The sequence below is a fragment of the Eumetopias jubatus genome, unplaced genomic scaffold (assembly GCF_037043125.1).
Source record: "Eumetopias jubatus isolate StellerSeaLion01/CBP00866 unplaced genomic scaffold, mEumJub1_p1.0 scaffold_8, whole genome shotgun sequence".
NCBI classification, from domain to species: domain Eukaryota; kingdom Metazoa; phylum Chordata; class Mammalia; order Carnivora; family Otariidae; genus Eumetopias; species Eumetopias jubatus.
Genome location: NW_028274814.1, coordinates 5,813,413 through 5,957,591, shown reverse-complemented (window position 1 = coordinate 5,957,591; position 144,179 = coordinate 5,813,413). Strand labels below are relative to the sequence as shown.

Genomic DNA, 144,179 nt, shown 5'->3' with positions numbered 1-144,179 from the left:
TCAGGCCTTTAGAATGTCCTTCTTTATCATCTTAATGGGAATGTAATGATTTTAAAGAGTTTTTTTTGTATTTCTCCCCTCTTTCTTTTTAACATTAGATTTAGTCGTCTTTTGGACTTGACAGATTTCATCTTTAAACATTATATTGCAAAGCCACGAAAACTGTGGTTCACAAGTTCACACGATATACAGGTGTTTGCTTAGAAAGTAGGACCTGACGCACATTTATATTGTATTCTGAATGGAGACGTTTGTGTGTTCTTTCTTCGCAAAAATCATTCTGATGGTGAGCACTTAACCTGCGCCAGCCCCTTTGTGGGAGAGTATAGTCTTTCTGGCTTGTGGAGCCAGGAACCTGCCCGCCCTGGGCAGCGAGAGAAAAGAGGTGGGGGCAGGCAAGCCAGCGGCTCTGGAAGATGGACCACGGCAGGGGGCACTTCATGAAACATCCCAGCATGTTCTCCTTGCCTGTGAATTATTGCAAAATAATCAAAACTGCGTTGGCATGGATACGCGTTTAGGAGGGCTAATAGCTCCATACGTTGTTCAAAGCAAAAAGATTGAAATATAACCTAATAATCCAGGGCCCCATGTTTTGGAAGAACACTACCAAATCTCTCATGAAGATACCGACCACTCACTGATTTGGACGAAGTAGAATTTACAGCGCTCTTAGCAGACAGCGGACTGGTAAAAAGAGAAACAATCAGGAGAATAAAACTGGATAATGATCCAAGAGCACAGAACAGGTGATGCATTGGGAAGGGGTCTGTGTATATGTGTGCTGGGAGAGGTGCTGGACAGAAAAACGGGTGGAGAGGGAAAGGAAGAGGCAATTGGGTGTGGTGGGGAGCAGCAGGTGCTGTGCCAAGGAGTGGTGTCTGCAGAAGCCTGCTTGATGGGGCGCCTGGGTGGCTCAGTCGGTTAAGCGTCTGCCTTCGGCTCAGGTCATGATCCCAGGGTCCGGGTCTTGGGATCAAGCTCCCTGCTCAGAAGGGAGTGCACTTCTCCCTCTCCCTCTGCTGCTCCCCCTGCTCATGCTCTCTCACTCTCTCAAATAAATAAATAAAATCTTAAAAAAAGAAAAGAAAAGAAAGCCTGCTGGAGCAGGGAGCTTTATTATAGACGGGAGTGTCCTCAACCTTAGAAGAACCTCCTAACCTCCATCTTAAGTGGGGCATAATTGGCCTCAGAGCCCCAGAGCTAGAAAACACCAGTGCTGGGATTTGAACTCCTGTCTCTCTGAAGAGCCCCAGCCACTGACCTCCAGGCAGCTGTTTGTGTTAAGTATAGTCTATGGCCTGTCATTAGTTGCCTACCATGGTATCAGAGCTGAAAGCCATGGGTTCAATCCTGAAACAGGCCTGGGGCAAGACCTGCATTATTTAGTTGTAGATTGTACCTCAGGCTTACCCCTCCTGAAATTTGGGCCCGAAGTGGCTTGGTGCTAGGGTAAAGGTGTATAGCTCACTAGCCTAAACACATTTCCTCTTTCGGAGAAATACGTTAGAATGCAGCGCTCCCCAATGCTGATTAAGAAGCGTCTTTTTTCCAGGTGAAAAAGAGCATGTTTCTATCTTCATCCTTTTTAGCTCCAACTCTGGGCTTTGGTAAATCTGATGTGTGCATTGGTTTTAGATTAAAACATGGCATGTGGTATTTTGGAAAACAAAGTAAACCAATAAAACTCTAGGGATTTTTTTTTTTAATGTCTTTTCTCTGGGAACTTATTTATGCTGGTATTGTTAGCTGTTTTCCTTGGATGACAAACTTGTATAATTGTAGTAATATGTTTCTGAGATACAGAGGATGAAAACCACAACAAAATATAAAGCTTTCAAGTTAGCACATGAATAATGTAGATTAATGACAGAGAGCCATGGAGCCAGGAAGGAGGGTTTTAAAGAAAGAACGCTCCAGGGGAGTGCCTGGGTCCTGTGGTTATATCTGATTTCTAGAAGTGCACTGCTTGCCATCTGAGTGTTAGAAGTGAACTGGCACTTAATCATAATATGTATCAATGTAACTTGGGTCTGGTGGTCCTTCTGACTACCATCTCCTACAAAAGGGAGCCCCTAGCATGGAGCCGTGGGAGGGAGCTCTGTGGGGCCACAGAAGGATTTTAGTGACAATGATCTTTCATTGCCTCATCTCCTTCTTTCCCTGGTTCACTGGGAACTTGTTTGGCTGAATTTTTATCATAATTCCACTCCGTGAGTGTGAATGGAGTCCTTTTTGCCCCAAGTTCTGGAACTGGTAACATTTGAATCACATATTCTCTAATAATGTTTGTTTAAATACACCACCTTGGGACAAACTTTACTATGTAAGTGGTGCTGGTGTTTAGAAAATAAACAGTTGAGTTCTTACAGTCTTGCCTTTGCTACTGCTACCACCTTAGCCCACCTGCATGCGTTCCTTCTCCAGATGGGGAGGTGCAGGGAGCTGAGGTTCTCACCCCGGGCTGCCCCCTGAATCCTCTGTCTGGGGAAGCTCTCACAAGATCCCTAGCTAGGTCCCGCCTCAAGACGGATCCTGGTCCCTTAGGTCTGGGGAGCGGGGGGGTGGGGGGGTGGGGGGGTGGGGGGGTTGGGTCACGGGGAGGGTTTTAGGCTGTTGCTCTGCTAAATGGAAAACTGCTACACCAGAGGATTTCCAAAGCCCTTTCCAACCCTAAAGGTAACTAATTCTACCGTGAGGTCCCAGATGAATTTGGCCTCCTCTTTCCGATTCCTAGTCTTTGTCATACATAACTAAAGACCAGGATTCAGTTAGATTTTTGTAACAATCTCATCTCCCGCAAAGTGCTAAATACTAGAGCATCTTTTTTTGCTACTTGTAGCTATTTTCTCCATTCATTAGTGGGCTACATGTAAATGATACTTTATCTCTACCTCCACTTTGTCCATTCAGAATGACCGGCATTCAGAATAGCAGAGGACACAGAAGAGGTTTCCAGTAATGAGACCCTAGTTAATATATACGTCACGGGCATCTTTCATGTTTGCTATAAATTGCATTTGCCCTGGGGGCTTTGGTTCTTGCATCTCATGAGGAACCCAAATCTGGTCTATGTGACCATCTGGGAATTGATTTTGGGTTTTTGTGCTTCCCACTGGAAGACTACAAAAAACTTTAAAACATACAAGAAAGACTGGGCAAAAACTGGAGAAAAAAATAAAAGAAAGAAAAAGTGTCTTGTGATTCAGAACTTGTACTAAATTTTCTAGGCAGCAGGAAGAAGCAGCTGTTAGCCTGTGAGTTTTCCTCAAGGCCAAAGTCGGGCTCCAGAATCAAGCGTTGGCCCCAGTGTCAGGCACCAGCCCCTTGCAGTGGGCCTGAGACTCACCTTCTGTCTGTGTCTCAAACTAGTTACTGACTTGCTCAAACTAGTTACGGCAGAGATGAACTATTCCTGCTCGAGAGTGCTTTTTTTTCTTTGCTAAATCAGCATGATCAAATATTTCTAAAGCTAAATCAAATTATATATTGGCTTACAAAGATTATCCACACCCTTGCATCAATTAAAAAAAAAAATGGAGCTGCCACTGGGAGGGAGTGGGGAGAGGCTATTTTGTGCTTAGAAAGATGCCCCGAGGCAGCTGTAGACAGCATTGTTTTTGTTCAGCTTTGGCTGGGCTGGTGTGTGCATTAGCTCATGTTCCAAATCTGTCACTAGAAGAATGTAACAAGAGTCTTGGTTGAATCTTTTCTTCCTCACCCTTTGCTTAGCCAGAGTCGTGTCTACATAGCCAGGATCACCAAGACTTAAAAAACAGCAGTTTTGAATAAAACCTAACAGGCTTTTTACATGATTCATAAGAAGAAATGGACACACTTCTCCCAATAGCCCAAGACACACATCTCCTGTTCCCTGCTCACCCCAGAGCTAGTTGCTGCTGAGTTTTGGAACATATGGGACAATCCTTTTCATAATATCTGCAGGTCTCCACTGAAACGAGAGATAGCAGAGAGGGAGGGAGCGGGGGGGGGGGGGCTGGTGGAGAGAGAGGGAAGGAGAGGGAACCAGAACTGGGAGCAGCCATGGCTGCATACTTGAATTTGCGATTTAGGTTGATCACCTCTGCCTTTAAAACCTCAAGCAGGAATCCAGGGCTTTGTGTAGCTTTCAGGACAGGAGAGCCCTTCCTAGGTCTCCTACCCTTGTAAGGGACCCACAGGTTGACTGTGTGCTTTCCTCGTCTCCCGCTAACTCTGCTTTAGCCTCTCTGGAGGTCAGTTTCCTCATCTGTGAGATGGGGACGGGGATATTCCCCTTCATGCCAGCAGGATCACGTGATGCCACGTTGCCTAAATTGCTTTGTAGATTATAAAACACTTCTACAACGTCTACGTTTGTGAAGTGAAGATTAAGTGAGATATTGAAAACATGCTGTATGCCGTTAAAGACTATAGATATGGAAAGAGCTAGTGTTGATTCATGCTTGCCGTGGAAAACTTCTGCCTGTGCTTGGCACTGGGCGAGAACTTGGTTTCCACAGGCTAGAAGGGAAGAAAGGGAGGATGGGGTGACCCCTGTGGCTGGATGCCCCACGGGCTATGCCCCATGCCTCACTAATTATGGCACCATTTCCCAAACCCCTTAACCACTCTATTGCTGATGGCTTGCTGAAATGCTCTTACCATGAGCTCTGTGTCCAGAGGGAAAGGAAGTTTTAAAAGACAAATGACAGCAGGGTCCTGGCGCAGCTGAGCTCTCCCTGGAGGGGGAGTCCCCCGAGGGGAAGGGGCATGCGGCACAGCGTTCTCAGACGTGAGCCGCTAGTTCTCACGACACAGGGCTGAGAGATGGGGCCCCACCGCAGCGGAGAGCTTCTGGGGTGGTCTCAGAGCCAGGCCTGGGGAGTGGGGAGCCCAGAGGCTAGAAGGACAGCTGCTCTTCCCCCAGGGGCCACAAACCCCAGGGGGGGGTGAGGACAGCTTCCTGAAGTGGGTCACTTCCTCTGTGCGCCATGGCCGCTGGCCTGGTGCCCTGGGTCTGTGGCGAGGGCCATGGAAGGTGAGGCATGATCACAGGCCACAGCGAGGCATTTGAAGAAGGCCTATGGGACGGGAGGTGTGGATCCAGCCCACGGAGTAGAAAAGGGTAGAAATCAAGAACAAGGATGAGCTGTGGACTTTTTCCCCATAATACGTATTTATGTCTTGCAAACCGAGTTTAAAAAGATTTGCCTGCCCAAAGGGTATTTTGTTCAGTGTTTACCTTATTAGTTGTTCTTTCCCCATCAAGAAACTGATTAGTAGGATGAATGAAATGACTTTTCTTTGCTACTCAACTGAATAGCTGTGACCCTTCTGTTCCTGTCCCCATCCTCTGTAAAAAGTGACATTGCTGTCAGGGCACTTTACCCTCAGTGTTCATGGGGCTGGAATCCAGGCGCCCTGTCCACTCTCTGCCCTGCAAGGCCCTGCATGTCAGCTTTAGCAGGCTTGCTGGGAACACGGCTCTCCAGGTAAACCTTTCAGTGCTCCCCAAGGTGGCTGTGCATGCCTGTCTGCAATCCTGGAAACATGGAGGTGGCCGCCTCTGGGGCCCCATCTGCAAGAGCCCCAAATTCCATGAAGGAAGCCAATCTAGTTTGGACTTTTCGCTTCCTGGCTTAACAGATGTCAGGTAGCAAAGACAGACCTAAGGGGATGTGAAGCAGTCCTCCACCCCTGGACTGGCTCCTCCCCCTCCTCTCTTTTCTCAGCATTCTTAACCTTCCGGAAGCTTCTCGGCATCTTGTCAGGGGCTGAGGACGCAGACAATCAACCTCTTTAGAACTGGGTGAATAGAATAAAAGGGCTTATTGAATCTCCAAGGATAGGATTTGGAGTCTGTACATTTAACAACATACTGTCTTGGGGCGCCTGGAGGGCTCTGCCTTCAGCTCAGGTCATGCTCTCAGGGTCCTGGGATGGAGCCCCACATCGGGCTCCCAGCTCAGCGGGGAGTCAGCTTGTCCTCTCCCTCTGCCTGTCCCCCTGCTTGTGCTCTCTCTCGCGCTCTCTCAAATAAATAAAAACTAAAATCTTTAAAAAAAAAAACACAACATACTGCCTTTTTAAAAAAAATTATAGGATTTGTGTATTGACTGTAGCTTAATATGTACACAGTGTTAAATTTTCTTAATAAAATTTGACACATTGTTCAAAATATTCTATATTGTGTGTATTTATAATTATAGAAATTCCATTTCTATAGTTATAAAATATGTTGCTAATTTGGGGACTTCTGTAATAATATTCTTTTCCTTAGAGGGTGTGGGCTGAAGGTGAATTGCCCAAGCACCGTGAATTCCTGTGTGTGATAAAGGAGGCAGGCAAGTCAGGATAAATAGCAGGTATTTGACATATTTGTATTTTGATAACCAACCTGGATAGAGTTTAGGGAAAACAATCTGGTTTCTGAGGACCTGGGTCTGATGGAAAGGGTCCCTTGGCTCTGAATCTTCCTGGACAACAGGTGGAGAATGAGAAATGCCCCCCTCCAGTTCCCAATTGCAGTGTGTTTGGCTGAACTTCAGGGACAGCAGCTTATATTATTATAAAAATACCCTTCTCTTCTTCATGTGAAGGTTTCAGGGCAAGCTTCGGGCACTTACCAGTTTACTTCCAACAGTCGGCTCCTGTTGGAGTCTGCAAAGGACTGTGGGACAATTTGTATCTTATTTGCACTATTAAAATAGTGTAAAATTTGTATAAAACATTTGTATAAATTTGTATAAAATATGATAGTACAGTTTTAGTATAAAATTACAGACCCCCTCTTCTTTCACAGGTACCCTTTAACTATCAAAATATTAACATGGCTGCTATCAAAAGTTTAAAGTACAAGCCAGAGATTAGGGCCACAACCTCTGAGGTGCGTTCAGCCTGAGGCACCATAGTTGATGTGCGCTTGAATATCTGAAGTCCTCCTTTTGTTTAAAACTTTAGTTTAACAAATCAATAATTTAGAACTTTGGAGATTGTTTTCTTTAAATTTGGACACGGACTTGAAATTAAACATATTGCCACCACCCTTTCTCTGGCCCTAAAAAATGAAGTGGAACACGAGTGAATAGAAACATGTGGGGGAAATTATTTGAATTTTGTTTATACTTACAGCATATTAGTCACACCGATTCTGCTTGGAAATCAATGAGGCTTTCTTTTCCAATTTAACATTTCCCCTAACAAAGCTCACTTTGCATATTTTAACAGAAGTTGTTTCTGTGTGTTGTTCATTTGGATCACACAGTACATCTTATAACATGCCACCTCCCCTTTCCTCCATAACTAAAGGAGACCTGTAGCTGTGGGCCCCTTGACATTTAAATCTCCATCATGGAGAGCTCACCACGAAGTGGAAAAATCTCAGCAGCGAGAGACTGAACAGCACCTGGGCAGGTGAGGTGGAATTTTAAACAGAAATGAGAACCTACATGTATTCAGTTTTTGTGAGTGTTTGTGCTCCTGAGAGACTCTCTCGTCCTTTGCCTTGTGAAATATTCAAGTGGTTTTGTCTTCTTATTTGAAGATGTGTAATATGTGGAGAAATACAATATGCAAATATGACACTTAAACACTTACAAACATTAGTATTGCTTTTGAGAAGCCTCTTAGCGTGCTGTAAGCGTAAGAGCAGAACCTAAGACTAGTATAAAGCAGCAGAGATGGTGCAGAGCAAGTCGCTGCCCCTCCTCCGTCCGAGCCTAGAGCAGACCGCAACCACCCAGAGCACTTGGACTTCTGCACGCACAGGGGTGCGTCAGAGCCCCTCTCGGCCTGGGGCGAGGCCGCACGAGTTGGCGTGTGTGCTGCATGCTGCCTGGGGCATCTAGCCCCCGACATCCTGTAAGGACTCACACAGGAATGATTCCAGTTGCACCAGTGCTGGCTTAAAAACAGATGGGGAATGGGAGAGTAAAACAATAGTGTTGTACAGCTGTGGGATTTATGATTATTGTTTCGTCAGATGTGAGCTTCTGAATAAAAGGTTCCCAGCACTGTAATGTTTATACGCAAAAGAATATAGTGTCATGGTGCGTTGTTGCACCCATTTGTATGGATCAGGAGAGACTTGTTCCTTTTTTATGAGACTGCCTCGCTTTTATAACTATCAGTATTTTAGTTTATAATAGGGACAGTTGAAAACAGCCAAAGCCCTTTTATGGAGCTGATAATGAAGCCTCATTAGTTTGGATTTCATGGGTCACTTTATTTAGCAGATGCTTGCTGAGGGCACCGGCAACCAGCTCCATATCTGCCTGGAGGAAGGGAAAGGGGAAAGGGAGGGGACAGTGACAGACAAGGCTTTGAGGAGCGAGACCAGCAATACAAAATCTCTCCTGCTTCCAGAGTACCTCACACTTAACTCCTGTGACATACATTTCACACACATTAAAATAAAAGGCCACTGCGCATGTGGGACATTACCTTACGCTTGGTCGTTGGTTACCAGAATGGAATTTTCTCTTGTATCCTTACCGATTCTGTTTCCACAGCCCCAGAACAGGGACACTTGGTGCATATTTGTTGAGTAAATGAGTGAAGTTATTTGCTAACATTTCAGCTTGTATATATCTCAGAGATACTAAAGCTGCTGCTGTAAGCAGAAATGTCCTGACTTCAGGCTTTCCATTTAAGAAGGGTGTTCCTAAAATGGACTTTGGAAAATGCATCAACTCCTTTTTGCCGCTAGGGGACGACATCGTGCAGTTAAGGATTGGCGTTTTTAATTCTTTTTAAAAGAAAGGTTGGTTCTTGAGCTAATACTCTTAGACGTGGATAGCTGGGACTAAGTTAAATCAGTATTGCAGGAGGGAGTTTCCAGCTGTATCAGCGTATTTTAAGCTTAACACAGGGTAAGCATGTGTCCGGGTTAAAAATATATCCGTAAAAATAGCCTGACAATGTGCTTAAAAACAAAATATTATATAAATAGGTAGCAAATGAAGATTTAGTCCTTAATAACTTTAAAGTCACTTTCTGCCATCCAATCCAATAGCATATATGGCCTAATAGCCAAAAAAGATAGAATGTACATATTAAAGAGAACACTCTTTCCTCTTCTGAACAGGCAAAGATCTGATAAAAATCCACTGTTCTGCCTGTGCACTTGGCACAGTTTTAATTTCAAGGGGGACAGTGCAGTGGTTCCAGTTCTGCTAACTGGATGTTGACGAGATGCATATACCTTCAAACTGATGGGCAGCTACTGGTTTAATATGATCAGGTCCATGAATACATCTCTTGTCCTGGAAACCTGTTGGACAACTTGCTTAAGATGGAAACGCCAGTGGGAGGGTGAGCACAGTCCTATCTTTATTGTTAAGGAGAGTCACAAGGACTGAAAGGGAGAAGTTTTGTTTTGTGTTTTTTTTAACAACATTTAATTAGAATAAGATTAGCTCAGTAATTACTGCTGATTATTGGAGAAATGAACTTATTCTTTTTTTTTTTTTTTTTTTACTGTCTGCAGTTCAGGGTCTGTAACACCATGAGGTTTGGCCACATAGGAATTCCAAGGTAGATCCAGGTCCCCCTGCTATGCCAGGCCTTCCCTTCCCTTTTCAGCCGCCCCTGCCTCCTCCCTAAGGGATCCTGGCCGCCCTGGGTCTCCTCTCCTTTCCTTTTCCTGGCATAGGCTCCCTGGACGTGCTAATTAGGAATCAAACAGCCACAGGAGCTGACAGTTGAAGAAGAAAGGGGAGTAACAATGCTTCAGTGCTCTCTAACTTGAACTTGGCCTTGAACAATGGGAAATTCACTGGGAGTAAAATAAATGCAAAAGCCAGCCTGGCGGGTGGGTGCCTGCAGGGGAGGCCCTGTGAATTCCCTCTGCCTGCTGAGGGGCCACAGGGACCCAGGGCAGCTCCAGCACCCCCCACCCCGGAGTCTCTGTGGTTCCTCTCCTGCTTTGCCTAATTTAGAGGCGGTAAAGGAGAGTGCAAGCCGATTCCTTTGTGGTTGAGGTTGAGGACAAAGGCGTGTTAGGACAATCTGGGGGTTGGTGTTTGCTTTTTAAACTCTGTTTTCCAAGGCTGCTTTCCACCGAGCTAAAGGACAAGCTTTTGGTTTTAAGTGTCCCACATCCCTTGCTCGCTCTCTCTCTTTGTTATGAATATCTAGACAGGAATTTCTGAATGCCTCTGTTGGAGAATCCCCTAGGGACTGACTAGGTAAACCCTGGATTCCTGAAGAGGAACAACTGATCTAATAGTTTCATCCCCAACATAGCAGCATCTGTTTTTCCTAACAATTGTTTCAGATACTCTCTAAACTCCATTCCTCTGAGAAGCAATCTGAGAAATTCTGAAGGAAGCGTACCTTTACACGAAAAAGTTAACATTGGATGCTAGCACAGGGGGAAGTGTGGAAGGACAAGGCCGCCAGATTAGTTTCCGCTTGCCGTAATTACAAATTTGGGCTGTACATTGGACGTCACACTTGCACTGATACTGTTGCTGAATGCTGTCCTCCAGGTTTGCGATCTCGTGCTCCCCGACCCTTCCTCGTTTTGCTCCAGTTCTCATCCCTAGCAGCTCAACTGCTGAGATTTGAAATACCAGTAGTGTTCAAAGCTCTATTGGGAGGTATCAAATTTTGGTGGACTGTGGGCTGGGAAGCCTTCTGAATGACAAGGAGACTGATGGCTAAAAGCTGGAGGAAATTTGTGCCGTGATGAATGTGACGCAGTTAACCACCACGGATGTATTCTTGCCCTTATATGTAGAGAAGATGTCTCAAGAGCAGGGGGGTGGGAAGAGTCTCTGAGCCCAGACCTTAACAGCATGAAAAATAATGGGTGTTTGTATTCAGGCACGGTTTGGCCCACGGCACAGCCTCCTTATTTGAAAAGACAGAAGTTTAGTTTTCACGAGCACATATTTTGTGGAATGCTAAGGATTGTTCCTGCACCTTACCCAGTGACTCCCTTTTAAGTACTCAGGACATGCAATCTATTTGGAGACAGTCGGTGGCTATTTTTGAAGTCGGGCGCCTCAGGAGTCAGGATGCATGCTAAATAAGTTGCTCCAAAGATTGAGTGTGCGTTCTCTGAGGGACCTGGGAAGGGGGCTGGGGGAGGCAGAGGCAAAGAAATTTTCCTTGAAGCCTAGCTACTCCAGGCTTGCTGGAGGTAAGTTCCTTTAACTCTGCAAGCCACCCTGGGTCTTGGAGTCTGGCAGGGTTTGCAGACCAGTATCTATTATTATGTAAATGGACCAACAGTGCTGCCTTTTAAGAGATTTTGGCAGAGTGTAACCCTTTGTCTGCCAAAAGGTAGGCTCTCCTTTTCCTTGTGAGCCCAGAGTTTGCACAGTAAACAGTGGGTGACCTACAAGCCAGCCAGTCAACTTGCACGTTGCCTTATTAGGCAGGCCGGCAGGCCAAGGAGGCTGGCGTCTGGGGATAGACCCGCAGAGCTGGGGGCAGTGCAGTGGTGTCCTGTAAGGAGCCAGAGAGCCCAGACCCTGGAGACTTGGCCTAGTACTGCTCAATTAATTCTAGTGCACCGTGATGACAGGAATGTGCACTGTCCTTGGCAGACAGACTTTATGCTATGGATGGAAAACAGGAGGTGGCTTCGCAAAGGACAGAGTGGTAGATCTCCTTTTCCTAGGCTTTTACTCACTGTGTAGCTTGTACTGTATTAGGACTTACTCCATAGAGTATGGACTCTTTCAGGAAATGTTTAATCACAGAGCACATGGAGGAGGAGCCTGAATTAATTCCGTGGCATGGGACCACATAGGAGCTTCAAGTTCATGTCGCTTGTCTAAGTGATTTCTTTTTTTTTTTTTTTAAGATTTATTTATTTATTAGAGAGTGTGCAGAGGCAGAGGGAGAGAGAATCCTCAAGCGAATTCCCCACGGAGCATGGAGGCCGACTCGGGGCTCAATCCCAGGACCCTGAGACCTGACCTAGCTGAAACCAAGAGTCGGCTGCCCAACCAACTGAGCCACCCTGATGCCCCTTGTCTAAGTGATTTCTTTTTCATTTCTGTACCTGGTGCACCCCCCAGAAATCTTGTAGCAGCAAAGCTCTCCAGCTCTTTGAGCCAGCAGGCAGCTCCTCCCCCTCCCCACTGCAGTTAGGGTAGGCAAATGGCTGTGGACTCCTAGGGGAGTGGATAGGTACCTGAAGTGCTCCTTCTGGGGCCTGTTTTCACCTCATCATCTTCCTTTGATTGACTCCTGTCTGCTTCTTGTCATTCAGGAAAAGGGCCAATCACTTTGCCCCTCCTGTTAAAGAAATGCTTTTTTTTCTGTTTTAAATATCTGTTTCCATCTCTGTTGACCGGCTTGGCTAACTGGCTCCCCAGGCACGGGCTATAACTTTGAGTTACGTGTTCTTAACACAGGAACCTTTGACTTGTACAAAAAAGGATTTGTTAGCTCGGTGCTGAGCTCCCCTAGGACTTTAGAAGACCCCTGAAACTCCATGCGAAGCATGTTGGCTGGAAGGAACATTGCCGCACCTCTAATTGTAAAGAGAAAAATATTGTGTGCAGGACAAGAAAGAGCAGAGAAATCTCTGGAGTGGGTACATTTTCTTTATGCATCACAAAAAAGTTGGGGAAGGAAGAGACTTCTTGTTAGAATATAAACTTTGAGTCTCTGAATGAGAAGCCACAAAGTCTATTGCATTGTAAATTCCAAGACTATTGCTTGAAATTTTTTACATCAAGTTATCTTGAATGAGGAAGTTAGGATTCTAGTAGGTGGGCACTTGCGTTTTCCAATTTGATTTTAAAATATATGTATATAACTTTAATGATAAACAATGATTTGGTTTTGAGGCCTAGTCCCTGTTCTGGGGAAGTTACAAGTGCTGTGTTTTTAAGGGGAAGGATTGCTGACTCACGTGAATTATACTGTTTTAATCGGGTGTTTTGATTCTTCTGTAATTATTTCAAGAAGTGATTAGCTACAATGAAGCAATAACAAATCCTTCACTCCAAATCAATATGAGTGTAAAACATCACATAATTTATGTGATGTGACTAGGACACTACAGTTTTCATACTTCCACGTGGTCACAGTTAAAATACCTCCGCTCAAGGCGCCTGGGTGGCTCAGATGGTTAAGCGTCTGCCTTCGGCTCAGGTCATGATCCCAGAGTCCTGGGATCGAGTCCCGCATCGGACTCCCTGCTCCTTGGGAGCCTGCTTCTCCCTCTGCCTCTCTCTCTCTCTCTCTGCCTCTCATGAATAAATTAAAAAAAAAAAAATCTTAAAAAAAATAAATAAAATACCTCTGCTCACATCACTGGGTATTTTGAAGATAAGAGTGGGAAGGAAGCCCCTGCCTGTTCTCTGTTCTAGGAAGTGAGGACTTGCAGTTGCCCCGCCATATTTGTCTCAGCTCTGTTGTGCACTTGGCTGTTCTGGAGCTGGAGGGCTCCAGTCTCTCATTACCCCTGGGAAGAACTGATCATATATGGGGAAGACCAATAGACGCACTTGACAGGAACAACAGAAAGGGTAGGGAAACTTCAAAAGGATCATTGAGAACAAGGTGGAAGAGGACCTTCTGGGCAGAAACCAGTCCTGCATCTATTAGGTGATCTCCTCATCTAGGCTGTGATCTCCTCAAGGCAGGCACTCATTTCAGCATTCCGACCGCCCTGGTACCTGACCTCTGGTAGTTGCTCCGGGAATCCTGTTGGGAAAGAAGGGACAGCTTCTGCAAGTGAAGTGGGAATACACCGCAGGACATAGGAGAGGTCTGGGGCAAGGAGCGGGCAGAGAGGGGCAAAATTTTTGATGTTTGTCTTTTGCATAATGGGTTCAGGTCAGTGGCCGAGCATCTTAACTGGAAATACCGTGCAGATAACAAGCTTTCAGATGACATCTTACCCTCAACACTGAACTGCCCTGTAGCTTCCATCCTTGGCAGTCAGTCTGTCTCACTGCCTTCTGGTGTCTGTAGCATGCTGGCTGGCCAGCTGTGTCTGGTAAAAGAGACCAAAGCCCAGCAGCGCCGTGGCCAGCCACAGGCCAGGCCGTGACCTGTGGAGGGATGACAGTAACGAGTTCATCAAAAAGAAGATGGCCTTTATAAGCTTTTTTGATTTTGCTGTCCACAGTCCCAGTTATGGTAAGAGGCATGCAAGCCATGTATAGGAAGCGACTGGGCTAGTACGTCTATGCTCCTGGAAACTCTTTTCTCGCCACCTAAACACCATGCAGCAGGATGTTTTGGCGTGGTGTTGAGGCGTGAAGAGAATCTGAAATTACTTCTGCTTGGACTTCAGTGATAGTTTTCATTTTCTTTGTAGCAGGCGAATCTCCTTGTTCTGGGAGGTTCCTGCCTTCGCACCTGCCTTCCCACCTCTGCATGGCCTGACCTATCCTTACTCCTGAATGTGGCCTTCCATTCCAGCTCACACATTCTTTAATAAAGCACCACTCTCCTCGCATCTGTCATGCACACATGACCCCTTCCTCCTAGCACATCCTCTCCTCCATTCCCAACTAGGCTCACCATCACCATCACCTTCTCCAGGAAGGCTTCTTTCATCAAACTCATCCATTTGGTTCAATTTTCCTGCTTCTTCCTGGATGTAATCTTAAATGGCTTGTACTAGTGGTTTTCGAACTTTGGAGCATATCATAATCATAATCATCTGGGGTACGGGACCTTCATTTTTAACAAGCACCCCACGTGACTCTGAGGGGCACCAAACTTTGAAAGCATTTGCCTTTTTATCAGATACTAAACTGACTCATAAGTGTAAGTATATCTTTCGTCATTTCAAGCAGAGTAGAATATATCTTCAATTTTCATGTCATAACCTTCCTATGCCACTCAGTCTTTGAGCACAGAATCTGCTTGCCTGGTGATCACTGCACATGGAGAAGGCTATCAAGAATATGTCCAATCTTAGCAACATCCCCTGTCCCCTCATCAGTCAGCAAATGCGTTGGGAACCAGCTCTGGGACTCTAGTGAAGGTCCTGGGGACCAGCTAATATACACTTGTAGAAAACATTGGAGATGCTGGGAATGGCAGGTTGCTGGATTTTTCTTGAGTTTCCATACTAATTAGTTTTGTGAGGTGGTGGTTGTTTTTATGAAGATGCCCTTCTGAAGACAAGGAAGCCCAGACATTATTTTATTCAAAGCCCTTTCCTTCAAATCATTCAAGTATAGTTGTAGAAAGGCTATAGTCTATCAGGTATCAACAGTAATATTATACATTTACTAATCTACCATCTGGATTTTTAGACTCATAAAAAATTCTCATATCTAATGATTCAGTGTTTCCTTACTTTCTGTTCATGGTAAAACCATCAAATAGCGAGTATTGAATGACTGGAGTTGGCAGAAGCCTTGTCTGAGCTCCCGGGATAATTGTAATCATGCCAGCCCTCTTCCCCTGCTGGGATTCCACCCCCAGTGAGGGAGCGAGGTGGGGCTTGGGCCCCTGCAGCTCTCAAGAACAGTGTTCTGCACCCCTTGCAGTTTCAGATTTTACACACTAAATATCTAATTATGTACTTATTTGTCAGATCATTGTTGAAGGACCCTTTGTGTACTGGTGCTTCGAATGGGTCAGAAATGTTCTTGGCATCTCCCTGACCTGGAAGGGAGTAGTGGGGGTGTGCAAGCCAAACATCCACCTTTGCTCCAGCACCCGTCAGGAGACCTGTGCCTAATGCCCAGCACATGCCTATAACTTGTGTCACTTTGTGCTTTACCTTTAGTGTACTTTTTTTTTTTAGTGTACTTTTTTTTAACTGTGCTAAAATATAACACCAATTTAACCATTTTTAAGTGCACAATTCAGTGGCATTAAGTACATTTATATTAGTTTGCAACTAATGCCTCACCATCCGTTTCCAGAACTTTCTCATCTCCTCCAACTAAAACTCTGTCCCTATCCGCCCCTCTGCTCACCAGCTCCTGGTAACCACTGTTCTACTTCCCATTGCTGTGAATTTCACTCCTCAACATACCTCATATATGTGAAATCACGCAAGATTTGTCCTTTGTGTCTGGCTTAGTCATTGAACATAATGTCTTCAGGGTTCATCAATATTGTAGCACGAGTCAGAACTTCATTCCTTAAGGCTGAATAATATTCCATTGTAGGTATATTTCAGTGTATATTTTAAACGTGGAACTGACCTTTGTTTTTGTTTTTTTCCTTGCTCTGAGAAATGGTTGACCTTCCCTCCTCCTTTAAGCTACCTGGGTTATTTTCCCCAAGAATCATTAGCTACAGATTCAGAATTGGCCAGAAGCTAAAATGATTAGAGATAATTTTCACTTCAGATGTTAACATTCTTCTTTTGGACATTCAAAGACATGAATAAGTCCTTAAGGGTTTGCAGTGAGCCTTTTTCTTTAAAAAAGAGATCTTTCCTATAGCAAGATGGGCATGGTTCTTTCGACACATCTGATACAGAAATATCTGTGAGTTATATTTCTTATCATTGAAAGTTCTTTCACCTTTTCATGTCTACATACTTGGCCTGTTCAAAATTACCTTACACAATCATACAACACATTTTATTTGAGACTTCTCCTAAATATTACCACTAACCAAAATTCACAAAGCCTTTACAATGTGCACAGGAGGAGAATTACTCTAAAATAAGGAATCTGGAATGTCTGAATAAACCAGTATGTGATAAAAGGGAAGCAAAAAGGACTACCCAGGCTTCCCACTGGTGGGATGGCCTCCCGTCAGGCAGTTCTGCTCAGATTCAGAGTCTGCACACAGAGATAAAATCCACCCCAGAAAATGTGAATACCATTTCCAGCAGCTTCTAACATACAAAATACCCCTTTACTAGGCTATAAAAACATAGCCTTCACTTTGGAATTTGCAGTCGAGGCCTTGTAGTAGCTTATAGTACATTTTTAAAATTGTTCTGCGGCACTTGTTAAAATGGTAGAAATGTATCAGTAACTCACAACAGTGTGTAGTCAGGTGTTGCCCGTGTAAATGTCAGCTCACTTTCCTGTGGCCTGGGGAGGCTTCCGGTGCTATCCAGGGACCACCTTGAGGAAGCGTGAGGGGACAGTACACAGGCCTAGGCAGGAATGTTGCATACACCCTACACCCGCATCTCTTTTCAATATGGAGATCCACTCAGGGATTAGATGATGCGCTCTGGTTTTCAGAGCACTTCCCCACACAGTTGACCCTTGAACAACACAGGTTTCAACAGCGCTGATTGACTTCTCTGTGGATTTTTTTTTTCTAATAAATACAGGATGGTACTTGTAAATATTTTCCTTATGATTTTCTTAATAATGTCTTTTTTTCTACTTAGTTTATTACAAGAATACAGGATATAATGCATATAACATACCAAATATGTGTTAATCGGCTGTGTATGTTCTTGGTAAGGCTTTCGGTCAACAGGCTATTTTCAGTTCAGCTTTGGGAGAGTCAAAGTTCTACTCTGATTTTTGACTGTGCAGGGGGTAGGTGCCCCAACCCCTACATGGCTCAAGGGTCAACTGTATATTCTCTCTTTAATCATGGCCTCACCTTCATATTTACCTCTTTGATTTTATTTTGATTGACTAGGAAGTGGTTGTTTTGCCTTTAGAGCTACATTTTAATAAGCAGCCTGTCCCTGCCCAAGGATTTATCCTAGAACACCCTGTATCTCCTTTTTCCTGTCTGCAGATGGGGATGGTAGCAGTAGCTCCCTGCAGGCCTTGAGAGAACTAAATGAGTTTAATGCCCCAGGGCACTTAGCATTGGTGTCCGCTTCTTGGTGACAGGTCAGTAAGGGACCCAGTTCCTATGCTATTCTTTACATTGTCACAGTAGATCTGGTAGAAAAATGTGTAGCTGCCAGTTGAGGTGTTGGGCTGTTTTCCTTTTCATTGGCTTTGTTCCCATTTTCTCCTTCATGATGATGACCCCCCCCCCAAAGGACAGCTTCCTCTCATGTTGCAGGGGTGCATGAATGTTGTCAGCCAGAGAGGAGACAGGAGGACTGGCCCCTCAGTAAAGCCTCCGTGTAATCCCAAGACACAACTTTGAATCACAGTCCCTGAGGAGTTAATACCTTGATCCTTTGTCATCAAATGCCTTATCTTTTGACCTTGGCCATTTAGGAGGTGACCCTTCTTACCTGGACTCATACTGACATCGTCCACAGTTGGACTACAGAAATCAGCTCCCGTTTTTCCCGTTACTTCATATCCCTGGCAGATCTTTAGCATTTCTTCCTGTTTCTCCCTGCATGCAAATATTTATATTCCACCACCTTCTTCACGTTGTAGAAAAGACAAGAAGACATTCCTAGGAGTCTCAAGTTGAGGAAGGAGTGGTAATACTTCTCCTTTGTGCCTCCTAGAAAAGAAATAGAGTTGGCTGAGAATGAGCCAGAATCTAAGAATGAGGAAGGATAGAAGTGAGCCCATTGCTCGTCTGCTTGCTTGCTTGCTTCATTCACTCATTCCTCCAGTATTTACAGTTCGTTGTTCTGAGCCAAGCACTGTGCAAGGAATGAGTCTCAGGTGTTGCCCCTCAAGTTTGGTAATCCTTTAGGAGACCTGGCTTTCGAATAGGAAAAGTGTAGTTGGCAATAGAGAAACGCCGAGAGAGAAGAAAATCTATGCACGGGCTTTAACAGGACAATTCAGTGTTGGTTGGAAGGGGAAGTTGGTCCAGAACTTCCATGCGATTGTGGCCCACATGGGGTTGAGTTTGAGAAACACTGGGTTGCATGTTTTCAAGGACTTTGGCAATTCTCTGGGCCAACACCCCTATAGTGAAGAAATGCATATATTCAGGGGAGAAGGGCAGGTTGATGTTGTGCATGAGCCCACAGACACAATTCCATTCATGGTTTTCTCCTGGATGTTTAGGCTACATCTAAGCCTTGGGATTTTAAAAGGATCTATTACCTTTGTCTTTATTTGTAATTAATTGTTTTGGTAACTATAGAAGTAATTCATGCTTATTGTGGGAACTTTGGACAATAGCGGAGGAAAAACATGAACAGAGTTATGTCTGAGTGGTGAGATAATTAATGTTTTGGTCTGTTTACTGTCTTTCTGATAAGGTGGGGTGCTTATCTCTATCTCTAATACATCATGAAAATTTTTCCAAATCACCAGTTGAGTTTCAAACCTGGCTTTCTTGTGTAATTTATTTACCCATTTTTCTGTATGTTTCTCTGTGTAGGCTGGTTCCATTTTTATACATTTATAAACAAAACTGTGGTAAACATCCTTGTACTCATTCAAAGTAATTTCCTTAGTACATTTCTGGAAGTAGAATTACTGAGTCATTGCTTTATACACTCTTAAAAGTTGATAGTAACATCCTTATATTGTCTATTTCCAATAAGATGGGGACCTTGGAAAGGGAAGGAAGAATCATAAGTTGCTTGCTTTTTTCTGTAATACCCCCACCCCCTAGGCCCTGACTTTGCCTGAGGGTCTCAGACATGTCCTATTTACTCGTGTCTGGAGTCACTGCTGGATTTGAGGAACATCTCTGGAACCAAAACCAGACCAAGGAATCATATGAGATTTGTAAGAAGCTGGCTTGACTCCTCCCAGGGCCAGAGTGGCCCTTCTACCAATAAAACCAACATAGGCCAGAGGGTTGGGGACTCTGTGACATCAATCCAGGGCACATTTACAGCAATGGCCCCTGTTATTTTGTGTCCAGACTGATCAGGAATGTGGGGAGTTATCCTGGGGAGAGCAAGAGAATGTGAATTTATTTCTAGTCTGGTACTGCCACACCATACGCTTTGTGACCTTGAGGGGGGTTGTCTAACTCTTAGTAAAATGAAGACCATGTGATCAGAAAGGCCCCTTCAGCTGGTTTTCCCAGAATCCACGGCTTTGGATTTACCAAGACGTGATACAGTTGTCCGAGTGATTTCACTTTGGGCTGTCAGCATCTCAGTGGTCCATTCATAGATCCTTCTTGGTCATCCACCACCCACGGATCATGACATGACATGCCCGTGACAGTGACCTCCCTCTTGCCCTCCTATTTACATATTTATGCTCCTTCCACTGAAGCGTTTTTTTTGTGTGCCCATATAGCGGAAACTTAAACATTTGTTTTCTTTTTAATTTCAAGATTGAAACTTCAAAAGCATTCCATAAAATACTTCCATAAAACATTAGTTCTGAGCATTGAGAAAACTGTGGTTCTTTGAAAATGGAAATGATTAGTGTTTCTAACTGGACACAGTGGCAGAGAATTTTGTGCATCTTGTGTATCTCCTTTTTCTCTGTGCTGAGCTGGTGGTTAAGTGATGTTGGAAAGGGAGTACAGCACCATCTCTGCTTTAAATTAAGATATCTTCTCCCTGAACTTTAAGAAAATCACAACCACAACTTGAATTTTCTCTGCAGAGAAATAAAATATGCTAACCTACAGAATGATGTGAGGAAATGTTTGTCTGTTTGGTCGCTCTTCTGTGTGAATGAGCCACCCTAAAATAAGAAAATTATTATTAATTGTTATTATTTCTAATTATTGGAGAGTAAACTTAAAAACCTCATATTTCCACCGATGTAAAATATAGATTTCTTTCATCTTTATGATCTCATGAGGATGAGATAATTAAATAGGAAATTAAATTGTATATCCATAACTTAATAATGTTGTGCTTTTTCTTTTCAACCGTGAAGCCATATTTAAATCTGTTTGCTTTTTTCCATAATGGATGAGTGAGGCAAATAAATGTGGTTAGCTTCCGTTACCAACTTACAGAGAATATCCAAATTCTTTTTAGTCTCTATTGGAATTTCATTTTAAAAATTCAAACTAGAGATATTCCTTAGTAACAATTAAAAAGAAACATTTAGATATACTTAAGATAATTCTAATTGAGTGTTCTCTAAGAAGAGTAGTTTTCAGGAATATATACGGTCATGAGCAGGTGATACTGTGTTTTATAAACTAAATGCTTTATAAATATTATTTATAAATATAAATCTTGTTTCATCTCATGTAATTATTCATTTCCAGAATCAGTTGCTTGTACAATTTCCTCCCTTTCTCTTCACTTTCCAACACTTCCTTCTTTTTTTCCCTGTTGTTTTGGACCTAACAATAAAATGTCCACTACAGGTATCCACAGCTACATGTTGTTCCTTACTGAGTTTTTTTAAACTGCCCTATTTGCCATATTTCTCCCCAGTTTTATAGAGTCGTAGTGACCAGCAGTATAGGGAGAACGCCAAATGCCGCTGCTGACCCATGGAGTAACCAGTGCTGGTGTACCTTCTGTGGATGCACCTTGATTAGTTTCTTCCTTTTCAAGTTAAGTTTGTAGTTTAGAGATCAGTTTAAGTCCATCTGGTTTGAAATCAGGGTATAAAATCAGTAAAAATCATTTTAGAGTGTGACCTCTAGCCTTCAGCAAAGATTATTCCATTATTTCATATGGTCACTTAGCATACATTCTCTGGGGACCTGCTCTGCACCTGCTACGGTGTTCAGTCCCAAGCATACAAAGGTGGATATACTCAAAGTCCCTGCCTCCCTGCAGGTGTATGGGGCAAATCATGGTCTGGAGTCCAGCTGCCCCAGATCCTATGGCTCCATCACTGACCACATGAGCAAGTTACTCCTCTAGCCCTGTTTCCTCATCTTGTAAATGAGACCATTTTCTTAGGTTCTTTTTTTTGCTCCTTTTAGCTGTAATATTGTCAGCCCCTAATGATTGCATATTTTTCTTGGAATTGCATTATTACTGTTTGGGCTCACCATCTACATGTTGTAGTTAAAAATAAACAGGGGGACTCCAGGGTTTCCAGTCCTGCATGTAAAAAGCTTGGGAGTCCCCATTTTATCCCAACAGTAAGAAAGAAGCTGCACAGACTGAAAAATCAACAACTCTTCTTGGATCCATAGGAGTGGGGAGGACCCAGGGCAAACCACTGCTCCTGAGATGAGAGACATAGACAGGCCAGTACAGGGAGTCAGGGGTCCCGGGAGTAGAGACCCTCAGGCAATGCAGGGGAGCAAAGATAGTCTCTTCCACAAATGCTGCTGGAAGAACTGGATGGCCATGTGAAAACAAATGAATCTAGACACAGATCTTACACCCTTCACAAAACTTAGTTCAAAATGGATTATAAACCTAAATGTAAAACACAAAACTATAACACATCTAGATGAGAACATAGGAGGAAGCCCAGATGACCTTGGGAATGGCGATGCCTTTTTATTTTTATTTATTTATTTACTTTTGAGAGAGAATGTGAGCAGGGAGAGGGGGTGAAGGGGCAGAGGGAGAAGGAGAGAGAGAGAATCTCAAGCAGGCTCTATGCTCAGCGTGGAGCCTGATATGGGGCTTGATCTCACCCTGAGATCATGACCTGAGCCAAAATCAAGAGCCAAGACTCTTAACAGACTGAGCCACCCAGACGCCCCTGGTGATGCCTTTTTAGATACAACACCAAAGGCACGATCCGTGAATGAAAGAATTGACAAGCTGGACCTTATTAAAATTATAAAACTCCTGCAAAAGACAATTTCAAGAGAATTAGAAAAGCCACAGGCTGGGGAACAAATATTTGCAAAAGACACATCTGAAAAGGGGCTATTATCCAAAATATACAAGGAATTCTTAAAACTCAACAATAAGAAAACAAACAATGGCCTAAAAAATGGGCCAAAGCGTTTAGCAGACACCTCACCAAAGAAAATACACAGATGGCAAATCAGTATATGAAAAGATGTTCCACATCATACATCATCAGGGAAACTCAAAACAGTAAAATACCACTGTGCACCTATCAGAATGGCAAAAATCCCAAACACGGGCGCCACCAAATGCTGGCAAGGATGTGGAGAGACGACAAACTTTTGTACACTGCTGGTGAGAATGCAAAATGGTACAGCCACTTTACAAGACAGATTGGCACTTCCTTACAAACCTAAACCTATTCCTACCATACGATGCGGCAGTCGCGCTCCTTGGTCTTTACCCAAAGGAGCTAAAAACCTAGGTCCACCCAAAAACCTGCACATGGATGTTTGTAGCAGCTTTCTTCATCAGTGCCCAAACAGGGAAGCAAGCATTCAGTAGGTGAACAGATAAACAAACCGTGGTCCATCCAGACCGTGGAATAGTATTCAGCACTGAGAAAGTGTGAGCTGTCAAGCCAGGAAAAGACATGGAGGGTCCTTAAATGCACATTACCAAGTGAAAGAAGCCAATCTGGAAAGGCCACACACTATGTGACTCCAAGACGAAACGAGGGAGATAGAAAAAGAACAGTAGTTGCTGGGGGAGGAGTGGGGAGGTAACAGGCAGAGCACCAGGGATTTTTAGGGTGCCGAACATACTCTGTGTGATATTACAGTGAGAGGTGTGTCCTTACACGTTCGTCCAAGCCCATGGAATGCTGTGAATCCTCAGGTAAACCATGGACTCTGGGCGATTATGATGTGTCAAGGTAGGGTCATCCTTGGTAAAAATGTAGCACTCTGGTGAACGATGTGGCTCATGGCAGAGGCCGTGAATGTTGTAAGGGAGGGGGCACGTGGGAAATCTCTGGAGCCTTCCCCTCGATTCTGAAGTAAACCTGGACCTGCTTTATAAAAATTAAGTCCCTTTGAAAAATAACAAAATAAAAGGGGGGCAGCCCAAGAGGTAAGGCCTAACTTAAGAGCTTCTGTCTCAAATTAAAATTTTTGAACCTCCAGTAATATCTGCCTTTTCTTTTCCCACAATTTTGCTCATATGTTGTTCATAAATCTTAACTCTTAACGATGGGGTTTTGGCTCCCTGTTAGGTGAAATATTTCATTTAACTTAGCCAAAGCCAGACTCAGAGCAGCCTGGGAATCGTTAGGCAGCTTCCCTTCTTCCCAATACATCAAGAGTCTCTGTATGGTTCCTTCTTGTTTATTTTTAGGGTGAGGAGGAGATGTTTTGGACTCCCCCGTGGTGGTGGTTAGGTTGCAGTATTGTCTATGTAGCTGGAACATAAACTGGGATTCGGCCCCTGCTTTGAAGTGGTAGCATCATGAATGGCCCATCAGTGGAGTGCAGCCTGGTTCAGCATCCACAGGCCTGATTTCTGCTTGTAATCTGATTACGGGGTTTGAGCTGTTCCAGCCTGCAGCCTCCTGCTCTGCATTTACTATACTTTCAAGGACACGAGTGCCTGATTGCTCTAGCCCTGGGCTGTGAAAAATCTCAACCCAGTTTTGCTTAGACGGGCTGAAGGCCACCGCCGGTTGAGAGCACCGAGCTCTAGAGCAGGCTGTGTGAATAAACTTTCTATGTGCAACCATGTTCAGAAGCCCAGAGATTGCTGGCTGTCTGGGAGCTTTCAAGTTCCCTGAGAAACAAGGTAAGGCAAGAGAAAGAGGAATTGCACTTGCGGGTTTATTTTATAACAGGAAGAATGCCTTGCATCCTCCATTCTACCTTGTGTTCTCCTGTGTCCCGTTAGTTATAGTTTCCTCAAAGGACACTTGAAAGATCCTAGTGAGTTTATAAATTAACTTATTTTGTGGCTGAAAAATGTGAGGTTATTTTTTTGTTTTGTTTTTTCCTATAGTAGGTTAGAGATACTGCTGAACCATGGAAGCCTTTATGCAGGAAAAATTGCAAATTCAATCACAATGCCCAAACTTTGGGTCCAGTTCTGGATGTGCTGTGCTTTACCTAAAATAGTTTTCTAAACCGAATTCTATATATACTAAATTATTTCCAGTAGACAGTGGTGTTTGTCTTTTTATTAAATCTTCATGTGATACTCTTTGGAACAAAATGTTGTTTTTGTAGTGGCTTCCTTTTGAGTTCAGAGGAAAATGCATGCTTTCCATTTAACTACTGGAGTGGCACCGCAGATTCTGTTCACTGATTGAACAAAACTGAAATGCTGAAGTTATTTTGACCGTCACATGTGAAATTCAGGCAGTCTGTGTCCAAGTCTTTTACAGCACAAATGCACTTTTAGGAGGTGATTTGAACAGACCTCAGCTTCAGGAATTTTCTTCTACAACATTTGGTAGCTTTTTGAACTGAGTTCTCTCTTTTTTTAAAATACATAACAAGATATTTGTGTAAGTAGGAAAAAAGCTTAGGTGTTTAGTTGGCATGATACCTTTCATTTTATTATATCTCTCTAGTTGGTAAGAATTGCCAAATCCCAGGATTCTGTATGTGTTTTGCTGGATAATGACATGTCAGCATCTGGTCTATTTTGTACCTCCTTTTCCTCAGGCTTCTGCCCCCAAATATTAAACAGTAAAAGGCACTTGCTTAGAAGTCTGTGTAAGTGGTCTGCTTGTGGTTTTCTTGGTGGACAAATGGTTACTATACCAAAAGCTGTAAAACAGATTACTTGCCATTAGACTGGTATAAATTTGTCTCTGCCTGGTTTTGATTAACTGGTCCACCCGGATGTGTGTTTTTGCTGCATGGGATTGTTACCACCTGTCTTTACATAATACATATCTTATCTTCAAAAATAAAGAAAGAAATTGTTAATTTGATGTGTTGTTATTGTTTAGATTTTAATGAAGACAATAAAAACAGCGGACTTGTTCCCCTGCTCCTCATTAGCCCCTCCACGTACATATTCTTTAAAGGCATCTCAAATATATCAGGCGGCGATGAGTTTCACTGTTTCTGTTTACCTGGACCGAAAACTGTTAAATGTTTTTTCTCCTTTTTTCCCTCTGAGTATGTAACTGTGCTATTCAGTATTTAATTGCTTTGAGTTATTCTTGTAGCTATAACAAATTTAAATGATAGTATTGAACTATGTCAGGTCCGCCCCCCCCCCGACCACCTGCAGAGTTATGTTGGCTAAATTTCAGGAGAGGAAGAAACTTTGCCTATGTACAAATGTATGTTGTGGAATTTGATATTTAAAAGGTGTCATTTTTGTATTCATATTTCTTGTCTGGTTATTGGTTTCCTTTTTCTTAAGTTATATGTTCAAAGGGACTTTGAAGAATTTTTTTTTCCCATTTGGAGTTTTTTTTTTTTAAACAAAACTTGTGTATCTATTTCAATGTTACATTTTTTCTTTCCCCTTAGATTTCAACCAGAGAAACTTAAACTGCGTTGGATTACCAAGTCAAAGAAAAGTGTCAAGGTAAAGTGGTCTTTGCATAAGGAATCATAAGTTTGGAAGATTTGTGGTAGCTTTTAGAATTATTCTCCTAAATTCCTAATTCATGAGTTTGAATGTTTGGCAATATGTTTTCTCCCCAGAGTTTGATTTATTAAAATATATGAAGCAAGCTGACCTAATAGTACATTCAGCCAAAAAAGAGTCTTTTTGTATTCATTAATGCTTTTTATGGGAACTGTTTGCAGATCAGATATAATTTTGAACCTGTAAAGGGCTATTATCTTTTCTTTCTTGTACCTGCCTCCAAGTGTGGGATGTTCTTTTGCAGTCTGTCCATCAAGTAAGAGAGCTTTTGATTTTTTAAGAAAAACTTTAGCCTTGTTCTTCTTTCCTTCCACCTTTCCTTCTTCCCTCCTTCCCTCCCTGCCCCCATCCAGTCCATCTGTCCAGTGAGGTCTTTTTTTTTTTTTTAAGTTTTTTTTAAGTTTTGTTTTTGTTTTTTTTTTTTATTTGACAGAGAGAGAGAGAGCACAAGCAGGGTGAGGGAGAGGGAGAACTGGGCTTCCCGCAGAGTAGGGAGCCCAACGCAGGACTTGATCCCAGGACACTGGGTTCATGACCCGAGCCACAGGAAGATGCTCAACTGACTGAGCCACCCAGGCATCCCCCAGTGAGGTCTTTTAACCATTCTGCACTTCATTTCCCTTGACTGCAAAATGTTATGGGTACAAATTTGATTTACCTAATGTGCTAAGATGCTGTGGTACATAATCATTAATATAAGCTCTTGTAAAAATTAAAGTTTGTGCCAAACAAGATAGCTGTATCTCAGATGCTTCTTAGTAGATCACTGTCCCTAATAGATTTTGAGATTTTCAAGTGAAGACCCAAAGTTATTATCCGTAAGATATGCAGGCATCAATCCCAATCTACATTTCATGACGGTAGAAGGACCCAACCCTGATGTAACCCTCATTCCACTCAGATGCTTTTGTTCCTAATGTATCATGTATGACATTGTTTCTTTACTATAAAGGGTTTGCATTTCAATGGCATTGAATAAATAGATGTCCTCATCAGACTGAGCCTGGTCCTGCATTGAAAATGACATAATTGATCTTGTGAGCACATTAGATGAGATAAAGCCTTGATGGATTTGATCCGTGTCTTAGTATGAGGCCAACTAGAGCAGTAATGAGCCAGGGTCATCAGTAAGGCTGTTTATCTTATTTAACTCAGGAAATCTTAACTTTTCTGGTGCTTGACACAGTCTCCCATATTTCTCATCTTTGCCATATTTTTGGTAGAATCTAAGGCTGTAAGCCTTAGATTAGTTAGTTCCAGCTACTATAACAAAATACTATAGACTGGATGGCTTATAAACAGCAGAAATTTATTTCTCACAATTCTGGAGGCTGGAAGTCTGAGATCAGGGTGCCAGCATATTGGGGTGAGGGCCCTCTCTCAGGTTGCAGACTGCCAACTTCTTGTACCCTCATTTGGTGGAATAAGCTGGAGAGATCGCTGGGTCTCTCAGGGGGGTTGTTTTATTTTAATTGAAGTATAGTCAATCTCTGGGTCTCTTTTTCTAAGGACACTATTCTCGTTCATGAAGTCTTTACCCTGTGACCTCTCACCTTCCAAAGTCCCCACCTCCTAGTATCATCACATTTGGGGGTTAAGATGTCAACATCTGAATCTGGGAATACAGATGTTCAGACCAGAGTAGCTTAGTTCCCAGTTCATCCCTAGCGGGCTGGTGTAGCTGTACTAGAGCTAGTAAGTGACTATGAACAAGGAAGAAGAGGAAAGCATTGCTTATCTTACTTAAGGATAGCAGAAGCGTGAACTAGGTCAGGCGTTCCAGTAGAGACAGATTCAGAGGGACACCGCTGCTCTAAAATGGTGGACAGTATCTCCACTGGACCCATGCAAATTACAGCCTCCTTGCCACGAACTAGAGTAAAAGAGGCTAGAGATGCAAGCACTTGCCTCCTTCAAAGCAGTCTGGTCGACCAGACGCCAGAGGTGCAAACAGGAGGTAGTGGACTTTGATCTCTCCTATCCTGTAATGTGAACTCCAGTAGAAGAGTGAACAGATTGGAGGGAGCCTTTCCCAGCGTGGGTGCTGACTAATCACCGTCATGGTGTAGCCCCATTTTGTCAAAGGTAGGCGCTAGTAACTGCGGAATATCCTGTCTTCACTTTCCTAAAATTTCGCCTTGTCTCTACGGCTGGTATTTAAGTAGGTTAATGGGACACATTAAAAAAAAAATTACGGAGGCAGGGAGCAATCTCTTCTTAGATTATTGAAGCAGAGGGAAGGAGGTAGAGTATGAAAAGTTTAGTCCTGAAGAGAGCACTAGTTCAGAGATGGAAAATACATAAAAAATACAAAAGGTGCTTCTTAATAGTAGAAACTTTTAAAATATAATTCAAAAATCAAGACTGTAGCGTTTAGTTATATATGGAGAGTTATATATTTCATATTGAATTACAGACTCATACTTTTAGTTTAGCTGTGGCAACCCATCCATGCCTATGGAGGTTGTCGGGCAGAGACTCCTTGTGCCAGGGGTGATGGTCCGTGAAGAGGAGAGTGCCATCCAGCATGTGGAGCTCAGTGCTTTGGAGTCATCTATTGTGTGAGTTAGGCTTAGGATCCACCAGTCACACTGCTTGGTACCCCTGACTCAAAAAAGTGAGAGGAAGATGATGTTAGGGCTCTTTGGGGTATTTGTGTTTTACTAGCCGTTAGATGATCAGAAGGACTTACTCTTCCACAAATGTTCCAGAATCCTTTTTTTTTTTTTTTTTTTTTTTTTTTGAGAGAGAGTGTGTGCTAGCATATGGCAGGGAGGGGCAGAGGGAGAAGGAGAGAGAGAATCTTAAGCGGGCTCCACACTCAGCGCAGAGCCGGACAGGGAACTCAATCTCACGACCCTGAGATCGTGAGTCGCCTAACCGACTGAGCCACTCAGGAGCCACTATGAATCAATAATTTGAAATGAGACACTTGCAATATGTTCTACAAATAAGAAACCAGGATACCATGAGAGAAAACAACAGAGGTGCATGATATAGATTTGGTCTGCAGTGAGGCAGGCACTGGGTCAGGGGGTTTCTTCCTTGAGGAACTGACCTTAATCTGAGACCCAGAACAGGAGCCAGACTCAGTCAGGACGGGGAGGAGGGAACTCGGATAGAGTAAACACCATTTACAGTAAACCATGCTAGGAGCCATGAGCGCATTTCCTGACAGCGCTTGGGTTTTCCGTTGGTTCCCGACCAACTGTGAAAAGGCTGTCCTTTTTATTGGTCCTGACACTCTTGTAGCTTGTTTGAAGAACGTAAGTTTAGGGGGTGTCAGGGGATGACTCGGAAACCCCACTATAGAAGTTCAGAAAAATGTTTAGCTGGGGAGCAGTTTCTTAGTCTTCATTAGCAGCTTTTTGATAAGCACAAAAAAGGGGGAAAATAGGACCATGCAGATATTTATGTTTGAAAATACAAGATAATATTTGTACCCCAAGGTCAATGGCCTGAGAAACTGAATATTTCAGGGATTGGACCATTTTGTTTTAATACAGAGTTCTTTTCCTGAGACTTGAGTTTCCCAAAGAAAGGGCAGAACTTTATCAAGATGTTTACACAAACAGCTAAATAACCAGTTACAATAGCATGCCATTCTTTAAGAAGGCTACATTTCTACGGTTATCTAATTCTGTAGGTTTATACTAAGTCATACATCTGAATAAAACACTGAAAAAGAATTGTCACTGCATCATGATTCACTGTTTAGAAGTCAGTGCTAATTCCACATTTCTGACCTAAGTAGGTGTCTTTAAGCCATCTGGAGTGTGGTTTAAAAAGACTACTTAATCTCAAGACTTTTTATTAAATAATATGAATACCTGGCAGTCATATTTATGGAATATAAACCCTACCACATTTATAAGCAACAAGTAAGATTTCAGATGAACTTGGTTCTAGAAGATGGATGCATCCCCCAGTTTGGAATGTGCGGCAGCTCCTTGAAATTGAATTTATGTATGGGGTATAGAGGATTCGTGTGTCCCACCTACCTAGGATGCACAGCACCTTCCTCAGTCCAGTCCCCCCTCACACCTCTACGGGCATGCACCCCTGCAGAGCGGAAATGCAAATGGAGGACGAGCCCATGGTGAAGGTCAACTTTGCACTGATCTTCAGCCTTTGCAAGCCTGTCGTTCACCTCTCTGAAGGTGATCATATCACTGGGGAATATTAGTTTTTCTGTTTTCATGCTGGGTTTTCTTCCGGCATTGCAGCAGCTCTGTCATCTTGCCCAGCCCTGGGCATGCTCCCGCGGAGGCCCATGGGGTTGGTGACCTGCAGCTCGGGGGCCCCTGCACACAGTGTGAGAGGAGCTAGATTTGTGTCTCATCCTTGGGCAAACCATGTAACAGCTTCCTAATCTGCAAACCAAGGATGATGATAGTGCCAGTGGGGTGCTGGGGCTCTCTCGCACCTCCTCGCAAGAGTGAGTATGTGCCTCTCTTTCACCTTGGAGTCCAGAGAGTCCTGTGGGAAGCTTGAAAATTGGCCATAGTGGGAGTATTGACCCCATCAGCAAAGACTGCAAAGCATGTGCTAAGCGGAAGGGGGCAGGAGAGCAAGAGGAAGGAGCCTGTTATTAAACGTTTCTCAGCACAGCACTGAGTAGTTTAGGCCTCATGGGGTCTTACGAAGATAATTAAGATTGATTATACCTGGAATATGCCTAGTTAGAGAAGAAAAGTACACAGTGCCTAGTTCCTTATTCTTCCCCCCTTCATTTCCTCCTCCATTCCAAGCCAAGTTTTCATGAGCCTTTCAGGCCTGTTCACCATGCTTTGATTTCTTGGTTGTTTGAAGGCATGTGTCACTTTACCATAAATTCAACCCTGAAGGAAAGCATGTACATAACCTAGACAAGCTGCTGATTTTCTGAGGAAGAGAAGAACACAGAAAGGTTGAGTGATTAATCCAAGCTTCCACAGCTATGGGCGAGTGGCTCCAGAAGAGGGTGTCCATCCCAACCGAGGCGTCCAACTCTCAGCTCAGCCATGTTGTTACCCCCTGACGCCATGCCACCTGCCTGTGCTGACAAAAAAGTCATAGTAATACAACTATAAATAAATGAAAAAAGCTACCATTTAACTCCCTGAAATAAAATTTTTACTTGTAATCCACACACACGTATTTCACTACGTATAACAGTCACGTAACTTTTGTTTTGCAATTTTTACACTTAACATCATACATCTTGATTCACATTGACTTTAAACATTATTAATGGAATAATTTAATTTTTAGCTTTCAGAAAGAGTTCTGGCTTGAAGATAAAGAACAGCTTGCTAACCAAAAAAGAAGAGTCGATGCTAAGATTTTAACTGCACTTCCGAAAGGTGAGATTTCTCTAAATGGTTAACCAGTGTCCTGGGCACCTAAGTATTGTGTCACCTGATTTTCTTTGAGGGAAAATCATTCCCTAATCTCCAGTGTATACCCTCCATTGTGTTCTGTTGTGCCTATTCCAAGAGTTAACCTCAATGAAGGTACCTCCCTTCTTGCGTGTTTCATCTACACCTTTCTCCGTGTCCTTTCTTGTTCATTTTAGGCGTCCTTGGGTATTCCCTGGGCGCCGGGTGGGGAGGGTGGCAGAGGGAGCCAGCATAGAATCAACCTTCATTATCTCTCCTACCTTTCACTTTCTCCAGGGGCAGTGAGTTTTGCTCATAAGCCCATATCTGCTCTGTCCACTCTGCCCACTCCCTCCACCTCTTGGTGCCTGCCAGGGTTGTTGCATTTACACTGAGTATCTTAGAGCTCCCTGCCAAGCAGCACGCTGGGCTTCCAGTGCACACTGGAAGGTAGGCACTCAGATGTTCGGTGAATTAGTATTTTCGTTGGTAAAGGTGGAAGTGCAATAAAACATTTGCACCTGCCATCAGCAAACTACCCCTGTGTTTTGCCTGAGAAATGATGTAAATGTTAACCAGATCTTTGTGTCCCCCAACTCTAACACTGGCAGAGGGGGGTACCAGCTCACAAACTGCCTTCATCCCAGATCAGCTGTGTAAGAAGAAACAGGTTTGATGAGAGGTCAGATTTTTTTTCTTTTTTGTCCTCTGAAAGAAAAAAACAAACATGAGATCAAACCCAAAAGAAATTAGACCAGAAAAAAATATTCTTTTAATAGAAACTAAATCTAGTTTAAAAGGCCCACTGATAAATGGGCGTACATCCTGAGGAACTGAATAGGTGATATGCTTAGACATAGTCTAATGAGGATGGATATTTGAAGGACCCCAGGGATTTGGCCTTGTGAGAAAATTTAAACAGGGACATTTTGCAATTTTCAAGTATTTAGAAAACTGTCAACTGAAATACAGACTTATTCCATGTTGCCCCAGAGGCCCTAGAACAAGAATACTGTGTTGAATTACAGGGAAGTAGGTGAGATCAAAGGAGAGAGACAATTCTGATAGTTCATGGGACCTGCGAATGAAATGGGCTGCATTACGATCTCATTTCCTCCTGTTGGCTCTTCAAGGAAGGTCATGGGCTTCCATGGAAGGGCCCTTCTGATTTTTTAGACTCTTCGTGAAAGACAAAGAAACTCTGGTTAATCTGGGTCAAACTTAACAATCGATGAAGATGATTCAAACAAAATACAAGAGTGAACAAACTGACTATAGCAGAATCTTGGAAGATGGGAACGATAGGCAAAGTTCTGTAGCAAAAGCTGCTTCACCATCCTCTCTGTCTACCCTGGTCCTTTTCTTGGAGAGCAACAGTACACGCAATATTAGAGTCAGAGAAATTAGAAGCGATCTATGAGATGCAAGGTTCTTTTCAGGTTCAACAGCTTGTAACTCCATATATGCCAAAATTTAAGAACACGTAAGTTGATTAACCAGTTTCATTAGAAAATGTATCATAATTGGTTATAAAAATGTACTTTTTCACAAATCAAAGATAACACCATGTATTTATCAGATTTATGTTTCCAAGTTCCCAAGATCTTCACAACATGCTTAAAAAGTATCAGAGCCTCTCCTCCCCTGAATTTCACGTAAATTCCCCAGAGTCTTATTTTACACTCCGCACTTCACGAATTCGGGCAGGCATGTTTGGAAAGACCCAAGTATTACCGATAATCTCACTTCTCCATCTTAACAAATATTTTAATGAATCTGTCAGCTCTTGGCAATATAATGGTGAAAGTAGGAATTGATTACAACTTTTCACGGCATAGAGTTTTATGTCTGTTTATATGTTTACAGAAGTTTCTGTTCATTTAGTGAGGAATTCTTGCTTTTGTGAAATTGAGCATTGAGGTGATCATTGGCTTTTTCTGTAGGGGGGCTTCCTTTAACTGTGTATCACCAACAAGTTATCCAAGTGTTAAAAACCTTTACTTATGTAAAGGTGATGCTATTAAAATATATTTTCCACTTAAGAATTATGAAATGAACCAAATATATTACTCTACTTTCTTGATAGCTTTCTTGAGATATAATTCAAACAGTATACAATTCATCCATCTAAAGTATACAGGTCAGTGGCTTTTAGCATATCCACAGAGCTGTGCATCCATCCCCACAGTCAGTTTTGGAACACTGTCATTATCCCAAAAAGAAATCCCACACTTCTCAGCTATCACCTCCCCCCCGCCCTTATTCCTCTAGTTTTGTAATCATTGATTTTATAAGCTGCTTGTCTTTGTATTAGTGGCTGCCATCCAAGTGTAAAAGTTAAAGTGTGTTACTCCTCTGGGAAGTCAGATCTGTTTTCAGGACATGCTGGGTCTGGCCTGTGCTCTTAGCCTGTCAAATGCAGGGTGGGAGAGAGGTGTTCTTGGCAGTCCCCTGCCACTTCTATTTCTTTGGAAGATTCTACTGTACTCGGGTTTGGATGCCTGAACTCAACAATAACTTTACCAGAAAGCCTGTTTCTCTGGGCTAATTAAAGAAGCAGTGTTCCCCAAGAAAACTGCCCAGTAGACCGCATTATGCTGGGTATGGGCATTATATATTATGAGAAAGCATGTTAGGCAGTGAAATAACTTTATAAAGTGTGATAGCCCTGATGTCAGTTACCCTTAAATTACTGACTCGGAAAATGACCATCCAATTCCCATCAAAACTGACTAAAGAAATAGACTCATAGAATCTGTATTGCCACAGAAACACCATTCGGAATTACTCAGACAAGGGCAGCAGGCTAAGATAGCAAGTGCAATGAGGAATAATTTAGTATATGTCACAGTTTTAATGTACTTGAAGGCAAAGTAGAAAATTCATTACAACAGAGGTTAGATCAGCAGTGCCTGTTTAGATCTGTATTATATGATGACTAGTATTACTAATACCGGAACCATTTATGAATTGTACACATTATGCCACAGCATACAATCAACTGGATTATAACTGGTAATCCAATTTTATTTTTTTAAAGATTTTGTTTATTTGAGAGAGAGTGTACAAGCAGGGGGAGTGGCACAGGGAGAGGGAGAAGCAGACTCGCCGCAGAGCAGGGAGCCCAATGTGAGGTTTGATCCCAGGACCCTGAGATCGTGACCTGAGTTAAAGGCAGACGTTTAACCGACTGAGTCACCCAGGCGCCCCAGCTTAATCCAATTAAAAAAAATATTCTTACTTCCTGTTTTAAGGAAATATACACTGATGAATTTAGAGATAAAGGGATATCATGCTGCAACTTATTCTTGGATGGTTCAGAAAAATTAATACGTAGGGGTGCCTGGGTGGCTCAGTTGGTTGAGCGTCTGATTCTTGGTTTTGGCTCGGGTCATGATCTCAGGGTCAAGGGATGGAGCCCCATGGTCAGCTCCTTACAGGGTGTGGAGCCTGCTTGGGATTCTCTCTCTCCCTCTCCCTCTGCCCAGTCCCATACTCATGCTTTTGCTCTCTGTTTCTCTCTCTCTCTCTCTCTCTCTAAAATAAATAAATCTTTAAAAAAATATGTAAATATGTGTACATGCATGCATGTGTATACATATATAACACATGTAAATATGCATATGGAAAAGGATAGAAATAAGCCAAATGTAGTAAGTAAAGTGTAAACATGTTATGAAGCATGTCTTGATTTTTCTGTAAGTCTGAAATTATATAACCGTTGTAAAGAAAAGACAGCTTTTGGTAGATCCTAAACAGTAATCAACTGTATTCAAGACTATCATCCAGATGATACCTGTGGTAGTGCTTTATGAATGAAACAATGGAGGGCAACATAGATTTCCACAGCTGGGGTGACTTCTGTGATTTCTTAGTATTAGCTCTTTTTTAATGCTTTATAATAAACCTGACCAAAAATTCCAACCAGAGGGCCTAATGAGGACTGCAAGAGCCCAAAAGAGGTTGTTGTTTTTTGTTTTTTTGTTTTTTGTTTTTTTCCTGGAGAGGGTCAGAAAAAGTATGCACAACACATCAGCAATTCGAATAAAACCTATTCTCTTTTCTGCAACTGAAGTATTTTCCCATGGAATAGATATACTAGAGTAATTATATTGCATGTTTGCTTTACTAATTTTACTTTTAAATTATAGTCTTGGGAAAGGAAGCTTCTCTATTACTTCTTTTGTCTTCTACATCATTTCTTTCCCCTGTAATCTCATGTCTATAGGACTGAAGCAAATCTTGGTAACTGAAAAATAGATTTGTTACAAAGAATAGACTGAGAGGTAATTTGTTTGCTTAAGGGATTTTTTTTCTAAAAGATTCACTATGGATTTCCACTAAGAATCAATAAGATTGCTGATACATTTATTTATTTAATTTTAAAGTAATCTCTACACCCAGCGTGGGGCTCGAACTCACCAGCCCAAGATCAAGAGTCGGGTGCTCGACCAACTGAGCCAAAGTGCCCCTAGCTTGCTGATACGTTTAAAGTATGGTTTGATTTATGACTTCATTTCACTCCTCAGTAAATAATTGGAGAGGACTATAGCTTATAGGCTTGAAATGATTTTGAGTTTGAATCTAGGTGTGGTTGAAAAGAATGCAGTCCTGGCTAGTGGTGTCTGTCATTGGGATAACCTAGAGCACAGGCATCCAGGGGCCTGGCTGCTTATTTGAATCTTTGTCCTGGGATCGGTGCTTTTCAATCCCAGACAGTAACATCCACAGGGGGCTTTGGAAACAAGTGGGAGCATTTTTGCGTCATGGCAACTGGTGATGTTTAGGCATTTGGTAGGGGAGCAAAGGATACTTAACATCCTGAGGTGCAGGACTCAAAGAAATTTTTCACTCAAAAGGCCATTAGCACCCCATGGTGATCTGTGATCTGTTCCAGAGCCAGCTGATGAGTGTGTGACCCTGAGGAGGTGCACCTGAACATCTGCTAAATGCTATCCTCAGACTTACAGCAGTGAGACTTACAGCATTCACTAGTGGGCTGCCCAGCCTGTTCTGTCCAGAAAAGGACGGAGATCACCATGGACAGTAGGATAACTTGGCTAAACCCCCTGCCCACCTTTTTCCCATTGCCCCAGGCTTCTTGGGGTTCAGTTCCTGGGATGAATGACTGTTCTGACCATTAGCCTATTCCCTTCTTATATTATCTTAGTATTTACAGAATATTGAAACAAGTAGGTAATGGCAGAAGGAGAAGTATAGTTTTGTTATGGGCATTTGCATAGCCTACCAGCTAGTTGATCATTGCTTCTAGAATATGGGAAATAAAGAATGCCAGGAAAATTTGTTACTTAGCTTTTTCACTGTACTGCTGGAATCTTTTTTTGTTGATGTCTTTAGTTACATAATTTCTATAGAAAAATTTAAAAATTAAAAATTTAACAAAATAGAAGTGATTTTCATTTTTTTAAAAGATTATTTATTTATTCATGAGAGACAGAGAGAGAGAGAGAGAGAGAGAGAGGCAGAGGGAGAAGCAGGCTCCCAAGAGCAGGGAGCCCGATGCGGGACTCGATCCCAGGACCCTGGGATCATGACCTGAGCTGAAGGCAGACGCTTAACCATCTGAGCCACCCAGGCGCCCTAGAAGTGATTTTCAGTCTCAAATTAGGATGAAAAAGTGTATCTTAACTTTGTCCAATAGAAGTTATAGGACACTCTGTGCATAAAATTAATATTTTTATCCTTGTCTTAGTCCATTTAGGCTGCTATACCAAAATACTACAGACTGGGTGGCTTTTAAAGAGCAAAAATGTATTGCTCCTAGTTCTGGAGGCTAGATCAGGGATCCAGCATAGTTGGGTTCTGGTGAGAACCCTGTTATGCCTTGCAGACTGCCAGGCTCTCACTGTGCCTCACGTAGGAGGGGGGAGGGAGCACTCTGTGGGGCCTCTTCTATAAGGACACTAATCCTACTCCTGAGGGAAGAGCCAATCATCACCCAAAGGTCCCACCTCCTAATATCATCACTTTGGGGATTAAGACTTCAACATATGAATTTGGGTGGGACATGAACATTTAGACCATAGCATAACCTAGTTGAAATAATTTGGGTGGAGGAAAGGTCTGTGGTGTTACGCTCTGTAAGACCCTAGTAATATAGTGTTTCTCAGTTACGAGTTTGACACATTGAGTCTGAAACCTACCTTTCAGAGCACTTGGAATTAATTTGGTTTCAGTAGCTTCTGGAGCAATCTTATGAAAAATATGGCCCCTTGCTCTTTTGGGGGGTTAAATAATTAACTGATACTCTTTGGTTTATATCATCCTTGAAAATATTTTCAGAATATGCACTACCAGTCATTGAAGTTTTATCACCATAATCTTGCTGGAGCTAACTGGTTAACTGGGAAGCTATTATTAGTTAAGCTTCCTCAAAAGGCATCATGCAGGATGTACCATTACCATTATACCCTTGTCTTCCAAATAGGAACATAATTGACAGTGCAGAGCAAGCACACCTCTGCTTCCAGCTACTCTGGTTCCTGGGAAAGCCAATTGAGGGAGAGACATTTTTGAAGCCAACTTTTTTTTTTTTTAATTCAATTAGCCAACCTATAGTACATCATTAGTTTTTGGTGTAGTGTTCAATGATTCATTAGTTGTGTATAACCATATTAACAGAAGTCAATCTAACTAAAATTATAAGGCAGCTATCATTTAAAAATAAATAAAAACAAGGCTTGTATCTCCGAAGACAAAGGGCAATGTAAAAGAGGTGTGTGTGTGTGTGTGTGTGTGTGTGTGTGTGTATAGCTCTGAATCATTACAAAAATGACAACTTTAAAAAAATAAAAAATAGGGCACCTGGGTGTCTCAGTTGGTTAAGTGACTGCCTTTGGCTTGGGTCATGATCCTGGAGTCCAGGGATCGAGTCCCGCATCGGGCTCCCCACTCGGTGGGGAGTCTGCTTCTCCCTCTGACCTTCCCCCCTCTCATGTGCTCTCTCTCTCTCTCTTTCTCTCTCTCAGATAAATAAATAAAATCTTTTTTAAAAAAAAGAAATGAAAGCAATTGAAAGTTAAATTCCAGAATTCAGGGGCGCCTGGCTGGCTTAGTCAGTAGAGCATGTGACTCTCAATCTCAAGCTCATGAGTTTGAGCCCCATGTTGGACATAGAGTTTATTTGTTTTATTGTTATTATTATTTTAGAGAGTGGGGAAAAGAAGGGGCAGAGGCAGAGGGAGAAGGAGAGAGAGAATTTTAAGCAGGCTCCATGCTCAGTTGGAGCCCAGTGTAGAGCCGGATCTTACAACCCTGAGATCATGACCTAAGCCAAAATCAAGAGCTGGACCCTTAACCAAATGAGCCATCCAGGCGCCCCAAGATGTAGAGTTTACTTTAAAACAAAAAAGAAAATTAAAAGAGGGGCACCTGGGTGGTTCAGTTGTTAAGCGTCTACCTTCAGCTCACGTCATGTTCCCAGGGTCCTGGGATTGAGTTCTGCATCGAGCTCCTTGCTCAGTGGGGGTGTGCTTCTCCCTCACCCTCTGCTGTCTCTCTCTCAAGTAAATAAATAAAATCTTAAAAAAACAAATACAAAAAAGAAATCTGAGCTTCTCCCTCTCCCTCTGCCTGCTGCTCCCCCTGCTTGGGTCCTCTTTCTCTCTCTCTCTCTCTCTCTGTCAAATAAATAATGAATCTTAAGGGGAACAAAAAAGAAAATTAAAAATATTCCAGCATTCTAGTATGCCTCCGTTGAGTTTCTTCTTTGACTCAGCCTTTCAAAGTTCCATGGGCCCCCAGGGCTGTCAGCGACACCTCTCCCTGGTATTCCCAGGTCCTCAACAGGAGCCACTCAGATGAGCCTTTATAAATTCATGTGACTGAGCAAGAGGTGAGAAGAGAGACCTTTATTTTCCACCAAATTGGGCCATTTCTCCAAAGACACAATTATTTGGCCCCTCAGTGATATCCTTATAGTCTGTATCACATGAGACCCTCCCAACCTCAGTAGAACATTTGTCTGCTCATCCAGTGTTGCCAGGAGAATTGGGGTTGTTACTTTATCCATCATCCACCCAAATTATAGCAAGGAAACAAATGTTAGCGTTTCCTTCCAGCAAAAGCCAGTAAGGGGAGGCTTAGGAACCGTGTTAACCTAAACTGCAGTAAATGGCTGTATGCTCCATTAGGGATGGCTGGAAACACAATCAGCTGGTTACAGATTTTTACAGGCTCAAATGATAGTGTGAAATAGGAGTGTGGGGAGACACGGTGGTTGTAGCTTGCTGATGAGTGTGTGGAGGTTCTAGTGCTTGTCTCTACTTTTGCAGACGTTAGAAGTTTTTCATAATGAAAAGCTTGGAATACTTTATTGAACCCAGTAACAATCAAAACATCTAGTGAGATATCTGCTGGCTGGAGAGATCTTAATGTTCAGGCCTCCTCTGACTCCCCTGGATGAAACAGAACTCATTCCTGTTAATCCATCCCTTACTTCTTAGTGCAGCCTGTGATGTGTGCGTGTGTGTGTGTGTGTGCGTGCGTGTGTATACATGCTTCCCATGTGGCATCTGCCCTCTCATACTAGAAGACAGTCTCCAGGAAAACAGGAACTGCACCAGTTTCGTGTATCTCTGCTGCACGGGAGCCAAGAACAGAAACATAAGTTCAATAAATATACGTGTCATGAATGAGTAGAATGAATGCGTGACTACTGAAATCTGGAGTATCTTTTTATTCTTCTCTGTTTTATTTTAGTTGCAGAATTAAGAAAAATCTTTGAACCAAAGAAGAAAGAATTTTTAGAAATGAAAAGGTAAGAAATGGATTGTACCTAGTTAGAAAGTAGAAGCGCTTGGTGAAGCAGTATTCACTTTTTCCTGAGAATTGATTGTTTTTGGTGTCCTGCACAGAAAAGAAAGAATTGCCAGGCGCCTTGAAGGAATCGAAACAGACTCGCAGCCCATCCTCTTGCCGAGCTGCACAGGGTTAGTGACTCATCGCCTGCTGGAGGAAGACACGCCCAGATACATGCGAGCCACAGACCCGGCCAGCCCCCACACCGGTGAGCATGCTTGCCTGGTCGCCTACCATCACACAGTCTGCCCAACAGGGTCCACGCAGCCTTTTTTATCCAGTGGCATTGGGAAATGAGATATTCCACAAACGGGAATTGTGTAGATGTACTTATTGAATACATGTTATTTGTGAAAAGCTGCAATGACGCAGATGCCCCGCCTCCTAGGTGTGGTCCTCTGGTATCAGAGCAGTAAGAAATTATTCCTCTTGGCACACTGATGGGAAACTGATGACGTCATTTCATTCCCCCACTCCCCAGCCTGGGACCCCTAAAGGGCAGGAACTGTGTCTCCCTCTTGGCACCTTCTGGGCACTGGCACAGGACCTGCTGTCTGAGATCCTCAGTAAGAGTTCACTAGAGGACTGAATGAGACTCCTTTAAACAGAATACCCAGGTGCCCAGCACAGGGCCCGGCTGCTCGCAGCAGGGAGCATTAAAAGTAAATCTGGACCTTGAGTGGTTAGGGCTTTTAGTCTATGTGTTAATGCAACAAACATTCTATTTAAGTTATTTGAATGTAAATTATTTACATGTCACTTAAAATGTATTGCATATTTATTTCATATTAAACCATATTTCAAACATAACTTTTTTTGTTTTTGATAACTGTCAACATTAGGAATATCAAATATTCAACTTGACCTTGGAAGAGGATGACCCATACAGGGCTGCTCTCCCAACCCCGTCCCTGGCTCTGCAGCTCCGTGCTGCTACTTTTTATGGCCAGTGTTTTCTAGTTTCTTCCTCAGAGATTGGCTGTCGATCTCACTTTGTGATGTGATCATGTCACTTATCTAGAGTTCCTGATCTTCTGTGGCCAGAAAACTAGAGAATTAAGAGTTTTTAAAATTACATGAAGAATCAAGAACAGACAGAGTACCAAAATTTATAGCCAGAAATAAACCCTCATGTATGTAAAATGTGTATCTATATATTATATGATAATTTAAGCATCACATATTCATGAGAAAGGGAAGACTTACTTAATAAAATGGTTATTGTGCAGTGGGAGAGGGGACATATACGAAACACAAAAATAAGTCCCAATTAATCACATGATTAATTTTAAGAAAATAATTAAAAACATGAAAACATAGGTGAATATTTCATTCAAATTGAATAGAAAAGGACTTTCAAGATGCAGAAACAGCTGGAGAAATCACAAATGCCTAGGTCAATTGACTTGACTACATAACAATTCACATCTGTACTCCGAAGAAAATCTTACACATGGACGTCACAGAATATTAAACAAATTTGAAATATTCATGAATAAGATTAAGGTTCATGGTCTTATAAAAATGCATGCAAACCAATAAAAATGACACTATGATTCAATAGGATATAGAGCTTAAATAAGCTTGATCAGATATTCCAGAGAAGAAAAAAGTAATACAAATGGCTAATATATAAGTGAAAAATGCACATATTCTCTTTTTCTAGTAATCAAAGGAAATTTTTAAAATGAACACTTACTGTTTGCAAGTGAACATATATTGCAGATTCAAGTGTAAATTGATGCAAACTTTATAGAAATCAACTTGACAATCTAGCAAGTCTTTTTGTTGCTTTTTGTTAAAGCAATTATACCTTTATCTGTTGTGATAGTAGTCAGAAAATCAGACTGATTAAAAGTTAGAAACAATGAAAAATAGTGTTAGAAACAATATAAATGCTCAGGAATATGAGAATGGTTAAGTTAATTATGGAATACCTACTACGTTTGACAAATTATCAATTTATTATTGATTATTATATATTAGTGATTACTGGTGGAGTTTTACCTTCCTATGTTTTCATGTTAGACATTTTCTGTATCAAGCATGTGTGCTACAATTGGAAAAATCCACTTCTGTAAAAAAAAAAAAAAAGCAACACACATAAAGGACATGACACTTGCTGATACGGCCCATTGCCGTTCTGGTTATTATCAGATCCTGTGAAACCACAGTCTGTCACTTGTCAAGTTACAGTGGCTTAGATATCTGTTATCTTTTCTAGAGGACTCTGAACTCATTCTCTGGCCTCGCACATGAAATATTAAGCTCAAAAACAGAAAGGTAAATAAATAAGAGGCGGCCAGCTGGGAGCGAGGAGCTGAGCTTCCGTGGGGGCGGTGCGGTAGGTGGCTTGCGGAGCCTGGAGGGCTAGCAGATTTCACGGTGGGTCTCGCGCTTCTTGCGGCCTAGGTGGTCGCTGTGGCTAGGTACACCTGTGTGAGAAGTGGGTCCTCCGCAGCACGGGCGTGCAGGTGCGTGCTGTGCACAGAACAGAGCGCGGTAAATGTGCGTCTGTCCTTGAACTCTGTTGTGTGGTCCCCTTGCAGGCCGGTCCAATGAAGAGGAAGACACTTCGGATTCCTCGGTGGAGAAGCAGACCCGCTCCAAACTCTGCACCGAAACCTCAGGCGTCCATGCTGACTCCTCCTGCAGCTCAGGTCTCATGGACACCCAGGCTCTGGAGTCCAAAGCTGAGAGAATCGCACGGTACAAAGCGGAAAGGAGACGGCAGCTGGCCGAGAAATATGGGATAGCACTGGATTCCGAAGCGGACTCGGAATCGCCCTCCCGATACACCAAGTCCAGGAAGGATGCTGATGCTGTTGACAAGAGGGGAGGGAAAGGTGACCGACAGCCCGAGCCAGGCAAAGATTCGAGCTCTCTGTACTCCAGGCCCTGTGTGGTCGAAGCCAAAGACTATGCCCTCCCCGGGGGCCACGGTCTTTCCGACACCGAGGTGCTGCTCAACGTGGAAAACCAAAGACGGGGTCAGGAGCCCAGCGCCACCGGGCCGGCCCGTGACCTGGCCCCCACGGTGGAGAGTTCCTCATCCTTCCCGTTCCCCGGGCGAGACTGCACCTTCAGTGAAGTGCCAAGATCCCCAAAGCAAATGCACAGCGTGTCCCTCTCCTCGCCTCGGCCACCCGCCTCCCCGAGCCACTCGGCTGGCGACCTGCCACTTCCTTCTGAGGCCCGAGCCAGGTAAGCGTTCAGCCCACGAGGGGCTGCGTTACCATCTCTGCTTTGCCTCCCCTGGTCAGGGTCTGGGTATCCTTGGCATTTTGTGGAGGGTTCCACAGGTGGCAGAAAGAGGTGAGATAGGGTTTGTAAAATTTCTACAATATCAAAACAGGTTCTGCCTAAGCAGGAAGCTTCAGCCTCTTCTTTTTAAAACATGATAAGCTGAACAGGTGTCATGGGGACACTTTCATGGGAGCCTCACTTCAGGACCCTTCTTTTTATGTGTTTCTTATATGCCTTTGATAATTGTCTCTTTCTTTATGTGTTTCTCTATAATTATACCCGACTTCTTAGTGATTGGTTTTGTTGCTGTCATTTAAAAATCACAAAGCAGGACCACCACTAACACAGTGGAAGGGTCTCAGTTTAGGATATGAAATATGACTGTAATATACCCTGAATATAACCTTAACGTATAGCTATGCAACTATATCAACATGCTGAGAAAACAGCTGTATAGAAGAGCACCTCATTAAAAAGATCAGTCATTAAAAGGAATTGTCATACACAAAGACAATAGCTCTCATTTGGGAAAATCAGAAAAGGTATAAAATCAGAAACTCAAGTGCCAGAAGAGAATATTTGTTCCTAAACTTAAATTTCTAAATTTAATTTAAATTTAAATTTCTAAATTTAATTTAAATTTAAATTTCTAAATTTAATTTAAATTTAAATTTCTAAATTTAAAATAAAATTTTAAATTTCTTAATTTAAAATAATTTTTTAAATTTCTAAATTTAAAATATTTTTTGATTTTAAATTAAATTCAAATATTTAAATTTAAGATTTAAATATTTAAAATCAGTAAGTGTGATGACCATATTCAAAATACACTTTACTTAAACATCCTACTTTAAAGTTTGGGGCAATTGTCTAGGTAGAATCCTAAGTATTTTCAGTCCAAATAGGCATTAGCTTCTCAGGTGAAATGAGGAGAGGTGAGGATCAAGCAAATTTATTCTGGGGGAGAAAAAAAAAAAGGAAAGAAAAAGTATTGGGAAATACTCCTATTTATTTCACAGTAGGACAGAGCAGTAAATGTGGTCCTCTTTAGGTGGCAATAATATAACTAAAACAGATCATTTTACTTATTGAAGTTTATTGAGTCAAAGACCTGTCCCTACTTAGTTGATCATTCACACTAAAATATTTAGAGATGTTAGCATCTTAGAGAATTAAGTACTGTAAAACCTGATATGGGGTTCTGAGGGCCTTTGTTTTAGCCTTTGGACTTTTTGAAATTTTGGGACTGTGACCTGTTGTCTCTTATTTTGAAATGAAAGTTTGTTGTTTGGGAAACCTGCATTTCATAGTAGAAAAAGTGTTCTTGCCTTAGTCTCTATCAAAGCAAACTCTTCATGTGCTTTGTAAACAGGGCAAAGAAAGCTGACAGTCCAATTTAGAAAGGAAATTAGATATTTACAACTACATGTGTTTAAAGAAAATTCAGAGTCTAATTTCTGATTACCATATTATGAAAACTTGAGTTGTTAACATGGCATCCAGGTTAGTCATCTGGATCACATATAATAGATCCTCAGTGAGATCCTGAATCAGTTGTAATAATAACTAAAACTTGGTTGAGTGCTCCAGGTAAAAAGATAGGATACTTAATAGTTTTGTGTGAATTAAAATCTTAATATTAAAAAATGTCTATAACATGAAATTTTAAGAGGTATTTCTTTCTCAATTATTTGAAGAAGCATATTACTTGGAAGTTTCCATAAGCCTAACCTCAGCCTCTGAGCACTTGACTTTCACAAAGAGGGGATTAAAAGAACTAAGAAATTGTAAAGGAATTCTTGAGGAGACACATGCTTTATTTATGTATTTTTTTAATTTAAAAAAGTCACATGCTTTTTTTTAAAACCATTCAAGGCATGCAATTCTATGATTTAGAGGCAGAGAAGCACAAATCATTTCATATATGTATTAGGAAAATACTGAGATATATTTACATTACAAAGGATGGAACATAATGTGTGACAAGTATGACATTAAAAGATAAATAAAGATAGAATAAACAGCATGGAGGTTCTTCAAAAAGTTAAAAATACCCTACAGTCCAATAATTGCACTAGGTATTTACCCCAAAAATACAAAAACACTCAAAGGGATGCATACACCCCTACATTTAGAGCAGCATTATTTACAATAGCCAGATTATGGAAGCAGCCCAAGTGTCCACTGATAGAAGAATGGATAAAGAAAATGGTGTGTGTGTATGTGTGTGTGTGTGTGTATATATATATACATATATATACATATATATATGTATATATATATATGTTTATATATAGTGGAATGCTATTCAGCCATAAAAAAGGAATGAAATCTTACAATTTGCAACAACATGGATGGACCTAGAGAGTAGAATGAAATAAGTCAGAGAAAGACAAATACCATATGTGGAACTTAAGAAACAAAACAAAAGAGCAAAGAAAAAAAGAGAGGGGACGGGCAAACCGAGAAACAGACTCTTAACTATAGAGACTATAGAGAACAAACTGATGTTTGGGGGGGGGGATGCATGGGGGGATGGGTGAAACAGGTGATGGGGATTAAAGAGCACACTTATGATGAGCACTGAGTAATGTATGGAATTGTTGAATCACTATATTGTATACCTGAAACTAATATAGCACTGTATTGTAAAAAAAAAAAAAAAAAAAGATTTATTTTGTAATGACTACAGCAATTCATCTTACAAAGATGGATTTAAATGGATTAATATTCTGCGTAGATATCCTTTCTCTAGAGCCAGGAAATTTGGGTGTCAGAAAGCCATTGTTGTCTGATTTCCATTTGGGAGGAAGAAAGACAAAACATACTTTGTGAATTATAACAATAACCAAAGAAATCTCAGTGTCTGAATAACCATAAATGAAAATGCAGTGTCATCCAATATGGAAATAAGTAACAGAAAAGTTTAGGGAGATTAAGGAGTAACCAAAAAAACTGTCTATAGATAATGAAATTATTTTATACCACATGTATTTGTGGATGTAGCCTAGCATTGAGATGGAATATTTTTCTCACTGCTATACCTCTCTCATCACCTAGCTCTGTCAAGTATTGAAGCTATTAATCTCTGAATTAACTCATTCCCATTTCATCATTTTATTTTGTGCTCACTAGCAAGAGGCTGGTTTTTTCTTCATTAATTAAATATGAATATGTCACTCACGAATATACCATCAAAGACTTCCTTGGGGCACCTGGGTGGCTCAGATAGTTAAGCGTCTGCCTTCAGCTCAGGTCATGATCCCAGGGGCCTGGGATCGAGCCCCACATCGGGCTCCCTGCTCAGTGCAGAGCCTCCTTCTCCCTCTCCCTCTGCCATTCTCTCCGCTTGTGCTCTCTGGCTCTGTCTATCTCTCTGTCAAATAAATAAATAAAATCTTTAAAAAAAAAAAAAAAAAGACTTCCTATGGTATCCTAAAAATTCAACTATGAACCAGACGTCAAATGCACGGTTTTTGTATGTATTCATATATACTAACACATGTACAAACGGAATAGTCATTATACAGTTAAGAGCATTCTAAGCTCAACAGTCTTGAGGGCTGAGCATTAAGTTTAAATTTATTAGAATTATTTAATGTTCATTTGAACATTTATATGATTAAGAAAATACATATGTCACAGGGTCTTTAGCTCAGAAATCCTATAGCTGCCAGGGAGTTCAGGTAAACACGTCATTCTGAAACAAATGGAGAATATATATATTCACAGAATAGAGCCTAAGACACCTCCTAAGCCCCGTTCCCCAATCCTGCCAAGCCCCTTCAATTTTGCATTTCAGAATTGTGTTTTCTAGAGAGGGAGTTTTGCTGATAGGAACCATTCTTTGTTAATTCAGCCATTGTGAATTTTAGAATAAAATTCAAAAGGATCTGGGGCCTGTGGATTATTCAAAAATTTGTTTAAAGTCTTTATTTATGTATTTATTTATTTATTACTTATTTATTTATTTGACAGCGAGACAGTGAGAGAGGGAACACAAGCAGGGGGAGTGGGAGAGGGAGAAGCAGGCTCCCCTCGAAGCAGGAAGCCCGATGTGGGGCTCGATCCCAGAACCCTGGGATCATGACCTGAGCCGAAGGCAGATGCTTAAGGACTGAGCCACCCAGGCGCCTGGATTATTCAAATTTTTAAAAAATCTGAGCTCCTGTTACTAATAGAAATCCTGAATGCTGAATTTGTATTTCTTAGTTAATAAAAATAAAAGAAATGCACCATATTTGTTACTTCTGTGAATAACAGAAACTCACCACCTGAGCCCCACACCTGTTGTTTTCCTGAGTGTCTCTGGACACTGTGACTCCCTGTTCTCAGTGACCTGTGTATTGGGCAAAGAAGAAAATTATACCTTATTTCCCAGTGGTGATCCACTCTAGAAAACCCCCGTTTGTTTCATGACTCCACTTCTGTCCCCGCCCCTCCTTCTCCCACTTAGCAAATTGTATCTTTAGAAAATGAATATGGTATGTAGAGCTGTCCCTGAAATTTGACCCCTGGAGAGCTGCCATTGGTCAGTGGTGCTTTGGACCGGGCGCTAGTGACAGGAGACCTGTGGATTGGCTCAGGAAGATAGCCCGGGGCAGCCTCCACGGTGGGCATTTTCTGAGCCCTAACAAGCAGAGTCAGCCAACTGAGAAGGAAAGGGGCTTAAGCTAGGCCCTTGTAGTTTGTCACTGATTGTATTTGCTCAGCTCCCAGGGAGAGGTTCAGCCTAAAAACTGTCTTCAGAGCCTCAAGCTCATTGTTTTCCTTGTCAAACGTCTGTTAACCTGCCTGATAGAAATGTCCACAAGGGAGTGATAGGGAGGGAGAAAGCGGCCTCAGGCTGTAGGCATTCCTGTCTCGGCCCCTGTCCTCCCGCCCTGAGCAGGAGTGTTCCTAACACAGGATCCAGCTCAGGGCAGGTGTCCAGGAAAACCTAGATCTCTAAGACCTAGGTCTCTAAAGAAGAGACTTCTGGGTACTCTCACAGATCTCGAAATGGGATAGAACTCTTTTCACCTTTTAGCCCCTCTACCCCAAACATCTTTTCACCCTGCTCTACTAGCTTTTGACTGTTAAAATATGGTTAACTCATTCCCATGGTTTTTTTTTTCTTTTTTTTTCTGTTCTCAATGGCAAGTATCAATTTCTCTTCATTGAATTAAATATGAATAGATCACCCAGAACCCTAGCTAATACGTCCTAAAATTCAGACATCTGCCAGGTTGTCAGGGCAGAATTCTGCCGTGTGCGTGTGCCCTTGCACGTTCGCACGCCTGCGCGGACCCACAAAGCAGTCATTAGCACTTTTCCCAAACAAGCAACTTGGAGCATATAAACTGTTCATTTTAATGAGACACCTAAGTTAATAACCATTCTTCTTCGGCTGAATACTGTTTTATAATTAGAGCTGGACCCCCACAGGGTGAAGCTAATTCTGCTGGGCTGGATTTGACTTCACTGTAGCAGCAGGAAGTACTTTTTAGTATGTTGACTCTTAGGAGTTACAGGGAGTTAAAGCCTGTCATTACAGACTTAAGGGACACAGACCAAGAGCAACTCCCAACCTCTATGACAACTTAGGGTTGAGTTCTTGTTTCCTGGTAATGTAATTCTCTGCTAACCAGTTGCCACATCATAAGAAAGTTCTGTCATACTGAAGGTCAACCTCTCACGGTTCGCTTGTCTCCAGTGACCCTGTAGCCCTCTCCCAGGGGAGTGGCCTCTGCCCTATGGGGAGCTGGCTCACCCCAAGCCCTCGCAAGAATAGATACTCAATGTTAAAGAATTTTGAATTCTTAGAAACAAAAGTAATCCTGGAGATTATTTAAAAATCGATTTTATATGTGAAAAAACTAAAGATTAAAGAATTGAATTAAGACCATGTGGCTACTTTGACAACGTTGAGACCATCATCCATCATCCATTCATTCATTCAGTCAAGTTCCCTGCATCTGCCTGTTCTTCCCATTGTTCTCTGCTCCCCCATTATTTATGTCAGTTCTATTATCCAACACACTGGAGAAGAGAGTTTGCTGGTTTTGCCCTTTGAAGGTTAGAGATTTTTAGGAACGACCGGAGGTATTAGAGAAACAGTTTATGTGGATTTATATAAGGTCCTTGAAAACTTGGCCCTTATAAGCAAAATGAAAACTTGTAATTTAGGAGAGGTCAAACACAGTGAGAATCCAAGTATCTCTGCATACCTCATAGGTATTGATTTATGGATTAATTTTAGCTCTGAGATAGTTTGGCTAATCATTGAAGAAAATTATATTGGGTCTCCTGTGTACGAGGCACTGTGCTCGTAGCTGGCTGTATTTAAAAAAAAAAAAAAAGTGTAGGAAATAACTGTAACATGATAGGATAAATAAGGTTCTAGAGATCAAGGTTGGATGCCAGGGCAATGCCAAGATGGAGTATTAACTTTTCCTCCGTGGAGAAATGGTCACAGTTTAAACCAAGTCCTTAAGGATGTGGTTGGTGAGTTTGCTAGCCATGGAAGGGAGGCTGCTCCCAGCACAAAGGCACCCAATGCCCAGTGAAGACCTAGGAGGTGGGGGTGGGATGAGGCTGAGTGCCAGGTGGGGAGCAGTCATAGAGCGCCTCAGATGACATAACAAGGCATTTAGCCTTTGCCTTGTGGATAATGGGAAGCTTCTGAAGCATTTTAAAGCAAGGATGATTGATTCTGTGTTTTAGAAAGATTGCTCTGGAGGAGTATGGACCGTTGATCTGAAGGAGAGTTGATTCCAGTCAGGAAGGCCACTGACATGTTGGTTGCAGTTACCCAGGCATGAGATAAGGAAGTCTGTGCCTCCAAGTTGGCCTTCGTCATTAACTTGGTCCTGTTTGGCATTTCATCAGATAATCTGGATATGATAGGCTGATCAGATTTCTGGAGGAGGGATTGTAAACAAGTTTGGTGATGGTGAGGAAGAGAGTGGAAGGAGGGATGGAGCAGGAAGGGCGATGGGAGGGAAGAGAGCACGTTACCTGGGCTAGGGTTGGAAACTGAGAAGATGAAATCTAATAAAGTCTTCTACTTGGGGGGCGGAAATCTGTACAAGTTCAGGATTGGGGAAACCTGATTTAATAGCAGTTCATGAGAAACAGACCTAGGAGTTTCAGTTGACAGCAATTTCTTTATGTGGCTGCCAAAATGGCTGGTCCAATCTTGGGGTATAGTACTGGAAGTGAACTGTTAATAGCACAAATAGTACTGGTCCACCCATGTTCTGCAGTGCTCAGATTACATCTGGGTATCTCCTTCTAATTGAGCTGTTGACAAATGAGAACATATCCAGAGAGTCTGCTTTCCTGTCTGCCCTGCTTTCTTGACCTTTCCAAGTTTTTATAAACTTCTCCCTGTCTTAAGAGAAACTAGAATCATTTTTGGAGTCTCTTACACATTCTCTGGTGCTTAGACTCTCAAACCAGTCTGTTCTTTCTGTTCTTCTCATTATCAGATGGTCATTTTCCCAGCACAGTTAGAAGGCTAAAGTTTGGCTTGGCATAGGGAGCCCTAAGGTTACCAACCTGGCTTCTTGTTGATGATGATTCTGCTTAGAGGGAAGAGAAGAAAGAGATCTTGAATTTGTGAGGTGTCTCACAAATGCAGCTTCACCTGTACCTCTTGGAGGGACATTCAAATGCCTCACCGCCTGCACACAAGGTTGACCTACCCAGATTTAACAGTTCTGGTCAGGATGGCCCAAACAGGGCAACATGAATTTGGTGTTATGCCAATCCGTAAGATTGGGAAGGATGATCTCAATGATAGCATTACTTGAGTACAGGCCGTACATGAAGGGTACTTGCCCTGTCTTGGTCATTTTCGTGTTTCCTTCCCTGCTACTGCCAGCATCTAGCACATACCGACTGGCTCAGTCCATCATTTTTGAATGAATGTTCTGTTGTTTTCTGTATTTTCTTGGAAATGCCACCGAACTGTAACAGTGCTACTTGAGAGAGTCAGTCTGCAAATGGTTTATCAGCCCATAACCTGTGAGGGTTGCAGCCGAATGTAAATCATGGGTCAAAAACATCATGCTATGAGCAAAATGTCAGCTGAACTCAACAGTAGGCTTAGTGACGTTGTTCATCTCCACTCTGTTGCAGGTCTTTGATCCAATCATGGGCCAGGGACACCAATCAACAGAACACGCTCTGAGTAGCACTTACATATGACAAGGCTCTTTCCACTTTGTCTGAGGTTAGAGTTCTTGGATATGATCTTGAGTCAGTGTGCTCATAAATATTGTTAAACTATGAGTGGGCGTCATGATGTGGACAAAAAAAAAGGCTGCTTTTGGGGCCTTGTGAACTCAGTCTCCAGTTCTGAATGGCTCATTCTAGGTTAGTCTCACAACTAAGGGAGCCAAGTCCCTGGATCACTTTGTTCTCCTAGCAGGGGTAGTTAGAAGCCAAGTGGGAGATGTGAAAATCCAAATCCAGCTGGAAACCAGAAGCTTGAGCCACTTTGGGAGGCCCCCTATGGCACCTTCCTCAAACTCCAGTGCTTTTCTAGATAGTTCTACCTGTGTGCACATACCTTCTGTCATTGTGCTTTCTCATCTGAGGCTGTAGCATTTAGGCATTTAGTACTGAGATTGGTTCAGAGGGAACCTGGAAGAAATTGGTTATTTCACATGTTTATCCTGCTTCTGCTCCAAGAAGACTCTGTATTTCTAGATTTTCATTACTCAAGAAGTCCTCACTATTTATGTGCTCCTTCCTTCCTTCCTTCCTTCCTTCCTTCCTTCCTTCCTTCCTTCCTTCCTTCCTTTCTTTCTTTTCTTTCTTTTCTTTCTTTCTTTTCTTTCTTTTCTTTCTTTCTTTCTTTTCTTTCTTTTCTTTCTTTTCTTTCTTTTCTTTCTTGGGAGGGGCAGAGGGAGAAGGAGAGAGAATCTAAGCAGGCTCCACACCCAGCGTGTGAGCCCAACAGAGCTTGATCTCACAACCCTGAGATCATGACCTGAGCTGAAATCAAAAGTCAAATGCTTAACCAACTGAGCCACCCAGGCGCCCCAAGAAATCCTTACTTTATAATCCAACGGTGGCATATTTGTTAATTGAGATATAATTCACATCAAAATGCACATATTTTAAGGATGCAGGTTGGTGAGTTTTGGGAAACATGTAACCATTACTCCTCCAGTTGAGATAGAAAAGGTTTACATCGCCGCTGTGCCTCTGTCTACCATTGATCGTTGACTCTCTTTGCAAGGACCTAAGTTAGCGGCCATAACCTAATGGTATCATACACGCCACTCGTTCTGTTGTACCAAGCCAACCCTTCCCACTCGGTTCATTTTTTTAAACAAAGTTTTAATTATTAAAAATAGCTGAGCATAACATTAAGGCACACTGCATTAAAAAACAACATCGATTTAATATTTAAAAAAAGAAAATGAACCTAGGGCATTATGTGCCATTATTCAGATATAATCTCTTTTCTGTTATTATTTTTTAAAGCGCACCTGATATTCTACTATTTCTCCAAAAACAATGGCCCCTCAGCCCCAGAAATAAATTTTGTACTCTTACGAAATGATCGACTTTTCAATCTGAGTTTGGACATCCCTTAGCCACCTGTCAGTCTCAGAGTCAGAGTGTATGGAAAACTTGGTCTACAACGTTCCATTATATTCCATAGTTCTGGAGCGCCTGTGAATTGGCCAGATCAGTTTTAGACCTTGATTCACCATTTTGGGAGCCATGCATTTAATTCAAAAGGAAGAATTTGGATTCTCCACCAATGTCAACACTTCAGAGTGACCACTCTGGGCTGTTTTCTGCTCTCCACTCAGGTTTCTCAGCCTCTTTGGGCTTTGGGGAGAAAATTTGAAGGAGAGAAAGAAGAAGATCCTAAATAGATTTTGTGGAACTGTGTTTGGCCCACATTTTCTTTTGTTATTTACTTATTTATATATAGTTTTTACTTTTAACGGATGAAAAGAGACATTTGAATTTAAAAATTCCATTAACTGCGCTAAACATCTATGTCAAAGTAAATTCCTCAACTGTAACTGTTGTCTAAATAAATTATGAAGGGACACTGAATTACAATTTTTACAAGTCTTACGTTTTTAAGATACTTTTATTAAAGTATAATTTATATACAGTACAATTCACCCTTGTTAATGAAATTCTGTGAATTTTTACAAATATATAAGGTTGTGTAGCTATCACTGCCGTAAAGATACAGAACCGTTCCATCAGCCCAAAGATTCCTTTGTGTGCCTTTGTGGTCAACCCTCGCCACCAGCACCAGGTCCTGCAAACCCATAATCTGTTTTCTGTACTACAGTTATAGATTTTTGAATATATAAAATCAAAGTCCTTGAGTATTTTGTTCTTGTCAATTCCAAAGAAGTCCTATAAGAATTTGATGAAACTATTTTTTTAAATCATTGGAGAAATGTTAATGTCAACCGTTTATAATATTGTCAGAGAAGAAATCCCTCTTAAGCGGTTGAGATTTAGACTTACAAGATAGTTCATACAGAGCTGATTTTAAATTTCAGATTTCCTAGTGAATACTCAGCGTGCAGGGAAGTCAGGTGTGCATGCTAAAATTTTTTTCCCTGATGTGGGCATTGCACCTGTGGCATAGCGGATACATGAATATTTATCAATGAATGTTTAGTGGATATTTAGCTATTGTGATGTTGAGCCTGAAAAGTGCCTGTGAAAGTGGGAATTAGGTTTTGTGAAGTAGGTGTCATGTCACATTATCATTTTCTATGTGTGCCAGAGGACGAGGGACAGCCAAGAGACCCAGTCAAGCTACAATAGTCCCTTGGGCCTCAGAGTATTTCTGATTACTCCCACTTAACACCCAGTATCACGTGCTCCCAGTTTCTCCCTCCCGTGAATTTTCTCGTTTCCAGATGGTTGGTTCTTACACTTATCTTCTGCTATAGATTGTTTTGGTGGGGGAAGGAGACAAGGTCTCACGCACCTTGCCAAGTCTGGGCCCCTGCACCCCCCCTCTCACCCCCTCCTCAGCAGTGAGTGCCCTCTGAGCCAAATTGCTCTTTGCTGCCAGACTCCTTTGATTTCACATTGTGCATTTGTAGAAAAAAACAGGAAGAAGATAATTGGGTTTTGTAGGATTTATAGGAAATTTCCAGGCTCTCTGCTGAAGGTGGAACAGGCAGAGCCGAGAGACCACCATCCAGTCAGGGTTGTGGTTATGGTCAGGACGCCCTTGGTGCCTTCCTTGCTTAGCCCCAGAACACATGAACACTGGCACCCCAACTACATCATTTCTCACTCAAGCCAGGGAGGGGTTGCTCATTCATTATCCATTCATTTTCCAGAATTGGAAGCCAGTTGCGCTGGAGAAGATAGAGACTCAGGGGTCTTACAACACTTGGGTTCAAGCCCCAGCCTTTCTTTACCAGCTTGTGATCTGGCCAGTTAATATGCATTTTTTTGTACCTTCCTTTTTTTTATCTATAAAATGAGTATAAGTATACCTCTGAGGGTTGTTGTGGAGATAATCATTCAACAGTTCAAACATCCCACAAATAATTACCAAGACCTGCTCTTTCCCACACACTGTTCTTGGTGCTGATGATGCAACAGTCTTTTCTCAAGAAGCTCATCTCCCCTAGTGAGAAAGACAGCAAACAAATAAACATGCAACATGACAGATGTAGTAAGTGCTATGAAGAAAATTCGAGCAATTCACTGAAGGGAGAGAGAAAAACGATTGGCAGTTGCTCTTTTGATATAGAGTGGTTAGGGAGGGCTCTCTGATAGGATCATAGTTGAGCAGAGACCTACATAAAGTGAGGCAGCCATGCAGCCATTGGGGTGGAGGGCCCAGGCAGAAGTAGTATCTGCAGAGGCCTGAGTGGACTCCATGCATGGGCTTTTGAGGAGGCCCCAGTCACTGGTGAGGCAGGAGGATAGGGGGAGGGGAAGAGGAGGTGCTAGAGCTGTGGGGAGGAGGGGTGGGCAGATCAGGGAGGACCCATCACCAGGGCCTTGGGTTTTGCTCTAAATGATGTATAGAGCCATAGAAGGGATGGAAAAGAGGAATAACCAATCTGGCTGCTAAGCTGAAAATAGAGTGTTGGTGGGCAAGGATGAAAACAAGTAGAATAATTAGGGGGGTCATTTTAGTAATCTGGGTGAGAGATGGTGGTGGCTTGAACTAGAATGACAGCAGCAGAGGGGAGGAAAGAAGTTAGGTTTTGAAAGTCCCCAGTGGAATTGCCGATAACTTAGATGTGGGGTGTAAAAAAACCAAGGAATCAAAGGGGAGTCTCGATTTTTTTGGCTGGGGCAACTTGAAGAGGGAGTTGCCATTTGCCAAATAGAGAAAGCTCCAGTGCAAGTTGACTTTGGAGGGAAATCAAAAGTTCAGTTTTTGGACATGTATACTTAAGATGTCCACCAGATATCCAAATGGAAGTGTCAAGTGGCCAGTGGGGTCCAAGAGTCGGAATTGAAGGGAAGGTCAGTGTGGAAGTGAAAGCCAGATGGGAACATCAAGGCATTGAATGTCGGTGGAGGAGGAGAGGAGCCCATCTTGGGCACCCTGAGCTCTAGAGGTGCAGATGGTCGGGGGAGGAGGAGACCAAGAAGGCTGCTGAACCAGGTGAAGGGAGGGATCGCCTGTAGCAGATGCCACTCATGGGTGACAAAGAAGGACGGAGGAGTGAGCACATGCTGCAAGTCAGTGGGTGAGGCGTGCCCAGAACAGCCTGCGAGCAGAAAGCGTCCAGTTCAGATTAGGTGTCTCCTCATCCCCTCTCCTTTTCTGGTTCTGATGGCAGAAAATATCACCCAAGTAAGTGCCTCAGCCAACATCAAGGATCCTAGTGCCTTACTTTGCGAAAAACTGTTCTGTACAGGAGTTTACACTCCTGATGTAAATTTACTCAAGAAAAACTCGTCCTCCTGATTGAGGCTGGACCCACATTCCTTAAAATCACATGACTTCTGAATTAAGACTCTGTATGTCTCATCACTTTACAATATAAAAGTAGTAACTCAGAGACATACAGTAGGATATTGTCTGAAAAAGGAAGGAGAGGAGGAGCATTTGAAAGGGCTTGCCACATTCTTGGCATGATGCCTTCACTACTTGCAGTTCTTTTTCATTAAGTTCATACGTACTGTACACGAAATGTCAAAAATTCAGTATTTGCTACCATGTACGTAGTTACTTGGTTTTTTGGCTAGTTTTGCACCTGTGGTGTAATGAATAAATGGAGCACAGCAAGCCTCCCATGTCTGTGTATGATTGTCACTTTTCAGATGCTGACCCAACATATTCTTAAACAAGCCCCTGATAATTTTTATTGTATGTATGTATTTATCTATTTATTTTGTGGCGCTGACCAAGTTCTAGTCTTATCAATAAAAGTCATGTTTGGAAAGTTGTGTAGCACTTCACAGTTTATAAAGCATTCTATTATACAAGACGCATTTGAGTCTTAAAATAATTTTGTGAGGTAGGCATATTAGTTATATTAACTTGGTGGTTTTCAGTAGCAAATATATCTGCTGCTACCTCTTCTCCCACTATATCCCGTGCTAGAGTAATCGCCTCCTTTCTTAGCTGCAAGTGGTAGGCTAACTATTCCTAGGTTTAAATGAATGTTGAGAAATTAGACCTTTTATAGTTGGAAGTAAAACAGCTTTCCATACATCTGAATTTTTTGCTCACTACAGGTGGGCTGACAGGCTCAGGTGTAGAAAGACAGGGGGATACCCAAGCCTAGAATATGACAGATTTCAGTGGTCACAGCAAAAGATACAGTAGTGGTTACAGAGTGGTTCTTTCCTGTCAGCTTAACCTAAAACTTGAACTAAAATGATTTTTAGAAAATGAAGATTATTTTATTATAATTATTATTCTTATTTTTGGAAACTGCTTTGAGCTCAAATGTGTTTCTAGCATAGTATTTGGAAAACTCTTACAAATAAGTTGGTATGGTTTGGAGCTGGTAAACATTCTCTGTCTGCATCGTAAGATGATACACATCAGTAGTTTGTTCCCCCTGTGTCCTGCTTTATGTGGTTACCACAGGGTTTTTCTGGCCTGTTCTAAAATATCTTCAGCCTGGCATAAATTTCCTTCATCACATTCAACTTTGTGTTATATCTGATGTGTTGAGGAATGAATGTGTAAATCTTATGTTACCTTGCCTGCCATAGTGTAAGTTTTTTAATGGCTGGGGTGATGCATGAGTCACCTTTGTTACTTCTCAGAGCCTAGTTCAGTTTTTCATACATAGTAGGAACTTAACATTTATTGAACTGACCTGAATTAGTATTGGTTATGTCATTGTTACATTGGTTGCATTATTCAGTGACAAATGTAAAAGGAAAATGTATAAGAGCAATTAAAGATATGATCTCATTGAATTTCTTTTTATTGATTTCCTTTATTTGATATGTGTTGTTTTGCATGGACACTATCTTTGTATTTGGCTATTTACCCATGTCCCTTGACAAAACTTATAGATGATGAGTTGACATTTAATCCAACTTCTTACAAGAAAATTGTCTGGTGTATGTGGGGCGAGTGTGAATATAACAGACTCCTAATACTTTCAGATTACTTGGAAAACACTTTATGTGGTGGCTTTGGATAGATTTATTTCTATCTCTTGAGTTTAGTAAGGAGCCACACATCCTTGGGAGTTTCGTGAAGTAAATGTGTAAACCCCATGACAAAATGTGCTTATACATTTTCAAAAGCCAGGATTAGTCTTGACTTAACAGAAACCAGCCTTCGGGTTTTAAATTACAATTGTCTGTACATATGTTGACATTCGAATAGAAATCATCTGAAGTTTTGTCTTTTGTACATAATAGTACCGGGAAACCCAAACATGAGTGGTTTCTCCAGAAAGATTCCGAAGGGGACACACCTTCTCTTATCAACTGGCCTTCCAGGTATCTCCCGAGCTGAACCTCTTGGCTTATGTGTAGTGAGTGCTTCTTCCCTGCTGACTTGCCTTGCTGTCCCACAAGTTACCAAGTGCTAACTCTCTTCTTGCCCTCTGTTAATGGCAGTGCATTTGAAAATGATGTGTTCACAAGGGGCTGCTGGAAGTTACTTTTAGAACGTTTGCTTTTCTCCTCCAATCGCCCTAATCCCTGCTAATAGTATCCCCCCCTCTTCTTTTTTCCTCTCTTTGGAAATCTTTTTGATGACACTTCTTGCTTCTCTCCTTTCAAACCAACCTGCATACCGTCAAGTGGGGGCGGTCGTGAGGAGGCTCTTGGTTGCTCTCCTCTGGAGTCACGCTAACTAACCAGCTAGTGTCCCATCTGTTCTACACCCCCTCCGCCCAGCCCTTCCAGCCTTCTCCTTGTCCCTAAACCAATAGTTAATTTTCACCAGTTGCACTTAGGGCATGTGGTTTTAAAGGCAGACAAAAAAAACCCTATCATTTCATTTTTAAGGTTGGGGGCAGGGAGAGGCGGAAGGAGTGAGAATGACTAAGTCTCTGGTAGGACAAAGCACCCATATACTGAGTTTCTAATAGTCACTTTGTTCTCAGCTGAGGACAACATTCAGATTGTCTCTGATTAGAAGGACACATTCCACAGGAGAACTTGAACCACATTTCAGTCTTCTTTTGATTAACAAAGCTTATAAATATGAAAACCTCCAACACTGGCTAGTCTCTGGGAAAAATAACAACTCAGAATGCTTTTTTTTTTTCTCCTGAATTGTTCATGGTAACTGCCTTTTATGTGTGTCTTTGATTTTTTTGTTAACGAAATATACATAGACATCCTGTATCTGATGTTGAAAAACACGTAGGAGTTTACATCAAATTTAGCAGGGTGCATTTGTCATTTAAGGAATTATTCTCTTCCAAAACTGTCATAAATAATTATTTTTGCTGACTAATCTTCAGTACATGAAGGTTTATATTCCCCCAAGAAATCACTTTTCCCACTCCAAAAACGTGTTTTACCTTTTAAGGATTATTGCCAATTAGTAATCCATTCTTGAACAGCTTCAATGGTTTCTCCTTTCTCACTATGTGGCATGTCAGAAAGCAAAGATAAGTACCAGCTAACACTATTAAATGGTTACTCTTTGCTAAGAGTACTTAGTACTAAGCCACCCAAGTGCTTTGCCAACATCACATTACATTTTGTCACTACAATTTCCATTTAAAAACAAGGCAACTGAGCCAGGTAAGTTGCCTGAGACCACACAGATAGAACTGGGTGAGCTAGGTTTGAACCCAGGTCTCTGAGGTGCCCCTGGCCAGAGCTCTTGGCTACTTTGCTTCTGCAGTGACAGAAAAAGGGCTGTAGCTTTTAAACTGGATTTCAGTTTTGCTCTCAGATATTTAAATAGCTCTAAAAACGAGAGCAATCTCTTTTCACATGAGTTTTTAACTAAGGGCCCAACAGTAATTCCAAAGGGGAGAAAACGTTTAGTCTGTTAGTTCTTTCAACAAATATCTTTTCTCTACAGTCTTCTTGGTGTGACAATGGTTAGTAGTAATGATGTCCAAACTGGTCACGTGTTTTAGGAATGAATGAATACATTCTGCATTGCATGAAAAAGCTTGGGAATGTTTAGTTGAGTGCTTGAAAGGGGTGATTGTTTGCTGTATCTTGAGCTCAATTAAAAAAATTTAAAAATCACAATGTTCTTACATTTCCAGGAGACAGTGAAATTACATTTGGTCAATAGGTGTGTGTATACCTGCAAACTCCCCCCAGAGCCCACACGCAAGGCCTGTATGGGTGGAGGGTTTACGGATTCCCACCAACAGCCTTGGTGTGCCCTCATGCATGCTGTTTTTGTATATTAATGGATTTTCCCATGACTCCTGGTCATTCATTTAGTCAGAAGGCATCCATTCTCACCCAGGATGGCATCTGAGCCATCTCAGCTTTATGGAGGGTGGAGTGAGTTTGGCACCACACTGGCATCTGTACGCACATTTGGAGACTCAAAATCGTTCATCCGCAGGCAGTGGGTTTCTGACATTAACCACCAGAAATGCACTGTCACCAGTGGTTCTGCCTTTGGGTGGATTTCCATTCACGGGTAATCTATGGTCCACGCATGCTTTCTCCCCGTGAAGCAGTTACTGCACTTTGCAACTTAAATCCTTTTTCTTTCTTAAAGAGTTAAGGTTAGAGAAAAAATGGTGAAAGAGGAGAGTGCTCGAAGCAGCCCTGAGGTGGCCTCCGAGCCCTTCACTCAGAGGAGACATCAGCCAGTGCCCGTCCATTGCTCATCCTTTCAGTCAGAAAATTCGGCCTTCGATAGGGTCTCGAGCAAGGCAGCCAGCTCCACGGGACAGCCAATCCGAGGCTATGTCCAACCGGCAGACCCCATTCAGACGGCCACGCTGGTGACCTCAGAGATCCCAGAAAATTTATCTGAATGCAGCTGGGGGGGGTCAGCCACCCAGCATGTCAGAAAGCCTCCCACCTTGAAGGTTCTAGAAAGTGAGAGAAGGGATACCCCAGTTCTCCATATTTGTGAATCGAAAGCAGAGGAAGCTACGCTCTTCACTGAAGCTCTCGAGAAAAGCAGGAAATCACTTTTGGCTTTGGAGGATCACGGGCCTACGAGAAGCCACGAAGATCCCTCTGGAACTGAAGACTTCAGCAAGCCTGCTGTGAGCACAATCACCTCAGAACATCAGAAGGAACCAGAGAGTCTGTCGCCCCCGCCTCCAGCTCAGCAACAACCCACTGAGAGGATCAGCAGACAAGAAGTGGTTTTATATGTTCAGAGCCAGCCCATGTCCCAAGATGCCAGGGCGACAGGCCACAGAAAGGAAGTCCTGACGAAGAAACGCAAGGTCCTCACCCGCTCCCTGTCTGACTACACGGGCCCCCCTCAGCTGCAGGCCCTGAAGTGTAAGGCCCCCACGTCCAGGCAAGAACCAGAGCTGCAGAGTTCCAAAGCTGAAGGGGCCCCCCCGGACGTCAGCATGCTGGACACGAAGGTCTCTGTCGCCCAGCTCCGAAATGCATTTCTGGAGTCTGTCAATGCCAACAAGAAACCCGAACTGTAGGTGATGTTTCAAACATCCTCCTGATGTGTCACTTGCACGTCCTTGGCAGAATTATTCACTTCTCAACTTGTGGTGTGTCCTGCATTGAGTCATGTTAGCTTAGCTCACCAGTGTGCAGGGCAGACCGCACAGAAAATGGCTCAAAAACTACCATTCTGCTTCTGCCTACTAATGGGGAGTTACAGTACTGGGTCGCTGGAATGCTCCGCCTCCTATAAGCGCATGGTCGGGGCATGCAGCGGGACTTGGCGGTGTCTGGGCCTTGCCTCACTGAGATGCATAAACCTTTGCTTTATTCTCTCTCTCTGTCTCTCCTCTCCCTTCTGTACACTCCCTCCCGATGATTCTAAAAGCCAATCCCGGGTGGAGAGGTCAACCAAAGGCGTTGGCTTGCCTACCGGTGTGGAACGGGAAAGAGGGTCCCGGAAACCAAGACGCTATTTTTCTCCCGGTGAAAGTAGGAAAACTTCCGAGAGATTTAGAACTCAACCTATAACCTCAGCAGAACGAAAGGATTCGGATAGGTAGGCATGCGTGATGTGTAGTTCTGTAGTCTAGGAACGTAAAAGCAGTCGTACAGGATTTTCCCATAGTGATGGTCCTGGCGCTGTTTAAATGGGATGTGGTGATTTCATCATTCTTCCATCTAATCTATAAGAGATACTTATGTGGCTTGTATACATGTATTTTTAAAGAACACTGCCCGTGACAACAGGATCACGATACAGTTTTACATTGCATTCAGATGGTAAGAAGTGAGACACATTATTTTTCTTCATTTGCTCCTTTGCATTTCTTATGCCCTCATTAAATTAGCATCCACAGTGAGTAGTCACCAGATTTTCCAGTGCAAAGAACTAGGGATTTTATATTCGTTTTATAAATGTCTGTTTACTTGTCATATCTGAGTTTTACACGATCCTATGCTTATGCATAGAGATGATGAGGTTTGTCTACAAAGTGACCAGTTGTGTTTAATAAGTCACACTCAGTTCTGGTTTGTCTCCACGAGGTGTGCACCTGGCTGGGTTGTGTGCCCGCGCACTCCACCGTGTCCATTAACACCTGTACCTGTGTATTCACAACAAGAATTGCTAGCAGGATGATATTCTTTAAAAGATGTCAATTGAATTTTTACTTTTGTTTTTACTTTAACTTTTAATCTGATGTTTTATTTAGATCTTCTATTCCCACCGGCTAATTTTTTGTTATTATTATTTGCCTAATGTCTTTCCTAGGTCTGCTTCGAATTCAGAAATGCCAACTGCTGAGGGCAAGTATCTGTTTTCCTTTTGCCGCTTCTCTATCATCTCACCCAGATTAGGTTTCCTGAAGATTTTGCTCTTTGAGAGGATGAGATTATGGAACATACCGATTTCTTTTCTGCAGGTTTTTTTTTTTTTTTCTGTGAGTCTAATAAAACCTAGTTGAGATTCTCGGGTGAGCTTTTCCCTATTTTTGAGAGAGTTAGAACTGTGGAATGAATAATATTAAAACAACTGATTGGCTAAAGCAGCAGCTTTTTGTTAATTTATTGTTACTATGTAACAATAAAGAAGAGAAATTCCTTGCATAAAATCTATTCTTAAACTTCAATTGTTCAAATATCGTCATAGAAAATTCCTGTCCAGACAGAGTTTTGTCTGGTTAGTTGCAATGGAAATTAGCACCTTTTCACTGAGCAGAAGAATGGGATCCCTCCAAGGGGAAAATATTGCCAATTGTAATTTTTGGTACATCCATTCGTATGTTCAAAGGATTTCCAGGGCAGCCTTGGGAAACTTTTCAGAGACTTCACCTACATTTTTCTAATGATGTTCAGTTTTTATTTTGTGGCCTTTTACAGATGAAGAAAAGGTAGACGAACGAGCCAAGCTGAGTGTCGCTGCCAAGAGGCTGCTTTTCAGGGTAAGGTGTGCCGAAGTGCTTGAAGCGAAACCGTCCCCCTGCTCCCTGCATGGGGCCCCTCCGGCCCCCCTTGCCCCAGCCCACATGCTTCTGTATGAGCCCCGGGCTGGTGTGACCCCTGCTGACACCACACAGGTGCACACTTCTGAGAATGATGTGAACCTCACGGGGAATCCCTCCCAGGAGCCCTGTTAGGGGAACAGAGCAGAGACACTGTGGCCCCAGTGTCCTTTCCTCAAACGTATAAGGATTCCGCATTGTTTCTGATCCTAGGAAATGGAAAAATCATTTGATGAGAAAAACGCTCCAAAGCAACGCTCCAGAAATGCTGCCGTGGAACAAAGACTACGGCGGCTACAGGACAGATCCCACACGCAGCCCGTTACCACTGAGGAAGTGGCCATTGCAGCCACGTAAGTCCCCCCTTGTGACCTCGTGGCCTCGGCTGAAATGTCTTCTTGGAAAAAAAAAAAAAAAAGGAGTTAAAGCCTTTTAAGTAAAAATGAAGCGATCAGAACCTGGTTTGGTTAGATGCCACAGAGACGTTCGTACTTTGGGATTTTCCTTACTGTGGTCTCTCTGAACTTTGTAACAGGGTGTTTTGCTGTTGTATCTCCTAGAAAAACCTCAAGAGGAATTTTAATTTTTTTGGTCTGTGCCTTTCTTAATCTTTTTTACAATGGAAAATGTAAACCATGAGCTTAATATAACGAGCCCCCGTGTACTGACCACCCAGTTTCAACGGTCAGCAGCCTGGCCGGTCTTGCTCTTCCCGCACCCCATCCACTTCCTGTCCTCCTGCTTTGTTTTCAGGCGAACCCCGGATATCATTTCTTCCATAAATATTTCAACAGATATCTCAAAAAAGATAAGGGGTTTGAGGGTTTTGTTTTGTTTTGTTTGAATTTGTTTTTAAATAATCACCAAACAACTTAAAAAATTCCTTGGAAATTTGATGACATTCCGTACTTGAGCAGTCTGTTCCAGTATCTTCAGAATGAATTTCCCAAAGTAATTCCCTCAAAGATAATTGCTTCAATTGAAGCAATTTGACTTTTACTGGGTTTTTAACAATTGTTAAAGTGAAGTGAAGTGAAGACTTTTACTGGGTTTTTAACAATTGTTTCGGTGCTTCCCCCGACACACCCACGGTCTTCCCGGAGAAAGCATGTTCATCTCATTCAGGGCATGGACACCCCAGGAGGTGTCTGTGTCACAGCCCACACCTGAGGGCCTGCTGTTCAAGCAACTCCCTCACTTTCTAACCCAGCTATTGGTCAGCTTCGTGGTGTATTTGTGGAGGAGCACTTCTTAGGTTCATTAGGAACTCTGGGCAGGTCGGCTCTTTTGGTTTTTTAATGTTTGAGGGGCTGTTGTATACCAAGAAGCAACTACTCATGGGAGCAAAACAATAAATATAAACAAAAATTCTCACCTTGTACGGCTCCCTGAAGCTACTTTGATGTGCGTGTAGGTTATATGAGGATACTGATTTTTTTACAAAATAGATTGAGAACTACATTCTAAAACATGAGCGTAATCTACTGATTTTCTGGTGGTTGATATTAGCTTTTTAAGTTATTTTTAAAAATCAGGACCTTTATTCTGAAGTCAGGGTAAATCCTTTCCAAGCTTTAAAAACCTAATCTTATTCCATTCACCTTGCGTTGCCTGTGTCTCTTATTTCCTAAGTTTGTAATTGCTTTTCAGGTTCTTTTGTAATTTCCCCCAGAATACTTAGTAAATAATTTTGTTAAAATATTTATTTACTGTTTCTGAATTAAAACTATGTTTTCCTTTAATGCTTCTTTTCTTCTCTCTCCTCATGAATGTTCCTTCCTTGGCAATTGTTTTTAAAGTGAACCTATCCCTGCTTCGTGCTCTGTGGCCTCCCAGCCTGTAATGGCAAGACTTCCTAGTCCCAGTGTAGCTAAGAGCACTGTACAGCCTGCCAGGTACTGGACAGTAGCTGCATGTGGCCCTCAGGGCAAAGGTCCTAGATAGCAGATGCATCTCATAATCATGTGTTTGAGAAACGAGTCAGTGCAATGAGTTGCTGTGGGGATGGGTGCCATTTTGTTTTGTTGTAGTGTGAGACGCTGCTAACTTCATGTAGGCCTGCATGAGGAAAGCTTTCATCTCCCTGCTTACATCATGTATTGGAACTAGGATCACACTAACTCACTCGTCATTTGTTTTGTTTCTGTTTTTCATAATCACGGTCATCTCTAAGAAATTTCATCCTCCATCTAAATGACTAGCACTTAATAAAGATTAATAGGAAAATGAGGAATCAACATGAATGTTGAAATCCCAGTAATACCCCAGTTTCTGTAAGCACTTGTAGTCATAAATACATGCTAGAAACAAACTTATCTGTTTCTAACATATAGAGAGACAAGGCCATGACTTTTTGGGATTGAGACAATAATCGTTTATGGTGTCTGAACTTAGCTGTTTTACTATTAAGCTTTGAATTGTGGTGTTTTGAAAGTATGGCCTTACGGCACGTAGGTATCCCCTGTTTCACTGTGAGGGGCCAAAACACAAGGGCCAAAAATAAGATTTAAAAGAAGTCAAACGGCAGTGCAGAAACAGACCTGGCCCCACCCAGAAGCTGGGGTCTGTCCAGGAAAGTAGGTGGCCGTTACTCTCCTCTCTCCACACTATACCTCGGAAACACATGAGAATCAGGTTGCCTTTGTTACTATCTTCATGATGCCCTGGAACGCTGACAATGCTCTTTAGTCTGGGGCAACTTGTGAATTGGTGATTACTTGGAGTTAAGACAGAATATACTGTCCGCTGGGTTTGGGAACTGGATTTGCCAGTGGCCTCAACCCACGTTGTCATAAACCTTCCAAGATCCACCGTGACCAGGTAACAGGAGGCCTTCTCCTACACCTGGAATCTGGAGGGATTTAACAGCACCTGAAATGTTCTTCACTTTTCAAGGTGCTGGGAGTTACAGGTCTAAGTACCTTTTAGAAAACTGGTAGAAAGCTCTGAGAGGAAATGCTGCACTGAAGAAGGGAAGGAATCTTTAAAATCGATCCATTTGTGTTTAGCAAGTGAAAATCCAAACTCATTACAGATATGTTGTTGACAGAATGACTATATTATTTCCTAGTTCTATAAAATGAAAAGAATACCTCTGAACTACATGTTTATTTTTTTTAAAGATTGATTTATTTGTGAGGGAGAGAGGACGGGAGTGGGTGATGGAGGCAGAGGGAGAGGGAGAAAGAGGATCTCAAGCAGACTCTGTGCTGAGTGCAGATCCTGACGGCGGGGAGAGGGGGGTCGATCTCACGACCCTGAGATCATGACCTGAGCCGAAACCAAGAGTCAGATGCTCCACTGACTGAGCCACCTAGGTGCCCCTGAACCACATATTTAGATAACATCTAGACATGCCATAGATAATGTCTTGAGATTCCCTAGGCCTGATTTGTTGTTGATACCACTGATACAGTGTCTCTCTAAGATAAGGTATATCCAAGCTGACTTCAGTTCCTTCAAGAAGAAATTCACTTTTTAGAAATAATTCAGAGATAAAGTTCTGCTCTTTGTGAAATTGTCCCCACCCTCCCCTGCTACTCACAGGCTTGTTAATAGCTAAACAGTGCCTATACCTGTCTTAAATTTCTGTAGGGAGAAACCAGTCCTTTTCAAAATTAAGTGATGCTTGGAAGAGAGTTAATATTCAAAATTTAGCAGCGGGCTTTTGTTTGTGTTTATCTGTGTCACCGATTTTTTTTTTTTTTTTTTTTATCCCTTTCAGATTACAGGCATCTGCTCACCACAAAGCTTTAGCCAGAGACCCGGCAAATGAGGGTAAAGATTCTGCTGAACAAGGTGAACCTGACTCCTCCACTCTGAGCTTAGCAGAGAAGTTGGCCTTGTTTAACAAATTGTCCCAGCCAGTCTCAAAAGCTATTTCTACCCGAAACAGAATAGACATGAGACAGAGGAGAATGAATGCTCGCTATCAAACTCAGCCCGTCACACTTGGAGAGGTGGAACAGGTGGGTAGGCTGTGAACTCATCCAGGTTGCGGGTAGGTGCTTAAAATACAGGACCACGGTGTTGGCTCCTAGATAGAATTAAGGTGATAAACTGTGTTACCTGTCGGGAATTTGGTAATAACTTCTTTCCTAAGAAATATAGCCATGCCAAGTACCTTTTTCTTTTCTTATTTTCATAATTTGCTTGCTGAAATCATCTGGAATGAGTCCTTTATGGAGAGAAAAATAGGCTGCACAATCTGCTTTTCACCCAGATGATTTTGATTAGTGAGATGCATTATATAAAATACGTCTTCCCTCTAAGATAAGCAGTGAAACCGCATCAAATGTAATAGTTCATTCTATGTCATTCCCTAAACTGAGATTCATGTAGATAGTATTTTTGAGTCAGCTTTTTGTACTTTAACTGTGTCCTCCCAGGTGCAAAGTGGAAAGCTCATACCTTTTTCACCTACTGTTAACACATCTGTGTCTACCATGACATCTACGGTCATGCCAATGTACGCAGGCGATCTTCGGACAAAGCGGTCTGTGGACGACAACATGAGTGCTGTTGACTATAAGTTTCCTTCTTCGATCGAAAACTCAGATTCTCCGGTTAGAAGCATCCTGAAGTCCCAAGCCTGGCAGCCTTCAGCAGAGAGTAGTGGGAGCAGAGGAATGTTGAGAGAGTTTGCAGAGACAGAAAGCAAAAGAGTCCTGACAGGTGGAGATGGTGGTAAAAAGTACGGGTCCTTTGAGGAAGCAGAGCCATCCTGTCCTACCTTTAACAGAATCCGGGAAGGAGACAGCCTTAAGGAACCCAAATACACTGTTCCAAGAAAGGGCAGCCTGGAACTAGCCCATCCTCCCATCGCCCACCTTGGTGATGAACTGAAGGAATTCTCCATGGGTAAAAGCATCGCACAGGGGAGCCCAGACTTGAAGGACAGGCAGCCCTTTGAAGAGAAGGTCGACATGGAGAATGTCCCAAGAAGGAAGTTTTCGCTAAGAGGTAGGTTACTGCTCCAAAAACCACCTGGGTTTTTGGTGTCTGCTTGATTGGTTGTGTGTGTCTGTGATTATTTTTAATTAAAGTAGGAGGACAGTTTGTAACTCGTATCGATTACAAATCACGGGTGAATCCTACTCTTCCCCTTGAATCTGACCTGTTCAGTGGATTAATCAGTTTTTCAACAATAAAAGTAACTGGAGCTCTCTCACACATCCTGACAAGGATTCTTGATGACTTTGGGCACATTAACTCACATAAGGATCTTGTGAGCTGCTAGCCCCGTCAGCCCCTCTTATGAGTTGGTGACCCCAAAGAGCTGAGTAAGCACAGGGGATGAGGACTTGAACCCAGGACTCCGGATTTCCAGACTCCTTCCGCAGTCCTGGTATGCAGACTAGTAAGCTATACTGCTTGGGGCTTTCATTCTCTTTCTGCATTTATAGAAAATGATCACGTGTAACTTACCGTGGTGGTTTTAGTGTGTGATTCCAGCCATTTGAAATGTAAAAAGGATTGTTCGGGAGGAGGAGAAACATTTTGTAGTGTGTAGTGAAAGCTCTCTTCCTGTGTCTTGCACGCAGGAAAAGACCAGTTGTCACAAAACCATCTGCTCTGTGCAGTAACCTCCTGGGCAGATGGGTTTCCTTGCAGAGTATAGCGTGCTACAGATTGGCATGAATCCATATGGATTGGGTGACCCCCCCACACACACACACCCCGGATTGCACTCCATGTGCAGGACCGCTGGGGGTGAATAGCTGGAGGAATGTCTGCCTGGAGGAGGGAATGCTGACGTGGCTTTTCTCCTTCCCAGCGGCAGAGTTCGGGGAGCCCTCTTCTGAGCAGACGGGCACAGCTGCCGGGAAGACTGTGGCCCCGACTGCAGCCCCCATGTCCTGGAGGCAGCATGATCCTGCAGAACCGGGGGAGGAGAAGTACTCCAGGAATCCGTGTGCGATGTTCGCTGCCGGAGACATCAAAATGCCCGCGGTGGAGGGCATCCTTGATTCAGCCAGCAAAACCATGTCCATTAAAGAAAGGTAACACGATCAAATGATTACAGAGTAATTCTGTTGGGGATGGAGCTTGCAAGCTGCTCATAGAAAAAGCTGTGAGTAATGGGCAGAGATGACGTTGTGAGCACACAGGGGGTGGTGACGCTGGGGGAGTGCCAGTCTCAGCCTCAGACGTGGGTGCAAGCAGACGCAGACTTGTGCTTGTTTCATTTGTTTGGGGTTCCGTTTTCTTTTGTACCTATGAAATTCTTGGACTGTCCCATGATGGGAGCAGAGATCTTGGCTCTTTCCCCATCAGACACGTGGCTTCTGACTGAATGCATGCACAGCTTTGTGACTGTTTGTCTATGTAAAGTGTATGTAGACGGAATGAAGATAAGCCCATCTGTGGGACAGACATCTTTGGGATTCGAATTTAAGTTTAGTTTATCCTACAGAAAGTGAGAGGGAGAACTCTTCCGAACATTCTGTATCAGATAATAGCTATGAGAGATTACACTGGAGTATCGAGTAACACTGTAACCTCATTTCATTCAAAAAAAAAAAAAAAAAAAACTAATGGCGTATTGAAAGGATACGTTTAAATGGGACAGGTACAAGGAGCCGGAGCTAAATATTTCAGGTTGTATTTTCCTTGTTAACCTTTAGCCACCATGGAATTAAGCAGCAAAAGATGTCGTAGCGATAAAAAGACTAGATGCGGAAAGATCTCTGTACTTTCCGGTGTGACCAGCTCAGCTACGCCCACCATCCACTCTGCCCACCTGGACCCTTCCTTAGCACCTCCCGCCATTTGGAAGCCTTCTTGCTCTGCCAGGCAGCGGTCACTCTGATGTCTCCGGATACATTTTGCACTACCTAAGACCATATATCAAACCGCGATCAAAATTCTTCATTCTGTCTTTCAAGCCAAGTTTTTTTGAGCATGGTGCATAAAAGGTTAGATAGATGGACCCTGTCTCAACCAACAATTAGTAAGATTGTTGAATCTTACTTTTGCCTGTTTAAAATTCACAGTAGATCAGACTGCTGGACGGGGGCTTAGATGAAGGGGCTGGTGTTACCCCATCAGCTAAATGAGAGTGAGGTCTTGAATCAGAGAAGCTGCCTGGGCTGTGCTGGCTTGAATTCCTTCTCCACCGAAACCTGGCCCAGAGAGACTTTGATCCCAGAGATCCTACTTCTGATAATCGGTTGCATGAGAAGGAAGAGACATCTATTAGCATAATTTATAAGGAGCATAGCTGCTAATAAAGGACGAGACACACTTCTCTTAAAAACTACATTGCCAGTGATCTTCCCCCCTTATTTTGATAGTATTTTTATTTGTCCTTTGCTGAAAAACCAAAATTGCATATTTTTAGTCCATCTGTGATCATTTTTCCTGAAGTGGGGCTCTGATCCCTCCCTTTTGTTTAGAAAGAAAGACTGAAGCTTGACCTATTTCAAATAAGAATGCTCTTCATATATTATCTGGGCTCTCCTATTTCTTTCGTGAGGTGACATATAACATAGAACTTTCAAACCTTATTTTAACTTCTTCTGACTGCCCCGTTTTACCAAAGGAGGGGTTTGGTTCCAAGGGCCACTAAGGCCCACAGGGGACAATGGGACCAACCGCAGGTGCTGGTCTCCAGCTTCCCCTTGGTAGCTGGGGTGAGCTTGCTGCTCACCCACACCGGTGTGTTAGCAGCTCACCTGTGTCCCAACTAGGACACCGAGCAGAGGACAGAAATGTCAACAAGGCAGCAGTGGTAGAAAGATTCGCCCTCATCCCGCATGAATTTTCTCGATTCACATGTTCTTTGCATGGCTTATTTCCAATTCCATGTTCACATCAGACTCTTAGTAAGATGTAGAGCCTGGACTTTGCAGATTTCCTTCATCTTCTCTAGAAAACTTCAGCTCTCGCTTCCTCAGCCTCATGCATCCACATCTCTTTTCTGCTCTGGAGGTGGGCGTGTTGAGTCCTCCATCCTGAGGGGAGCCAGGGGGGTCATCTCCCGCCCTTGGAATTTCTCACGGATTTAGTGCTGAAGGCAGCCCTTACAGGGAGGCAATGCTATCCCCGTTTTGTACTTGTTAACTGGGACTTAGAAGTGTGTAACACCTAAAAAATTACGGGAAATCCTCAGTATGCTCCTCTTTTAGGGTAGGCCGGAGGTTCAAGGAAACATCCCTAAAGGCTCCTTTTCTTTCTTCCTCTTTGCTGACATCCAGAATGTCAAGTTTGAACTATAACTAGCACAACACTTAGGCTTCCATTGGCTTTTTCCACTGTTTAAATTGCCCCTGTTTGGGTACTTCTTTGAAAAATATTGTAAGTTCAATGAATTGTGTGTTCTTTAGGGGTAAGACCTTTGAAAGCTCTTTTAAAGGATACTAGGCTATCAGAAATCTTATCCACAGTGACCGAAGCAACTGTGTCTGTGCTTTCCTATTCAGGAGAAGATCCCTAAAACAAAGGCAACAAAGGCAATCGCTCACTGGGAAATCGAACTCCCAGAATGGCGAAGAATGCGCCCCTTGGCCCTTGCCAGCCCGTAGCGGTCTGCCCCGCAGAGGCCCACTCTGGCCCCTGTGTCCCTGGCACCCACCTCCTCCCACCCTCCCCTGCTCCCCACCAGCCAAAGGCTGCATCCATGCTTCCCCCACAGGGACTGGAGGCTCTTGCTCAAGATTTCAGCCACCAGAGGGCCCCAGATTGACGTAAGAATTAGGGATAGAGGAGTCTTTCCCCTTTGCAGCCTCCTTCTCTGATCTTAGGTGTGTCCTCATTTAAAAGACACATGAGCTCACTCCTGCGGCCTGCAAACTAGCCAAGACCAAGATCTGATACGAGTACTGATCAGTGCTGGTCCAACCTATCTGAAATCCGTGTGGTGCCAGTGATTCTCTGAAACGCAGGGGCATTTTTAAAGGGGGAAGGAAAAAAAAAAACAGCATACTTAAGATTAGGGGCACGTGGTTTGCCTGTTCCACATTTCGCCGGGCCCTGACTGCCGTGAGCCTGCAGAACCCGTTCTGATCAGGCCGGCCTCTTCGACCAGGCTGAACGCAGCCGTGTCAGGCCTGTGTTCCCTGCTGAGAAAGTGTGGGCCGTGGGGGGAGAGGCGGACACTTCCCCTGGTGGCCTTGGAAGCACACAGCGCCGTGGCCCTGGGCCAGGCCTTGGGGTTAATAGGCTAACCCAGTGCCGCTCACGGGGTTCCCCGCCTCAGACTAAGCAGATGCCCAGGCTCTCAACATCACAGCCCTGCAAATAGCGCTTGGACTTGGCGGATGTTAAAAGCGTTGACAGTTGTTTGAATTCCATTGGCAGTAATTTATGCCGTGTATAGGAGCAGACGTTTGTTCCTCGGCCCCCACCGGCACACAGCGGTCTCCTTGACTCAGGAGGGTCCTGGAATCGCAGGAGGAGAGAACATGTTAGGAAAGGTCTCCCGCCCTCCCCAGCTTGTTGAACATCGAGTAGGAAATCTGAAGGGACAGGAATAATGCATTTAGGTTTCAGCACATGTTATTTTTTTTTAAAGATTTTATTTATTTATTTGACAGAGAGAGACACAGCGAGAGAGGGGACACAAGCGGGGAGTGGGAGAGGGAGAAGCAGGCCCCCCGCGGAGCAGGGAGCCCGATGCGGGGCCCCATCCCAGGACCCTGGGATCATGACCTGAGCCGAAGGCAGACGCTTAACGACTGAGCCACCCAGGCGCCCCATCAGCACATGTTATTTTTAAATTAGCCACTATTTGCACTTGGTAAGCTAGGGCAGGGTCCAAGCACCATGTGGGCTAAGTTGAAACACCGGTTCTTCCATGTTATTCTGCTTGCTCTGTAGTCTTTGGAAGTGCCTGATGATGACCCTGCCAACACATCCAGAAGCAAGATTTCAGGTTTTTGGAATGGAGGAATTCTTTGAAGGCCATTCCGGGGGAAAAAACAACATTATAAGAAAGCCAGAACACTATGCTGTTTCTAAAACATTCGGACACAAATGTGTCTGGTCAGCTAACGCACTAATGTAGAGAGACAAGCCACGCTCTAGGAGGCAGGGCACCCCTGCCCGGGGACTGCACCTCCCTGTCTCCCTGACACACAGTGTGACCTCGGTCAGTGAAATCCTTGGCCTGTGTGTGCACTCGTGACTCGTCTGTCACATCGGGAATAATCTCGAGTTTCTTCGAGACCAGTAGAGCATGAGGTGGACCATAAAGTGATTGTAGATTCCACAATTTGTTTTTTTTCTAAGTCAGGTTGGCATTCCTCAGAGCAGCCACCAAGGAAACCAGATGGTTATTTGGGTTATGTTTTCATTGCTCCACACACCCAGGAACTTTATTCTGAGAATATCCTCAAAGACTGTAGCACAGGATTTTCCATAAGCCCTACTCATGAGGATGAATTTGACTTTTTAGATTCTCTCAGCTCACTTGGGATCAAATCTGATTAAAAAGGTAGATGGCTGGCCAGGATGAAGAACTACTGGTCTGTGTCAAAGGTGAAGTAAGAGAAAGAAGCTGGCTCTGAGACCAGTTTGCAAGGAGAATATCATGGAGATGAAAGTCTCTCCTCACAAGATGGTGCATTGGAAGTACTTCATTTGGGTGTAAAAATACTGGCATGCTCACTTTTTTAAAAATCTCACTTATAGATACTTTGAAGCCTTTGAAAGTTCTATGCAAATACTAATTATTTTTTCACAATTTGATTTTATCAGGTTATTTTTTCTTATTAGAATAAAACTGACTCAGAATAATTAGAGAAAAGAGAAATCATTATATAGTCTGATGAAAACACCTGCAGGCACTGAGAATTTGTTTTCAAGTATGTGAACTAGCCCTGGTAGCATGTAGAGTACTGCCAAACATCACAGACCATAGAATGTAGGGCTAAATGGAACCTTTAGCCAAATGGGGCCTGTTTTAGGATTCTGACTCTAATTGCCAACGTGGGTTTTTTCCCTCCACCACCAAGCATGTCTCTGACACCAGCTGGGAGTCCTGCAATTCAACCCAATTTTGACACTGTCAACTTGGAGATGGCATCAGAACCCACAGGTTAAGGGCTCCATCCCATAAGAATGCCCCCTAACACACATACACATACACACACACACACACACACACACACACAGAGTAGATGCCAGAAGCAGGTCCAGATTGTCTCCTGGACTTTTGACCCTATAGGCTATAGATTGGAGATTCCAGTGACCCCCTCCTTCGGTTTGATTTACTAGAGTATCCTCCAGAACTCAAATGTTTTGCTTCCTAGATCTCAAGCTTATTATAGAAGGATATAACACAGGAACAGCTGTGTTATGGAAGAGATGCATAGGGTAAGGTATGGGGAAAGGGGGTGGAGCTTCCTGCTCTCTGAGCCCCATCCTGTTGGTATTTATGGAGACCTCATTACATAGGCAAGGTTGATTGGGTCCTTGGCCATTGGTGATTGATTCAACCACCAGCCATTCTCCCCTCTCAAGAAGTCAGGGGATAGGACTGAAAGTCCCACCCCTCTAATCACATACCACAGGCTTGGTTCTCCTGGCAACCACTCCCCATCATTAAGTGCTTCCCCAAAGTCACCTGATTAATAAAAAGACACCTCTGTCATTCTTATCACTTAGGAAATTCCAAGGGTTTTAGCAGCTGTAGGCCAGGAAAGATGATGAAAACCAAGTATATATTTCTTATTATAAATCACAATGTCACAGATCAATGAGGTGGCATTGTATAGAATGGTCATGCGAGGTCTTATCTGCTGTCACATAGTAGAAAGGAAGGAAAGGAAACGGAAGAGAAGGGGCTAGATCCAGGGCATGAAGCTCCTGCCCCTTTGGGGGAGTTCTTTTCTTCGTTGCTTACTTTCCATTATTTGACTGAATGAATAAACAAGTGAAGGTATGATTATGTATAAATTTGTAGATGGAAGTAGATACTTATTTAAGTACTGCAAAGTTTGGGTTTTTATTTGCTTAGAAAAACTTTCATTAGCGGAGTCAGGAAAATTAGTAGAAGGGACCTAAGAGACCATTGAGTCCAGGGCCCAGTATAACCAACAAGGAAATGGTGCCAGGCTATTGGACCAGAGCTCAGGGCCAAGCTGGAACTGATACAGTATGCCGTTTACGGACATGTGCTAGGGTGTTCAAAAGACCTGGCCCAGCAGGCTCGGCAGGGAGGAAAGGGGGTCCAGTCCCTCTTTGCCCAATCTTTACATCGTTTGAACAGCAGCTCAAATGACTGCGGTGGTCACTTTTTTTCCTTTTATTTTTCCTATGTTTGTCCAACTTCAGTGCCTGAGACTGCCTCATTCATCATAGGAGAGCAAGCTGGGGCAGCCTCACGCTCATGAAAACAGCCTTTCACTGGTCGTACTGGTTGTAGCATCCAGGCAGCTTGGTATCAAGTCACACCAGAGTTGAGCTAAAGTAGGTTAGGTAAAAATCTCAATTAATTAGATTCTTTTTTTGTATGTGGCTTTCCCCAGGAGGAAATTGGAGTAATCATTTTAAAACGGGTTTGTAGAGAATAGTTTCTGTATTAAGATAGATTGGAGAGACCAAGTGCCTTCGGAGGAAAAGAACAGGGCTTAGGGTACAAAGAGATGAAAATCTTAAACCTCTTCTTTTGCCTTTTCTTGAAAAGTCTGATACTAAGCGATTGTCAGGTTTTTTTTTTTTAAAGATTTTATTTATTTATTTGAGAGAGAGAATGAGAGATAGCACGAGAGGGAAGAGGGTCAGAGGGAGAAGCAGACTCCCTGCTGAGCAAGGAGCCCGATGTGGGACTCGATCCTGGGACTCCAGGATCATGACCTGAGCCGAAGGCAGTCGCTTAACCAACTGAGCCACCCAGGCGCCCTGTCAGTTTTTTTTTTTGTTGTTTTTTTGTTTTTTTGTTTATAGCTTTAAGGTTTTAAACCCATTTCTGCTAAATTTTCTGCAAAGGAGTACTGTCCATCCAGCTGTAGTCATTAAATGTTATTTCATGAAGTGACCAGAAGGGGTCATTAGAAGACATTTTTCTCTGGGGATGGTTTACCTTTATCTCCTTGTTCTCAGCTCAAGGGCAAGGGAAAAAACAGAGCTATTCCTCTGGTGGAATGATGATGCATCTTTATCTGGCAAGTCTGATTTCAGCTTTGCATGGCATCAGCTTTAAGATTTGGGGGAGGGGGCATCTTAGAAAAGGGGATGCTTATATTAATTTTCCAGACATGATGGTCTTCAGAAAAAATGAAACTCAAAAAGATTAAAATTAGGTAGCTGTGGTCATGTTTTGGCCAAAGACTAATTTACCCAAACTATGCTTCTGTTACAAGTAAGAGTTTGGTGCTGAACCCCTTTTGGTTGGCCTGTTTTCCTCCCCAGATTAGCGCTATTGAAGAAGAGTGGTGAAGAAGATTGGAAAAACAGACTTAACAGAAAGCAGGAGTATGGCAAGGCGTCTGTCACCAGCAGCCTGCACATACAAGAAGCGGAACAGTCCCTCAAGAAGAAGGTAATGTTTTCCGTGTTAGGAAAAAGCATTCCACTAACATCATGCTTGGAAGTGCATCAGGTAGGCAAGCATGCCCTAACTAATGCCCACTCTGTGAAGCACTGTCTTGCCTTGCGTACACACTGCACATCGGTCTCACAGCGGCCAAAACCAATCAAAAGGTAGGGTCTTGAGATGCTATCAAAGTGTTAGCAGCACTGCTTACATAATGCGTCACGCAAGCAAGTTCCTACATTTTGAAGTGTGTGCTTTGGTTTAAAACCTTCCAAAATGAAGTCTGACATTACAGTGTTATTAAAACGTTTATAGTGAAAATCTTCAATTGACCACAAGCAGTTTATAAGATGCATGTAAAATGTGGACTTGAATGTCCTATGCAGAGATTTAAAACTGAAACACAAAACAAGGACATGCGTGTGGTCAGTGAGTACTTATTTTCGTGATTGTGAGCGTGTTTTACAATGAGCAGGCATGCCTTTTGTTGAAAATGTACAGCAAAATATGTTACATATTGAAATAAAATCTAGTAATACATTGTTATTGATACTGGCAAGCATTTCATCTGTAAAAGTCCTGACGAGTTGTTAAATTACTAGTGTAATGATGACCAGCTTTGGACCAGTCAGTGCACATTCTCAAAGCTGATGGTGAATTTCCCGTTGCTTGGCCCTAGGCTTGCAAATGCGTGTGCTGGCTGGGGACAAGGTCACACGTCCACTGGCCAACTTCTAGGGTCATAAGTCTTTAAACAGAAATGAAGAAAAAAGCCCAACAATTCCTCAGGGTGATCACCTATACCCCTTTTAGTTCTAAAACAGCTTAGCATCTGTGGAAGAGAGGAATTGTGAATGTGGCCTTTTTATGCATTCAGAAACTTCCACGAAAGGGAGGTGCCCGTGTAGGATGCTAAGGGAGGAACTCCGATGCTATTTGATATGGTACTTGTGTGTCCTCTGAAGTTAAATTGGGACAATTTGAATTTTCTCTTTTGAGACATAGAGGATATTAAAGATAATGACCAAACACATTTAATTTCAGCTATTTGTAAGGTTCTCCAATAGAGTTGGATATTTAAAAGCATATGGGCAAAGTCTGGATTTCAAGAACAAGATCTTGACGTGAAAAAACAAACAACCCTGAGTCCCTCAATGTATCCCTGTTGCCCACACACTTTATTTAAAAGGGTCTTGAAATCATCGGTTCGACAATAACTTTAACACCTCTTGTTAGTCGTTTTGGAAGATGCAGAGAAGCCATGGGAGCTGACAGTCCCACATGGCCAGGTGAAAGTAAAGACAGCTGTCATGCACAAAGCCGGCTAGGTTCCTCGGGAACAGTGAATGGCATAGGCGCCCTACCGCTTAGAAGACGGGGCGGGGGGGATCATTTGAGCTGTGAGTAGAGGATCAGATCTGAACTGCCTCTCACTTGACGAAGGTTTTTCAGAAGGCAGGAGGGGTGAGTTGGTGACTGTAGTTGCCCGTGGGGGCGGGGAGCACAGCCCACGGAAGCTCCAGGGCTCAAAGCATGCCCGGGGCCCGAGTGTGCAGACGTGTCTCTGGGCTCCTGGATGCTGCAGATGCCGAAGCCTTCGTGAACTCACTCTTCCTCCTCCTCCTCCTCAGTGACCTAGTTCACCACAGCCTGAGACAGTAAGCTCTTTGAAGTTAAAATAAGCCGATCTATTCTAGGCTTTTGTAACAGACATTGGGAAATCTCAAGTTCTGTTGAGGTCAAGTGGTTTTCACATGGCCCCTGATAAGCCCTTGGCTTCTTTTCTTCCCGAGGGCTGGCAATATAGTTCATTCACACCTTCGCTGGGCTCAGATGTGAGGTGCCTTAAACCTAATCTGTCTTCAGAGGGTCCCCCGACAGCCACTGAGGGCTCGAGAGACGCCACTGCTTGCTGGGCGTCTGAATGCTGCCCCAGAGAAAGACATTCATGCCATGTGGTGCATGCAGATGGGATCTTGCCACATGGGCTGGATCTAGACTTGCTGATGGAGAGCTCTGCTAAGGGGAGCAAGCTCTAGAACCTTCCATGTTTTCCACCAAGACAAGAAGAAGAGAGCTGGTTATGCAGTCAGGGCATCACTTCCCGGGCAGTTTGTGAATTCATCAAAGGCACGTAACTGGTGGCCAAACATTTCCCAGTTTGCCTTCCTCTGGCTTTTGTGGGTTGTAAGCGCAGCCCCATGAGTTGCAACCTGGGGAAATGCAGAGGAGGCAGGAAATAGAGACAGGACTCTATATAAATCATGTCCGTGGCCCCTGTGAAAATCCTTGCTGTCCAATAAAAATGGAATGTGAGCGGCATAAGTAATTTTAGATTGTCTAGTAGCCACATTAAAAACAAATGTCAAAGGATGCCTCGAAAAATCTGTAAGGGTCTTGTTTCTGTCAGTTTGCCCCCAAACAAAACAAATTTGTGGTGCTCTAACCAGCACGTCATTCTGGATCCTCCCTGGGAAGAAAATACCTCTTGACCCGTGAATAGATTTGGGGAACTAAGTTAGAGCTTCTCCTTCCCTACAAAAAGACTAGCCATGTCTCAGAGAATACCTCACTTAACAGTGGTTCCCTGTTTTCCAAATGTATCCCCCCCCCCCCGCCCACCGCCTGCCACCACCAAATAGGGATGAATGATTTGCAGCTTCCGAGTGCAAACCATTTCTGTAGCTGGCTCTGCCATTTCTCGTAACCGGTCTGGGTTCTTCCTCTCTCCTCTCTCTCTCCCTTCCTTTCCCCTTGCCACTCTTCTTCTCTTCTCTCTTCTTTCTCCTGTTCTTGGTTTAGTCCAGGGAAGGGCTAACCTGACTTCAGCATTTTTGCTTTTGTAGCATATATAATTAGTTCTGAAGATGGGAAAGCCATGTGGTTTGTAGATTTGGCCAGGTCCACACTGTCTGGAATGTGTGCACTTGAGCATGATCTGTAGACCGTTCCCTCCAGGCTAACTCATTCCATCCAAAGAGCAAGAAAAATGAAGCAAAGTTTTCAAAGCGGGAGTCTCTCTGTTACAACTCAATTGCATTTATTTATTTCTACCAAGTAATTATTTTAAATTTCAACCTCGTTTTAGCAGGTTTGACATCAAGGCATGTCGTGACTCATTACAGTTTTAAGATAATCATCCAATATATCAGACTTTTTCCAGGAAATAAAATCCCTTTATAGAGTTTGCCATTACAACCCAGCTCTATGTCTGAGTCACAGATGTGGATTTGCTATCCAGCTATGCTCAGTAGTATCAGGTCAGTGAATCAAGCTAAGATCTATGATGTCCACAGAGCATGTTCTTGAAAATTCAACAAAGGTAAATCTGCCACATTCACGTTCTAATTATCTGCTGACAATCAAATTCCCAATCACAATTCAGGAGAAAGAAGTCCACTCAAAGAGCTAGGGGAGGAGGGGGAGAAAGGCTGATGGTATGACCTCCAAATGAAAGATTATGATCCCACTGATGGGATATGAGTTTACCTGGTGTTTGTACCACCCGACTGTGTGATCGAGCATGTGCACGCATCCGATTGAGCCCAGGCACTAAATCCTTGAAAATGACTGTGACACCCTAACCCAACTGTGTTCTGCAGCACTCTGCAATGTTTCCTATTTGTTTTAACCTGTAGGAAGAAGGAGGATTTGCAGATGATAGTGCCATTTCTAATCTGCTTTGGGTAAGCCTGACTCTAACATAGGTGTCCTCTAGATTATAGCCACAGTTCGACCTCGCCATGTGTAATCTTCATCACTGGTGTTTCCCTTTTAAGCCCTCGCTGTTTGGTTCCTTACCCCTGGACAAGATGCCACCTCTATCCAGAGAAGGGAGCTTTCCTGTTTCTTTAATTTTTTTAAATCATAAAATGACAAACTTTAAAGACTTTAAGTAAGAGATTTTATGTTAAATGCTAAAACTGTCGATGAAAGTCACGGTTCCCTCTCGGTAACTGAATATCAAAGAAATTGCAGTTGTCTTGTCATTACCTCATGCAATTACTGCACAGAACTGACTTGGGCATATTTACTGTGCTTGTGTGGATTTCTGTTAGCTCTCTAAGAAAACAAACAAAATAGGAAGGACTCTCTTGAAAAGAGAACTGAAATTGCAATGAGTAAATTAACATCCTGGTCGAGAAATCTTGTTTTTATCTCTACTCCTCCCCTCCCAGCTCTGATAAACCTTCTCTTTTCACCTCTAATCCTCTTGCTTTGCTCTATAGGAACCTGTATATGCTTCTACTTATTCTCCTGCTATACCTGCTGCCCATAAACACCTGTCTTTTGTATCTATTAATCAGGTGAGGAAAAGCCTACACATTTTAAGCCTCATGGCAATTTCTGAGCAGTAGGGAAGAACTTGTTTCATTTGGGGAAGTAACTCCTTTGCTGCATTTCAGTGTGTGTTTGTGTGTGTGTGTGTGCGTGCGTGTGTGTGTGTGTGCGATCAGTTCTCATAAATTTAGATCTAGTCACACACATCACATCCATGGGTCAGACTTTTATGTAGACTTGATGGCATTCATTCACCTTGTGATCGTGAAATGGGTTTAAGAGGAAAATTTCCCCCTTTTAATGTCCAATCTTCATATCCTAAGGTAAGTCAGGAGCCCAAGGAATACTCCAGAGTGTTCCTGCTCCTGCTTGGGAACAGTGCTATCTTGCTGAGCTTGATAAAGGAAGATGTGGAGATGTGGTGGAGGCAGTTGGGTGTGGACGGGCAGGAGAGGAAGATACAGAAAGGAAGAGCCTATTCGGACAGGAGCTGCTTGCAGTGATTTACTGAGATGAGAAACCACAGACCTCCTGCCTCTTACGCTCTGTCTTCACTGTACCTCATCTGAACCCCACCCCAGAAAGGAGAACTGGCTTGGGCGGAATCATTCCGTTGGTGCATAACACATGATCCTTGTTAAAGCTCAAAGTATCAGTGATTGTTTTTTATTCCCCTCGGAATGTCCCTGGGGTCAAAATAGCTATGAGAAGTGCTTGCATCCACTTTGTCATGAATCCCAGATGCTAGCCTCTCTCTGTCTGAGGGACCTTAACCTAGTCATTTCCCTCTGAGGGCATCTGTCTCCTCATCAGAACTGGGACTTTCTTACCTCTAAGGTGTCCTCTAACTAAAAATTTCATGACTATACTGTTCCTTTAGGACGAGTGGTGATAAAACAGGTCTTTGAGGAAGAGACACTGAGACCTTATTTCAAATACGAAATTGACGGAGTCCTATCAGAGCAAGGTGTTTGCTGGGCCCTCCTACCTCACCTTATATCTTCACAGTGGAAAGCCCCCTCTTCCTAACTCTCCTGCATTCCTCTGAAGTTAGGAATGCCGGTCTGTGAGAGCCCAGCCCCACACAGACATCAGGGTCCACCCCCAAAAACAGGCTGAAATCTGGAGGAAACCTGCAGTTCTATCACCGAGGGGGTGGGGATGGGTTGTTTCTTCTAAATAAGTCATATTAAATTTGAAAAGAAAAGATGTATTATTGAACTCTTTAAATATAAATTGTATTTATTATATATATGCACATACATACACATTTTTAATAAACTTTATTTTTTTAGAGGAGTTTTAGGTTCACAGCAAAATTGAGCCAAAAGTATAGAGATTTCCCATATATCTTCTGCCCTCCCCATCCCCCCTCCCACATACACACACACACACATAGCCTTCCCCACTATCAATATCCCACACCAGAATGGTACATTTGTTAAACGTGTTGAACCTGCATTGACACATCATTAGTGCCCAATGTCCATAGTTTACATTTGGGTTCACTCTTGGTATATGGTCTCCGGATTTTGACAAATGTATAATGACATGTATCCATTGTTATAGTATCATATAGACTAGTTTCACTGCCCTAAAAACCCCCTGCACTCCATCTATTTATACCTCCCTCCCTCGAATCCTTGGCAGTTTCTTTATTGTCTCCGTGGTTTTGTCTTTTCCAGAAGGTCGGTCATATAGTTGGGATCATGCAGCATGTAGCCTTTTCAGATCAGCTTCTTTCACTGTGTCATATGCATTTAAGATGCCTCCCTGTCTTTTCATGGCTCGATAGCTTCTTTCTTTTTAGTGCTGAATAATATTCTCTCTCTGGTTATACACAGTTTGTTTTAAAAATATGGAACACTTCATGAATCTGCGTGTCATTCTTGTGCAAGGGGCCACGCTGATCTTCTCCATATGATTCCAATTTTAGTATACGTGCTGCCAGAGGAAGCACGTACCACAGTTGATTTATCCATTTGCTTACCGAAGGCCATCTTGGTTGCTTCCAAGTTTGGGCAATTACAAATAAAGTTGCTATAAATATCCATCTGCAGGTTTTTGTGTAGACATTTTCAACTGATTTAGGTATCAAGCAGCACAGTTGCTGGATCATATGTTAAGAATCCTCTTAGTTTTGTAAGAAACTGCCAAACTGTCTTGCAAAGTGGCTCTACCAAAGTTTGCGTTCCCACCAGCAAAAAATAAGAGCTCCTATTGCTGCACACCCTCACCAATATTTGGTGTTGTCAGTGTTCTGGACTTTGGCTATTCTAATGGGTGTGTAGTGGTATCTTGTCTGAATTTGCAGTTCTCTAATGACTTTTGATGTGGAGCACCTGTTCATATGCTTGTTTGCCACACACATATCTTCTTTGGTGAGATGTCTCTTCAGATCTTTGCCTATTTTTCAGTTGGTTGGTTGTTTTCTTATTGATGAGTTTTAAGAGTTTGTATATTTTGGATAACATTTCTCTGTCAGGTGTGTCCTTTGTAAATGTTTTCTCTCAGCCTGTGTCTTGTCTTCTCATTCTCTTGACAGTGCTTTCACAGAGCAAAGGCTTTGTTATTTCAATGAATTTCAGTTTACCAGTTCTTTCTTTCATTAGTGTTGTACCTAAAAAGTCATCATTGAATTCAAGGTAATCTAGATTTTTCTTCCATGCTATCTTCTATAAATTTTATAGTTTGGCATTTTACATTTAGACTTATGATCCATCTTGAGTTAATTTTTGGGGAGGGTGTAAATTCTGTATCTAGGTTTTCTTTTTCCCTCAGGAAGTGGATATCTAGTTGTTCCAGCACCATTTATTGAAAAGACTGTCTTATGTTCACTATATTGCCTTGGACCTTTCAAAGTTAGTTGAGTATATTTGTATGAATATATTTCTAGGCTCTCTATTCTGTTCTGTTGATCTACTGATCTGTTTCCCGCCCCCCCCCTCAGTAATACCACACTGTCTTGATTATTATAGCTTTATAGTAAGTCTCAAAGTCGGGTAGTGTCAGTCTTCCAATTTCATTCTTCTCCTTCGATATTGTGTTGGCTGTTCTGAGTCTTTCCCCCTCTCCATATAAACTTTAGAATTAGTTCATCAGTATCCACAAAGTAATTTGCTGAGATTTTGATCGAAATTGCACCAGATCTGTAGATCAAGTTGGAAAGAACTGGCATCTTGACAATATTGCCGCTTCCAATCCATGAACATGAACTATCTCTCCATGCATTTTTAAGTTTAAAGAAAAATACCACGTATGAGAGGTAGTTTATGTTTCATCACTTCAGACTTAAAATAGCCTTAAAATTCTATATTTTTATATCTTGACAACTTTCTCAGATAAATATTTTATATACCAGCCTTTGTAGCACTACCCCATCGGTGTTCTTGGAGACTTCTTACCTCCTACAGTCCTGGTATCTATGTTCACTAATGCAGAGGCTCAGAAAAGAAAACAGAGCATTACAACAGCACACATTCTGTCTAAATGGACTGTTTGTCCCTTTGTTGGGCTTTCACGTGCATTTCCTTCTTCCTCACATGCCTCACAACTGTACCAGAAGAAGATTTCCCTGTATTCCTCTCCCTTCATCTGAGTTGCTTGTAGATGGTGGCAAGACCATGGTTAGTTGGAGGTCTAACCCTAGTTGGGATCTTTCTCCATGTTTTGTTCAAGCCATCGAAGGCTGTGTGCACTGACAAGGGACTGAAATCACTGAAGGAGGGGGCAAAGCCACAATTCTTTAACAGTACACAGAATTCTAAAAAAAAAAAAAAAGCAAGTAGTACTGATTTGTCACTTTATTGCTACTACTTAATCTGTGCTCTTATAATTTCTTTAGTTTAACTAGATGTGAATAAGATAAAAATTTAAAAACCAGATCACAGGGGCGCCTGGGTGGCTCAGATGGTTAAGCGTCTGCCTTCGGCTCAGGTCATGACCCCAAGGTCCTGGGATTGAGCCCTGCATGGGGCTCCTGGCTCAGCGGGGAGGCTGCTTCTCCCTCTGCCTCTGCCTCCCCCCCTGCTCATGCTCTATCTCTCTCTCTCTGTGTCTCAAATGAATAAATAAAATCTTAAAAAAAATAAAAATAAAAACCAGATCACAGTATTTTCTATCCATGAAGCTCTCCAGTTGTGGGAGAATTTTACCCTTAAATCTGTACTAGTTCAAGGAAAACATGTTAGATTTGCTCACTCTTCTTGTATCTTGTTGCTGTCTGTGTCAGCAACGTGTGGGAAGAGTTGCAGTATGCATCCTCACTAGGCATACAGAAGCAAACCTACCAGTAGTGATGCAGTGACCTGAAAACATTCTTGCAGATTGATCCTTTACCTAACTTCAAACTGTGTCCTACCAAGTCCCTGCCATCCCTAAGACCTACCTTCCTTCCCAGCTGTCCAGCTGTTTTCACTTTTTCACTGCCTTCTACACACACACACACAGGTACACGCAGATGCTTATTCCTTCCCCTCACTGTTTCCATCTCTCTGTACCACATTCATGGGATCTGCATTTGAAAGAGTGGAGGACAGTTGGAGTAGGGCGTCTATTCATATTGTGTCCCAACTCTCTTACAATTCCAGTCAATCCTAAACATCATCAGCTAAACCTAGACAAGCCTGGAAGATGGCACAATACTTATTATAATATATACCACGTCCTTCTCTAAACAAGGAAAGAAAAACTTAGAAGGGAAAAACGAGACAAGACAATTATGAAATGGAAAGCTAAAAAAAAAAAGTCAATGGACAAAGATGTGTGTCTTGTTCTCACATTTTGAGTTCAAAAGTTCAATAGCAGCTCGTGAGAAATTATATTAATCTTCTCAGGGGATAAAAAAGCTGTGTATTTCTTACCCCACTAGAGAGCCATCTGAAGTCAGAGGAATTAGGGGACCTAAACCAACTTCACTAAGTAGCAACATTAAGAAAGAGAGGCAAAAACCTTTATGTTTAACATTATCATTGAGAGGGGAGTAAAAAAAAAAAATACTCCTTGACAAAGATCTGGCAAACTACTGGAAGCTTCTAACAGCTGTATCATTCCCGGCCTCGTAGCTTCCATGTTCCTGCAGGAGCTCCTGGGGAATCTGAGTGCTTTGGGAACTGGAGTTGTGGATTCAGGGAATGCCATTTTTTTGAGTCATGACCCACACCCTGCCACCACACCCGGGACTTTGGAGATGTGTTACCAAGTTTGGCAGAACTAATGATGTCTGGATCTTTGGAGAAGAAAACTTTCTTGGCACTTCATATATTTTTTCAAAATATTTTAAGCCAAGTGCTACACTGATTTGATTAAAATTCACTCCTGAAACTTCATTTTCAAAGAAAATGTATTATCTTTTTTTGAATTTTGATGAGGTCTTCCTGGCAAGTCAACCTCAGAGTTTATTTAATAAGAGTATTTGATTCAGAGAGTTGCTTGGAATTAGGGTCATCTCACCAGTCGTAAGTGAAAAAGTGAAGGAAAAGGGTTTTTAACTTTGGGATAATATTTTATTTTGATAAAATTTAAAACTTACCAAAAAAGGGCCCATGATAGGGCTCTCTCATATACCCTTTACCAGAGCCACTGACTGTTAGCATTCGCTCACCACCCCTGCCCTGTTTCCTCTCTTCCCTCCACCCCATCCCCTGCCACCGCTGCTGACTTCCCCCTTCCCCTTCTGTCTCATATACACATACATGATATACATGGTTGGGGCTGCCCTAACAGAACGCCACAGACTGAGTGGCTTATAAACAACAGAAATTGATTTCTCACAGTTCTGGAGGCTGAAAGTTCAAGATCAGGGTGCCAGTAGATTCTGTGTCTGGTGAGAGCCTGCTTACTCTTCGTTGATGCTTGCTGCATCCTCACATGGTGACTTTCCTCACATGGTGGGACGAGCAGGGGAGCCTTCTGGGGTGTCCTTTATAAGAGTGTTACTCCTCTTCAGGAGGGCTCCACCTTCCTGACCTAACACCTCCCAAAGGCCTCACCTCCTAAGACATCACACTGGGGATGAAGTTTCAACATATGTAATTTGGGGCACACAAACATTCGGTCTAGCTCACTTCATAACCACAATCCAGTGACGAAGGTGAGGAAATGTAACACTGATGCGGTGTTTAATCCATAGCCCATTTCCAGCTGTGTCTGTTCCCCTTCAACCATGTCCCTTCTAGCCCCCCCGTCCCTTCAGGAAAAGAGTTTTTAACCTAATTTAAATTACCAAACGTCTCAAAATCAATTCTGGCTGTGTTGCTCTGTAGAAGAATTCTGTAAAGGATTCATGAACTAGATGATGGAGAAGTCCATGTTCATGGCTTAACCCGAATGTGGCCCATGCAGATATGTTTTATGCACATCTCTCCCGGAAAGGAAAGAAAGAACCTGGAAGGTGATAACCTTCCATCATTCCAGTGTTTTAGGAAGATGAACTTTGCCAATCTTTACTTTCTTGCTGAGTGAATCTAGAAGTTTTTTTTTTTCTGTTGGTCAGTTAAGTCAGTTGGATGGACTTCCCCTCAGGGCTCTCCTGGTTTTCTGACTTTGGTCAGTGGAAGGTCTACGATCACCTGGACCTTTGTTGCTTCTTATCCAAGGAAAAACTCCTAACAAGGGAAGAAGATCTGGGGAACCCACCAGAAGAGGTTAAGGCAAAGCCCCAGCAGGAACGGCCCACCTCAGGTCTGAGAAGGGGCTGAGGTTAAAGCCAAAGCACAGACCCAGGAGGCCACACCAGTTTAGGGCCCCTGTCATAGAAGCAACCTTGCGGTGGGCAGCGGAACGAGCGAGGGAAGTTCCTTCTGCTCTGGGGAAGAGGCTTTTCCTCTCTTCCTTCCTCTGCGCTCGATCCCACAGCACCTGGCCCTGCCTCTCTCCCTGTCCCGTGCTCCCTAACACTTGATACATTTTAAATTTTATCAAAATAAAAAATTATCAAAAAATTAAAAAGACCCTTTCTTTCATCTCCCCCCTCATGATTTGTTCCTAATTTGACCCTAATTCCAAGGAACTCTGAGAGGGGTTGGTAGTGAGAGGAGGGACAGCATGGAGGAGGAGGGAAAGCAAACTCTGTCCTGCCAGCGTTGAGGGCCTCCCGCGCTGTGGTCGCCTGCCACCGTCATCCGCACTCTCTGTCCCTGGCACGCCGCTTCCCCTCCGCCGCATTCCGTACTCCACCTGGTCCAGCTCCTCCTACTCTCACCTCAGCCCGGTCCGTCCTCACTCCTCTCTCTCCTCGCCTCCCGCAGTCCCCGAAGCCTCTTCCTCCCAGGCCAAATGAGTTCACCAAGGCCTTAGAAACTGAAGAGGCAGGTATCTCCAGAACCCCATTAGAAGCTTCTGAAAGCAGTTTTTAGGTAGAGATGTTAGTCCGTATGTAGGTTACATCCATAGCACGATTCATCCTCAGTGTCAGACACACTGTGACCCAGACGCCCCTTTCGGGGGCTGACCTGCTTCCCTAACTGACGTAACAGAGTTGTCTGGGAGAAAGCATGCTGAGTTCCAGAAAACCTTCTTGGAGCACACCTTATTCCTCTACTCAGCTTTCTCTTTTATACTTGACCGTGGTCCTCGTGAACGGAAGTGGGTAAGATTTTCTGGATTGACCATGTCTTTTGTGAGAATAGATGGATAAAATTTCCTAATCAGCTGAGTTTAGCTAGCTCAGTAAAACCGAGCAACTTTTAAATTGATGGCATGAAGAGAGTCTCTATTTTTGTTTATTTATACAAGGTATCATTTTGGTGTTCCAGTATTCCAAACGAATGAGTGAAAAAAAAAGATCAAAGTTTTAACCTAAAGTTTCAGTGTTGTTGATGGTGATCTCTCACCCAAGCTGGAAGTTAGAACGGCAAACCCATCTCAGCTAGAACGGTTACAGACATTTTTGGACAGTGTAGTGCTCCTGTTTGTTTGCCTGCTTTTCGGCTCACAGAATGCTGCATGTTGAAGTTCACAGCTCTGTCATTTCCCTGTCCCGTTTTCTCCTTGGCACACTTCGTAAACAGCGGGTCACAGAAAGTCGAGAGAGCCAGATGACTATCGAAGAGAGGAAGCACCTCATCACTGTAAGAGAAGAAGCCTGGAAGACAAAAGGCAAAGGAGCAGCCAACGACTCCACCCAGTTTACAGTGGCTGGCAGAATGGTGAAGAAAGGTCAGAATGTGTGTGTGTGCATGCATGGGCTTGTGGGAACAGGTGTGCATGCGGAGGGGCGGGGGGCACACACTCTGTTGCCCGTGGAGGGGAGGGTTGCTCGTGATAACTTAATTTAAAAAATCAAGCCATGGTCTTTTTTAGTTTTTACTCTTATTGAAGTTGTGTAAACATTTTCTGGCTAGATTTTGTGAGCTAGTCCTACTGAAAACCTTTTCTTCCTAAGTAGCATCATCTTTATGTAGGAAGTATAATTCAGTTAGTGACATTTCAAAATTTAGCCATTTGGAAGTTGAGCACAGGTTTCAAAAAGCAATTGCAAATCATCTAACAAATCTTAGTCCTTTCCCATAATTGCTTTTAAATTATTTTCATTTTCTTGCCATCTGGCAATCAGTTAACCCAAATAAGGCTTTGTCAATGAAGAACGAGTTTATGTCTTCTCTTTTTTAGAGTAATTTCTAGGTCCCTTTCCGTCAAACCAGAGTTCGCCGGCTTGCAAAGCCCTAGTTTCAGATAGGTTTTAATAGGTGTTTAAAAGATGTATGCCATTCTGAGGAAGTGGGATTCCCTGCGGACTGTCACTTGTTTGCCGCTGAGCTCTTAGAATTGATTTGAAGCCAGTATTGAAAGATTTATGAAATTGACCGATGCCTCACATGGTCAGTGAAGTCACTTTATTTCTTACGAGGTCAGTAAAGCTGTGAGGGTCCCTATCTGGTGGGAAATGGTTAAAATCTGGGGTCCCTTCATCACCTATCTGCATATACCTTCATTTTCTAAGGTATTGTTTAAAAACAAATTTCCTGACTTGGTGATAAAAGCGCTCACACGCACTTAGAGCTAACGTACGTTGTCATCAGCTTTCTCAGTTCATGCTTCTCTTTCCTGGAAACCTTTCAGAATCCTCACTTATAAATAGTGCCTAACTCATTGTAGGCACATAATAAATATTTGCAGAAGGAAGGGCAGGGAAACCCTGAATTGTGATTAACTCAAATCTTGGTGGAAGAAAACAGAAGACAATTTGCTCCTACCAAACGAGGTAGTCATTGCATATATTCTTCATCAGATCACAGACCTGTATACTCATGTTAAATGACTTTGGCCTGAGCCCCATCCCTGTGTTAACAAAAGCAGACCCTGAGGCCCACGCTGGTTAAGAACTCAAGCTGGGAACTTGAATCAAAGTTCCGATCTTCCAACTTTTAGCCTGGACTTTCATCCCGATAACTTTTTACTTTGGTTTCTTTCTTCCTCTTCCATCTTAAAAATTACCATTTGTTTGTGAGCAGACCCTTATTACCAAATACACTGCCCTTGTGCATAGTGATGTCAGAGGAAATGGATTTGTTCTCATGCCGGTTTGGAGAACAAGGTTAGAGAAGTTCTTATCCCTTAGTGTAGGAGTTTGCTTTCACATTTCTTGAACAAGTCCAGGATCTTTATTTAACAGGTGCTACATGGCTTGCTCAGGAAATAATTTTCTTGTACTTTTAATCTAATGAAAAAACTGTATCCTGTTTTTCTAATATTTTTTACCACTTGCTGAGTTACATGTTTCCCTGGAATCATCAGCTCTTTCTGATTTGCAGTCATATGGCATCCAGTGTGCTACAGTCACACACTGCAGAATAAAATAGCCCCTTCACCATAGCCACAGAGACTTCTCAGCTCAGCGGGTTACTACATACCAGTGAGTTGCTGAGAGGTGTGCTATACCCTGATTTACATTCCCTCACTCCAGAAGACTCTATTCTCCCCTCACTTCGTTAAGACGTTTTGATGTTCCTAGACTGTATGTACCTAACAATTAGTACTCTAGTTCCCGTGGTATTCTACGATTCTCCTGAAAGGAAAGTGCTCAAAATACGCCTTTGAATAAGAGAGTTATGAAAATGTCTCTGAAGAGACATAACCAGGTGACTGGTTATTGCAGGTAGAATCACTGAGAAGAGGTATGGGGAGTGCTTTGTTTAACAGTGTCCTGTCATTTAAATTTATATGCCCTCCCCCATTAGGGAGAAACCCTTGCCTATAGTTGGGAAAGGGATGTCCCACCAGCGGGAGCTCTTGCACGTGTTGCTGCCTGAATGGGCAGCAGGGGGCGCCCCGATGGTCTGGAGGGCCAGGTTTCCCTGAGCTCTAAAGCTGATTTCAACTGTACCTCCTTTTAGTAGGTGATGATTTACGGTACCTGTACTGCCTGTGATACCAAATTTTACTTTATTATCTTTCAAGAAAGTGTGCTTTCTCACCGATAGAAACCTTTTGTGGGTTTGATAACTGAAATAAATGTTTTAATTTTTATAGACATCATCAGGCAACTATATGTACCTATTAAATACTTCCAGAATATCACCTAAAACTGAAGTTTTAAACCACATTTCAATATTTTTCTTTAAAAGTTTTATGCTATTATACACCCCTCTCCAGCTAACGGAAGGAGCAGAGCAACTCATTCATTTATTTTTCCTAGTGAGTGATAGTGAGTTACATATTCTGCAAATGCTGTTCTTTGAGGGATGCTTAAAGTGGCAACGTCATCTAATGATTTCACATCTATTACAAATGAATACAAAGAACGTTAACATCTCATTTTGTTCTTTGTAAATGCACTAAACACTTTTCTTTGCAATCCCTTCTACGTAGGTGAGGGAAAAAGTACTCATCTTTGTCTTTATTAAGGTTTCTTGTTCCAACCAGATACCCTCTCTGTGCTGGAATGCCTTTCTTTCATGTGTCCCTAACCTTTATACTTTTAAAAGATTCCCTTGTTAAATGTATGTGAAAGCATATTGCTAGTTCCCAGCCACACCTGAGATGGATACAACCCTTCAGCAATCATAGATCAATTTAACTGTATCCTCTTTTTTGTCTTTCTTCTAAAAGGTTAGTACTCCTTAGGCTATCACTCAACGAAATCACACTCTGCTTGGGGCACCTGGGTAGTTCAGTTGTTAAGCATCTGCCTTCGGCTCGGGTCATGATCCCAGGGTCCTGGGATCAAGCCCCACGCTGGGCTCCCTGCTCCGTGGGAAACCTGCTTCTCCCTCTCCCACTCCCCCTGCTTGTGTTCCCTCTCTCGTTGTCTCTCTCTGTCAAATAAATAAATAAAATCTTAAAAAAAATCACACTCTGCTTGATGTCCCCAAAGGCCAAACTGCCCCTACCTTGTCTCAGCCTGCAGGAGGACCCCAGTGCCAGGGGTCACTTGGCAGCTGGTGTGACACGGCCCATTCTCCACTTCCTCTGTGGGATGTGGTGCAAATGTACTTTCTCTTGAACTACCTCCACCACCCTAAAGGGCCTTCAGGACTCACAACTCCATGTGTTCAAGTATATTCTGATGCCTTACATACTCTTCTATTCCATTTACGTGTTATGGGCACATTTTCTCAACTGTCTTCATTGTTCATTTTGGAGTGGCAGCTTCACTGCCATTTCAGCTACTGTAGTCCTTAGAAACTACAAAACTGTGTCTACACCTACAGTTGTCCTACGTAGCCACAATACCTGCTGGATGTATGTCATGTACACACGCATGCATGTGTGTAAAGTCTATAGGTTGTAAGGTTTACATTGGGACTGATGGAGATCCAGCAGGGTCCTGGGAATTTCCAGAAGTGATCCTGAGATACTAACTAGCTTCTTTTTTTTTTTTATTTAGATAAAAACGTCTTCATTTATAAAATACAAGTAATTCTTATGGTGCTATGCCAATATGGCAATATTTATAAGGTGATACTGAAATACTTGGATTTTTTTTCTTTTTTTTAAATTTTTATTGTTATGTTAATCACCATATATTACATCATGAGTTTTTGATGTAGTGTTCCATGATTCATTGTTAGTGCATAACACCCAGTGCTCCATGCAGAACGTGCCCTCTTGAATACCCACCACCAGGCTAACCCATCCCCCTCCCCTCCTCCCCTCTAGAACCCTGTTTGTTTTTGAGAGTCCATCGTCTCTCATGGTTCGACTCCCCCTCTGACTTACTCCCCTTCATTCTTCCCCTCCTGCTATCTTCTTCTTTTTCTTTTTTCTTAACATATGTTGCATTATTTGTTTCAGAAGTACAGATCTGTGCTTCAATAGTCTTGCACAATTCACAGCGCTCACCGTAGCACATACCCTCCCCAATGTCTATCACCCAGCCACCCCATCCCTCCCACCCCCCGCCACTCCAGCAACCCTCAGTTTGTTTCCTGAGATTAAGAATTCCTCATATCAGTGAGGTCATGTGATACATGTCTTTCTCTGATTGACTTATTTCACTCAGCATAACACCCTCCAGTTCCATCCACGTCGTTGCAAATGGCAAGATCTCATTCCTTTTGATGGCTGCATAATATTCCATTGTGTATATATACCACATCTTCTTTATCCATTCATCTGTCGATGGACATCTTGGCTCTTTCCACAGCTTGGCTATTATGGACATTGCTGCTATAAACACTGGGGTGCACTTACCCCTTCGGATCCCTACATTTGTATCTTTGTGGTAAATACCCAGTAGTGCAATTGCTGGATCGTATGTTAGCTCTATTTTCAACTGTTTGAGGAACCTCCATACTGTTTTCCAGAGGGGTTGCACCAGCTTGCATTCCCACCAACAGTGTGGGAGGGTTCCCCTTTCTCCGCATCCCCGCCAACATCTGTCGTTTCCTGACTTGTTAATTTTAGCCATTCTGACTGATGTGAGGTGGTATCTCACTGAGGGTTTGATTTGGATTTCCCTGATGCCGAGCGATGTGGAGCACTTTTTCATGTGTCTGTTGGCCATTTGGATGTCTTCTTTGGAAAAATGTCTGTTCATGTCTTCTGCCCATTTCTTGATTGGATTATTTGTTCTTTGGGTGTTGAGTTTGAGAAGTTCTCTATAGATTTTGGATACTAGCCCTTTATCTGATATGTCATTTGCAAATATTTTCTCCCATTCTGTCGGTTGTCTTTTGGTTTTGTGGACTGTTTCCTTTGCTGTGCAAAAGCTTTTTATCTTGATGAAATTCCAATAGTTCATTTTTGCCCTTGCTTCCCTTCCCTTTGGCGATGTTTCTAGGAAGAAGTTGCTGCAGCTGAGGTCGAAGAGGTTGCTACCAGTGTTCTCCTTTAGGATTTTGATGGACTCCTGTCTCACATTTAGGTCTTTCAACCATTTGGAGTCTATCTTTGTGTGTGGTGTAAGGAAATGGTCCAGTTTCATTCTTCTGCATGTGGCTGTCCAATTTTCCCAACACCATTTGTTGAAGAGACTGTCTTTTTGCCATTGGACATTCTTTCCTGCTTTGTCAAAGATAAGTTGACCGTAGAGTTGAGGGTCCATTTCTGGGCTCTCGATTCTGTTCCATTGATCTATGTGTCTGTTTTTGTGCCAGTACCATACTGTCTTGATGATGACAGCTTTGTAATAGAGCGGCAGTCCGGAATTGTGATGCTGCCAGCTTTGCTTTTCTTTTTCAATATTCCTCTGGCTATTCGGGGTCTCTTCTGGTTCCATACAAATTTTAGGATTATTTGTTCCATTTCTTTGAAAAAAGTGGATGGTATTTCGATGGGGATTGCATTGAATGTGTAGATTGCTCTAGGTAGCATTGACATCTTCACAATGTTGGTTCTCCCAATCCATGAGCATGGAACGTTTTTCCATTTCTTTGTGTCTTCTTCAATTTCTTTCATGAGTATTTTATAGTTTTCTGAGTACAGATCCTTTGCCTCTTTGGTTAAATTTATTCCTAGGTATCTTATGGTTTTGGGTGCAATTGTAAATGGGATCGACTCCTTGATTTGTCTCTCTTCTGTCTTGTTGGTGGTGTATAGGAATGACACTGATTTCTGTGCATTGATTTTATATCCTGCTACTTTACTGAATTCCTGTATGAGTTCTAGCAGTTTTGGGGTGGAGTCTTTTGGGTTTTCCACATACAGTATCCTATCATCTGCAAAGAGTGAGAGTTTGACTTCCTCTTTGCCGATTTGGATGCCTTTGGTTTCTTTTTGTTGTCTGATTGCTGTGGCTAGGACTTCTAATACTATGTTGAATAGCAGTGGTGAGAGTGGACATCCCTGCCGCATTCCTGACCTTAGGGGAAAAGCTCTCAGCTTTTCCCCATTGAGAATGATATTGGCTGTAGGTTTTTCATAGATGGCTTTTATGATATTGAGGTAGGTACCCTCTGTCCCTATACTCTGAAGAGTTTTGATCAAGAAAGGATGCTGTACTTTGTCAAATGCTTTTTCTGCATCTATTGAGAGGATCATATGATTCTTGTTCTTTCTTTTGGTAATGTATTGTATCACGTTGATTGATTTGCGGATGTTGAACCAGCCTTGCAGCCCCGGGATAAATCCCACTTGGTCATGGTGAATAATCCTTTTAATGTACTGTTGGATCCTATTGGCTAGTATTTTGGTGAGAATTTTTGCATCCATGTTCATCAAGGATATTGATCTGTAATTCTCCTTTTTGATGGGGTCTTTGTCTGGTTTGGGGATCAAGGTAATGGTGGCCTCATAAAATGAGTTTGGAAGTTTTCCTTCCATATCTATTTTTTGGAACAGTTTCAGGAAAATAGGTATTAATTCTTCTTTAAATGTCTGATAGAATTCCCCTGGGAAGCCATCTGGCCCTGGGCTTTTGTTTCTTGGGAGATTTTTGATGACTGCTTCCATTTCCTTAGTGGCTATAGATCTGTTCAGGTTTTCTATTTCTTCCTGGTTCAATTTTGGTAGTTGATACATCTCTAGGAATGCACCCATTTCTTCCAGGTTATCTAATTTGCTAGCATAGAGTTGCTCATAATATGTTCTTAAAATTGTTTGTATTTCTTTGGTGTTGGTTGTGATCTCTCCTCTTTCATTCATGATTTTGTGGATTTGGGTCATTTCTCTTTTCTTTTTGATCAGTCTGGCCAGGGGTTTATCAATCTTGTTAATTCTTTCAAAGAACCAGCTCCTAGTTTTGTTGATCTGTTCTACTGTTCTTTTGGTTTCTAGTTCATTGATTTCTGCTCTGATCTTTATGATTTCTCTTCTCCTGCTGAGTTTAGGCTTTCTTTGCTGTTCTTTCTCCAGCTCCTTTAGGTGTAGGGTTAGGTTGTGTATTTGAGACCTTGCTTGTTTCTTGAGAAAGGCTTGTATTGCTATATACGTTCCTCTCAGGACGGCCTTTGCTGTATCCCAAAGATTTTGAACAGTTGTATTTTCATTTTCATTGGTTTCCATGAATTTTTTTAATTCTTCTTTAATTTCCTGGTTGACCCATTCATTCCTTAGTAGGATGCTCTTTAGCCTCCATGTATTTGAGTTCTTTCCTACTTTCCTCTTGTGATTGAGTTCTAGTTTCAAAGCATTGTGGTCTGAAAATATGCAGGGAATGATCCCAAACTTTTGGTACCGGTTGAGACCTGATTTGTGACCTAGGATGTGATCAATTCTGGAGAATGTTCCACAGGCACTAGAGAAGAATGTGTATTCCGTTGCTTTGGGATGGAATGTTCTGAATATGTCTGTGAAGTCCATTTGGTCCAGTGTGTCATTTAAAGTCTTTATTTCCTTGTTGATCTTTTGCTTAGATGATCTGTCCATTTCAGTCAGGGGGGGTGTTAAAGTCCCCCACTATTTTTGTATTGTTGTCACTGTGTTTCTTTGCTTTTGTTATTAATTGCCTTATATAATTGGCTGTTCCCATGTTTGGGGCATAGATATTTACAATTGTTAGATCTTCTTGTTGGATAGACCCTTTAAGTAGGTTATAGTGTCCTTCCTCATCTCGTATTACAGTCTTTGGTTTAAAATCTAATTTGTCTGATATAAGGATTGCCACCCCAGCTTTCTTTTGGTGTCCATTAGCATGGTACATGGTTTTCCACCCCCTCACTTTCAATCTGGGGGTGTCTTTGGGTCTAAAATGAGTCTCTTGCAGACAGCATATTGATGGGTCTTGTTTTTGAATCCAATCTGATAGCCTGTGTCTTTTGATGGGGGCATTGAGCCCCTTTACATTCAGGGTAACTATTGAAAGGTATGAATTTAGTGCCCTTGTATTGCCTGTAAGGTGACTGTTACTGTATATTGTCTCTGTTCCTTTCTGATCTGTGCTGCTTTTAGGCTCTCTCTTTGCTTAGAGGACCCCTTTCAATATTTCTTGGAGGGCTGGTTTCGTGTTTGCAAATTCCTTTAGTTTTTGTTTGTCCTGGAAGCTTTTTATCTCTCCTTCTATTTTCAATGACAGCCTAGCTGGATATAGTATTCTTGGCTGCATATTTTTCTCGTTTAGTGCTCTGAAGATATCATGCCAGTCCTTTCTGGCCTGCCAGGTCTCTGTGGATAGGTCTGTTGCCGATCCAATATTTCTACCATTGTACGTTACATATCTCTTCTCCTGAGCTGCTTTCAGGATTTTCTCTTTGTCTCTGAGACTCATAAATTTTACTCTTAGATGTCAGGATGTTGACCTATTATTATTGATTTTGAGAGGGGTTCTCTGTGCCTCCTGGATTTTGATGCCTGTTTCCTTCCTCACATTAGGGAAGTTCTCTGCTATTATTTGCTCCAATATACCTTCTGCCCCTCTCTCTCTTTCTTCTTCTTCTGGGATCCCAATTATTCTAATGTTGTTTCGTCTTATCGTATCGTTTCTCGCTCGAATTCTGCCCTCGTGATCCTGTAGTTGTTTCTCTCTCTTTTTCTCAGCCTCTTTATTTTCCATCATTTGGTCTTCTATATCGCTGATTCTCTCTTCTGCCTCATTTATCCTAGCAGTTAGTGCCCCCATTTTTGATTGCACCTCATCAATAGCCTTTTTGATTTCGACTTGGTTAGATTTTAGTTCCTTTATTTCTCCAGAAAGCGTTTCTCTAATAACTTCCACGCTTTTTTCAAGCCCAGCTAGTATCTTTAAAGTCATGATTCTGAACTCTAGGTCCGACATCGTACTAATGTCCGTATTGAGTAGGTCCCTGGCTGATGGTACTACCTCTTGTTCTTTTTGCTGAGGTGATTTTTTTTTGTCTTGTCATTTTGTCCAGAGGAGAATAGATGAATGAGAGAACAAAATGCTAACAGGTTAACAACATCCCCAGCAAATATACTGTATACAAATCAGAAAAAACCTGAAACCAGGGGAAAAGAAAGGGAAAGAAAGAGAAAAGAAAGAAAGAAAAAAAAAAGATTAAAAACAAAAACAGAACAATACAAAAAAACCCGAATACGATCAAATATGATCAGGCTAGTGCATAGATCAGTGCCACACACTAGATTTTGGGTGTATTTTGGTCTGTTAGAAAAAAGTGCCTCCTAAAATTTTAAAGGAAGAAAGACATATATGTACAAAATAAGGGTTGATACAATGAAGGGATGGAAGATGACTGTAAAGATGAAAATTATAAAAGATTTTATAAAAGGAATTGATAAGATAAGTTGTTTGAAAAAAATAAAGAAGATTTAAAAAAGAAAAAGAAAAAAGGGAGAGAATGTGATCAGGCAGGAGACTAGAACAAAGCCCTACACTAGTGATTTAGGGTATATTTTGATCTGTTAGAAGAAACTGTATCTCAAAATTTTAAAGAGAGAACAACTTATATATATATGCCAAAAATAAGGGTAACTACTATGAAGGGATAAAATATGACTAAAAATGAAAAATAAAAATGTTATTTTTCAAAAAGGGATTGATAAGATGTTGGTTGAAAAAGGGAAAAAGAAAAATAAAAAAAACAGTTAAAAAAATTAACTTTGATGAACTAATGAATCATGGTAAAAAAAAAGCCATGAATTCTATGTGCAGTATTCCCCTAGCGCTGGAGTTCTCCCGTTCTCCTTGATCGGTAAACTTGGTCTTGGCTTGCTGGCTGTTCGTGCTGATCTTCTGGGGGAGGGGCCTGTTGCCATGGTTTCCGAATGTCTTTGCTGGAGGCTGAATTGCCCTGCCCTTGTAGGTCCGGGCTAAGCAAGCTGCTCGGGTTTGCTCTCAGGAGCTTTTGTTCCCTGCAAGCTCTCGGTACCTCTTTGGAGGACCAGGGCGAAAATGGTGGCCTCCCAATCTCCACCCAGAGGAGCTGAGAACTCGGGGCCCCGCTCCTCAGTGCGCCCCCAGAGAAAAGCAGTGACTCCCATCTCCTTGGTCTCCGGCCGCACTCCGTGCTCACCCGGCCTGTGACCAAGCGTTTGTATCTCTGGCACCCGACCCCGTGTGGAGTCTCCAAACCCAGCAGATCCCTGTGGTGCGCTCCCGCGCCGCTCCTCCCAGGGGAGGAAGGGGAGTCTCCCCTGCTCTGCCGCTTGTTGGGTCCCTGCTGGAGGAGCAGTGGCCCGACTGGGCGGCAGATCACGGTTTATGGCAACCCTGAGCTGAGAACCCGCGCCTCGGCTCCGTCTCTGCAGCCGGCTTCCCCGCTCCGATGTCTGGGAGCTCTGCCGCACTCAGGCACCCCTGGTCTTTCTGTGACCCCAAGGGTCCTGAGACCACACTGTCCTGGGAGGATTCCACCCCCCGCTTAGCCACTGCAGCGACATCCCTCAGCGGAGCCAACTTCTAAAAGTTCTGATTTTGTGCTCTGCGGCTCTATCACTTGCCAGAAGCGGAGGGCAGAGGCCCCCTCCCCCACCGTCTATCCTCCCGAATATCGCCTCGGATTCACTTCTCCGCACATCCTACCTTCCAGGAAGTGGTCGCTTCTCTGTTCAGAGAGTTGTTGCTACTCTCCTCTTTGATCTCCTGTTGAGTCCGTAGGTGTTCAGAATGGTTTGATCCCTGTTCAGCTGAATTCCTGAGACCAGACGAAATCTAGGTCTCCTACTCCTCCGCCGTCTTGCCTTGCCCCCCCCCCCCAACTAGCTTCTTTGATGTTCTGCAGGTTTGGCATCACCCACAGCCATAACTCCAGTAGCGTCTCCTATGTGCAGTAAAACAAGGGGCACCACACCAGTTTCTAAACCCTTGGAAGGTAAGTCACCGAGGCACCCGATATGCCCATGGGTCTAAGACCAGAAGAGTCCCCATGACACTCTCTCATGGATGGTTCCTGCTTGCCTAGATATTGAAGCCAGACCAGACATGCAGCTGGAATCGGACCTGAAGCTGGACAGGCTGGAAACCTTTCTAAGAAGGCTGAATAACAAAGGTACATACCAGAAGCCAGAGGGAAGCTTCGGGTTTTGTGCTTGTAGCTCACTGCGATTCATATTTCAATGAGGTGCTAAAGAAACCGAAAAAGAAAACCCTGCTTCTCTCTCAAAAATCTCTAAATCATAATTCTGATTGCTTTTTCTCCGCTAAATTGTCTTCTTTCTATTTGACTTCACTGATTTATAGTGAAAGCATTACCTTTGTTATCATTTTAAAAAGGAAGTCAGGAATGATTGGATTACCTAGGTCTGATTCACTTCATACTGTACTAGACTGGGGACCTCTAATAAGATTGGTTCTTGAGTCTCAGTCCTTGGGATGTCACCCAATCAGGACTGAGAACCCAGTAATTTTGCTTTTATACTTGAAAGCAGATATTACACAAAATCAACGTGATCTTGCACCCAATGAAATTTAAAATTGTATATGTCAGTTTCTTTTTCTTTTAAGATTTTATTTATTTATTTGAGATAGAGAGTGAAAGAGAGAGCATGAGCCAGGGGGCAGAGGGAGAGGGAGAAGCAGGGTCCCCACTGATCAGGGAGCCTGATGTAGGGCTCAATCCCAGGACCCTGAGATCATGACCTGAGCCACCCAGGCACCCCTATCTGTCAGTTTCTAATAAGGTAGCAGATGACATATTGCAAGTGATTTCTAAATAAATGTTGAAATAAATATTTCAGTACAAAAGTCCATGAAACATACAAAGTAAAGGAATAATAGGCAGAACTAGCATCATCTCTTAAGAAAAATGTCCAGTACTTGAGGGGTGCCTGGGTGGCTCAGACTCTTGATTTTGGCTCAGGTCATGATCTCATGGTCATGAGACTGAGCCCCAACATCAGGCTTCGTGCTCAGCGCAGAGTCTGCTTGAGGATTCTCTCCCTCTCTCTCTGCCCTTCCCCCCCACTTGCCCGCATGCTCTCTCTTTCTCTCTTTCTTTCTCAAAATAAATAAATAAATCTTAAAAAAAAAAAAATGTCCAGTACTTGAAACTGATTGAATACTAACACTGGGAGTCGCTACTGTTGACAGTGACCTCCTAATAGGTTGGTGATAATGTAGACAACCGCTTTATACCAGAAACATGAAAGTGTAATGTAATAACGAAACTGGCAAGGCAAGGAATTCAAACAACTCGAAGCTTATTGCATATATGGAACGGTGATCTAGCTCAGCGGGTCAGGAAACTAATCCAGCTCTCCACCTGTTTTTGTTAATGAAATTTGTTTGGAACGAGGTCATGCTCACTTGTTAATGTGTTGTGAAGAGTCACTTCTGCACAATGGTGGGGGTGAGTGCTTGCCACACAGGCCAGATAGCCTCCCATGCACAGCCTACAGTGTTTACTGTGTGACCCTTTCCAGAAAAAGTTTTTACCGATTTCTGATCTAGAATGAGTCTGAGGCCATTTCCACCTACAGTAGTTCAGAAATGCTCGGTGGGCTTTCATTGCCTCCTTCTTTCCTACCACCTGCGTGGTGCAAGCTTTTTGCAGATGGGCAGTCCTTCCGGGAGAAGTCAAGGAAGGCCCAGGAAGTGTCCACAGGACCCTGGGCCTCACTATCATGTTCTCTCCACTTCTGGAATGTAGGGGGAAATAAATTTGAAGATATTGTGTAGTCGGGGTCATGTTTGGACACAAATCCGATGTCATGTATTCTCTTCATCTGTTGGTAGTTGGTGGGATGCAGGAGACCGTACTCACGGTCACTGGTAAATCTGTGAAAGAGGTGATGAAGCTGGACGATGACGAGACCTTTGCCAGATTTTACCGCAGCATGGATGACAGTGTGCCTCGAAGCCCAGTGGAGCTGGACGAGGATTTCGATGTCATTTTCGATCCTTATGCCCCTAAGTGAGTTATTTCAGTTTCCATCTTTCACCCACTGACAATGGCTGGTTCCTTTGTCAGCCTTCACATGGTATCTCTACGAGGATCGTCTCTCGCTGTCACCGCCTTCTGCCGTAGACCTTCCTTACAGACACATGATTATTCTCTAGAGCCAGACACGTGAGGTAGATAAAACACGTGTGCTCCAGAACAGATGTGCGCTCAGGCAGAAGGTCGGTGAACACAGCGTGTGCCACAGATGTTTGCCCTGGCCCATAAAAGTAATGTCACTGGATTGTTCACATAACTGCATATTGTTTTGCAGATTTTTAGATGAACATAAATTTAGCAAGAGGTCTCTATACTGTCTTTCATTTGACATATTAAACTCTTACTCGTAACTTTGAAAAATATTTGGATCACATGGGCTCAAACTCCTACAATGAACTAGAAAATCAATAAAGCGTGTTACTTAACTTACAATAATTCATGAAATGAATAGATCTGAGAGCCTTCTCAGTGATGACCAAGGGTCGCTCTTCACCCAGGGTCTGACTAAACCACCTCAGGAAAGCAATTATGGTTTTAGGATTCCGTCAGGTGCAGGTGCCAGAAAGAAATCCAAGTCAAACAGACTTTGGCAAAAGAGAGGTGTGGAGCGATTTATAGGTTCACTCACTGAAAAGTGCAGGTGTGAACTAGGTTCCAGGGGCTCCTCAGAATGAGGTCTCTTCTCTTGCCGGTTTTCCTTTGGGCTGCTTTGCTGCAGCCAAGCTGTAACCATGTGGCAGACAATGGCCACCCCAGCTGTGGATGTTTCGGCTACCTACTCGGCCACTCCAGCACAGGCAGCTTCTCTTCTCCCAGTTCCTTCCAGCCCAATTTCCAGGCTTGATTTTCTAGGGCCCAAGCCCAGCCCTAAAGCAATCACTGTAGCCAAGGGGATAGAAGGTGCTGATTGGCCAGAGCTGGTCTCTGGATGCCCCAGAGCCAGTGTCGAGGTTTTCTTACCAGAAGCCAGGGAGAATATATGCTGGGCAGGCTACGCCCACAGCCATGGACCACATTTGTCTCTTCCAGAAGACTGCGGGGTTGTCATACATTTTCCTGGAAGCTGCTCCAAATACATTTTTTTATATTTCTGGGATTTTTTTCAGTTTTTCTCAATTTTCTATCTTAAAAAATGAACAGTTTGCCATTTCCCACCTTTAAATGAAATTTTGTGTGTATTTACATACACAGGCATTTAACCATTTCTCATCTTCTCCCAACCCAAATGTCATTGCTTAAATCGTTACATCTATAGAGCTATATTTATGTTTATATACACACTCTCACACAGAGGACCGTATTATATATAATAGCACAGAGGCCATGCAGTTGGAAATTGTGAGCAGGAGTGAATCTGTCAGGAAACCATGTGACTGGATCACCTACCTCCCCATGTCTGGTCTGCCCCCAGAGAGTTGTGTCAGTATATGAAGTTACAGTTGGCTTCTTGGACCTATTTTATTTCAATATATTCTTCAAAGCAGTGGTTACTTTTCAGAAAGGTGCAAAGGGTTGAGAGGAAGCTAGTTGTGGGGGAGTTCCTAAGGAAACTGAAAACCAGTTGTGTAAAAAGAACATTTAGTCTGGAGGAAAGAGAAATTGAGAAGCAGTGACTGGCTGCAAATTCTCGAAGGGCTCCCCAGGGACAGAAGTAGACTTGTGTAATACTCCAACAGGAGAAGTAGGAGGAGCTCATGGGTATGATAAGGGTGAGGAGGAACTTCCTACCCTGCAGAGCTATCCAGTAGTAGAATGAGCTGTCCCATGTAGCACCAGATGCCCCTCCAAGCAGAAACCACAGGGTGCGGTGTGGGGGGTGGGGAGCCTCTGAGATCTTAGACTAAACGGGCCTGAATCCCCCATCCCCAAGATTCTATGTCTCCATGTCAGGGAGTAGCAAGCAGGAGGAGGAATTGTAAGACAAAAATTGTAGAGACTGGTATTTCAGGTCAGAGACCCCCAAATAAACCAGGCGTGGAGGCAATGCAGACCAAGGCTACAACTCCACTTTGCTCCCCAGGTTGACCTCCTCTGTGGCTGAGCACAAGCGCGCAGTGAGGCCCAAGCGTCGGGTTCAGGCTTCCAAAAACCCCTTGAAAATGCTGGCAGCCAGAGAAGATCTCCTTCAAGAATACACGGAGCAGAGATTAAACGTTGCCTTCATGGAGTCAAAGCGGATGAAAGTAGAAAAGAGTGAGTATATGAAACCACCACCCCGCCTCTGTGTTGGGGTCTGGTGATTAGGTGATTTTAATCATCTTTTCTGCCTTGCTAAGGCCAATCATGTGTTCAAAAGACACTCATCAAATAAAAATGAGTAAGTTTGCACACACACATGCACACCCGCCTGGAATGGAAAGGCTCTTCACAGAAATTCTTAGAGCATGGAGCGTCTGTTCACCTTCTTAATTTAAATTATCTTGTTTTGCTGAGTTTTCTTTCAAGAGATTGGAGGAGAAAGATGCTTCTGGGCTTTGTAGTTCAACCCATTTTCAGCTCTGTAGAGCCCAAACACAGTAATTCCCCACTTAATCTTGTTGGAGAGCAAATCATGTGATCTCTCATGAGAAAATGTCCCAAATTACTGCTTTTCCTAACCCTAGATTTTCATATTATTAGTTAATGCATAAACCAATGCTTTCCAAATTGCATTTAACAGGAGCCTCGGGAGCCCCGGAATTGGGGATGTGGATTGGGTAGCTTTGGGGCCTTGGGGTAGAGGTGGTGAATAGGAGTGAGGAGATGGCTCTGTGCTCTGTGTCCCATTTCAGGCTAAGCTGCTCTGTTCTCCTCAGCCTGATAAGGTGGGGTTCCCTTGTTCTGAAATAGTGGTTTTCTTGATGGAGGTAATTAGGGCATATACCATTTGCTAGCTTGAATAGTCTTGCTATAATTTGTATTTTCCTTTAGCACTCATAAACCTACTTCCGAAAGTTTTTCTTAGAAATATAATATTTACATGAACTAGTTGAGTCTTTTCATTATAACTGATTGACTAAGAAAATATATTTCAAAACTTCTGTGCCATATGATTTGTCAAGTAGTGTAAGACCCTAATCCCAGCAAAATAATTTTCTGAATTTCTCTCTAGCACAGACATTTTTTAAAAATAATCAGTCGAAGAAATAAAGGCTTATTGGCACAAATTTTAGGTATTTTTCCTCTGCCTCCCCTTTTGGAGGCCTGGGGATGGCTTTGTGATGATTGACATGTACACATTTGTTGGTGTACATGGAAAACCCAGCAGCTTGTTACAACAGTCTTAAATCTGAGAGCGGAAGACCTCAAGATTATCTAGTTGATCACTTTGCCTCCAGGAAAAAGATTAGGACTAACCACATCCCTACAAGCATGCCTGCTTTTCTACATATAAAGACTTTTATTGAAAGACCTCTCATAGTCTTCCTTGTGAGTGCATTTGCATTAACGTCTCAACATTGTTAGGAATTATATCAGCTTTCAGTGGAATTGCAACATGTGTGTCCAGCTCCTGATTTTATACCAAAATAGCTGGTCCACACTGTCCCTCGATTCTTGCCCCCTGCAAGGTGAGGTGTGACATGTCCACAAGCAGCTGATACTTTCAGTACAGAGTTAAATCCTGAGTACAGTGGCTCAGCATTGAACTGCATTGTCAACCAAACCTGAGCATGTTCTCCCCTTCAGGATTGACTTTCTAAGAGACAGCTAGTTGATTATGAATCTCTGATTGTAAACGTTGTCATTTCACCTGCCCATCTTGCCCCACCCCCCGCCATTGTTTCCTTATTCAACCCTCCCAGTGTCCTCCAACTCCAACTTCTCAGAAGTCACTCTGGCGGGCTTAGCCAGTAAAGAAAATTTCAGCAACATCAGCCTGCGGAGCGTCAACCTGACTGAACAGAATTCCAACAATAGCGCGCTGCCCTACAAGAAGCTGATGCTGTTACAGATTAAAGGTACTTAGGAGCCATGGAGAGGAATCACATGTGGATCAGGGGTTTGAGTCCGGTAACACCAGGAGGCCTGACCCTAAGGGGGAGAGAACCTACCGTGGGCTGGGTGCTGTGCTACCTCCTGTCACGTAAGCTTCACAAATCCCATGAGGTGGGAGACGTGATGCCCAGTGAGGCTTGGAGAGCTCAGTGACGTGCCTGAGGTCACAGCGGCTGTTGAGTGGCAGAGCTGGATTTGCACCCAGGTGTTTGCCATTCCAGAAGCTCAGCTTCTGCTGCCGCCTCCCCTTGCCCCGCCACCATGCTGTCATGCAGTTCCAGATGCCCCCGAAGTCTTCATGGGGGCTTCTCCACTCACTCCTCGCTGAGGTGGGCAAGGTTAGTGGGGGCCAGAGGCAGGGATTCAAGTTCTTGGAGAAGGAATCCAGGGAAAGCAGAGGCAAGTGAAGCCGACCTAGATTTCCGCTCTAGCACCCCCTCTGTCAATAGCAAGGGAGACGACCAGAGAGGCCGTGGGCTATGAGGAGAGACTTAGCTGCCTCTAGAGTACTCAGCAGGAGGAGGCTGCATGGAATATCCTTCACAGAGGGTGTCCCGTGTGTTTCTGCATGACCACTGGCCTTTTTAGTGCATTCAGACTAGTGACGAGCATAGGTACCCAATGTCTATTCCCGAGTTTTGACCCCGAGATGACACTATCAGTGTGACTGTGGAAAGGCCTAAATCAACAGTCATTTAGGAGAAGGTGTGGAAAGCAGCGCAAAGCAGTGCTTCCCTCCAAGCTGACTCCAAGACTGCCCTGGATTTAGCGTGCAAACCCCCAGGAAGAAGACGCTGTGGGAAGGCATGCCCTCACCTGCGGTGTGGCTAGCAGGGGCTATGAAATGCAGGAGGTGGGCTGAGCGCAGAGAAAGGGACCAGGAGAGGAGTTGAAAGGGGGAAAGGAGCATGTCTGCTAACTTTCCTGGAGGAGGGAACCTAATTAATCCACACACGTGCTGTAAAAGGACTCCAGTGGTTGTCCTAAGACACATGATGACATTTAGGAAAGCACTACAAGGGAGAGTAATCTAGAAGGCTGTCACCAGAAACCCCCTTCTACCACTCTACATCATGGAGCCAGTATTGGTAGACAAGAATCTTTAGAATTGCAGGAGTCTGTACCAGGGGTGCTTCCTGGTCCTTCCTGTGGCTTTGGAGAGTTCTCCTCTCTGGGAAGATGGTGACGATTTGCCTCCTGCCTTACAGGAAGAAGACACGTGCAGACCAGACTGGTTGAACCTCGAGCTTCGTCACTCAACAGTGGAGACTGCTTCCTCCTGCTCTCTCCCCATTACTGCTTCGTGTGGGTAGGAGAGTTTGCAAATGTCATAGAAAAGGCAAAGGTTGGTATCTGAAAAATAAAAATTGTTCAGTTAAGCATCTCCTTTACACAGCAATAGAATGTTTCTACCAGTTGCTAGATCTTTACAAGGCTTCTCAGACACCAAATGTTTGATTCAAGTGAGGAGGGAGAGGCAGTATTTCTTTTGCTGAATGTCTCTCAAACAAGCATTCATTAGGTGCGTGCGTGCGTGGGATGTTTTAGAAGGATGATGACCTATCTCGCCAGTTTTTAAGTCCTATTCTCACCCCTGTGTGAAAAAGGAACTGGCACATCACATCAAAGCCATTTATCCCAGGTACCCATGAAATGCTGCTACAGGCTTATTGAATGAGAATCTCATGGGCAGAAGCCCAGAGAATGGGTATTTCTCCAAAATTTCACAAGTGATCTATTGAATTTGAAAATAAAGAACTGTTGCTGTAAAGAATTGTACCCCTGGTCCTTGAGTTCCATTCTCCTGACCTTGCTGAAAATACCCAAGAACCGGGGCCTGCAGCCCCTGTGGTCACATGGTCTCCCTTGCAGACCCGCCATTTTCCCCCTCCGACTTCAGAACGTGCCACTCTGCCTCACCACAGGCTTGTCTGCCTAGCTAATTGTACTCCTCCTCCCTTTCTCCAGGCCTCAGAACTCGCAAGTTTAATTCAGACAAAGAGGGAACTTGGTTGTAGAGCTACTTATGTCCAAACTCTTGAAGAAGGAATTAATACACACACTCATGCGGCCAAAGACTTCTGGAAGCTTCTGGGTGGCCAAAACAGCTACCAGTGTAAGAGTTATTTCAGAGAATCGTGAGACTTTTCTTATTCCCTACTTCATTCTTCTAAACCGGCCACCTTTCAGGGTAAAATGTCATACCGTCTTGTTGTTCTCATCCCAAAGCTGCTGGAGACCCAAAAGAAGACGAACTTTACGAAGCTGCCATAATTGAAACAAACTGCATTTATCGTCTGGTGGATGACAAACTTGTCCCTGATGATGAGTACTGGGGGAAGACTCCCAAGTGCTCCCTTCTGCAGTCAAAAGAGGTACAGTGCGTGGGGACCAGCCTCGCCAAGAGAACACTTTGCATGGGGCGGCCCAATAAAATAGACCTGAAGTGCCCGAGAAACGCTGGTCAGTGGTCCTGCCTGGTCTTGAACAGTGACCTATTTTTAAAGTATATTTACTTGTGAATTCAAACCATCACCCCATCTTAAATACAAGGATAGAATTCAGAATATTGCTCAGAGGAGGCATGTGTCAGGCTTTTCTGTTTTAGGCGAAATGGAATTTTTTCTTTTTTTTGTATTTTTGTTGTATTTTTTCTTCTTTTCATATCTGTATGAGGTGATGGATGTCATCTAAATAGTAGTAATCATTTTGCAATATATATATATAAAAATCAAGTTATTATGCCTTATACCTTAACTTATGCTGTACTATATGTCAAGTATATGCCAGAGAATAAAATGTAAATAGTCCTTAGCCCTATCTCTTGATTTTTCTATAAACATTAAATACAGTTTTTTCAGTCCTTAAGTTTCAGGAATAATAGATGCATGTTTATATAATTTGGATTTGCCAAGTAATATACTAGCTTTTTTCTCACACCGGTAAATGTTTACTAAATACATACGTTGTCATTACCATTCTGTATTTTATACGTGTTGCGAAAAAGTGGAAAAGAACAAAAGAAACTTAAATTTCATCGGATAGAAGAATATTAGAAAGAATGCCATCCAAAGCAAGGTGGATTGTATGACATGCATGGGCAATTAAATGGAAAAACAAAATCATAGGAAAGAAATAATCAGGAGTAATTTTAAGGAGAAGGTGCAGTTGAGCCTAGTTGGGAGTTGAGTAGGATTTGGACTGCTGGACATGAAGGAAGAAATTAGTCTAAGAGGAAAGAGTCAAATAAACCACAGGCATGGAAATAAGAAATAGCATTACATTCACGTATCCCCTCAGCAAACCCAGAGTAAAGTCCTCTAAATGGAAGTACGGCATGGTCTCTGCCCTGGAGGGTGCTGGAACTGTATGGAGGGGCGACCACCTCCCTGGTCCTTGGGGCCTGGCATTTAAGAAGTGGCCTTTGTATATGCTCGGTGAGTGAAAGAACAAAGGAGGGAGACAGGGAGGAAGAAAGGAAAGAAGGCAGGTAGGAAGACACAGTTCGACAACTCACCACGGAATTTGCGAGTTCAGGATGAGACGGAAATGCGGGCCACAGGGCAGAGGCTAGTGTGGCAGGGCCTGGCCAGCGGTCACACCCGTCCCTCTCAGTCAGTACACACCCTCGTTCAACCGGAGCAGGACCTTGACATTGACCTGTTCTTCTCTGCCGTCTTCCCAGGTACTGGTGTTTGACTTTGGTAGTGAAGTGTACGTGTGGCATGGAAAAGAAGTCACGTTGGCACAACGGAAAATAGCTTTTCAGCTGGCAAAGCACTTATGGAACGGAACCTTTGACTACGAGAATTGTGACATCAACCCGTTGGATCCGGGAGAATGCAATCCGCTTATCCCCAGGTATTCCTGTCCCGTGCCGATGGTGTGGAAGAGCGCGTGCAGACCCCCTCAGCGGGCCCGAGTCCCCATCACGCTCCCCGACTGTCACTCTTCGTAGGGTTGCCTTTTCATCACTGACTGCAGGCAGTAGCCTGAACGTTCACAGAAAGAACATTTCTTTAGCTTTTGCCTAACTGATGCGGGACTATGGATGCTGCCATCTTCTGGACGCTGTGTTCAGTCTCCTTCCTTGAGGTGAACAAATTGTTCCCGCCTGCGGCATTCCAGGTGCCGTCCTGGCAGATGAGTAGCAATTGTTGAAACAGATTCCATGCTGATCTGAGAAGCTTCTCAGGACCTGGAATTCCGCCATTGATCTGAAGGTGCAAAAGCAACATATTTCCTTCTCGTTTCACACCTTCTCAACATAGCCCTTGAATTCCAGGATTTGCCATTTATTTGGCAGTAGGTGATGTCTATGCCTTTCGGGGGGCAGGGAGTGAGAGGGAGGATACTGTATTGAAATAATGATTGTAATTTTAGTATTTCCTGCTGGGAGTAGATGAGTGAGCACCTAATTCATCGGTTCTCACCATGTCGCAGATCAGAATTACCTGAGAAGCTTAAAAAAAAAAAAAAAATGCACATACCAGGCCCAGCCCCAGCGCCAGCCCCAGCGATGTAGTCTCAATTCCTGTGGGGTGGGGCTTATGTGTCGGGGGTCTTAAGAGCCTCCTCAGGGCTCCTCCTAAGGGGCAGCCAAGATTAAGCACTGAGCCCTTCCTACCAGATGAGGGGCTGAAGCACTGAGGTGTCCAGACTAAGCCCAGTTCAAACATGGAAGTCGGCCTGAAGGAGGACGTTTGCCGGCTCACCCCACAACCCACTGCCTCTCATGCTTGCTTGGCTCCCACCATAAAAGATCATTGTCTAAAGCTGAAAGCAAGTGCGCCTCCAGTAGGCATCCTAGCAAGTCTGCAGAGTAAAATTTATATAAAAAAATGGTCATTCAGACATTTGCCGTGAAAGACCCCAGCCCTGCAGGGGAGTCCTGAATTCCCCAGTGTGGCTGGTACTTGGTTCCCAGAGTCCTGCGAGAGTACGAGGTGGAAGTGTTTGTATACCATGCTTCACCCCGGCAGTCTCCCCAGGAACAGGCAGCCTCCTTGATGTGCCCTAGCTGTGACGTCAGAACCGTAGTCCTGACGAAACAGGAAGTGATGGAGCACAGAACACAGCAGGGCCCAGTGAGCGCTGCTCAGCGGTCTCATGGGGTATATGCATCCCAGGCTCCATTCACAACCAAAGATTGATTTGGAAGGATGAGCAATACCCACACAAACCCTCTTCAGCCACCATTTCCTCGACTCTGCCTGTTTCTGAGTTACCAGTGTTCCGAGCAGTTTCAAGTTCTGAGATCCTGAGGCAGGACCAGACCTCCAGGTTGGGCTGTGCCACTTCCCTTTCTGTGCCTTTGTGCTCTCCCCCGGCCCACTGTCATGTCTGGTGGCCTGGAAATAAATATGCAGATATTCTCTTTATGATCTGTGGAAGTATGCTCATTTTAGTAACAGGAGAATTTCATCCGTTCCTGGACACCGGAGAGCTTCGTTGTAACAGGACTTAATAGAGAATTCAGGGTGAGCTCTGCCTCCCTCCCATCTACCCATTAAAGTGACAGACACGTGGTGAGCACCTGCAGGGGACTCTGAGTGCATGGAGCAGGCGAGGACGATGTCCGTGTGGCTCCTGCCTTCTCCTAGCTCCCAGGCTAGTGTACCACCCCCAGAGGATCCCAGATACAAGAATTTGCTAGAAAGAAAGAAAAGTCCAGTCCAGACGGGATTCACATCCCATTCAGGCACATCAACTCCATCCACACAAAGCCTTGCTTAGGCTTCAGGCTGAAATACTAAAATATCACTCATCTGACAACATGAACCACTCATTCTCTATATACCACTAAGGTATTCTGAGTTGTTTTCAGTGCCACGTGTGTCTGTTTTCGATTCCTTTCCTTCGTTTTCGCATGGCTTAATCTCTGTTGTTTTCCTGTCTCCTCCCCCACCCACTCACCCTTTCAGAAAAGGACAGGGGCGACCTGATTGGGCAATATTCGGGAGACTTACAGAACACAATGAGACTATTTTGTTCAAAGAGAAATTTCTCGATTGGACTGAACTGAAGAGACCTAATGAGAAGAGCGCCAGCGAACTTGCCCAGCAAAAGGTATTTTTGGGAATCAAGTCTTAAATCTCAGGCCTTGGTTGAGGTCCCGACAAAAGAGGCCTTGAAGCTTAAAAGCCTTCCCGGGGTTTACTGGGAGACCAGCAAACGGGTTTCCGGTTATATTCTACCTCCCCGAGGTAAAGTAGGCCTGCCTGTGCCTCTGGGTTTACAGGCAACCCATTCGCTGTCACGGGGGTGCTATTCAGGCCTCTGTAGTCTTTCCCCGAAATGCAGTGAAATGCTGGGACAGAGCTGGAAAGCCTGACTTTCTGAAACAGCAGTGAGTATGACAAGAAATGGCTGTAGGAACAGGCCACTGAACCAACACTCTTACGTTCCCTCATAGGATGATCCTAGGGCCGAAGCCAAGCCATACGATGTGGCGCGGATGGTGGCGGTGCCCCAGGTGACAACAGGCACGGTGCTGGACGGGGTGAACGTGGGTCGCGGCTATGGCCTGGTGGAAGGGGACGACAGGAGGCAGTTTGAGGTTGCCAGTGTCTCTGTGGATGTCTGGCACATCCTCGAATTTGACTACAGCAGGCTCCCCAAACAGAGCATTGGGCAGTTCCACGAGGGAGACGCCTATGTGGTCAAGTGGAAGTACATGGTGAGCACCGCAGGTCAGTGAGCACTTCCATTTTCTTCACGCCGACACGGGTCGGGGAGGGAGCACTTCTTAGAGCCCCTTCCCCATAGGCGCTGCCTTACCCTCAGCCGCAGGGACAGCGGGCCAATCTGGTCCTTCACTTTTAGAACCACTTAGTCAACTTTAAAGATGGATCCCGACGAGCTAGCATTGCTAACCAATGTCATGTTTCCTTAGAGAAGTTAAGGTTTCTCTCCCCGCCCCCCCCCCATTCCCTCCCCTGCCCCGTTCCCAGAGGTTCTCTGGGAAAGTGATGATTTGCCTCCAAATGATATTTGCCATGGGGCTGTCTACTGCTTAAAGTCTTAAGTGAAGCCTATCTGGATGACAGAACTGCAACCAAATGGTGTGGTAACACACGAAAGATTTATGAAAAATAAAAGAAGCTGTTTCCTCTGAGGCTGGGAGCACTAACACGCTCTGTGGATCAGGTAGAATAAATACATAGTCAAACTGCTCATGGTTCCTGTCGGTGAAATACTCAAGCAAAACACTCAGCGGTGTGCTTTGCACGAGAGGTAGTGAGGGAGGAGAGCCAGTGGACTTTGGAGGGAGACCCCATTTCCCCTGCCCAGAAGTAGCCAGTCCTCGACAGCGTCCCTCAGCCCTGCCATTTAGCTCAGCTCCCGGGAGTTTATTCACCTCTCAGACAGGCTCTTTGCTGCCCAGCTGTGGCTGCCCTGGGGCCCCGGGGCAGTGGAGGCCGTGGTCTGCTGATCACACACCCGCAGACTCAAAACCAGTTGATTTCTTTCTTAATTGATCAAAAGTAAGTCTGTTAATCACCTGGCAGCATTTACTGAGCACCTAATCTGTCTTCTGGGTATAAGACACTTATTTTAGGGAGTAAGTAAATCCATTAGGTCCTGCCTTCAGGAATCATATAGCATAAATGCCAATAAGGCAGGTGTGGGTGAAGCAGCGACATCATGCCATGAGAGGAGAGCTAGGTTCCCCGAGGCGGGCTCTGCTGGCGGCCAGTGGATTGGAGGCTGCGCCCAGAGCTGTGGGGGGTGCCCCCGGCCCACAAGGCACAGCACTGGGGGCTTTGCTGCACATTGTCCTGGAGTGCCTGCCCGAGGCGCCCTGGGATGTACCGTGTGGTTCTGCTGATTTCTCAGTAAGGCCCCTGCCCGAAGTCACACGGCCAGTAGAGAGCAGATTAGGACACTGAAAGCCCCCTTCCCATTCATAAGGGGGCCCTAGGGCTTGGAGGAAAGGCCACAGGCCCTGGGGCCATACAGCCAGCATCTTCTCTCAAGCCCTACATACCAGCTCTGCAAGGTGGGTAAAGTGACAGCCTGTCTGAGCTTCAGTGTTCTCACCTAGAAAACAGACATGATACCCAGCTCACAGATTATTATAATCTTTTTTTTTAAATTTTATTTTATTACGTTATGTTAGTCACCATACAGTACATCATTAGTTTTTGACGTAGTGTTCCATGATTCATTGTTTTCGTACAACACCCAGTGCTCCATGCAGAGCGTGCCCTCTTTATTTTTTTTTTTTTTAAGATTTTATTTATTTGAGAGAGAATGAGAGATAGCACGAGAGGGAAGAGGGTCAGAGGGAGAAGCAGACTCCCCGCTGAGCAGGGAGCCCGATGCGGGACTCGATCCTGGGACTCCAGGATCATGACCTGAGCCGAAGGCAGTGGCTTAACCAACTGAGCCACCCAGGCGCCCCAGAACATGCCCTCTTTAATACCCATCACCAGGCTAACCCATCCCCCACCCCCCTCCCCTCTAGAACCTTACGTTTCTCAGAGTCCATAGTCTCTCATGTTTACAGATTATTAGAATCTAGTATGTATAATGTTTAGCATGTGCCTGACACAGAAATAATCATCACTGATCTCCTAAGCAACACAAGCAAAATCACTGTGAATCACATGAATCCAAGATTTCTGAGGCCTTCAGAGACTATTCTCTTGGAGGCCCCTAAGAAATAATGATTTGAGGCAAATACTTTCCATATTTCTTTCTAGTAAACACAATGCACATCTTACAGCCGGCTCCAGCAGCTTCTTTATGAGCTAAGTTACAACTCTGAAGAAGTCCAGCTGCAGAGCATTAAGTTACAGCAGGGAGCATTCAGATTTCCCGACAGTCCCTCTGGGAGCAGAGAAGCATAGCCGAATGGCATGAACTGTGGCCCCTTGGCCACTGTGGTCCAGCCCTTCATCACTCGTACCCCTCAAGGGCCGCACTTGCAAACAAGACTGAACTCGGAGCTCGGGAAGCTCTTCTGGGATAGGGTCAGCAGAAACCATTGGCTGTAGAGACAGGACAGTCATCCTCCTGGCAGACACCAGGCAGCCTGCACAGGCACACAGAGAAACTACTTGGGGCGTGAACCGTGCACTCCAGGGAAGGCCTTGGCAGGTTGGGTCCTGCCCCAGTAATGGAGCCAGGCAGCTCTGGAGCATGATACAGGTCGAGCTGCCGTGAGTTGGTGAGCAGTAAATGAGATTCTGCTGCAAGACCACCTGACCCGGAGCAGTCCTTTACGTTCTTCGTGTCTTCTGTTACTCCTAAACACAGCTACTGGTCACAAACTGACTCCAGAAAGTATTTTGAGGCACGAGACATCAACACTTTAAATTAGCCATCTGATCAAGTCTATAAAGGTTACAGTCCATAATGTCTTACTGATGAAAGCTGAATCTTTGCTAAAATTAAAAATAAATGAAATAAGAATTAAGTTGTGTGTAGGATTAAATTTGGGTATACTGATGAAAATTCCAAGGAAAAATACTGAAAACTATTATGAAATATTTTAAGAAAATATTTCTATTTTATTATTTTTTTAAGATTTTATTTATTTGACAGAGAGTCAGCGAGAGAGAGTCCCCGCTGAGCAGGGAGCCTGATGTGGGACTCGATCCCAGGACTCTGGGATCATGACCTGAGCCGAAGGTAGACGCTTAACGACTGAGCCACCCAGGCGCCCTTTTAGATATAGATAGGGAAGTCCACATTAGGATGGTAGGTGGTAAAACACTGGTTATTATTGAAACCTGAATATATACTTACACAATGTATTTAAGTGCTAACAAATTTCAAGATATGTATCAACTTCTGTGACCTGTTTTAAGCATATTTTTCCCCCGCTGACAGGACTAGTTTTCACTACTTTGAAGAGTGGGATTTGCTAATCAAAGGCAAAGTTTTGTTCCTATCTAAAGTAGCAGAAATTTCAAAGGAGTGGCTTCCAAACTAATTGTGAATATGCCTGATCTATTCATTGATGGTTTGTTTCTCTTTCATCTCGTCCACTTAAAAATACACGAACTTGACCAGTTCAGGTCCACAAAAGATGGCACTGAAGGTTGTGCTTAGGCAAAGTGCCATAAGAAGTATTATAATCATTTATGAAAACTGTTTATAGAGTGCTTTGCTAAAGGGCCAAAAAAAATAAATAAATAAATATGGCCCTGGCCTCTTGAGAACTATCTGCTGAATGAATGAATGAGAGCAGTCTGGAGTGCCGTATATACCCTAAAAGTAGCAAGGCGAGGTCTGAAATACGGCCTTTTTCAGATGACCCCTTGACCAGTGAACTTTCCGCACCTGCTCTTCATTGAGATCTGTGTCCTGGGGGCTGCTAAGGTTGACCGAGTCCCTCCATCCTGGCTGCCGTCCTGGAGACAGATAGGATTGAAATCCCAGACTTGTTTATGAAAGTGATATGTCAGCAATAGATCTCTTCCATTTCTGACAGAATGTGGAAACTTCAGAGTGGTTTTTTGTTTTGTTTTGTTTTTTTTATTAGAATCGTTTTCACAGACTAAATTTTTCCCTTTGTGCTTAAAGCTGGCCCAGCTGTTGTTCTCAATATCTTTTCTCTACCAGCTAATCTTTTGCCCAAAAAAATGGCGTGATATGGAAAATGCATTTGTGTCTTTGGGAGTCCTGCTCCAGCAGCCACCGTTTTTCTCTGTCACATACTTGGAGAGATCTGCCGCCTTCCTGTAGGATGACAGGTGTTTTTCTCAGGGTATCAAGAAGGCGAGATCATTTTTTTCTCCAGTTTGGAGGCTCGGGATCAGTTAACGGGAAGAAAGATGGTTTTTCTCCTCAGCCCCACGCCCAAAAGCTATTTCTTCACTGTTTGTCCTCACGGAACCTAAAGAAGAAAGCCACGTATTTGCTCTTCTTTTGGCTTCTCAGCTGATTACCCTGCCCTCATGGGGTTCTGTGTGTTTGCAGTGGGAAGTCGGCAAAAGGGAGAGCACTCAGTACGGGTGGCTGGCAAGGAGAAGTGTGTCTACTTTTTCTGGCAAGGCCGGCAGTCAACCGTGAGTGAGAAGGGCACGTCGGCTCTGATGACGGTGGAGCTGGATGAGGAGAGGGGTGCCCAGGTAAGTCCTGGGAAGTGGCTGCCCCAGGGGAGGAGAGACTTGGCCTTCCTGCGGAGCCCCCAGGGTTGGGGCCGGGTCCCCTGACGAGCCAGTCCAGTGAACAAAGACCGCATCATGCAAGTGACGCTTAGTCCTGGCCGGCTTCCCCAGATTCCAGGCTGGGCTTCCACTCCCACCTCCCCACCGCCTGGCCGGGAGTCGTGTGCTCTTAAAGGAGATGTTGTATCTGCAAATAGTAAATCCACAAATCAAGTACAAAGTGCCAGTGAGTGGTTTGGGGTTTTTTTTGTTTTTTTTTTTTTAAGTTTCCACTTAACTAATACTCAAGGAATGGTAAATAAAACAAAGACATGCTATTTTCCGCTTCTAAAACTGCTGGAGGTTTTATAAAGAACGGATCTGGGGCTGGTCAGGATTTTTTAGCAGGATTGGGAAGGATAGCTTGAAACAGCCATCCTGAAAAGCAGTTTGGCTCAAGAACCTTAAAAATCCTCTTAAACTCTGATCACTTTTTCCACTTACACAAATCTGTCCTAGGGAAATATCAGAGATTAAGATAAAAATTAGGATTCCCATCATCTGCATTCCTCACAGCAGCCTGAGTGATTTTTTCTGGATCATGTCAGATCATGTCATTCCCTTGTTCTCCATCACACTTGGACTGCAGTCAAAGCGTTTTCCTGGTGGTGTGCCTGCACCTCTGTGGCCGGCACTACACACCGCTCCCACCGCGCCCCCCACCCCTCTATCTTGCACCATGGCCGGGGCTACTCTAGCCTTCTTTGCCATTCCTCAGACCTCTTTCCCCCTACCCCAGGGCCTTTGCACAATTTCCCATTCCCACAAGTTCCTCTGTATCCATAGTAACTTTCAACCTCAGAAGATTCAGATAGCTGTTCAAATGTCACCCATTTTATCCAAATCCCTTCCTGTTCTCTGTCCTGTTACTCTGTTTTATAACACTTACCATTCTTACCACTGCTTAAAACTACATATTTAATTTGTCATATTGTTTACACTTTGACTACTTTGTGTTTACTTATTTATTTTCTCTTTCCCTGCAAGCATGAAAGAGATAGTGTGTGCTGGTTTTCCCCACCACTATAACCGCAGGGCCTGTTTAATGCCAGTGCCAAAGCTTTGTAAACAGTACTTTTTGATGTTCGGATTATCTTTGCCTCGGGTCCCACCCTTTAGTAATTAAGAGTTGACTGTGGGGTTTTGGGGAGAACATGATGCCATGTGCAATATCTTCACGACCTCTAATGAGTAGTTAACAATAGCACCAGGGAAGAGAACAGGTGAATTTTCTCCAGAATAGATCAGCACTCAGCCTTCTAAGAGCTGCTCCTCTTCCCTAAAAAATATATATTTGCTACTGTAGACCATATAATAATTGTAAATAATTGTTAGAGACCACTGCATTTTAATTTATTCTTAATTGTGGGTCATTTCAACTGCCTTTTTAATTTTTGTAAAGGCCATGTTTTAATCATGCCTTCAAAATCCCCCTTAGAATTTTGAGTCTTAACCTCTCTAGTTTGAGCATTGCATTATTTTTTTTTTTGTCAAGCCAACGGATGTAAAAACACTTCAGACCTATAAAACACTGCCACAAAATGGTACTTAATTATGCAGAACAGGCCCTGAGATTGGTTAACACTTGGTGGGAAATGCTTCCTACCTTTTGGTGTGCCTGGACTGCCAGGCTCAATCAACAGTTTCCTTGTTAAAGGAAAATGTCTAGCCGGAGTGAGAGTGAATGGAGTCAACCCACACAGTTTATGAGCAGCTACCACCTGCTGGAACACAGTGGTTCACAGGCGAGGGGGAGGCCATGGTCAGTAGGCCCACAGCGCTGTGAGTGGACTCTGGGCATGGTTGCAAAAGAAACTGTTCTTTCCCCCAGAATTACTAAGTGATCAGCCATTTTCCTTGCTGAGAGGCAGACTTTGTTGAAATGTGTTTAAGTCAGTCACGTTACATCTATACCATGGAATACCATTGAAATGTCAAAACTCATGTTTCAAGAGCCTTTGGTGACCGAAATACATCACGTGAAGAAAATCAGTATAAAGTAACATAAAAGAGCAATCCTATTTTTGCCTGGGAAAGACATATACCTGAAAAATACTTGGAAAGGAAAGCTAGGCCCTGGAATTTTTATGGTGGTTATCTTGAGATAATAGTATTATCGCTGGCTTTTGTGTGCACTTCTTGATATTTTCCAGATTTTTTTACCATAGGCATGTATTATTTTGAAAACTCTGAAAACCCAGTACATGTTACTTATTTGAATGTGTTTACGTTGAAAGGTCCAGGTTCTGCAGGGAAAGGAGCCCCCCTGCTTTCTGCAGTGTTTCCAGGGGGGGATGGTGGTGCACTCTGGGAGACGGGAAGAGGAAGAAGAAAATGCGCAAAGTAAGTCACTTTACTACTAGAGTTTGGTTTTTTCCCCTCTCCTGGAAGATATTTTTATACACAAGAGGGGTTAAAGTAAATCTCCTTTTATGTAGGTGTGTCTTTACCCCGGAAAGCCTCCTAACGTTTGCCTTACAAATCAGCTGTATGGGGAGCTCATAGCGCCCCCCGCCCAACCCCAGTGCTGTGGAGTTTACTTCAGGAAAGGACTTTGCATGCAGGAGGCTGACAGATGACTCCACCTTAAACTGAATCCTCTCAGTGACTCAGTCTCTTCTTAAGAGAGAAACAATTCAGTGGGTCGTCCATTATAAATGATGAGATTTTTGGTGGCCAGCATCCAAAAAAAAAAAAAAGTGCTTAGCTTTGGAGCTTCTTAAAATATGCCTGTTATAGGATTTACCTGGGTATTTATAAATTTGTAAAAATGGTCTTTCTACATCATGAACCTGCTTCTAACTTCAAAAGGATGTGCTTTCTGGGCTGACAGTAAGCTAGCTGCTGCCCGCCCCAGGCTGGGCCGGGCTGGGCCGGGCTGGGCTGTGGTGCTGGCTGGTGACTGCAGACGGAGGGCAGCTCTGGGGGCAGCACCGGGCCTAACTCTGTGCCACTGGTGCCCCCTGCAGGCGAGTGGAGGCTGTACTGTGTGCGAGGAGAAGTGCCCGTGGAAGGAAATTTGCTGGAAGTAGCCTGTCACTGTAGTAGCCTGAGGTCCAGGACTTCCATGGTTGTCCTCAACGTAAATAAAGCCCTCATTTACTTGTGGCACGGATGCAAAGCCCAAGCCCACACGAAGGAGGTTGGAAGGACTGCAGCAAATAAAATCAAAGAACAGTGAGTGTTGTGCGTGGGCGCCTCTCCAGAAGGGGCTTCCCTGTGGGATGCAGGCTAAGGCGGGAAGGATACCCAGAAGCAGCCCATAGAAACCCTGGTGTACTTAAAGTGACTTCAGGGGGTAGTTATAAACCTCGTCAGCCGCCTCTCACGTTCCAAGCAGGTGTGACACACATCTCCCGTAAAACTGCTGATGTGAGGGCTTCCCCGACTTTCTGAGGATTTACCTGCCTCCATAAAAGGCGGAGTGAGGAGCAAGGGAAATGACCCCAACAAGTGCTTTAGTTTCTTTGTAGGTACAGTTCGTCTTTTTGAACGAAAAGCCTGGAGTCCTTAGTCATTTAAAGAGAGCAAATTTCAAATATCTTTCAGGGGTTCAGAGTTTTAGTTCTGCCAGAGCCGTGGAAAGTTAGAAAGCATTGAGCTGAAGAAGAGCTGGGGAGACCACCAACCAACGTGCCCGACTAGGAGATGCCCCCTTTTCAGAGGACGACTGTGTTTCTGCATTCTCCAAGGCAGCCGCCTGCCAGGGAGTGGTCGGCCTGCCTGGGCCAGTTCTGGGGCGCAGCACAGCAGGGGCTGGGGTTGGTTTCTGTCCCAGGCAGGCCCCCACACTCGGGCAGCTCCCCAAGGAAGCACCCAGTGCCGGGGCAGTACTCAAGGGCCACAGGGGGAGAGGGAAAACTGAAGCAGGAAGAGAAGGCCTGCAAGGGAGTGGGCTGTCCTGCGCAGTCACCATCTAGAGGGGGCTGCGGCCCATGCCCAGCGGGCCCCGTAGACAGCCAGCCAGAGCCCGGCTTCGCCCCGGCGTTTGGGGGATGCCTAGCACATCCTCAGGCTGAGACCGCGGGAGGACGGTGGTAACATCCGAACAGTGAAAGTGAAAAGTTACCAGGGCCACAAGATGCCACCAAAGTATCATTTGGTCCAGTCCGTCCTCTGGGCCCCAGGGCAGTGCGGTGGGGACAGAGTTCCCTTGGGACCATTTGCGGAGCCCGCGCTAAGGAGAGCCCGCAGGCCAGGGCCCTTGCCATGGGCAGCCAGCTGGGAAGCCAAGCATCTCCTCTCCAGACCCTGTTCTGCGCGCTAGGGAGCAGGGAGGAGTGATAACTGACCTTCACTGAGCTAGTCAAAGGCATCCCTGGTCCATCAGCTTTTCCCCTTGGACCACTGAGAAAAAACAATGAACACATTGACTCATTCACTCAGCAGGTATGATTGAGCACGTACTTGGTGCCAAGCCCAGATTTAGGGACCAGGGACTTGGCTAGTGAAAAACCCAAGTCTCCGTCCCCATGAAGCTTATGTTCTAGCAGGAGAGGACAAGGAATAGTAAGTATGTATGTTATATATAAAAATGTATATCACTTTCATTACATTTTATATGTAATCGTACATTCTTCTCTAAGGGCCAGGCCAGTCCCTCTCATTGCACCCTCCCCACACACACACACTCATAAACCACAGAGCACGTTTTCATTCATTGGTGAGAACGGTTTTAGTTAAAAAATAGAAGAGAGATGGTGAACCGGTCTGTAGATTTAGTCTTGAATAATTTTGTACTGCCAACATGTCCAAGGCTTATAAAAAAAAAAAAAAAAAAAAAAACCTACTGGATTTTCTCCATGCAGATGCCCCCTGGAAGCAGGACTGCATAGTAGCAGCAAAGTGACAATACACGAGTGTGATGAAGGATCCGAGCCCCTGGGCTTCTGGGACGCTTTAGGAAGGAGAGATAGGAAAGCCTACGACTGCATGCTTCAAGGTAACAGAACATTCCGTAGCCTTCCATCACTAATTTAGTCGATACATATTTATTGAGCCTGTACTATGTACAACACCCAATGGATCAGACAGAGGCTAGGTCCTCACAGGCCTACAACCCAATAAGGATGCTAAATAATATGCAAGACAGGTATAATGCCAAGTAAAACTTTAGTGTGTCCTAAAAGAGGTACAAATGAAGGAGGCTTTGAGTTAAAAAGAAAAAAAGATTAGTTCCACCAGGAAAATCATGCATGGCCCCACAGAAGACAGGGCATTTAAACAGAGCCTTGAAGGTAGAGCGTGACTTGAAGAGAGGGAAGACGAAAATTCCAGGAAACCAGATGAGCAGTGACACATTGTGATCCTATGGGAACAGGATGCTTTCGTTTTGGCCAGCTTCCTGGGTGCAGGGACACAATGGAGTTCAGATTAGAGAATAAGTCAGTTTTGTATTTAAATACACAAAATACAGATCAACTTCAATACAGATGAACATAAGAAGAGCTAACAAGTATTAAGCAGTGTAGGATGAGCCAGGCACCACCTAAGCACCTGATATACCCAGCACTCACAACCTAATGCCACCATGTTCCTACCGATGAGGAAACTGAGGCACGGGGAAGTTCATCAACCTGCCCAGGGTTGAACCACAGTGAGATGTACTCAGAACCACCACTCCATGATACCACCTCTCAATTTTCATGAACTTTTATTTTTCTTTATTTTTTTGAGAGCGCCTTTGCACGCACACACACAACAGGGGTTGGGAGGGGGGAGGAGCAGAGGGAGAGGGAGAGAGAATCTTAAGCAGGGGCTCCATCTCATGATCCTGAGATCATGACCTGAGCTGAAATCAAGAGTCGGATACTTATATGGCTGAGCCACCCAGGCGCCCCTATATGGTTTCTCTTAATAATGCATGTTGATGATGGAAAATGTTTGAAAGCAGAGAACGGTTGAAAAAGAAACTGAGTCCCTTATAATCATCTCTCTCAAACATTTCTCTATGTGATCCATACATATCTATATTTAAGAAAATTTTGGATTGCAGTATACAGTTTTGTAACCTGATTTTTCCCTTTATTATGAACAATTTCTCAAGTTGTTCATATTTAGACTTTTGTGGCTGCAGGGTATTCCATGAAGATGCTATATGCCATTTTCTACTTAACCTGTCTTTTTTAGTTTAATTTTAGTTTAGAGCCGTTTCCAGTTTTTCCTCATTATACAATAGAATTGTGGATAAATTTAAAATAAGTATCTGCATTTATTTCTAGTTGAAGTCCTAGATACAGAACTGCTATGGTAAAGGTAGAAAAGATTTAGAGGACATATCAACAAGGGTGCCCCAGGACATTGGCACCAAGTTTCATTCTCACCAGCAGTATACATACGAGAGTGTACATTTTCAACAGAGACTTGGTAGGTTACCTTTTCCTCTTGGCCAAAAACTGATATCTAAGCACTCTTCTAACTTAATGTTTTAAATTGGAAGAAGTACTGTTAAACACTGTATGTATTTTTTTTTTTTTTAGTCATTTGTATTTCTACTTTGGTGAATGTTTTATTTTTGCCTTTTATGCATTTTCATTGAGATATTTATCTTTATTATATTTCTTGATATACTAAAGATATTAACAAGTTTCCATATTTCTCATTGTGTCACTTGCCTTTTCACTTTGGGGTTTTTTTGCAATGAAATTTTTCATTTTTATACTGTCAACACATAAATCCATTCTCCTTTCATTACTTATTTTATACTTATGATTAAAAAGGCCTTCCCCACCTCCAAGTTCAGATAAATCTTACCTCTCTTCACACTCATTTTTGGATTATTTTGTGTTTTACCTTAATTCCCTAATCTATCTGGGATGTACTTTGGTGCCTATTTTGTCTTCAGCTTTGTTCTCTTTTCTTTCAAAGATCCTGGAAATTTTAACTTCACACCCCGCCTGTTCATCCTCAGCAGTTCCTCTGGTGACTTCTCAGCCACGGAATTCATGTACCCTGCCCGAGACCCCTCTGTGGTCAATTCCATGCCCTTCCTGCAGGAAGATCTTTATAGTGCACCACAGCCAGGTACGGCTGGCGGGAGGGGGTGTCGGGCTGAGCCGCAGAAGATACACCTTCCAAAGAGCCTTTTTATTTGACGTTCATATTTAGTAAACAGTTTTTATTTGCCAAGTACGCTGGCAAGTAACTTTCTTATGTTACCTAATTTCATCCTCACACCTACTCCAAAAGGAAGGGGACATCAACCAGATGTTACAGTCTAAGAAACCGAGACCCAGTTACTTAACTCACCCAAATATGTCAGTTAAGAATAGGTTGAGCACAACTGTGTCAGGCCTGGAATCTCTGCTGTTCTCCCAGCCTCTCCTCAGTCTTGTTGCTTCATGGTCCACAGTTGGCTGCCCCTGCTCCAGCCATCATGTTTTCCTTCAAGACAGGAAGAAGAGGTAGGGAAAGGGACAGGGATGGCCACATCTCTCCCTTTTATCAGATAAAGCAAAAGCTTTCCCAGAAGCCCCCGCTAACTTCTGATTACATCCCATTGGCCAGAGCTCTGTCACATGACCACCCTCTGCTACAAGGGAGCCTGGGAAAGCAAGTGGCCAGGGAGCAAGGGGGTGGGAGCATCTGCCGAGTCAGCCAAAGAATGGCGTCTGCCGAGCCAAGGCCGGAGGGCAGGGCTGAGGCTCCCACCCATGTCTTCTGATCCCAGGGTCAGGGCTATTTCCACTCGACCTCTACCTCAAGACAGAACCTCTGTGTTCTTGTTCTGGTTGGGACAGTCAATCACCAGAGACTGGGCTGCATGGACCCTCCTGCCTTCCGGCAGTCCAGTCTGAGCCCTTGTGCCTTCTCCCCATAGCCAGGAATCTCGCAGGACCCTGGCCGCCCAGGTCCCCACCTAAAAAGCTCGTCGGGTGCCCTTGCCACTGTGGGAAGTATTAGCAACTTTCTCAAGAGTGGCTGCTGCCCGCCACCCCCCTTCCTGCTATGGCCCAAGATAGGTTATCAATCTCCTTTGGGCTTTTCACGTGTGGTGTGCACAGCATCCTGAAATGCGTGTTAGGAAAGGACTCAGGGCAGGAGGACCTAGTAAGTGTGAGAGCCCCTTAGCCACATGGAGTAAGAGTCAGGGTGACCGTTGGATGAGAAGAAGAGGGGAGGAAGCGGTAGAACACATCTACTTCTTAAAGCTTGTTTTTCTCGCAAAGAACCCTGAACTTAGTCGCCTACGAAGCAGTCACACATGGGGCATGAACATCAGTGACCTGTAGGGCAAGGGAGATGCACTCTCCAGTGTTTAATCTGCTCTTGGGAGATACACAGTGCTCACAAGCCCTTGAGTGGCACGTGCACTATCCCTCCACTCAGCTCCCTGCAGTTCCCAGAAGGGCCACCAGCAGGCCTGCGCCGAGGAGGGGCTGGGGGAGACAGGGTGTGGGGAGAGGGAAGGGAAGAGGCGGGCCTCACAGATACCACCTCTCTCTGCCCAGAGGCTTTTTCTGATTGAATGTTCAAAGGGCTGAGGCATCACGGACACCATCCCCTGGCCCCTGCCAAGGGGATTCTGCCCCCGCCCCCAACAAAAGCAACAGGGAGGGAAGGCCTCCTTTAGGTTTCGGGAAGAGTGAGCTGGTAGCATCCACGGAGGAGCCCCTGATTGTCTCATCTGTCCTTGCCCTCACAGCTCTTTTCCTTGTTGACAATCACCATGAGGTGTACCTCTGGCAAGGCTGGTGGCCCATCGAGAACAAGATCACCGGTTCGGCCCGCATTCGCTGGGCCTCCGACCGGAAGAGCGCCATGGAGACCGTGCTCCAGTACTGCAAAGGTGAGGGCCACGGCCACACCGCGATTTCGCCCACCGTGTGGGGGCCGCAGACCAGCCTTCCCCTTCCTGTGTGGGCCAGCCAGCCTTGATAAAGCCTGCCAGACAGTGATGAAGCCAAGTTTTTTCCCCCTTTAATTTTTTAAGGCTTCTTAATTTTGAGATTAGTGTGTTCTTGGCTATCAGCATGAATGAGAATTCATTTTTCTCTTTTATATAACTGGGCCACCTAAGTCGCTATCCTCAAGGTCAAAGACTATATTGTGGAATACCCTGGACTGATGAAAACCCTTTTGCACTGGGAATGAGTCATGCTGGGGATGCGTGGGCCTCCACCCACACATAGTGTGTCACACTGTCTGAGAGTGGGAAGCTCCCCCACACGGGCTGGAGAGCTGATGGCAACCTTTTTATTATTCATTATTATTTTTAGTGTTATATATTTAAAAAAAGATCTATAGTGAACTCATGGCTTTTTACTATACTGTCCACCTAAAATTTATAGTATCTTTATAAAGTGAAAATGCCATTAATTTCTTAATTTTTAAGGTTTCATGGATTAGTTTCACTGAGTTTGTATAGTCGATTTTCTCTTGAAAAAGCTCGTCAGTGATAATTAAAAAATTTCCACCAAATGTTTAAGTTAGAATGGCTTATAAAATGCTATCATTAGCTGTTTAACTGTCATTGAACCTAATGCTGCATTAGGAAGGCAAAGGTATTCTCCACACGTGAGCACAAGAGAAAGAAAATGTCTTACCCAGAAGCCACGGAGAGAGGCTTTCTCCCATCCAGAGTTCTAGAAGCATTTTGTCAGACTCAGGTCAATTACATGCAATTTTATGCACCATTATATCATAAAATTGACATTTTGTATAAACATCATCCAGGTGTTGTTATGAACTACTCCCAAACTTGCATTTTAACCATAAGGGATCCAAACAAGAAAAGATTTCAAGGGAAATCAGAGAAAGCCCAGTTCTTCGGACCCAACCCCTGGGTGTACTGACATTGCCTTCTGTGTACCTGCAGGAAAAAATATCAAGAGGCCACCCCCCAAGTCTTACCTTATCCACGCTGGTCTGGAGCCCCTGACGTTCACCAACATGTTCCCCAGCTGGGAGCACAGAGAGGACATCGCTGAAATCACAGAAATGGTGAGCGCGCTTTCTCTCCCCGTGAAGATAGCTCCCCGCCTTTCAGATTGTGCGTTGACTTTACCTTGGGGAGAAGCATCCAATTGCATTTTCCCAAAGTGAGAAAACGTTTTTTTCTTTTACAACACGTTAACAAGTCTACGTAGAATTAGCTCAGCAATAGAAGAAATCATTTGAACTCTTGGTTAATTTTCTACACCTGGTGCTCAAGTTAAAAGAAAAGCAAAGGTGAACTTAATTACTCTGAAGAAGATACATAAATAAAAGCTGCCGTCTCTTCCTTCTGTTAGCTAAAAATCTATTGCTTCTCAAGGGCCATGCTAAGGCACAAAATCCTCTTGTTTCAGACATTAACCTTGTGTTAGAGGAGACACAGAATAAACCTGTGATGGATTAACCTGCTCAGATTACTGGGTGAGTGAATGTGAGTCACTCCCGATAAGCAGTGTTAATAGCTCATTAATAGTCTTTTATGAGACCAGCTGGTGTTAGCACAGGAAGCATTTGTCATAAACCTTTATTTACTAAAACATATTATTAACCAGAACGTTATAATTTCCAACCACATAGAAAAAAAAAAAAGCTTAGTACAGCTATGTCAAATTTCTTAAGTTAGAAGTTTTTGACATTGCAAGCAGTAGCAATTCCAAGGGGTTTTGTTTTGTTTTGTTTTGTTGTTCCAAGGGAGAGGACGTGGGTATTTTATGGGAGGTCTGAACAGGTGTAAAGAAAAAGAGTTCACCGCTGCTTAACAATGGATGTTCAGTGCACTGCTGAGCCTCACCTCTCTCTGCAACCGGCTGGACTCGGTCCACACGGGGAGGAGCCTGCCAGTCATAGCCCAGGGTTCCATTTACCATAGACGTGCAATCCACACTAGGCACGATGCGGACCATCGCCGCCTCCTGCAGTCTGAGCTAGAGGCTGTAACTGCCCTGGTTCCCTGCATCCGCTGTAGGTCCCGGGGCGGCAGTGGGCTTGGAGCATCATGTGCAGGCCTGCGGGCTTCTGGCCAGGGACTTCAGGCTTCCTACACCAGCCTGTAGTAACAACACAATCGCCACGTGCTTGCTGGGTGCCAGGCACGGCTCTAAGCACTTGGCATGTATTTTCTCCTTTATTTTCACAGTAGTCTTCGTGTTATCTTCGTTTTTCTAGGGAAGGAGCGGAGGCACAGAGACCTGCCGTAGCTTGTCCCGGGTCTCAGGTGCAGGCTTGCTCCAAAACCCACTCCGTGAGCGCTAGTCTGTACCATCACTGATGAATTTGGCAACACCGTTAGTCGTTCATTCCCGCCACTCAAAAGGAGGGCAGCCAATCTGGGATTCCGGGTTTAACAGAGGAAGATCGTTTACCTGGAATAACCTGTTCAGATTACATGCACAGTGTTTTTTGTTTGTTTTTTTTTTTTAAATGTAGTGTTCCATGATTCATTGTTTAATGCAGTTTTTTTTTTTTTTTAAATCTAGATTCAACAGCATCTTCTAGACACATTTTCTTACCTTTTTCTAGTCCAGATTAAGAAATGGGGCTGATAGGAAAGGATGTGATTCCTTTTAAGGTTATTTTTAAATACTTTTAAACAAATTCCATTATATGAATGCTTCCAGTGTTTAGAGTTCAATTCACTCATGTGATGGTCCCTAAACATTTTTCTGAGGCAGCCCCAAGCCAGGATTTATTTGGTGGGGTGGGAAGACATGTAAAAGTCAGGAGAACTGTGAGGCTTTGGGCAATTCCTTTCCATTTCAGAGCCTGCTTCTGCCTGAGCGAGCCTCTCCAGCTGGGACACAGAGTGGACAGTAGGGCTGTGTTTGCGCCCATGCGCGGTAAAGCATTTGCGCAGATGCAGGGCATGAAATTCTCTCTGCTCCCTCCTCTTCTCTAGGATACGGAAGTTTCCAATCAGATCACCCTTGTGGAAGATGTCTTAGCCAAGCTCTGTAAAACCATTTACCCACTGGCCGATCTGCTAGCCAGGCCACTGCCCGAGGGAGTTGATCCTCTGAAGCTTGAGCTTTATCTCACTGATGAAGACTTTGAGGTAAGCATGTCTTCACGTGTGATAGCGTTTAAGCAACACGCTTGGCTGGGATGGGAGTCCTTGTACTCACCCGCTGGGCATTTCTCCCGATTTTGCAGTTTGCACTAGACATAACGAGGGACGAATACAATGCACTGCCCGCCTGGAAGCAGGTGAACCTGAAGAAAGCAAAAGGTCTGTTCTGAGCAGGAGAGATGCTGGAGGAACCTCTGTCGTCACTTTCAATACCATTGGACCAGGGAAATGGGTATTTTTTTTTTTTTTTGGACTGGTATTAAAAAAAAAAAAAAAGATTTTTTAATCAGTTTTCCAAAACCTGAAGTTATTAGCTCTACTGCTTGTCCCAGATTTGTGTATTTTGTGAATGTTTAAGCGGACCCTTTGGAAACTCTCTTTCCACGATTCAACAGGTAATGTTAATAAAGGCGTCCCTATGTGCACGTGTGCGGAAACTGCCGCACTGCCCACCTTTTTTGGAAGCAATTCTCTTAATAAAGTGTTATTTTGATAACTTGTGGGTTCTAAAATATATATATTTATATAAACACCATATAAAGCAAATATGTATTTAACAAAGCAATATGTATTCATTCACTCTTAAGATTGTTTTTCTTTTGGTGTCAAAATAATATTAAAAGGTAGATGGAATTGCTTCTGTGAAATTAGCTCTGGCACCCCTGTGTATCTTCACTCACGTTCAGAAACATCTCCTTCAGCATTAAGTCTGACTTATTCTGAGTGCTGCTTTCCGGTGCTAAAATGAACAAATGGATTTGTACTTCCTGGCATGGGCTCTGAAGAATCTGTGCACATCCACCTTTCTACCTTAATATCTCCCCGAAATGTATAGTGCCTTGTTTTTATGTACAGTTTATATACAGAAAAGTTTGCTCTGCATTTTTTTTTGATGATGGTTTGGAACATTATATCCAATTTTACTCTAAAATAGTAGAAATTTTAAAAAATCTCAAATTTCTAATACCTGTTGTAAACACAAAACATGTCATTTTGCGACACAGGACTCCAAAATAAAAGCTTCAAGAATAAACACAATAATTGATTGTTTCACATTGGATCCCAAGCATGTTCCTTTCTGAAAAATGTGGGGGTTTTTTGTAAATGTTAACCTAGTATCAGTATTTTGCCATTAAATATTAACTGCTATAACTTTTAGTTTAGGGCAAGATTTTATAATAGGGTCATATAACTGAATAGACATTGGACCCATAACATTCGTTCTGAGTACTGTATTGAAGACGTATTTTTGCAAATCATCACTCAACAGAAGCTTTTTACCCTAAAACTATTTCTGCATTTCATATTTAGGATCTCAGTGTCTTTTTAAGAATACTGAATATATAAGCATTTAGAAAATCTAACAATGAGAAAACTCCTCACAGGCTCCTATATTCATAAAATCCCACATCCGGGGTTTTGAATGAATTCCACAGACCTGCTGTGAGTTGTCACTGCACCCATCCCACGCACCCACCCCCGTTTTGGTCTCAGTTTAACACATCAGATAAGAGCACATTGGCTTTAGACATTATCACTTAACGTTGCTTGTGTGCCCCAACCCTGGGCCTGCACCCTGCGGCCTATCAGCCACTCCTGGGCCCACCGCTCTGAGACTCTGGGATATTGGCAGTCACTGAACTTTACCACCTTGATTGCCTCAGTTTGAAAGAAAAGGAGTCAATACTAGCTATCCTGCCCACATCCTAGGATTGATTCTCTGTGAAGATCAAGCAGAAGCTCTTTGGATATTGTCAAGTGCTGATATCTGCTGGTGTTGATGTTACTGTTAGTAGCTGAAATAGGGAAGTATCGGTGTTGAAGTAAAGCAGTGCAGTCCCACACCTCGGAATTACAGATTAAACCAGAACGAGTAGAACCTTCCAAAGAAATAAATGTAGAGGGGAAAGGAGACAGGGGCATTCAGAGTATATGTCCATAGGCAGAATGCAAAGAGGGACGGAGGGGCTCAGAGCCTGTAGGGCAACCAGGGGAGTGTCCAAAGGATGGAGGCGGGGCAACCGACAGTTCAAAGTCACCCAGATCCCTGCCTACGCAGACAGGAGCTCGGGTTGCTGGAAGACCTTCCATGGACAGCCTGCTGAGGCAATAGATAAGATCAGTGTCATCGGCAGTGTAGATAAGGTGCCAGCAGTGGCTTCCTGCCTCTTCTCTGTAAAGCGAGTGCCCATGTCCCTTTATCTACGGACTTCCTGTTTGCCTCTTTTCCTCCGAGTCATTTCCTGCATCTCTTTCCTGCTTACAGACCTGGATCCTCTCTTCCTTGGTTTTTTCTGATGCTTTTCCCTTCCCAGCTGCAACTTTTGAACTTTGCACATGGGGGAAAGGACCCAGCCTAAAATCTAGGATTGCTGAATCTGAACAACTCACCTAGTTAGTTTGCGCCAGTGTTCCAGGCCTTTCTCCACCGCTGCTCCAAAAGCAAACCACCTTGGGGAAACGTGTATTAAACCCGGCAGAGTCACATAGCTGCCTTAATTTGCTGCTTTTGAACCACAGGACTTCAGAAGAGAGGAATGCCGTTTGGGTTGGGATTGAAATCAGAGCTGCCCTGGGACTCATGACATGCCACGTGCGTTCGGAGGCAATGAAGGACCTGTGCGAATACCATCAGTTTCCAGAGGAGAGAAACCATTGTCCCTGTTCCTCTTGGGCCGTGCACAGGTCAGGGCCAGGGAAATCCAGCTCAGGTACCCACGTCTTTCCCTCCTTATTTTAAAACTTTGGCCCCAATTACAGAGCTCCCATTTTGCTAAAAGAAGATGCATTCCAGAAACAGCTTGAAAATCCACATCCATATTGGTCTCTACTTTTGTCATTTTTTTTCTGATTATAAAAGTAACACTTCATCCACATGGAGACTTGCACACGAATGTTCATAGCAGCATTATTCATAATAGCACAAACCCACCAACAACCCACTTGTCCACTGAGTAGAAATGGATAAGCAAAATGCAGTGCGTCCATACAATGGAACACTCTCCAACGACGTGGAGAACAAACCGCTCGCTGATACACACTATCACGTGGGTAAACCTCAAAAACATTATCAAGCCAAAGAAGCCGGTACAAAAGGCCACCTGTTGCTTAATTCCATGTATATGAAATTTCAGAAAATCCATTCAGAAAGGAGATCTATGGTGGCTGGGGATGGAGATAAGAGTGAAGGGTGCCTTCACTCAGGGAACTTTTGGGGGTGATGGAAATTGTTCTCAAACTGGACTGTGGTGATGGTCACACACAGTCTCTCTAAAGACTTTTCGTATACCTTACGTAGGCGGGTTTTGTGCCATATATAGTTCGGGAAAGCTGTTTTAAAAAATACTAACGATTTATGTGGAAAATGCCAACATAATAATATGATGCAAATAACAGGAAGCAAACATAATACATAATTTCAGAATTGAAAATCATGATGTTCCCACTGCTAAATAATTACTCATGCCACTTGTTAAGGCAGTAAAGGCAGATTGTTCGAGACGATCACTAGGGATAGCGGCCATAAGGTATAGGGGAGAGAGACTGCGCTCAACTCCAAATACGAGGAAGAGTGGGAATGTACAGCCAAAGTCAGCGGAGAGGAAATCACTACAAGGAAACATGAGGGGAACGGGGGACCCTGGCTACACTGACCTAACAGGGTTCTTGCTGAGGCCAGGCCAGGGTGACCAGACATCACCAGGGGATGGTGGAGAATGACAAACCCCATCAGATACCAGGGCTGATGGTAACGAGAGGGTAGGGGATCTGACTAAACCCACCTGACAGGATTTGTGCTAAAATTGTGCTCTTGGGGGACATGCCCAGGGACAGGGCCTAGTTGGGCTCAGAGAAGCCTGACTAAAGTTTGGTCAAGGAGAGTATCTTTGTCACCACTTCTCAAATCCAAGAACTTCAGTAATTTGGTTTACATTCTTCTAGATTTTTCTTTGCATCTATTAACAGAGATGTATGCTCACACTTTTTTTTTTTAAAGAAAATTGCATTTGTTCGCCATCATAATTTTCGGTTAACAATAGGGCTCCCATGCTGCCTCTTGGATGTTTATCTGAGCATGTGTGAGTCTGAGGCCACCTGGGCCACAGTGTAAAGGTCTAAGTCAGCAGTTGTGGGGGCCCAGCCCCACCAGGCCTCCACCCCACAAGCATTCCCCATTCCTTGCCGAGGGTGGGCAGCATAAAGCTAGGTCCCAGAGAAAGCATCTAGAGATTTGCTTTCACGGGACTTCCTTGATCTCCAGTCCAGAGTAAGGGCCAGAAGTGTCCAAACAGGCCTCTGTACAAAGCCTTGCTGAACAGCAATGACTAGTGAGTGACTAGGAAGGGTCAAGCGGACAGTAGCAAGTCACAGATCAAGGTAATGATTCAAAAGCAAATAATGGAAAATTGAATATATTGCTATGGCATTTGACCCAAAGAAAAATCCCTACCTTACTTCTAAAGGACAATCGCATTGCAAATCCTTGCTTTCTGCACCAGAGAAGGAAGGTCGGGCTGCTTCAGACTATGCAATTGAGGTACCCCAGGAGTTAGATTAGAAAGATGGATTTGCAAGGGGAGAACATTAGAGGCTTTCAGTTCTCATAAGCACCACCATGGATGGGCTGTCCAGTGGGGAGCTTGTGTGGAAATACCCACTCCCGCCAGGCTCACCATTCAAATGCACAGTGCATGTTGATCCTTAAGGATTAGCAGGGAAGACAGATGAAGAGACCAGCATCCCTCTTTTCTAATAACGAACTGGTCCACTACTGAGCTTTTCCATCATGCTGAGATTGGAAAAAAAAAAAAAAAAAGGCTACAGGAGCAGAAGTGAATGCAAGCTGAAGTACAGGAAGGTGGCGTCCACGACACCTCAGCCCCAACGTGCCTTCTCAGCCTCGCCACAGTTGTGGGAAATGTTTCTGACACCAAATGCCACAGAGCTCTGCAAGTCTCTTAAGGGACAGATTAGAACTGACTTGTATTATCTGGAAATTGACATAAATTGCCTGTTATTAAATCTTACTGAATTGTTAAGCCCAACCTTGCCATCAGAACACCATTTTAGCATCCACTCTGAAATGGTTCTAACTGGATGTGTTATCTCTGTAAAGGTAAAGAAATATCGAACCGCCACTGAACAAGGCTTATGCCTATGTGGAAGCAAAGAAAAAGAAAAGGGGACAGGAATGACAGACAAGCCTAACTGGTACTTTTTGATTAACGGTTTCTCCATTAAAGAAAAAAAAAAAAAGCAAGCAACTAAACAATGCATTTGGGAGCTGTTAGACATGGTTAGTGTCCGAGCCCAGCCTCGGAGGAGATTATAAAACAGGCACCCTGCCTCCCATCCTGCTGCCTTCCCTTGCCTCCTCCATGCCCACCTGCTGTGGCTCCTTCCCCTCTGGATGTTTGTGCTTCCTGCAGGAGGCCATTCTGGTTTTTGAATCAGGAATCACAGACTGAGCATGGAGCATCATTTGCCAATGATGACATTTCAGGCCCCCAGGGGGAAACATTGTTTCTTGTTGTTGGCAGGGGTCTTCCCACAGGTCAGAGCTGAGTGCAGGGGCAGCCATATCATCTGCTGAAGCGTGTTGCTAGGATCACACGTTGTCTACTCCAGACCTATCATTATTGGCAGCGGTCCATATTCACTCAGGAGCACTGTTTACCGCTCATTCACTCAAGTTATTTATGGAGTGTGTGCATCGTGTGAGGCTCAACAGAGAATATAAATATGAGCTATATCAAGGTTCAGATCCCACAAGGAGCCTTCAAGAGAAGGAGAGAATGATGATAACTCACCAAAAAGTATCAATAATAATGCAGTGGGGGTCTGGTCGGGGTTGGACTGTGCACCCCTCCCCCCTCAAAAGAAAGCTATGCAGAGTCCTAACTCCCAGTACCGCAGAAGGTGACCTTCTTGGGAGATAGTCTATAAGTAATTAAGTTAAATGAGATCATTACAGTGGGCCCTAAGCCAATATGACTAGTGTCCTTATATGAAGAGGAAATTTGGACACAGAGGTAGGGGGAAGACAGCCTCCCACAAGCCAAGGAGAGTGGTCTCAGAAGAAACCAAGCCAAGGTTGCTGACACCTTGATTTCAGACTCCTAGCATCCCGAACTGTGAGACTCTTAAGTTTCTGTTGTTCAAGCCACCCAGCCTGTGGCACTCTGTCATAGCCACCCTAGGGAACTAATACAGAGTGCACACTGGATCTTCCTGTTGGAGGGAAAGGGAGGGGAGGAATCAGGGTAGCTTCACGGAGGAAGTCCCATGAGGTAGGCCTGGAAGGGCAGGCAGGATTTCTCACTGCAGCTGGGCATCAACCCGTCAGGCAGCAGCTCCAAAGGGGAAGATTTGGAAAGAGAGAGATAGAGAGGGAGGGCCCACAAGTCTCTCTGCTATGGCACGGGCAGGATGGGGGAGTAACAGGGCCTCGCGGCTAAAGTGACGGGCAATGAAGAGAAAAGGAAGTTGGAAATGACCAGGCTGATTGACCCAGGGCAAAAGACATGTTCAGGTGTGAGGATGATCCAGCCACACCACCTGGGACTGACTCCTCTGGTCTCTAGGAGGCATTAGGCCAAGTGGGCAGCATCCCTTTCTTGCAGTGACCTGGTGTGTTCAGTTCCAGGGCTCGTTGGGCTCTCCTTACCGTCTTGTCTTATACCGTGTGCTAGCACTTCTATCTTGTACTTTTATATTCACATAATTAAAGGTGCTGACTCTGTTAAATCCCCTTCCAGTCTAGTCTTCTTATAAAGATATTTCTGAAATCTCTGGCAGACAACATAGAATGTGAGAAATGCTGGCCTAGGGATTTTATCCAATGGTGACATCTCTTAGATATCCTATGACCATGAAGTAGCTCTGCCAACTGTTGCTTAACCTTAGAAGCTACTTAAGAAGACAAGAAATTATTCGGGTTGCATTGAAGATACTTAAGTTTCTGAATCTTGCACTTATATTGCCATTTTAAGTGTTAAATGTAAATGCTTTTTAAATGTTGGTCCTTTTTGTTTTTTGGCTTTGAGAGCCATCAATTTTTATTCCATTAAAACAAACTCTTTATCAAAGTATGCGTGACTTCTAGGCACCTTACAACAATCATGAAATTGCTATTAGAAAACCGACTATATAGTTTTTAGAGCAACATTAAAATATAGCAACACTTTCCTTGAAAAGCCCTGGCAGACTGATTGGGCATATTGTAGATAAAAGAGTAAGGCATGGAAAACTTCAGGGGTTCAGTAGAGATGGAAGACCTAGTTATAGTTGATAGAGTAGAAGACTAGACCCACATGAGGTTGTCGGTGTTTTTGCTGAGTAATCAAGACCAACAAAAGCCCATTATCGTCTCTTCCATTAGGAGGCACTTGGGAAAGTAATCACATGCTGAGTCTTGTGCCAGGTGATTTCATCCCAGCCTGGGAAGCAGCCCCGTGAGGGGCTCGTTACCCCCACGGTACAGATGAGGAACTTGGAAGCCAAGTTCTGGCCCGTCGTCCTGTTGCTGGGAAATGGTAGAGGTTGGATTTGACTCTGCCGCTGCCACCGCACCCTGCTGCTTCTGCACAACCAGAGGAGAGCAGCTACCCGTCCTCACAATCTCTGACCCACGGCTGGACTCGAGGATCACAAAGTGCCTCAGTTTGCCCACCTGTTCCCTACTCCCCATTTGCCATTTCCGTTGGAAGCGAGGATAGCTGGAGGGGCTGCAGGTGCCACAAACGCAACAACATAGGGAGGGAGGACCAGTCTCATGGCAAGAGGAATGCAGGCTCTGGGGCCTCTCTGACGTGCAACCCCAGCCCTGCCACTTCCAGCTGTTGAGCTTGAACAAGTTCCTTAACCCCCCTGCACCTCCGCTTCGGTCACCCCGGTAAAATGAGCTTGATGAGCCAGTCCCTGCCCTTTATGAGGCTGCACGGCGTAAGAGAATGTGTGCAAATATCATCCTGCCACAGGAGGCTTCCGTGACAGAAGGAGGCTGCCACATTGAAAAGCCTTTGCCCGCGCCAGCCAGACCACCCGCTGGGAAGACCTCACTAGAGAAGTAAGAGAGGGAACCCACTGGTGCTTGCGCAACCTCAGCATTCAGGCTCCCGGGGCCTGGGGCCAGGACTCCCCCAGCAGGAACTGGGGGACCACCACCCACATAGGAACTCCGCTGATGACACGGCATTACGCTTCTCAGCCCATGTCCAACACTGCCCTCATTCACACGACTCCAAACACATCTTCGAAATTGAAAGCTGCATCGCTGACAGTTTTAATTTCACCTTCAGTAGGACCCCAGCCAGTGTCGGGGGGAGAGAAATGGGCCAGCTGTCCTCCAGGGCCATGCAGGTGGGCCCTTCTGTTCCAGGTGGGACTCTGTGCAGGGCTCCAGAGCCTCAGAGAGCTGTCAGGAAACTCCCCTCTAGGAACTGGATGGGCAAGAGAGGCTCCAACCTCCTCGTGCCCATGGACTGAAATCTGCTGCTTCCCAAGGGGTGGGAGAGAGACTGGCACCCTCCTGCTCTGACCCCTGCTGCAGCAGGATTTTGCCTCACTTCGCTCTGGAGTTCTGATGGCCCCAGGCCCCTGGTCCCGGCTTGTGTGTGGACAGGCTTCCTGAGGGTGATCTCACTCAGTGACTCTTCTTCCATGTCCCGTGGGGCAGCAGGGTGGGAGACGAGAAGCTGAATCACCTTGCACTCTAGGAGAAAGGATGAGTAGGCCTGGAAAGTAGTTCAGAACTTGTTTTCATCATTCAGGAGAACAAATGGAGATTTTTTCCATCTCTGTTCACTTGGAGGGAGTAAAATATTCAGATGGAAGCCCCCATGGAGACCCGGGTGGGAGCCACGGGCAGGATGAACAGATGCTTCATGTGGGGTCCTCCTAAAGCCATGCTTCTTGACTGCGCCAAACCCCGGATCCCCATCAGCTCCTTCTTTCCGTCCCCTCCCCGCCCCCCCCAAATCAACACACCGCCTCGGGGAAAACAGTGCTTACTGCGCAAACACAACTTCTAGACAAATCCCCCGAAACCCACCCCAGGGCGGAACGTTTCCCCCGGGCCCTCCCGGGCAGGAAGTCTTCAGTTTCCACTAGGATAGGTAAGACCTCATTCCCAGTGGCTAGTCGTCCATGAAGACTTCAATTTCTTAACATGAATTTTCATCCGGGGTGAGATGTTTGCTGTTTATATCCAAATGGTCCTTTGGCAGATTTATATCATTCTGAAATAACCTGTCAGCTGCATTCCTCCAGCTGAAGAAGCCACAACTTCAGAGCTGGGACTGGCCAGGAAAGGAAATGGGGAAATTACAGAGGAAAACTCCTGGCCACGGGGCCGAGAGTCCACAGGGCTGAGGGACGAGCTGTGTCGCCAGCAGGTGGTGCTGTTGCTCACCAGCAGACGTGGAGGAGCCGCGCCGCGGCCCTGGCGCCCTTCGCCTGGGTCCTGATCTCTGCAGCAAGCGCCAGTTCTTAGGCACCGGGGTGGGATAAGACCTTCCCCCCAAGACCCTAGCGGACCCTGAGGGACCCCACCTTCCCTCGCTAATGTGTTTCCAGCCCAAAGAACTTGAATCCAGTGACCCGGGGGGAGGAGTTCCCATCCCGTCTCCTTTCAATCTGTCCCGGTCTGGGGCTCCAGGAATGTTTCCAGAAGCAAACCCAGTGAGGCCAGCATGACAGGAACACAGGCAGTGAGAAATCGCACAAATCTTCCTCTAAGGATCCCTCCCCCGTACACACATTTTTTTTTAACTTCTTTAAATGTCTTCCCTTTGCTAGTTTTGTCATCTACAGAATGAAGGTGACACCTTTCTTAGACTCAATTAGTTAATGTCAGGAAAGCTCTCTGTAGATGAAAAGTGCTAAATTCTATTTATCAAATATTTAATTAGCCACCATTGGGGGATGATTTGTAATCATCTATTCAACCTGCATAATAACCAGAGAAAATGTCATGATCAGAAAAATGATTTTAAATACAGGTTTTCATAGATTCTGTGCCTGTCAGGGCAATGAGAATTTTCTTTTTTAAGATTTATTTATTTATTTGAGAGAGCAAGAATGAGAGAGAGAGAGAGAGAGAGAGAGAGCACATGAGAGGGGGCAGGGTCAGAGGGAGAAGCAGACTCCCCGCCGAGCAGGGAGCCCGATTCGGGACTCGATCCCAGGACTCCAGGATCATGACCTGAGCCGAAGGCGGTTGCTCAACCGAGCCACCGAGGGCGCCCCGAGAGAGAACTTTCAAATTAGCTCTCCATTTCTGTCCTGGCTTTTGGGGCCCTGAGGAGACAGGCTCCCTTCCCACTCAGCCTGCAGCCACCCACAGGCTTGGCCCCGAGCGCTTACTGGGCCCACCTTGCTTCTGAGCCCTGAGCTCCTCTCTGTATATTTGCCCCCATACACATGCCCCCCCCCCCTACTCAGGGCACTTCTCTCACGTCCCGTCTGTCACACGCCTTCCCCTTTGCTGCCCTGGCAGGGGCTCTGTGAGGAGGAATGCAGTCACGTGGGAAACTTGGGTACTTTCAAAGAAAAGACACCAAACCAGCTGAGAGCAAAGGTGACTCAGAGACATTTCCAGTTGCTTTGAAGCAACATGGCCCAGTTTACTTTCAGATCGGGGCTCCCGGGCCACCAAGACCATGCTGTTCTACTTGGGCACGCAAGCCTCTAAAAGCAAAATCCTTTTTTTTCCTTCCACATCCATTCGTCCTGCACGTACGTACTGAGCACCTGCTGCTGGTGTAAATGCTATCCCAGATACCCACGTTAAAATGGTGCCAATGACGGCCTTGGACTTACTGGCAAAGCACAATTTTCAGAAGACTAAAGACAAGCCCCTCATCCAGATACATGGTGAACACAGGTCACATTTGGGGGCCTCCAGGAAGCAGCACCGAGGCAGGGTGAGGCATGCAAGACATGTATTGGGAAGAACATTTATTGGGGACACAGAAAGAGAGGGAGCTGGAGGAGGCAGAGGGACCCTCCCCATGGTGATGGAGGCTGGACACCGGGGGGGCGGGGTGGGGAGGAGATGTGGGAGAGAGAGCTTCAGCCTGAGAGACAGTGCAGAGAGTTGTGGCCACCCAAGGGCGGCCCTGGACCCGAGGCTTCTCTTTCGGGACCTGGGCAGAAATGGCCAGGCCCCAGGACCCCCTGGGCTGGGTCACTGGCCAGACCCGATCATGGCCCAAAGGCAGAGAAGTGCCCGGAAGCTGCCAGCCTCCCGCAGTCCGCACCCGGCCTCCCTCCGAAGGTGGCTGAGCAGTGGGCTGGACTGCAGTCATTCAATGGTTAATAACGGAACCACCCGACAGGATGTTCAGGAAAGGCCGGGAGAAAAAAAACAATCATATACGCAGACACATGTCTGTTCCTGTCTATGCAGAGGTGGGGAGACAGAGGGGAAAGGAGGAAGGGAATCAGATTTCAGAACGCACTCCTGTCCCACCAGGTGATAAAACCGTTAGCATCGGCGATTCCTCTTTTGTACCAGTCAGAAATCATTGGCACCTCTAGTGGACAAAAATCATTCGCAATTTATCCATTTCCTACAGGCTAGCACGTAACATTAGAGTTTGGGCCCTAATCGATAGCAAGCTGTGATCAGACAAGACGGCGCTGCTTCGAGAGGCCCCTGCAGCCGGCGGCCTTACTGGGTGACGGCCTCACCGCTGGTAGGCAGGAAGTCATCTTTGTGCATCCCTGCGGATAATCAGTACTTCCTTGGGGAGCTTACATTCTAGTGGGAAGAAGACATAAGGAAACAGACAGCTGAAACATTACGTGACAAAGGCCACAACAAGGGCCAGCCCCCAAGAGGGGCACTGGACTCGGCCTGGGGTGTGGGGACACGGGGCTTCTCCAGAACATGGCATATGACCGAAGCCAGAAAGCTGATTGAGTTAACCAGGTGCTGGGGGCGGGATGGGAAGGAGGAAGCTGGAGAAATTGGCACCGAGGCTCTGAGGGGGCACCTTGGAGAATTGCAAAATCGTTTCGAAGGGCTGAGGGCGAGCAGGGGATGGTCCTGGGACTGGAGCAAGCCGTGAGGCTAGCAGGGACACAGGTACAATGATGAACTGTCTTGTGTGCCAGGCTCTGGAGCTGGGATTTTTATCCTGAATGCGATGAGGAGCCACTGAAACATTACTGATAAAGACCACTTTGGCTGAAGTGTGGAAAGGGGGTTGGAGGGCACTGAAGCTTCAATGGCAGGTGGGACATGAAGATGTTGCAATCTAGGTAGAAGGTGATGGTGGCCCAAACTGGGGTGACCCCAGGGGCACCTCGCAGATCCTGGGTCACACACCCTGGCTATGGGACACTTGGTGAGCTGGGCTGACCTGGCCCTCCACCACCTTACCATCGCTCTTCAGAAGGCTTCTCGGTCAGCTAAATGAAGAATGCCAGGGCCGAGAAAGAGACACCTGGACATCAAAGTCCTATGAAGCTATGGAAACAGCACCCAGGCACGCAGTCAAAACCAGTCTGACTCCCTCAATCATTCAGGAAATATTTACTGCCCACCTACTGTGTGTTGGGCCCTGTCTGGACTCCAGAGATACAGAGATGAACAAGAACCGATGCTCTCGAGGAGCTTGCACGCCAGTGGGGGGCACACGACAAACCATAAACGCAAAGGGACTTAGTGTAATTTCACCGACCTTCCTGCATCTGTGGTTTGCTGTGCGTCATTAATTTGGGGAGGTTGTCTGCCATTATTACTTCAAATATTTTTTCTGCTCACTCTTCTCCCCTTTCTCCCTCTGGTATTCTGATCGTGTGTCTGTTACATCGTTTGTAATTGTCCCACAGTTTTTGGCTCTTCTGGATTTTTCCCCCCCACTGGCGTTATATTGATTGATCTTCAAGCTCATTGATTCCTCACTCAGCTATGTTGAGTCTACTGATGAACTCCAATGTCCAGCATTTCCTCTGAGGCTTCCTTATCTCTAGGCTTACATTCCCCAGCTGTTCTTGCATGTGGGTTGACTTTTTCCAGCAGAGCCCTTCAAAATTAATCATCATTACTTTAAATTCCCAGAGTGATCATTCTTAACATCTGTGCTATATCTGAGCCTCATTTTGATGCCTGCTTCCTCTTTTCAGACTGTGTGCTTCCTTGGGTTTGGGTGGGGCTGGTGATTCTTTTGTTGTTGAAAGCAGGAGATGCTCTACTGGGTAATAGGAACCAAGGTCAATTGGCCTCTTACGGATTTGAGATAATCTGCCTAGGAGTTGGCACATTTGTCAAATGTTTTCTGTGGCTATAGGTGCCAGAGACTCTAGTGTCCTTATGTTTGCTTTTTGTCTTACTTCTTGACTTTGGGCTTCCCTAAGTACTCCTCCTCAGAGAAGAGGAGGTTAGCATGTGGTTATCCTATTACCGTTCCTATAGGGAGCCCTGGTAGCCCCGCTGGTGTAGAGAAGGGGGAGGGGGCTATAATCTTCCAATCCAATCTCTGCCCTGTGGTGGCTGTGTGCTTCTGGTCTGTGGCCTTCCTGAATAGTGAGGCAGGAAGGCCAGAGCAGGTGGGGTGGGAGGCTACCTTTCCCGGGAAGGCAGGCCTTTGTTATGGAGAACGCTCTGGTACATTCACCAGGATGGCTCTTACTTTACCCCAGCCAGAGCCAGGGACCTTTCCCAGGCCTTCCCAGGAGAACCTGGTGAATTCTGAGAGCTAGAGTCCAGAAAGTGTGGGGTCTCCCAAAAGACTGCCATCCTCAGGAATCCATTGCTCTTGCATCAGCCCACACTCCGTCTCCAGCAATTCATCAAAATGTTCCTACCAGTTCAAGGGGCCACTGGTTCCTGCTCCTGTTCTTGGCTTTGACTCTGCAGATTCCAGGGTGGGGGCTGGCCCAGTAACCCCAGTTCTCTAATGAGTACCAAAAAGTCATTAATTTTCAGTGAGTCCAGCTTTTCTCATTGTAAGGATGGGCGTGACAGCTCCCAAGCTCTTTACAAGTTGGAGCTAAAACTGGAAATAACTGACTTTGAGATAGTGGTAAGTGCTAGAGAATGGGAATGGGGAAGAGTTACTGCAAGGTCATGAGAAGCGTCTGGGAGGGCATGTGGAAGAGGCACGATTCAGGGGGCAGCTTCATGAAGATCTAGGGTGTTCAGGCACCGGGACTGGAGGTGTAAGGTCTTGGTACTGAAAGAAGTTATATGTGGACAGAGCACAAGCAAAGGGAGAGGGGAGGGTGAGACCGGGCCGATGTCGGGGCCGGGGGAGGACACGCAGGCTTTATTCTCATCGCTGGGGGAAGCCATTGAACAGGAGAGTGCTATGGTGGAACTTAACTTGCTAATGATGCCCCTGGCTGCAGAGTCCATATGTCCGGGTTTGCCCAGAACATTCCTGGTTTATGCCTTTTGCCTGGTGTAATTATTTATAGCGCCTCTTTTCACTTTCCGAAGCGTCCGGGTTCAGACAAGGAGTCACAAAATCCCCCCAGCTCTGGGCATGGGAAGGAGAGGGTGTAGGGACAGCCATTGGGGCAGCTGAGCCGTCGGTTGGGAGT

At 44.0% G+C, this 144,179-nt stretch overlaps 1 protein-coding gene and 1 non-coding gene across 4 annotated transcripts; one reads left to right on the top strand and one right to left on the bottom strand.

The window, feature by feature from the left end:
- Window positions 1-26,008: 26,008 nt before the first annotated feature.
- Window positions 26,009-129,940, top strand: SVIL (supervillin). Of its 3 annotated transcripts, XM_088025765.1 has the most exons (33): window positions 26,009-26,062; window positions 31,379-31,470; window positions 40,207-40,264; window positions 40,362-40,513; window positions 42,855-43,509; window positions 62,828-62,862; window positions 63,436-63,497; window positions 63,771-63,910; window positions 67,282-67,525; window positions 67,946-68,519; window positions 69,334-69,559; window positions 76,911-77,040; window positions 89,325-89,472; window positions 100,332-100,421; window positions 100,512-100,598; window positions 102,284-102,461; window positions 104,509-104,681; window positions 106,271-106,426; window positions 107,672-107,808; window positions 108,432-108,579; window positions 108,693-108,838; window positions 110,149-110,324; window positions 112,388-112,532; window positions 112,879-113,155; window positions 117,396-117,547; window positions 119,863-119,968; window positions 120,595-120,802; window positions 122,434-122,567; window positions 124,493-124,648; window positions 126,270-126,413; window positions 127,443-127,567; window positions 129,456-129,611; window positions 129,710-129,940. In XM_088025765.1, the coding sequence occupies exons 3-33, from the start codon at window positions 40,257-40,259 to the stop codon at window positions 129,794-129,796; spliced, it is 5,355 nt and encodes a 1,784-aa protein (XP_087881891.1). In that variant the 5' UTR covers window positions 26,009-26,062; window positions 31,379-31,470; window positions 40,207-40,256; the 3' UTR covers window positions 129,797-129,940. The 3 variants fall into 3 exon arrangements, with proteins under 3 accessions (XP_087881891.1, XP_087881892.1, XP_087881893.1); XM_088025766.1 differs by lacking the exons at window positions 26,009-26,062; window positions 122,434-122,567; window positions 124,493-124,648; ... (2 more) ...; window positions 129,456-129,611; window positions 129,710-129,940 and adding an exon at window positions 121,175-122,405 and having other exon boundaries at window positions 31,442-31,470; XM_088025767.1 differs by lacking the exons at window positions 26,009-26,062; window positions 120,595-120,802; window positions 124,493-124,648; ... (2 more) ...; window positions 129,456-129,611; window positions 129,710-129,940 and having other exon boundaries at window positions 31,442-31,470; window positions 122,434-122,561.
- On the bottom strand, window positions 83,168-83,275 carry LOC114222445 (U6 spliceosomal RNA). Its single transcript, XR_003611950.1, has one exon. It is a non-coding gene; the product is annotated as a U6 spliceosomal RNA (small nuclear RNA).
- Window positions 129,941-144,179: the final 14,239 nt, after the last annotated feature.

Coding starts and splice junctions, on each gene's coding strand:
- SVIL (XM_088025765.1), top strand. Junction 69,560..76,910: donor ACCATGTCCATTAAAGAAAG/GTAACACGATCA, acceptor TTTCCTCCCCAG/ATTAGCGCTATTGAAGAAGA. Junction 124,649..126,269: donor TTATAGTGCACCACAGCCAG/GTACGGCTGGCG, acceptor TTGCCCTCACAG/CTCTTTTCCTTGTTGACAAT.